Consider the following 144,179-nt stretch of genomic DNA (forward strand, 5'->3'; position numbering starts at 1 on the left):
CACGCTTGGATTTAGATTTTTGAAGTTCTTGCCCTTCCTCTGTTGCGCAATTGTCATGATCCTAAATCCTGCAGGTCAATTCTGCCACGCTATGAAAGAACGCCGTATGAACATTCAAGATTTGCCAAATTTCCTTCGATAACATGTTTATTTTTGAGGAAAATTATGAATATTTTTCCTTGAAATTTACAGGAGTTTTAGATCAAATTACAAAGTTATCTGAGAAATTGGTAGACAAATATTCAAAAAATTTCTTGATTTGCCAGGAGAAATTTGGCATTGCCTAAAGGCTCATACGGCGTTTTTCCTTAGCACGACAGAATTATTGCATTATCGATGTATGACCTTGATCGATACATGACATTGCTACGATACGGATTTATCGATAAAGTCATTTAATTGCGATTCAACGATTGACCCCTGTCCTCCCTTTTCCTTAGAATTGCGTCACTCGTGCGCTGTATTCCTAAAGGGAAACAAAGATTTTAAAGAAAATACAAAAACACGACATCTATAGCTAATTCTATGTGTATGTTATTCGTGAGCAAGATAAATTAATGAAAGGAAACGATGAAAGCATTGGATCAAATTGAACAAGTTTTAAAGTCCTTGGCTTAGAATGTCGGCGGGAGCTGGAACCGGGAAAAATGGACTATTCGTTGTTTTTGGGAAACGTAAACTCCCTTCAATTTAGGGAGTATGCAATCTGCACATATGCGGGCCCCTTGTGCGCGCAGGAATCCTTGGCACCTGAGCGCTAATCCGGCCCTGGGTACCTATCAGAGGTGTATGTTTCTATAAGTCGCATTTTCTGTTTCTGATGAACTTAGATCTGTTCGCCGTCACTTCACTATATCAACTTTCTATAATCTATACTATAACTATAATCAACAACGAACAGGTGCTTCCACTTACCTAAAGCTGCCAGTCTATAATTGATTGTAACCAATACGATATCTTTATCTAAGATGTATTCGGGGCCGTAGATATATCTGTAATTTGAGCCTTGTTGATAGCTTCCTCCATGAATGTAGACCATTACTGGCATACTTGCTCCAGCATTGATCTGCAATTTAAGATTGTTTGGAATGATGGAAAAGGCGAGGTAAGATTATGTAGGGTGCAGCTCGGGCAAGAAACGCCAATCACTTGTAGGTACATCACGTCGTCACCTTCCGGCAAAATTTCCGCCGCCATTTTATTTTTTTACAGAGAAATTGTTCAATGAAGCTGTCCGAAAATTTCACTGAATTTTCTTTGTGCTACCGATAAAATTCAGTGAAATTTTCAAACAGATTCAATAAAAAATGTCTCTGTAAAAGAATGTCTGTGAAGAATGTGTGTGAAGAATGTCTCTGTAAAGAAGCGTCACATGGAGCTTGTGATACTTTGGCCGGAGGTTGACGACATGTTAAAGCACGTTTCTCAATGTCAATAGAAAGCTTTAAAGCGTACAAAGTATGCAACTGAAATAAGCAGGATAGTATTTCTATGTCAGTGAATATTATGACAACGCCATGATGTAACTAGTGATGCTCTATGGATGTACATGTTGCATACAGATGAAAATGAAGGAGCTTTGGATTTTTCTTTGCTCAGGGTGGAATAACGTGTGCGACTCGTCATTCAAAGACGCTGAAGTAATGTAACTTTGTAGCTGGCATTGTGCAATGAGGAACTACTACTTTCAACTCATCCACGCAAGTACCTACCCAGAAAAATTATAACGACGGCGTAAGTCCGCAATCACATATCTCGTTCGCGAAGTCTGAAAATCTCCGTCTCTATGTTATTTTTTTAAAGGCGAACAAATTTACATTACTCTTTGAAGTTTTTGCAGAATTTTCTACGCACAGAAAAGAAAAATCACGGCAGTTTTGAAGAATTCTTGCTGTTGAGCAGTTTTCCGTTTAAAAAATAAAGTACGGTAGGGAGTCTGCGACATCGCAAACCGAGTTAAGCGATTGCCGACTCACACCGTCAATAAGTGCAATTGCATATGATTTATCTATAATGAGTCAGAAATATTAGTTCTTCTTCGTGGAATGCAATCAAAATATACATCTAGCGTCTAGCAACACTGTTTCATGCTTTCAGGACATTAAGATGCCACACGAAGCCCGTTGTGGTTGTATTGTGACAATCGATTAAAAGTGTTTATCAATTTGATTATCACTGGGAATAGACATATTATACCTACCTCCGGTGTAAATACGTTGAGATGTAAGCAATCCTCGCTCCCCACCGTTTCATGCTTCTTACCCAGGGAGTAAACATTTTTCTGGGGGCACTGCCGGCCGTGCAAAGTAGCGTTTAAAATGCCTCTCCATGGCTGTTTTGGCACTGGTTCCTAGAGATCCACGGATCATCAAACATGAATTGAAATAAAAAATAAACAAAAAACTGAGTAGATACAGTGGAGTCTCGATTATCCGCGATAATTGGGACAGGAGATACCGCGGATAATCCGAATCTATACGCAAGACGGCCGGAAAAAGTCATCGTAAAGACTGTACCTATTTTAAAGGAGGCAGTAAAGACACATACCATGCATTAGAAAAGAATATAATTATTAACTAAGAATCAATCAGGAGGAGAGGAATGACCCCAAAGTTCTCCGTTCGGTCCTGGTCGCTTTCAAAAGAAATAGAAAAAGTAAAAAAAAAATTCCGCTTCACAGACCGCGGATAATCGAGACTCTACTGTAAATAAAAAAATTAAATGACACAGAAAATTTATTGTTTTAATACTTCCCAAGTTTACAAAAGACGGTCTCGTAGATCACCCGTGTCAAAAATGGCATGTACTTCTGTCACACCGAAAGATACACTATTTTTCTAATTATACAGACATTCTGCAGAATGAAAGAGGGTAGACGTTTAAATACTATAAATACCTAAAATTCTACACGATGTAAACATTTGAAAAGTACCTAACGTATTCTGTTGATTTTAAAGCCCAGCAACAGCAAAATTTAGCAATAAATCCAGACGTGGATACATCACTCCGTCTAGCTACATTTGATAGGCTACGAAGCGTTTAAAAAAGCTAAATGTTTATAAATTACGTTAGGTATGTTCGTCATGGCTCGTAAAAGTTTAAACTGATGTTGCGGCGCTTTTAATTCAGTTCCCGAAGAAATTTTCTATTTTCTTCTTTTTTCTTCTTTTTCTTCATTTTCTTTTTTTCCCACTATTTTACTAGGGGTATACCCCCCTGTTAGCATCGCAGTCCAGTCCCCCGCAGCGCTTCGCGCCTCAGGCGTTGTGCACGTTACATGTTACTCTGATTTCATATCACAGATTAAGATTTTCAGGGGGAAAATATTTTGTTAAAAATTACCAAAATCCAATTTTCAAAGGATAAGTAACTAAATCTCTTTCCGTCACAAAAAATTGAAATTGGCTGTTTCGTGGGACGGTACAGACCTGAAACCGATGCTGGTAGATAGGCGGCTCAGCGTAGGGTATTCCGGTGAAGCTACAGATGTTCCGGCCCCCACGAGTCTTGATCCCATCTCGACCCACGATCTTCCCCTTCGGCAGAGTGACCTCAATATCCGCTGCACTGATGGCACTAACGGACAAAACAAGCACAACGTAAAGTCTTCGCTCCATCTTGAATTCGAGGCGGAATTTGACTGCTAAATTGGGGAACAGTGAGCTCTATTGAAAGCTTGTTGCGAAAAAAGCATGGCACAGAGTTGCTAATTTTCTTTGAAAATCCAACTTAATTTAGGGACAATTCGTCGGGTATATTTTCCCCGATTTTTTTACCCCTCCCTCCATCCGCGTCAGGATCTCTCTTCCCTTCCCACTTGCTGAATGGGGGGGGGGGGGGCGCTAGTTCCGCCCTTGCTTATAAAAATTTATGGGTGGTTTCACGGACACTGGAATAGTTATGTCGCCGTAACAGGCAACACATTTTTCGGTCATATTTTTAGTAGTAATGATATCACTCAAATTTTTTTGCATTAATTTTCAAAGGGTCACGTTTTATAACGCTTTCTAATGATTTATTGCTCTACTTCTCAATTAATATTCTGTAAATTCCGAAAATGTGCTGTATGTTACGCGGTAAAAAGTCAGCGTGATAGACAGCACATTTTAGGCCATTTATAGGTACATTAAAATTGAAAAGTAGAGCGATAAATCATTGAAGAGCGCCATAAAGTGTAACCTTGTGTAGATTAATGCAAAAAAATTCGAGTGATTACCATTATATTACTAAAAATATGACCGAAAAATGTTTTGTCTGTTACGGCGACAAAACTATTCCAGTTATCGTGAAACCACCCTTGTGGTTAACCCAGGAGATAAAATCATTTGTATTGGTTATAAAAAGTTGAGTTATAGCCCACAAAAAACCTTATGAAATGAGAGAAACAAAGAAGACGAAGAAAAAGAAGGTTGAGATGAGGAGGAGGAGGAGGAGGAGGAGGAGGAGGAGGAGGAGGAGGAGGAGGAGGAGGAGGAGGAGGAGGAGGAGGGAGAGGAAGATGATGAGAAGAGGAGGAAAAACATATTTGTTCGTATATTTATTTTTTGGCGAGGGTGAAATGATCATTTTTTACAGAGTATACGAGGACCTCCAGCTATTTTCTTTGCAAAGTAAACAAAACAGTATGAAGCCCTCGCTGCGTAGATCTTTAATTGACAGCTTTAAAAAGAATATTGAGGTATTGTTGGTTGTAAAAAAATTTTCAAAAAAAATTTAAAAGTTACCTCCACAATTGATTCTCTGCCCCGCGCAGCATTGAAAATTCGAACTTTTTTCGAACCTCAGGATTCGAGAGGTATTATCATGAGTGGCGGTAGCCACATTTTTTAACCCAGAGCTCGTTCCTGCGGAAATGAGGGATTGTCTCCTGCAGGGCCACCGACCGCCTTTCAGCGGAGCGTTCAAATTTGAAAAGCGGCAACACATTTTTTTGGTGCCCCGCCGCGTTCGGTCCATTTCACAGTCACACTTCCGATATCACAAGGAGCATGGTTTTTTGGGCTATTCCGCGTGCTTATCGCAATTGTGCTGCGCACAGTTACGTATCTGATTGAGATTTGAGGTGCAAAAATGCCAGTGCAACTCCTGGAACTTGTCACGGCTGATTACTAAGACGCGCGTACACGAGTATGGAAATCGTTCTCTTTTAAATTCTGGATTGCGCAGGGTGAGACGACGACGTCCATTCCAGGGTGATAGAGTTTCAGGGTATCGGTAGGTATATTATGTTTCATCATATTTCTTTGGATCAGTTTTTATAGGCTGAAACTGTAATCATGATATGAAGAGAATTGAGATGTTTACCCTTTAGGACCAACCAAAATCTTCTCCTCACTCGCTCTCGCTAGTTTTGTAAGTCGGAACTGAAGGCGGCGAATGCCTGGATAATCAGAACGCCTTCAACTCCGTGCATATGCAACACGGACATCTGTGGAGCTCGAATACAACGGCCAATTATTGAAATCGGGCGACAAAGCTCAATCGACTCTAAGTCGTGTCGATTGGGTTAGCGGAGAGCGATTTTTGAACTTCTCGGACACGACACGACAATTCTGAAAACTGTGATTGATATTGTCTCTACTGGCAATGATTTAACAAATCAAGCTGTGCGTCAGGATCCCTGGTAAAAATTGGCGATAGGAGCTGCGCTTCAAAATACCATAGGAGTTCTTATAGCCGACAAAAGAAGGCTATTGAAAATCATATAGCTGGCTGTAGAAAGCGGAGCGAATCATATAGCCGGGCTATTTGAAGCTATAAAAAAGTATACAGTCGAGCTACAGTTCTTACGCCGGGCTTTACACTTTATCGCCATTGGCTGTAAAAGGCTATAAGAAATTGTGTAGAACTACCTTAATATTTACAAAACTTACGTTATATTTTCCTTTAAAACATATTTTTTGTTATCAATTAAAATGAGAATAATCCATTCAGAGTGTGCAAACATGCAAAATCATGAGTTGAAAAATGCTGACTCCGCGAGATTAAATGTTAGAGCCTAACACAAAGCGGAGCGGCGACGCACTGGCGCCTACAAACCTAACAGGGATACTTCACGCATTGCGCAATGCGTGAAGTATCCCTGTTAGGTTTGTAGGCGCCAATGCGCGTTTCGCGCTCTCTGCCCGCCCGCCGCAGCGTGCCACGGCGTCTGAAGCAACTATTTCACACCAGAGGTATTGCACAGTATCATAAAAAATTGATGACGCTCCAACGTATTAAGAATGACAGGCACCCTTTAAAAGTACGGAGCTTTCCTCGCAAAAAAATCAAGATACTACGGCACAAAAAGAGAGCGGCAGTCCAAAAACTAACGAAGTCCTAGTATCCGTATTTAGTAACGTTTAGCATGAACTTTATCGTCTGGCTGTTGCTTAATCGCCATCGGCTATAAAAGGCTATAAGAAATTGTACAGCCGGCTACAGAAGCTATTGGAAATCTTACAGCCGGCTTTAGGTCTGGTATCTTAGAACACAGATTCTACTGCCAATTTTTACCAGGGTAGTAGTAGTGTGTTCGTCGTACCTAAGTATGTAATGTTACTTGAGGGCACTTTGCTCGTTTAGCAAACATCGTATCTTAATTTTAGCGTTGTCTATTTGTGCCGATGAAGTGAATTATTACTGATGTGGCTCGGGAAATTACGAATTTTCCGAATAATGCTTTGATTTACTGGAATGTATTATAACGAAACTCTCGTGAGATGGAAGCTACTCTCTTAAGAATGACGAATAAGGCAGAGATGTTTCACGGATACTTCAAGAAAAATTTTCGAGCGCGCATCCCGACATATTTGTTTTCGCACATTTTCAACATATCGACTTTGAAACTTCCAGACCTCGTTTCTCGTTCGCTGTGTCTAAAAATCTCCGACCTCATTTTATTTTTTGAAAGAAGAACAAATAGACGCATCATCCCTTGAAGTTTTACAGAAATTTTCCACGCACCAAGAAGAACAATTAAGGAAGTATTAGGAATTGTCGTTGAGCCGTTATTTGCGACGTTGCATGCAGAAGTCCTGTCACACTTTAGGTATCTTTTAATTTAAAACTACTCCACGGCAAGAAGTCCTTAAAACCGCCGTGATTTTTAATGATGTCGATTTTTTTTCAATAAAAATAATTAAATAGGAGCGGAGGTTTTAAAACACAGCAAATGAGGTGCGTGATTTGGGAGTTTTACCGTCAATACGGCGGAAATACGGAGTTGCCGACTTGCAAGAATCGCCACGGTTGGCGCCTACAAACCTAAATGGATACTTCAAGCATTCTGCAATGCGTGAAGTATCCACTTAGGTTTGTAGGCGCCAGTGAGTCTCAGTCTCTCGCGCTGGCAGCACGCCGCTCCGCTCTGTTATGCTTTAACATTTATACTCGCATAGTCAGCGTTTTTTAACTCATGATTTTGAAATGTTTCCACACACTTTTCACAGTCCCTCTCCGAGGCTGATAAAACTTTTGCTTCCGTGTTCGAACATGCAGTTTCATTTTACCCAAAAATATCTCCATAAACTTAGGGATAGTAAAATTGTCAGTATTTTATATAGGAACCAGGGACAGAAATGGGATCTTGGGGGGGGGGGGGGGGGGTGGCAGAGAGGCACGTTATCAAGGGAAGTCGGTGGGACTTCCCCAGCTTCTAGAGGAACCCTGAGGGGTCTCTCCGAGGAAAATTGTAAGAAACGGGATAACTTCTTACCAATAAGATTTTTAAGCCAAATATGTGGAAAAAAATGCAGTGTAGACGCTTCATCATTGCAACCAAGTCTTATTATTCGTGTTGCACTTGCGACCGCGCTAGGTATTTTTTAAAATTGCCGCCAAGAAGAATACAAACGTTGGCAGCGGTTTTTGGTGTGTCTCGGCTGTAGTTTTTGTGTTGACGGATGATCGAGATGTTTTGTAAATGTCGTTGATCTTGTCAAATTTTTAAACAAATTTTCCTTATTTTGCTATGTTATAATTTATAAAAAAGTGTGTTGATGTGTTAAATCCACTGCCGAGTAAGTAGTTTTCCCAAGCAAGATTAATTTGCCTCTCTTTCCCTCAAGTATCTCTTCGTTAGATGTAAAAGCAAAAAAGGCGTTGGCCAGGCTGGATATCATTCCCTTTAAACACAAGAATGTTGAGTGAATCATTATTGCTTCCCAAGTGTTTTTGTGTCCCAGTGTTCTCGTCTTCTCACAATTTTTAAAAGTGTTTATGCCTACGCTCCTTGGAATAATCATAATTCCCATTGAATGTACATCAATGTTAATGGTGACCAAGGAATGTTATGTTTGAATTTTGTCAGTTGGTTCCCGAGGAGCTTATTTTCTTGTCATCATAACCATGGCCTTTTTAAATTTATTCCGTAATATTTTCACCACAAAACATTTGACTATTTCTCTCTGCCACTAATTGGTGGAAGAGTTGTTTGAACGGACCAAATTCTACCATTGCGACTGGACTATAGGTAACCGCGTATTGGAGGATGTGATTTTTCATGTACTTTACTGACATTTTATTCATTTTAACAGATCTCATGCTCATGTAGAGGCACTTGAGATCTCATTTGTGATTGTGCCAACTATATTAAATACAGCGGCTGTGCTATCTTAGTAAAATTACAGCATTTGTTCCACTCCGCAGGGTCAGTTCTGCCTCATGTCGTTACTCAGGGTATGACCCGCTATCATTGTTAGTCCTGGAAGGAGTCAAAGCTTATTGGAAGGGAATGGTGCTCCCACTACGTTGACTCTGTAGTCAATGCAAGATTTGAAAAGTTAGGTTTTTGGGCAACTCATAATTTAACCCATTTTAAGAAAACTTATTTTTCAGCAATTGTTTCCATGTTGTGAAGGAGATGGTTCAAATCAGAAGGAATTATAGAGGTATACATTGGTCATTTTAGGGAAGGAACAGAGTGTTTATTTTTAAAATTTTCATGGTCTGAAGACCTTATCATCGGTTGTTGGTGAGTAGAAACAGGAGACTTGGGCATTTTTTATTGAGCGATCAAGAATTACAGTTGCGCTGCAACTTGGGAACTCCACCATATCCTTGCATTCTATGTATATTGCATTAACCTTAAACACTTAGTACATACTGCCCACTGGCTTAGTAGGCATGATTGTTTTCTAGTGTGCTGATGGCCACCAAAGTGGTTTCATGCTTTGAATTTGTATCTGTAGGAATTGTTCTGTTTTACTGTTGGGTGCAATTATACACTTTAAGTAATTTCTTTTTCTTTTCAGCATGATTTTTTTGTGGGCCCTCCTATTGACCCCTGCTGTCTGGGCTCAGCTGGAGGAGAGAGAAATGGATCTTCAGTGCCCTCAGCATTGGATTCAGTTTCAGAGATCTTGCTATCGGTTCATAAAATCTCCGCTGCGCAATCGCAATGATGCTCGCAGGAATTGCCTTGTAAGTACTATACTATTTAGACGTTTTCAGCGAATGCCTCTTATGGATTAAAAAAGGTTGTGTATGGTTGAATCCTTCTTTTTTAATATTTTGCTCAGACATATTCTGTTGCAAAAATTGCGCAACATGTGGGTATGAAAAGAACCAAACCAAAATAAGATATTCACATCAAAGAATAAGGCTGAAAGTTTTCATTTTTCAGAAGTGAATCAAAAGTCTCTTTCTTACCCATGACTGGAATTAAAAATTAGTTTTCACAAACATTGCAGAATAAGTTTCAATTACTTATGCAAGTATGAACAATTGATTTACTACTAAGTATCCTTTCTTTCCTTATCTTAAGTATACATACATTAATCCGCTTTTATAGCGCAGCCACGCGCTCTGCGACGCCCAATCGCCATTGCCCTCAGCCTCCTCTTCCACTCCCTTACTACCTGAGGTATACCACTTACAAATTGACCAGAAAAAAAAACAGATGCCAGTACCAAGACGTTTTTTTGATCTCTAGTGATTATAAAATCTCATACGTAACATGACCTCATTGCCAATTTTTAAATAATAAAGCTTGCTTAATAATTCCTACGTTTTTGTCCATCAGGCGTATGAATCCGAACTGATTAACATAAACAATGCTGAGGAGCACGGATTCATTATCTACCAGCTTCTGTGGCAAGATCCACAACACAGACGCTGGTATACAGGCTTAAGACAAGCAAGCCCAGGATACTGGGTAAATGAGGATGGCACTCAACTATCAGACATGGATGCCGCATTTTTACCAGAACAGGAGTCATCTTATGACAAAGAATTCCTAGTGTACAGGTGAGTCGTTATTGTTATTTCAGGTCAATTTTTCTTAACTCTCACTGGGGGTTTGTACAAAGAAGGGTCATATCGAGATGCATCAACGGTGAGACCATGAATCACATGAATTAAGGAGATGAATTAAGGGTGGAAAAAATGCCATTCGACCGAAGGTTTCACGCAATCCAGGATTTTTTCCTCACTCCCTTCCGGAAAATTTTCTCTCTTTTCGAAATTTTTTGAAGTGATGAACTTTTTTTTTCTTTCACTTTTGAAGGTGCTTACAACATTTCCTGAAGAATTGATAAATTGTCGAAATTTTTTTTGTGTTGTTTTCGACAAAAATTTCCTCTTCTCACCAACATTTTTTTCACAAATTGCATAATTGGGCAGATTTTGCACCTCATGAATTACATTTGGAATAAAATTCCATAACAGCTCAAGCCCCAATCCCCATTATAAGGTCAGCTGGTTTGTCATCCTTGGCTTTTAATTTGTGTCTGTATAAAATTCTAACAGCAAATTCAGAACTGGTTAGTGCGACCAAAACATTATGTTGTCAATTTGAGTCATGCATAAGCAAAGTTCATGTAAAAAATCAACAGTCAGTTGATTTAAAAATCGGAACCACTGGAAACACTCATGATTTTTGAAGTCCGAAATGATTACTGGAGCTGTGTGGGAAGTGTATATTAATCAGTGGTAAGTAAGTCTGCATTCTAGTTTTTTCAGTTTTTTAACAAGTTAACCAATTTTTGTTCTAACGCTATTGTCTCTTCTGCAGTTTCTCAAATCAACTGAAACGGTGGGGATTCGAAAAAGTAAAGGGTGATGAAATGCTGTTGTACATCTGTGAAGCTCCTGCCAACAAACTTCATTATCTAGTTGTAGATGACCGTACTCATGAATATGGGCTGGATATCAAAAACTTAGAGGAAATCCCTCGAGGGCCGTATTTCATCAAGCAGCCTGTTGATATCGTCTTTGATCTCACAAAACGAAAAATCACCAATGATGTGTATTTGAGGTTTGTTCCAATCAATTTACTAACTGATTTTTATAAAAAGATAATAGTGACACTTAGTCATAATGGAATATTATGCTCTAATTTTAACAGAAATAATTTTTACGTGCTCAAATGGCTTTACATTTTAACAACCAAAAGATAGTTCCATCACTGCAATAATAAAAATAGCACTATATTTTGTTTGTATTTGGCAAAGAAATATATTAAATTCAACTGACCACATGTGATACTACTGTGCCAAGTAAGGAGGTATTAGTGTCAAATTTTTCCTATTGTAAAACTATTTTTGAGGTAGTAATTAGAGATAAAAACACACTGCCAATCAGTTCCACATTGTCAAAATCAAAATATTTGTCTCCCTCAGAGTGTATGAATTTTGCAATTTATTTTATTCTATTTTATTTTTTGTGAATAGATGCTCAGCTGGTGGATACCCTGCTCCAACGTATGAGTGGTTCAAAGAAGAGTATGAAAATGATCGCTTGGTGGCAAAGAAAATCAATCCTTTGAAAGAATCACGCTTAACATTAAGTGGTGGAACATTGATCATAAATAATCCTGATCAGGTAAGAATTCAACTTATAGTCACAAGACCATTCTTATTTTTTTTTTTTTCAGATTCTTCATTATAGTATTTTGTAACAATTAGTCAATATTGCATAACTTAGAATGCTTATATATAAAGTGTATAACTTTCAGAACTTCTCTACTTGGACTTTACTTGGTTGTTTCAATCATTCTCTACATTAACTAGTCACCGCATACATCATCAAATCTCATAATTTAATACTGAAACATACTTCGAGCAAGCCTCGCTTTTGTTTTGATTCTTGATTTCTCAAATTTTATTTCACATTGGGCCAGAAAGGGTGTAGAAAATGTTCCATCATGTGTCCAGGTAGGTGCGTGAAAATTTGAAAAAGCCCTAAAACTGTGGAAGGAGGAATAATTTTTAAGGGTCAGTAGTTCAAGGAAAAAAGCAGGAAAAAGTCATAACTTTTTAAACTGGTGGGAACTTTTGAGACAAGAGAAATTCAGAAAGTCAGCAAGCAGGTGTGTAAAAATGTGGAAGCCTCTGCACCTGTGCTGGGCAGTTCATGAGAAGTAAGTGACAATAATGTTTCTTGCTTCTCTTTATTTTTACAGTTTCAGATGAGTTTTGAATGTAATATCCTTAGAGAACATTCTTAATGTCAGCTAAGTTTCTTTCCATTCTAAAATGGAAAAATGTCATTTTTTTATGGTCAAATTAAAATAGTGGAGTGTTGTTGTAATCAAGGAGACTATATCAAGCTTTTATTTTTACAGGTCGCTGATCGAGGTACCTATCATTGCAAAGCCACAAACAAATTTGGTACCATTAAATCAGAAAGTGTTCAGCTCTCTTTTGGTTTCATCGGTGAATTCAACCTGAAACGGTCCCAGGAAAGTGGGAATCAAAACTGGGGTAAAAGCGTGTATTGTGATCCTCCTCAGCACTATCCTGGTCAGTAACATCTTTTTTTACTGTCATCAGAAAAAGCTAATAATGTCTCCTAATCATTGTAACTTGTTTGAATTCATAACTTGACTTTTATGGCAAAGAAAAATCACTTTTTAAATGTATCCAGTTGGCCATGCACTTTAAAGAATTTAAAATTTAAGTAATAAATCTTCAGAAAAACTGCTTTTGAATGATGCTCTCTTTTGGCACTAGAGCAGTATTTATATTAACATAATATCTTCATCATATATCAATATAAACTTCTTAATGGTAATGTAATGATAATGCACTGAGCAATTGAGGGAAACGTTTTGTGAAGGTCTGTCTCAATTTTTTGGACAGTCGCTGTCCTAAATTGTTCTACCATAGTTTTTGTCAAAGTACTTTGCCACTATAAAAAGAGGCATTCAACCAAAATATAACTTGAAGGAAACTTCCTGATTGGAAATTCGGTCATTCCCTCTTCCCAAGTTTTCTTGCCACTAAGTTTGCATTAGGTTTTGCATTTAGTCTATCTAAAAGAGCTGGCTTGAAACGGATGTTTATTCAAACCTTGGCTGCCTTCACACTGATTTATCCTAGAAATCTAGTTCTAGCTTAGTGGACCGTCTATTTTCACTTTTAACTGTTTATTCACACAGCATATGGTTGAAATATTAATTCTTAGTTATATGCATTTTAAACAAATCTTTATCCCCACAAATTTGGTTTGATTTTCAGCTGTCAACTACTATTGGGCTCGTGATACTTTCCCCAATTTTGTGGAGGAAGACAAAAGAGTGTTCGTTTCTTTTGATGGTGCCTTGTATTTTTCTGCTTTGGAACACATTGATAGTGGAAATTACAGTTGTAATGTTCAGAGCAAAGTTTCTGACACTGGTCGAAACGGTCCTTTCTTTCCCTTGCGTGTCAATCCACACTGTAAGTATAAGTATAATTTACAATTATTACCTCATAACAGTCTTTGAAGTTTAAACTTAAAACATCAGCTGTTAGACATCAGTTAAGCATCAAACAGAAAAGTTATTACATCTTCAGCTTTTTTAGTTCTTGCGGTGAACTGAAGGAAGATGATGGGGTATTGGTGTAAATTATATGGTTCTCAAATTAGGGTTTAGTCTGGTAAGGGTAGTAGTCCTAATACCACTGATAGGACTGCCAACTTAGTATATAGGTAAATGCAATACAAGAAGTGCAAGAAGATCCATAGAATCAATTGACAAATTATAAATTCTGGTGTAGAATTGTCAGTGGCCTAGCGTTTTAGATGTCTTTTGATTCTCTGTGTACCCTGTGTAAAAAAATCAAGAGTTTGACACTCACATAATCAAATAAACAATCGGATAATTGAATTTTTAAAATTCATTACTCACTTGCAACGTAATCCTTATCAGGCAGATGCATTTTAATTGGACGGCTCATCATTGGTGCAACTCAGGCTCGAAACGCATCTGCTCGATAAAAATTATGTTGCAAGTGAGTAACGAATTTTAAAATTTTAATCACCCAACTACAACTTGCGAGGAAAAGCTTTCTCAATTCAATATTAGAGTCTGACACTAACCGCAAAAATTGTAAGCCATTATCTTTTAGTGATAGTAAGATTATACTAATAGACAACCAATAGTATCTAATTTTGTCTCTTTTTATTTTAGCAAACTTTCAGCAACTGAAGTTTCCCAACAACTTTCCCAAGGCATTCCCTGAGGCTCCTGTTGCTGGTCAAGAAGTGCGTTTAGAATGTATCGCCTTTGGATAGTAAGTAAATTTATTTTTCACGATTCATTTAAAAAAATTGATGAAAATATTACATATTTCAAACAATAATAATATTGTAAGCATAGTTGAGATACATAACCTCTCAGTACAATAATTGCAATCTGAGAGATCAACAAGTGCAGGTGAAAGGATACACAGCAATCAATGCTTCTTGTGACACGACAAAATCTATTGGTGCGATATTTTTTGTTTGAAACAGGGTTGGATTTCTAATGACTTTTGTAGGTCTTCTTTTGAGGGAAAATTTGATGATACGGAGAACCCAAAATACAGGAATTCTCATTTTTTACACACTCTCTGAAAGTGAACTAAAAAAAACCTATCTAAATGTCTTATTTAGTCTTGAACATAAGGAAAGTCCATGACTCAGATCGATTCTGAAATCTAATTTTTAAAATTTTTGGCCTTCTTGCACCATCTGAGAAAGGCTACTTAGGATTTTGATTGAGCAAAATCTGTTGCAATTTATTTCTAGCTCAGAAATGATGCAAAACTTCTCTACACTGCGTTAAGCCTGACCCGTCTCTTAATGAGGACTTGAACTTCTTTTCCTTAATTTTTTATTTGTATAATTTTTTTTTCCTCCAGTCCTGTGCCATCCTACAATTGGACAAGAAAGGGTAGCCATTTGCCTCGTGGATCATACTTGACCAACTTCAACCGTGTCCCGTGATTATCCCCAAAGTACAAGTTGAAGATCAAGGTGAATATGTGTGCTACGCATTCAATGAAAAATTGGCCCTACAAAACAGCGTAATTCTCAGTATCCAAGGTGAGTACTTTTATCTTAAAATTTTGGCACTATTTCCTGTGTATATTTCAGCTGGTAATTATACTTATTAAGTCCCAATGACTGTTGTGAATTCGCTCCAAAAATCTAATCGCAATGTAGGATTGGATGCAACTCTTCTCTGCACATCAGTGCAGTGCACATCGTTGAATTCCACACTAACTATCTTCGTCCCTCTTGGCATCAAATATGTGTTCTCTGTGCACATCCCTACCACATCCTTCTCATGTAGACTCCACGCCTAATAAGTCTATGCTCTTTTAGAGTGTGACAGAAGGTCTACCAATCTTGAATTTTGTATTTACTTTCAACACTGAACTGAAGATAAATGATCTGCTGTCGCACTTTTACAGTGTGCGTTGTAGTGCGTGAACTTATTTGGCGTCAACACTAAATTATGATATGAAGCTGATTTTTTTCATATTATTTTGTGCATTGGCTAAGATGCTATATTGGATTTAAGAAGAGACAATTCAAACCGTTCTTTTTTACGGGTTCCCCAGCATCATTTTCAAAATAAGTTCATAAGTGCAGCTCTGTTACTTTACCTTCAGTAATCATTCAAAAAAAGTTTGTTGAGTGCCTTTCACTAGATGCTCTCTATGAGTATGTCCATAGGTGTATTTCTGATACATTTTAAACGTAGTCCAAGTGTATTTCCTTTCTCAAAATGGAGAGGAGAATGTTTTGTTATGTACTTCACGTTAATTAGATTTGTAAATTTATCTTTCTTTTATGTAATCGCTAGATCAATTATTGAGACGTTGGATAGTGATCAAAAATTGCATTCAAAGTTCTTTAGAATCATGAATAGGTCGTTTTCCTAGTAAAAATTATTGTTCCTCACTAATTCCTAAATTACTTTTTTCTTTTGGAAATATTTCAGCTGAACCAAACTTCACCATTCCCCTTGTTGACAAACACGTCGACAACAAAGCTGACCTGACATGGACGTGCGAAGCTTTTGGTATACCCCGATGTTCAGTATCGTTGGTTTAGAAATGGTGATCCACTAATTATCGATGAATTGCCAGATGAAGACAGAGATCGTTACTTTATTCAAGATAATGTCTTAACAATTCGTTACTTGAGTGCAGAGAGGGATACTGGAATGTATCAATGTCAAGCGCAGAATCAACTTAAAACTAGATATTCATCCGCTCAACTTCGTGTCCTGTGTAAGTAACATTAAGGTTATTTCTGTTTCTCTGTATTTTCTTACTTCTGCCCAACCTCTCCATCTCTAGGATTCATTGCATTTTGGAAAAAGAGAGATAGTGAAAAAAATATCTTATTTAACTAATTTGTGAATCTTCTTTTACTCAACTTTGCTTTCTAAGCTCATCATATCAGAACGTTTTCTCAATTGACTATGGAACAGAATTTTCTTGCCAAATAGTGAAACATCACAAATATTTCAAAATCATCACTTTAATCTATGTACCCATTAATTTGTCTTATTCATTTATTTTTAAACTTTTATTAATCTTTGAAAGTTAATGAAATGCAACGGTTAGAGTGTACTTTTGTAGCCTATGCACTTGCAAAATGAACATTCTACATCTTGCGAATTGAGCGTTTCTGTGTTAAAATATTAAATCCAACCTTAAGAATATACTTTTTACCAAATCGAGCTTTCTCCCCAAACTATCCTAATTTGTATTCACGTTCTCTGTTCCCAGCTTTGAAACCAACATTTAGGAAAAGACCAGTTGAGGCCGAGACTTATGCTGGAGAAGGTGGGAACGTCACAATCAAGTGTAATCCAGAAGCTGCTCCTCGTCCTAAATTCACATGGAAAAAGGATGGCAATGTGATAGGTGAGCTATCACTTAAAATAATGAAGAATTGTGTGTGAAGAAGAAAAAACGAATTTTCAAGAAATTACATTGATAAGTTTTCCGAAGAAAAAATTAACCTGACAGAAAATCTTCAGCGTTGCAAATGGAGATACATAGTTTTCCTCTTTGGCCATCAGTATGGTTCTTGTCATGTTGCCCTGAGCCTTTGGGTCTGACAGCAGATAATGTAAAAATTCCCTCTTGCTTGATATCTGAGCAAATGCCCATAACGTCTATTTGCTGTTTGTTCAGGAATGTGTGAAGACTTCAAGTTTAAGTTCCGAGAAAAAATTATATCTCCTGATCCCTTAGAGATACTCCTATGATACTTAAAATGGGCAACCTTATCAGAGAGGAAGCAACCCACATGTAGTTCCTTGTGTACTCGTTTAGGTGTCAAGACAAAGAAATTATCATGTGCATATTACTCAGAGCTGTTAGAACTGATTGTGATTGTTGCTTCTTGTTTCTAGGCTCCGGTGGACGCAGGAGAATAATGGAAAATGGAAACCTCATCATTGCTCCTGTTTCAAGAGACGATGAAGGTCTATATGTATGTCGTGCTGAAAATGAGTATGGCAGTGATGAAAGTTGGGGCAGGCTCATTGTTCTTCGTAAGTTATTTTTTCTTTCAAAAATAAAGTTCATTTAACTTTTACTTTACCCAAAGAGAGTGATTTCGGCAATTTGAAAATTGCTGCTCTTACAATATTCTATTAATCTAATGGAAAAGGAAAATCATGCCTAGATTATCTAGCATCATACCTATAATTTGGAATAGATGAATCAGTCAAGTCAATCAGTAAATAAGCTGAGTTAAATTGACCTCAGGGATTTAATACCTCGTAAAATTCTTAAATGTACTCAAATCTAATCCTGAATTTTCAAGTTTGCTTTTACGATGTGATTTTCTGACTTAGTTTGGAATAGATGATCTTATATTGAATCTATCTTTGAACATTTTAGATAAAATTACAAGCTGTGGAAGATTTTTCAGGTTCTTAAAAATGAGGTTTGCCTTCTGAGGTGTTCTCTATTTCAAGGTGAGGTTGAAACATCAAGCATAACTAAGACCATCCAATTTCTCTCGTTTTATTGCTATTTGTAGGTAGCTCTACGTTCATTGAGCAACTGGCTCCTAGAATTGTACTACCGTTCAGGCGGAATTTGGAACTTCGATGCCAAGCTGTCAGTGAGGAATTTTTGGACATCTCGTACACGTGGACTCACAATGGTGCCGATATCTCCGATCCTGATTGGTTTTTCCCTAGATTGGTAAGTTCAGTATTCAGTTCCTCTAAGCGCATCATACATTTGAATGCAACACAAAATTCATATCCTCGGGTCATATCCATGACGGCGTTTTAATGCCGTCTTGGATTTTGCGGCATGTTAAGTTGGGTTCACTGCCGAGTGTGATCTACTGATGAGGTCTCAAAAGGCCCAAACCGGTATAGATCTCTCCGACATGACTCCAACTTAATATTCCAATGCAAACTGCCTGAGCTGAACATTCTCCCCCCTCAGTTTCGTACTAGTGCGCATTAGAGTTCAAAAAATTAATTTTGACTCTAATTTTCATTTTTGGAACATCTTGGCTTTGTTTTCCCCGCGAAAGGGTGTGGACCCAGCACTATTTCTCCACCTTGTTACATACAGTTCGGGCCACTTGTTAATGTTTTTTTCTTAAAATAGTTACTATATTGTGGCTTTCATTGGCGGGTATCATTTCGAGTTATCTTTTTTTCCCTGATTTGCGTGATGAGTGGTGTAAGAAACTCATTTGGTAAATGAGGAAACAAAGGTATCTTAAAATGGTCACTGTTTACTTGATTGTAAATGTAAATTGCTCATTGAAGTCTCGAGTGTTATGATGTGAGCAAAAAATCAAGCTTCTCTTCTTTCGAGAAACTAATATTCATGAGACCTTAACATTTTCTTGGCTTTGATTGCACAAAACACGGTAAAAAACAACTGGAGTGCATTTTTCAAAGGGGAACTGACAGCATTCCAATATCGCCCAAGATCGTGCAACTTTTTTTACCTTGCAATTATTAACTGATCATCTTAACAAGTCCTATCCCTACTCCTAATAAACTATAAATTCAATAAGAAAATTACCTTGGTAAATTTAATTTTTTGCATGATTTCAGTAATCTTATCGCAAAGAATGTTGGTCGCCTAATCCTAGCACAATTGCAATGCTCTCGGTTCCTTTCAGCAAAATGCAATCCAACTCTTAGTAGGCCAATCGCTTTAGGCTTAGGTGAAGCAATTGTCAGTGTTAAGTATTTTATGGATGGCCCCTGATCCTACAGTTTATTTAGTAATTTTAGTTGATTTTTTGGATCCATTTTAATTCCAAATTGCTTCTTGGACGTTTTTAGAGAGCTGAAGGAGGAATTTTGGACATCTATAATGCCTCATTTTCAGAAGGTGGTGACTATGAATGTATCGTGAAAAGCCCTGTCGGTAAAATTGCTTCTAAAACCTCCATCATTATTGAAGGGCCGCCTGGTCCACCAGGTAACATTTTAGTGATTTTTCTTATTTTCTCCAATCCCAATAATTTCATTATACTTAAATTGGCTTCTACCATTAACAAAGTTTTTAGAATGTATCATCAGGTATGTAGAAGGTCCTCAGAGCAAAAATAAGTCGTAATCTTAGCCTCAGAATTTTCTCATTTCGGGAAAATTTTCTCACTCTCCAAAGAAGTCATAAATAGCTTAGAGCCAAAAGTTTTCAAAAATAACACCCAAGAGACACAGTGGGTTTTGTACAAAAGTGAAACCAAATGATGAATGGAAGCGAAATAACTTTTACGTAATGAATCTCAGAAGGGCAGTTTGGAAAATTTGAAGTGACATCATTAACCTTTCTCATCACGCAAGCTGGGATCTAGCATGCAGGTATTATTTTGTCCGTAAGAAAAAATTTTGGATCTGTTTAAAAAAAAAATTGTATTTTTATCATCTGACTCTCTTATCCATAGGTGGAGTCTTGGTTTTAGAAGTGATCAAAACATCAGCTGTCCTTCAATGGACGGACAGCACTAGCAATGGAAGACCGATTACACATTATGCTGTTGTTGGACGCACTAATTGGAATGATACTTGGTATTTGGTTGCTGAAAGTAAGTTCCAATATTTTGTTTTTTATTATTATTTCAGTTTTCCATAGAACCTATCGATCTATCTATCTGACCTAGTTTTTCAGACAATACTTAGTCAGCATGCAACATTATTCAATGGCTTCAAGCCCTTTTTATTGTACTTTAATTCTCCACTTTGATTTCTTCTCATTCTTACGTCTTGCCTCTTTTATTAATTTTTTTCTTTTCTTTTTTTAAGGTCAGAAAATTTGACTCATCACAATGATTTTGGATCATATGAGCCTTACTCCTATCAATAGAGTATCAGTCGGCAGTTACAATATTTTGAGAAGACTGAAATGATTAGTTTTGCACTCATTCAGCTGAAACATTTCTCAGTAATATTTTTCTTTATGTCTCAACAATTATTCTCCATTTTCCAGATGTAGCTGCCAAAGAAATTGATCGTTACACAGGTCGGAAAGAAGCAATGATTGAAAATGTTTTGGCTCCATGGTCCACCTATGAGTTTAGAGTTCAGGCAGCAAATGAATACGGATATGGTACGCTTTCAACCCCATCTCCGCAGTTCAACACTCCCGGGGACAAGCCTTACAGAGCTCCTTCAAATATTGTCGGTGCGGGTGGCAAGATCGGTGATTTGACTATTGCTTGGACTGTGAGTAATTTTTTTAAGTTTTGGAAGTACTGTTTTAAAGGATTAATGGGTCTGTTGTATGCAGTCTGGGGTCTGATGGGTCTGATGCAGTTAAGTGAAAAGACTCTCTGCAGGTAAAATGGCACAAAAATTATAATGGGCGCACCAAGAACTCCTCAGCACGTAATCTGTGTAGTTAGTAGCACGTTTTTTCAAAGTTTCTGCAGCCGCAGGAAATTCCTCTAAGTTGCCAGCAGGCAGGTTTGCCCTGAAAGAGACATGAGAAAACCTTACCCAAATAAACAATCCAGCAAATTGTCAGAAATATCCTCATGTGGGATTTCGACCTACCGATTTAAAGCTTTTATTTTGCAACACAAAGAAATAAAGAGGGAACAAATGCTTGAAATCGATGCTAGCATCCGTTGTAAAAAATTTGATGATTAAGTTAATTAAATTAACCCTTACTCTTAAAAACAACCAAAAACTGATATCTTGTGAATTAATGTAATTTAAGTTTACAATTGCCTGTATTACTCATTTATAGTTTACCACCTGTTTCAATGTCTGATTCTGATTCATTCGGTGAAAGTAATTAGATTTATTAATTTTTTATTTTCTTTTATTCAATATTTTAGCCGTTGAGTCGACAACATCAAAATGCTCCTGGAATTTATTATAAAGTATTTTGGAAAAGACATGTTGGTGAAAAAGAATTCCAGAGCCTAGCATTAAAAGATCACGGCAATGTTGGTGTCGCTGTCATTAGGATACCCTCTGAGTTTTACTACACTGAATATGACGTCAAGGTTCAGGTATGTACATTTCAGCCAACCTTCTCATATTTTAATATGAAACGTATCCAATAAAATTTCTCTAAACTCATGATAACATGGAATGAAATATAAAAGAATGCTAAAATGAAAATTAAGGAATGAAAAAAAAAAAAAAAAAAAAAAAAAAAAAAAAAAAAAAAACCCGTATTTTTTGGATTAATTATGCAGCCATTATTAATTGGACAAAAATAAACAAACTAAAAAGTATAAAATCTCACCTTTGTTATGGCGAGAGTAAAAAAATTTCTGATAGCCTCATATGTAAACCAATCTGTACATGACTGTATTTCTATAGTAAAACATTTTTCATCGGAGCAAAGCTCTTATGAATGCTGATAGATAGCAGCACTATCTAATGGTAACTACTGGGTGCTAGAAAGCTTTGATGGATGGAGTTATGGAGAATATGATCCTAAAAATGCATTTATAGAAGAAGTTACAAAGAGAGATCCAAGGTCGAACTTGTTTGAATTGAATTCGATCTTCATTTGTTTCTAATTTTTTTTTTCATTCTCATAATTCATGACAAAATATTGTTTTTCCAGGCTGTGAATGAAATTGGTTATGGTCCAGAATCAGAGGTAGTAACAATATACAGCGCTGAAGACATGCCTCAAGTAGCGCCTCAACAGGTGTCGGCTAGATCATTCAACTCAACTGCTTTGAATGTCACTTGGGAACCAATTGATTTACGCCGAGAACTTATCCGTGGAAAATTAATTGGGCACAGAGTATGTATTTTGACATATTTACATTCTGATTCATGCAGTGCTCTTTGAGGCCTTCAGTGCTATTTTTAAGTATTATTATGATCTTTCTTAAAACAGAGTCTTTTGATAATATACCAGCTTATTTTTATTGATAATTTTTCCCGCATCTTCTTCATGTGGAACATTGTATCCCATTTCTCCTCAAGTAGTCTGTAGGAAATGAAGGCAACATGTGTGAAAGTTTCCGTGCTGTTTTCTTTAGGAGGGTGAGTCGCAAACCACCAATTAATGTTCTACTTATAACTGGAAATTCATAATCAAACTTTAATAAACAAATCTCCTATAATCTCTACAGGTTCATTTGCAGGTCAAGAAACTTTAATTACCAGAGTCATAGCAATTATTTCCTAACAAAAGTAGGATTAGATGCTCTGGTTAAAAAGGCTTAAGCAAAGATACCTTTGTCGTATGTTTTGTTAATGAAAACAGGGAAACTTCTTTGCTAACTCAAATACTTATATTAAGAAGTATTTTTTATTGCAGAGAGAGAAGTTTGTTGAAGACTAAAACTGAAGTTTTGCTTTTAGCGTTTGCTGAAAAGTTTCTTTGATATTCACTATCAACATGTCTCTCTTTTTACTTCTATAGTACTTGAAATTATGTAAATTCTGCTGTAATAAAATTAACAAAAACTTTCATGCAAGATTTTTACTGATTTTATTTTAATCTTGTGTACAATTCCGAATGTCTAAGTTTTTTATTTTCATTGTTTATTTTTTAGTTGAAGTACTGGAGACAAGATAGATCTGAAGATCAATCAACATATTACTTAAGCAGAACGACCAGAAACTGGGCATTAATAGTTGGTTTGCAGCCTGATACGTATTATTTTGTCAAAGTTATGGCTTACAACGGAGCAGGTGAAGGATGGGAAAGTGAACGATTTCTTGGTATGTATTTGATTTGTCCACCAATTATTTTTGTTCTACAAATTTTGTTGTTATATAATTTCAATTTGTGAAAATTTTAGGAATTGAATGCGCTAAGATTTGTCTTAAATTACTGGAAGCAATTTACCATGTCCTTTTTCATTCTAAAATAAAGAAGTAATAATTAAAAATAATTTGTCAAATTAAGAACTGTAATCTATAAATGATGTCTCATGGTAAAGAGTGTTATGTTCTGAGACTGTGACTTTCTGTTTGTGTTCACATATTTTCATGAATTTTTAGGCTATTTAATTTAATCTTTCATACCTATTTTGTTATTTATTACGGAAAATATAAACTTGTGACCAACCCAACTCTGTTTTGTCTAGCAGTAATTTTAATGAGTTGCTAATATACAAAAAAAATTATTATTTTAAAATCAATTCTTGTCATAAATTTTGACTTTTTCAATTTTCAGTATTGTTAAACAAGTTTCATCTGTATTCACAGGTGTTTAAGTCTTTGACTTCTGTCTGTTAAATGTCCGATTCTGGGCACATATGCAGGGCTTGTACTCACTTTAAAAATCAGTAAAACGTTTGACTAGCATTTATGGGGTGGTAAGGCAAAAATTACTAGTGCATTCAGGTGCTTGCTCACTTAAGGCAGCCTCATCCTGTAATTTTAATAAGCAAAAAGCTTGGTAAAGAATTTACTTTGGTATCTTTCATTTTGTAGGATAACTTTTTTTTCCTGTTTGAAATAGCCAATTTTTACTCATAATTATATCTTGTTTTCAGAGAGAACATATCGAAAGGCTCCTCAAAAACCACCTTCCTCTGTTGCTATCCATCCTGTCAATCCAGATACCATCAAAGTCACATGGCGTTATGTTGCGCCTAGTATAGATGAAGAACCAGTCATGGGTTACAAGGTATGGATATATTTTCAAATTATTTTTTTTAGCAGTGACATAGTCATTGTCTTAACAGATTACTCTGCGCTTTGTAACATGGAATGCATGCGTTAAAAACTTGCTGAGCCAAGAGATCCCCATATCTGTGCTAATCCAACTCACAGATGCCAGAAACAAATTTTGTCAGAGGCAGATGGATCTTATGTTTTGTATCTGAACGAGTATTCACACTTCAATTGCTTGGATATCAAATACAATTTTTGAAGCATAAGTCAGCCATTACAGCTTTCATGCAAAAACTATTTGTAAAGATGGATCAAGCCTTAAAATATTGAATTGCAGAAAAGAAAAGTTATTTCAATGTTAAATAGGGTTCTTTGGGATCAGAGGAAAGATTCTTAAGGCAACCAAGTGGGTTTCTCTTGTAATGAATCTAGGCTTCTGAGATCAGCCAGAATCTCAAGAAGAGATCATGTGAGAAATGACAGAGTATGCAAAATAATGAAAGCCGAGTCACATAATAGTTCATAAAACCATTACCGAACAGCTTTTATGATATACTTAGGTTCAAAGAATGGTAGATGACACGTCGCCTAAATAGGCATAAAGTTTGGGTCCTTCTTGGGAGGAAATTTTGGAGATGCCCTGTAAAATTATGAATGGTGGCATTCAAGTGATTCAAGATGAAGTTAGAAAGTGCCACTTGCCAGACGACCTTTTTTCAGATAAGCAAGGCTGATGATTCAGCGGAGCAAAGCGTCCGGATATGTTGCGAAAATGACTTTTATGTGTAAATATTTCTTAACGTGAACTTTATCTTAAATTAATTTTTTGTTTTTTTTTGCAGGTGAGAGTATGGGAGGTAGATCAAGATATGAGCACTGCCAATGACACATGGATACCAATCGGAAACAAATTAGAAGCATATATCTCGAATCTATCACCAGTCAAAGCATACTACTTGCGTGTCCTAGCTTATTCAAGTGGCGGTGATGGTAGAATGTCATCACCAGCAATCACTTTCCAAATGGGTAAATATGATTTTATTCTTTCCCTCTGAGCTGTTGCATTTTTTTTTTTTTATGAATTTTACCCACATTTTTACTATTAATTCCTCAGAATCTACATGTTTACAAAAAGAGATATGCATGGGAATATAATGGAATATTATCCCTTGTTCTCAGCGTCTAGAGATATTGTGGGAAGCGGAATAATCTAATCATAGAGCATTGAAATTTAAGTCTCTTAACTGAAAGGAAAGAACAAACTTCATGAAAAAGTAGCAACTCTTTATGCTCTTAAATTGTCAGTAAGGATTTATTTCTTGTGTTTTTTGAGAATTTCTCAACAATTTTCTCTATTCCCAATCATTCCGCCTAAAAATTTACTGCATTTAAAAATGTTTCACACAGCTTTAATTGTCTCTGTTGCAGGTGATCAAGCACTTTTTGCCAGTAGAGCTGCTCGAGGAGCTGATTACTCAGTGTTATCGCTAAGTTTCTTATTTTCACTTCTCTTATTCGGATTTATTGAAGTGTAACATTTAGGTAGGCCAATTTAAATTTTCAGATCTTAATAACTTAAGGAAGATATCACAATGATAACTGTCCAGGTGTAGATTCTTGATGGTGTTTTGAAACATGCTTGATTCTCTACAGAGACTTAAAACCTGTTGCTACAAATGTTTGGTCTGCTGAATTCTGAGATTCAGATTTTAAGTTACCGTAAGTGATTGATCAGTCAACGCATTTTTTGTTATCATATGTTTTATTGACCTCTGTTGTTTTTAAGCCTTAACTAATGCTCGTTTTTGGCTTTTGCAAATTTCGGAATAACATCTGATCGATCTTTTTCTCTTTCTTCATCATTAAATGTAATTTTTCATCGAACTTATTTACTTTAAAAAAATGAATAAATAAATAAACTTAAAAAAAAATGATTGCAAGAAGACAGAGAGAGAAAAACAAATTAGGTCAGATAACTTTTTTTTTTTTTTTTGCGTAAGAGGCAAATTATGTGCCCAGATTTTTTTCTTTTCAATCAAAGGTTTTTTATTTTGGTAAGCGGTTTATATTTGACTAAACCAATGCAACCAAGTTTATCATAGTAGTTGACAATTTTACAATGATTCCTGTTCATTTTTTGCAAATTATATTGTATGGCCTTGCTTCGCATGGCACCCGTATTAAAGGAATCGAAAAAGTGCATTCAAAAAGGAGGATAAAAGTAATTAATATAATTCGCATGAATGGAATGATAGTTAAGTTCACTTCTTGGGAGTGTTTTTATATAATTGCTGCACTGGAACGAAAGGTGTAACATGACAGAACAAGTTTGAAGGTTATGCTGCTGTGCTTAGGAAGAAGGTCGTATGAACCTTCAGATGTTGCCAGATTTTTTTTGATAAGATATGAATTTTCAGAGAAATCTGTGAATATTTTCCCTCTGATTTCGCAGAGAATTTAGTTCTTAACGAGACCTACATTATCTGATCATTTCATGGGAAACTATCCACAAGTCTACTTGAAAATTAACATTTTATTGGAGGAATTTTGGTGACACTTGAATGCTCATACAGTCTTTTCCCTCAGCATGGCAGTACGGATTAGTGCTTGTTTTGTTTTCAGGACCAAAATTTTTTGTCTCCTGAACCTAGCGTTTTTCTCTGAAGTGCGGATCAGTCAAGCAGACCAAAATGTACAGTTGAGCAAACTTGACAAAACTATGCTCCTTATCAGTCAAATTATTTTAGTAATGCATTTTCCAGTACACGGTAAAACTTTTTGTAACATTCCAGTAGTGTGGTAGGAAAACTTAAACTTCATGCTGCACTTTGATATCTTGTGTGAAATGATACTCAATGCTTCTGTATTTTACCTGTTCATAGTTTTTTTTTAGTATGACTAAGCAATTAATTTTTAACCATAGGTATTCTACTGTCTTTCCTTCATTTTCTTTTTTCTGACACGTTTCAAAAGACTGAAAAAGATCTTAAATTATTCTGTATTCAGTATTAACTGCCTATCTCTCAGAAATTAGTTCTAATGTGAGAAACACTAAGAGATCTAGATTATGTTCAGTGTTTGTAGATCTGGAGTTAATTAGTATTGTTTACTTCATGAAGCATTGACAAGTGAGAGCTTGAAATCGAAAAGGGCACTTCTCTCGTTAGGTACTGTCCTGTAGAGTCACCACCAACAATTTCTTTTTCAACATTTTTTTTCCCACTGAAGAGTAAAAATGTAAAAGGGAATTCTGAAACTGAGATGTGTCCTTTTTCGCACCGAAGTCTTCAAGTTTAAGTGGGAGGTATTTTTCAGTTAGATAAGCTTCAAGTAGGACCAGAATAGTAAAAAGTGCTCTTATCTCTTTGGAGAAAGGTGTTCCAATCGGTCGTTTTAATGCAATACTAAGAAACATTTTCTAGTTAAATATGCTGCAACAGAAATTCTCGAATTCTGAATTCTTTGAATCGACAGAAACTCTTAGCAGTAACAGGACGTATCTTCTAAGTCTAAAAAATACTGTTTGAAATATGGAGATTTCCTGTTGCTTCCCAGAAAAATTCTTTGTGGCCCTCAACAGAAAATTTTCGCAATGTAATAATTATTTTTCTCTTTTTTCCCTATTGAGTTTCCAGCTTATAGATCTATTCAGAGCTTCTCTACGCACTCCTCTTTGAACTCAATAAAATTAAGAAGACATTTATCCTTTAAAATTGGGATCCAATATTTCAGTTTGTTAAAAATCCTTAAAAAAAATTAATTAAAGTTTGAAAGGGGTGCGGCTGCAAAGTGCAAAACCAAGTATTTCTATCGGGGTGTTTCAAAATTTCTGCCACGGTTTAATTTTTCGAAGAGAAACAAGGAAACTCTTTAGCTGGACAAAGAAGAAAAATCAAAAAAATTTTTCGAGAAATTACGTCGCTTACTTTTCAAAAGAAAAAAGAGAGTATGGCAGGAATTCTGCAACGCCACAAAAGAAGAAATATGGTTTTGCACTTTGTCCATCGTCATATTTAATCACATTTACTGGTACCTAAAAAAAGTGCTTGTAATTTGAAATGAAACTAAGAACATCCTTGCCCTAAAAGATATAATTGTCGTTATTTTTAATGCAGCTACTTTGTCAGCCGTTGATCAAAAAGAAAGACTTTAATGATGGTGTAGTACTGTACAAAGTAACTTGTTTAAGCATTGATTTTATTTACCGATGACAGTGACGCACAGTCAATCATAGATTTTTTGAAAATAAAAAAAATCTTTGTTTCCTAACTTTAAGTATGTTGTATGTAAAATATTTGAATTTATAATGTCTTTTTGTGTAAAGATAATGGAAATTGCATAGTTTCAGGTTGTGAAGCTTGTATCAAGGTGTACTAGAAGTCACTTATTTTTAATTGGACGTTAATTTGTAAATAGTTCAAACTATTGTGACGCATTGAATTTATCCATAGATTTTTTTATTTTTTACCATAAAATTGTAAGCATTCCTCATTAGAACTGTACTTTTTGTTTATTTTTTTCTTTATTTTTGTTTTTACCATTATTTTCTGAATTTGACCCTCATTCTGCCGTTCAAAGCAAAACCATCACAACTCCATTTTAGATTTTTTCAATTTTTTTCTCATGAAATGTTGTATCGTAGAACAAACAAAGAGATCCTTGGCTCCCATAACTCTTGTATATTTTCCGAAGGAAATAATCTATTCTAGAAATGATTGTGTCATCCTGCTAAGAACTCAAACTGAAAAAATAAAGCATTATGGTGAATAGGATTTTTTGGAACAGATTAGAATAATACTATTTATAGTATGTATTGGTGTGATTGGAGTTAAGCGTTTTGGTATGGACGGCAGCAGTCCGCTCTCAGTAATTATGTTTTGTTTATCAGTATGAACATCTGTATTTCATTATTGATTTTTAAGTGCCTCTTTGTAGAATTAGTTTTGTACATTATGGCCTTAGACTCTGAATTCCAGAATGAATTCGACAATGAACATTATTACATGATAATGTGTGTATGTTTTGGAAATTTTTAATCCGCAAGCAATTGGATCTGTAATAGCCAGTAGTTGCAGGATTCTGCAGTTAGTTTTTATTTTTCAAAAAAAATTTCGTTTCTTTGTCTCCCGCGGATTTTTATTAAACTCATGTTTGTTAGTCTATGTAGCATGGATTCTCCCTGTAGATTTACTTGTTTTGCACACATGTGTTTAATGAAAAGCTGCTTTAAGTGGCCTCAAGACAATTTGTCCATTGACATCCAAATGTTAAATTATGTTTTGAAATGTAAGAAAAAGTATAAGGAAACTTTCACAGAGAAAAATTAATTTTGTTATTATCATAATTTTTTATTTTAAAATTGTATCTCTCAGAATGTAAAAGATCCTTTATCACTCAGAGAGTGTTAGTTAAATCGTCAAGGTTCAAATTATGACTCCTCATTGCATGTTTTTTCATAATTTTACATTAAAAATCATGAAAACATATCTAAAGAATGAATTTGCCCCGAGACCAAAAAAAAAAAATTGTAACAAAAGTAACTACCGAATCAGTGGGAGGGAGAAACCAAAAGTAATTCTGGCAACTCAACCTCTTTGCTCGATATCTTGATAAATTTGCACTATATGTCTACCAGAGTAGTAATAATCTCAGTTTTATTTAAAAATGGCTTAAACTGCCAATCAATTTCCGTTTGGAAATTATTCTCCGAGTCTTTTTCTGTAATCATACTTTTTGTGATTTTCCGAGGAAAAACGTGCAATGCATTGCCTGAATGGAGGCTTTGCGTACTGTATTTTATTTGATTAAATGATCCTTCTGTTTTTGACAAGTATTCCAAAAATATTCTAAATTTTTTTCGAAATCCATTTCCGTCCTAAAAAGTTTAAAATGTACATTCTAAAAAAAATAATTTATTGTTAATTAATTGTAAGGCATACTTAATATGTATAAGAGATCTGCAAGTGTAATATTTTCCGTCCGTTTTTCACTTTTTTATGATGTATTTATTATTTTTTGTACTATAAACTTGAGCAAAATATATGAAAATTTATGAATCTCTACAGTTGATTAGCATCACTTAAACCTATTTTCCCTGAAAACATAACTGTTTAGTTGGTAAATCATTTGATTCCCAATGTTTGTAAGATAAAAAATCGACGGTGAAACTACCAAACCATGTATCTTGGTTTGCGACGTTGCAGACTTCCTGTTATACTTTACTTTTTGAAATGGAGAACTAATCAATGTCAATGTTAAAAAACATCCATAATTTCTCTTCACTGTGCAAGGAAAATTTCAAGAAAACTTCAAGAAAACTTCGAAGAATGATGTTGATTAGTTTTCCTTCAAAAAAGTAACGTAAGACTGGAGATTCTAAAACACAGCTAAAGAGATATGTGGTTTGGTAATTTAGCCGTCTATGTATGTGTCTGTCGTGCTGTGGAAATCATTAAATTAGACACGGAACCACCTTAATATTTTCAAAACACACGTTATAATTTCCTCTAATACATATTTGTTTTTTTCATCAATTTAAATGAGAATAATCCTTGTAGAGCGTGCAAACATTTCAGAATCATGAGTTAAAAAATGCTGACTCCGCGAGTTTAAATATTAGAGCCTAACACAGAGCGGAATGCGCACTGGCGCCTACAAACCTAGCGGGATACTTCTCGCGTTGCGCAATGCGTGAAGTATCCCTGTTAGGTTTGATGGCGCCTATGCGCGTGTCACCGTGGTCGCCCGCCGCGTCGCGGAGTGCTACGGCGTTTCAAGCAACTATTTCGTGACATAGGTGTTGCACAGTATCATACAAAATTGAAGGCGCTCCAACGTATCAAGAATGACAAGCTTCTTTTAAGGGTACATAGCTTTCCTTGCAAAAAAATCAAGAGACTACGTTACAAAAAGAGAGCGGTAATCTAAAAAACTCTTTTAGTCTTAGCATCCGCATTTAATAACGTTTAGCATAATTTTTGAATTTTATTACAGAAAAATGTGACTCGATTTAGGCAGAAACATTCTTGAGTATGCCGTCAAGAAGATTTTATTCGGAATTAAGAATAAAATAGCTGAATGAAAGCGAGTTTCTGCCTGATTTGAGTGACTTTTCTTTTTATTTAAGCATCCTTTTTTCTCTAAACTTTTTCTCTAAATTTTTGCAGTGGTGAATGCATAGCTAAAGTGCGCTACAGCTAGAAATGTATTTAGCAAATGGGTGGTTTTTATAGGAGGATTATAATTAAAAAAGTGGCACGGAATAAACAAAAGAATATGAACTATACAAAACGATAATCCTGGTATCGGAACTTGCCTGTTTTGAAAACGCCTTCAAATGCAGCGTGATACCTCACACATTCCGGAGAGTTCAAATAGTTGTATCATTGCGCCTTAGAAATGCGACGGAACATTACAATTGAAATAGCCTTCATCCACGCTGGGCTTGTCGATTTCCTCTGAAATTTTTGCAGTGGTGGATGCATAGCTGAAGTGCGCTTCAGCTAGAAGTGTACTTACAAATGGGTCGATTTTCTACGAGGATTAAAAATAAACAAGTGGCACGGAATATAGCAAAAGAATAAGAACTATGCAAAACGATAATCCGGGTATCGGAACTTGGCTGTTTTAAAAACGCCTACACTTCAGCTTTGCAAGCTGAAGTGCGCTCCAGCTAGAATTGTAAATAGCAAATGGGTAATTTTTATAGGAGGATTATAAATAAAAAAGTGGTTAGAAATGAAAACAAAATACTATGAACTATGAAAAACGATTATTCAGGTATCGGAAGTTGGCTGTTTTGAAAACGCTTTCAAATGCGCCGTGATACCTCACGCATTCCGGAGAGTTCAAATAGTTGCATCATTGCGCCGTAAGTATGTGACGGAAGATTAAAATGGAGACAGCCTCCATGCAAGCTGGGCTTGTCGATTTCCTTTGACATTTTTGCAGTGGTGAATGCATAGCTGATGTGCGATTCAGCTAGAATTGTATTTACAATTTGGTGGTTTTTTACGAGGATTAAAAATTAACAAGTGGCACGGAATAAACAAAAGAATATGAACTATGCAAAACGATAATCCGGGTATCGGAACTTGGCTGATTTGAAAACGCCTTCAAATGCGGCGTGATACCTCACGCATTCCGGAGAGTTCAAATAGTTGTATCATCGCGCCGTAAGAATGTGACGGAAGATTTAAATGGAAATAGCCTTCATGCAGGCTCGCCACATCCCATCTCGAGCCCTGGTACCAGTTTTAAGGTCCGGGCCCCAAGCACGGAAGGGGGGGGGGTCCGAGGCGCATCCCTGGAGAAATTTTAGAATTTATACGACTAATCGGACGCATTTTGAAGCTTCCATAAATAATTTTTCCATCAATTTCTGCAGAATAATTATATTTTTTTTTTCTACTTTCAGCATAAAATCGGCGAATTGTTCCATTCAAAACATTTGGAAAATTTTTATTTTTTTTTGGGGGGGGGGGGAGGGGGGAGCATATGATACTATTTTCAGTTCTATGAGGGCCAGGCCCCCCTGGACTCCCCCTTCGTTTGTCTATGCCAAGGGAGTTGAGTCATTAGCCATTGAAGTCGAGGATGCCCAGACTTGAGACTCTTAGCATCTGACGACGGAAGAAAATGAAACGTAGTTACTAAAAAAACCCTCTGTACTGAAAATCTTGAAAATAGATAGAAATTTTCCAAGAAGTATACTTCTTGGAAAATTTAAGAAGAATCATACAGTGCCCCAGCGCCAGCGTGTTTCTGAAAATCTATTCACCTTTTGCGAAATTTTTAGGGTAAATTTTTCACTTTTTCTTACGAAACAAGGGTTGCATGTGAATTCGTAGTGGTTTTTCACGGGGAACACAGGCCCCCTCCGTGACCCGGGCCCGGGTACCAGGGACCCAGTATCTCCCCCCCCCCCCCCCCCCTTGTGGCGGGCCTGCTGGCAGTTGATTTTGAACTTCAGAGCAATTAGGAACTAGGCGACCTATTCGGGCAAACGGCTATTAAACGGCCAACAAAGTTTTATATAAAATATTAAAATATAGATTTCTTTTCGTTTCCAGTTGTCCCCATGTCCCTTACACTAATGACACGTAACACATGCATTTGAGTCATTACTTCTGAGAGTTCATCCCTTAATTTAAGTACTTTGTAAAGTTCAAGAAGAAGAAAAAAATATCTGAATTCAAATCTAAAGCTCAGAAATATTAGGGGATAGGAAGCTAATTGAACACCTTCCTGCGCCTTCAATTTACCACTGTTTTTTGAGCGATAACTATTCAAACACTACTGTCGTGGTATTGCATAGCCGTAATATTGAAGGAGAACTTTAGGCACTCGTCAGAGGTACACCCAAGATTTACGTAATGTATGCGACTCTCTATCGCTAATAGTAGCCTCCAACCAAACAGAAATCCTAGAGTCTTATTCCTTAGACATATGTACACTGTCCGCTTCATCATGAGGCTACATCCCTACACATCTCCGCGGTCCAACTCTTGGCTAACCAGGTCTTGCGTTCATGACGTCCTTAAATGGATTACATTTTGCAATGAGAGATCACTAGCTCGTCCATAAAATCACCTCTCTGCGGAGGGAAACCAATGACATTTATGTTGTTTCTAAAATGAGCCAGAAATGGACGTATTTATACGAAAGGGAACTAAGCGCCAAATTTCCAAATTTCAGTTTTTAACGGATCTGGATTCTCCATGTAATAGGCTGCTCTCACACGTAAATATGCCCCCAAAATACTAATTTCATCCCCTGGAATCAGCCCCTGAAAAATCGCAAAACAGGGAATCAGCGATTACGAATAAAATCAAAAGGAACTATATGTAATTCCCTTTGATTTAATGCGCTAACCCGGATTCCGAATTAAATCAAAAGGCGCTATCTCCACTTGATTGACGCGCGCGCGGCGAAGCTTGGTGGAAACTTGGTGAAATTTAGTATCGGGGGGTATTTTTGGACGGGAAACTCGAATTTCGGGTCAAATTTTGAAAATTCAGAAATCCAAGATGGCGGACATGGCCTAAAATGCTATCTCGGCCCCTATCCAGCCGATCTTGGTGAAACTTGGTATCAGGGGGTATTTTCGGACGGGAAACTCGAATTTCGGGTCAAATTTTGAAAATTCAGAAATCCAAGATGGCGGACATGGCCTAAAATGCTATCTCGGCCCCTGTCCAGCTGATCTTGGTGAAACTTGGTATCAGGGGGTATTTTCGGACGGGAAACTTGAATTTCGGGTCAAATTTTAAAATTTCATAAATTCAAGATGGCGGATGTGGCCTAAAATGTTATCTCCTATTTAAACGCGCATCGCCAAAAAATCCCAGATGTCGTCCCCTGAGTGACGGTCACATATCGACCGTGCGTTCCCTCTGGCTCGATCGATGTCAGTGTGCACTGACATGGACAAGGGGCTTTTAACGAGCGAACAAATTAACGAACCCATCGGAATCACTTAATTTTCATTAAAATCACTGTTAGGTACTTTATTGGAATCGGAACAGTATTTAGAAATTCATGAGTATTAAGAGCGCGCTGGAAGGATTACGTGGTCAAAAGCGTGACCGTCACCTAGGGGTTCGTCAGGCCCCATCTTGACTTCCTCGGAGACGCGAGTTTAAATGGGAGCTCAGAATACGCAACTTCGAACTTGTTTTCCGTGGGTTAATAATGTTTCAAAAAATCGGAGAAAATTCCAGCGAACTGTGCGTACTCAATCCTCCAAAAAAATGCAAAAATTAAAAATTACTGAATAACCTCATTGTTAAAATTTTAAACTCCGATATGGCGGATGTGGCCTTCAACAATAGCTCAATGCCTGAATCGTTTGTGTGAAGTTCGGTATTAGGGGCTCAAAATGACAACAGAAACTGTTTTATTTAGATACGAAAATTTTAACATAGGTAATCAGCACATGAAGGGAATTCACGATCCGACGCTGCTAGGTAAACCACGCACCTCGACGAGGCGGTGTATTGTGAACGTACACGGAGAAAAAAACTTCGTGCGTGGGACCCGAAGTTTAGGTCATATGGATCTGTGAAGTTTTCGGATTGAGCATCTGAACACTTTCGGTCCAGCTGCTGAGGTTTTGATCACACATCTGAAACTTCAGTTCTTACATCTAAAGTACTTCGGTTTTCACATCCGAAAATTTCGGTTCTCACATCCGAAAAACTTCGGTTCTCACACCTGAAGACTTCAGACGTAAGAACTGAAGTTTCAGATGTGTGATCCGAACCTCGACAGCTAGACCTAAAGTGTTCAGATGCTCAATCCGAAAACTTCAGAGATCCATATGACCCAAACTTCGGGTCCCACGCACGAGTTTTTTTCTCCGTGTAGAGTGCCATATATTTAAAGTTTACAAACGTGGAAATTTCCACATCTCATCCACATTGGCAAGATGCAGCGGGAAAGCAGATTGAGGTTAGGTAGGTATATTTGGGCTCCCACCACCTCCGGCCTTCACAACCCGGCCCGTGCGCTTTACGCAGGTTCATTGGCGGCCATTCTAGACGTGTAGTGCGTTTGTTTAAGAAATAGATATCATTTTAAGCCACATCCGCCATCTTGGATTTCTGAATTTTCAAAATTTGACCCGAAATTCGAGTTTCCCGTCCGAAAATACTCCCCGATGCCAAGTTTCACCAAGATCGGCTGGACAGGAGCCGAGATAGCATTTTAGGCCATGTCCGCCATCTTGGATTTCTGAATTTTCAAAATTTGACCCGAAATTCGAGTTTCCCGTCCGAAAATACCCCCTGATACCAAGTTTCACCAAGATCAGCTGGATAGGGGCCGAGATAGCATTTTAGGCCATGTCCGCCATCTTGGATTTCTGAATTTTCAAAATTTGACCCGAAATTCGAGTTTCCCATGCGAAAATACCCCCTGATACCAAGTTTCACCAAGATCGGCTGGACAGGGGCCGAGATAGCATTTTAGGCCATGTCCGCCATCTTGGATTTCTGAATTTTCAAAATTTGACCCGAAATTCGAGTTTCCCATGCGAAAATACCCCCTGATACCAAGTTTCACCAAGATCGGCTGGACAGGGGCCGAGATAGCATTTTAGGCCATGTCCGCCATCTTGGATTTCTGAATTTTCAAAATTTGACCCGAAATTCGAGTTTCCCATGCGAAAATACCCCCTGATACCAAGTTTCACCAAGATCGGCTGGATAGGGGCCGAGATAGCATTTTAGGCCATGTCCGCCATCTTGGATTTCTGAATTTTCAAAATTTGACCCGAAATTCGAGTTTCCATGCGAAAATACCCCCTGATACCAAGTTTCACCAAGATCGGCTGGACAGGGGCCGAGATAGCATTTTAGGCCATGTCCGCCATCTTGGATTTCTGAATTTTCAAAATTTGACCCGAAATTCGAGTTTCCCGTCCAAAAATACCCCCCGGTACTAAATTTCACCAAGTTTCCACCAAGCTTCGCCGCGCGCGCGTCAATCAAGTGATTCAAGTGGAGATAGCGCCTTTTGATTTAATTCGGAATCCGGGTTAGCGCATTAAATCAAACGGACCTACGTGCAAAAATCCCCTATATCTCGCTTAATATGCATTTTTTCCTAATTTTGGCAACGTACGTAATTAGAGGAACTCTTCAGCTTTCAAACAAGCTAAAGTAAACCAAAATCGGTCCATTAGTACGGAAACGCCAATTGTTTTAGTCAAACTTGCTTTACTGAGAAGTTTGGAAATGGCGTTTAGCGCCTTTTCGCATAAATACGTCCAAATAATGGTTCATTATTGCGAAATGTAGTCCAAATGATGTCGGGCTCTTCTTTTACCCCACTCCCAACATAAGGTAAATTTCAAGCAGCGTTGAATTCTCCCTTAAAAATTAGATCCGATTTTGCCCCCCCCCCCCCCCCCCAATCGCTCACTAGAAACCATACCCTGCGTGGATTTCGATCAGAATATTCTAAAAAACGGGTGCTCTGCGCCAATTTGAGCTGACACCAGAGTCGGCTTGACCTCCCCTCTCCCCCAGTCAGTCTAACGTTAGGCAACCATTGACCCCCTTCCCCCGGATTCAGAATTCTGACGTCGTTTATGGAAGCCCTAAATAAGTGATCTCTCATGAGTCATGAGGATGAGACGGTCAAAACAGGGAACGACAAAAAAATCCTTTTTGCGCCTCTAACTCCGAAACAGAGATATGTGTCACGGGTGACGCAAATTAGGTTCTCCCTCGTAATTGGTGTCGATGTGTGGGAGCCAGCTTTGGCGAGCTACTGCTACCTCCGCTTCTGAGGTGTGATATGACGAAGACGTGACGGAGAAGGAATGGAACGGTTGCCGCGGCTGCGCACAAAACCCCGAGATGCTTGCACTTTCTCCGGCGGAACGGAAGGAATTCCTGACGCGACGACAACGCGGCGCTAGTAGTTTGAATGAATCGAGAGGAGAGGATCAAGGACGTTCGTGCTGCGCTGCGATTGGTCGGCGGAGGCACCGGCTGATGGTTCGATGACTGATGAGTCACCGGGACTCCAATCGCTGGCAACCACGCTGGCTGCACTCGCGCGCGCACCGCGGGGAACGCATGCCGCATCGCATACTGCCGTGCTAAGGAAAAAGCGCTGTACGACCCTTCAGGCGTTGCCAAATTTCCTTTGATAAAACACGAATTCCTTGGTAAATTTCTGAAGATTTTCCTTCCAGTTTTTTCAGATAATTTTGTTCGCAATTTCACCTAAAGTTCCTGAAAATTTCATGGAAAAATATTCACAATTTTTTTTAAAAATAAACATTTTATCGAAGGAAATTTAGCAACTCTCGAATGTTCATACGGCGTTCTTCCTCAGCATGGCAGCATACCTGGCGCGTCAGTGCCCACGTTTTATTTTACCGTCCGTTCCTTTTTTTTTACCTGCCGGGACTTGGCCTGACAATATGCGCTCAGGCGTTTCGATTGTTGAATCGATATCGAACGATAGAGTGCATTGTTAACATGGGGATCTATCGATTAAGGGCACTCGAGAACGATTCGAGTATCGATCCGAAGGGGATCCACCCGTGGGGCTCAGGTATTACGTGCCGTTGCCCATTGCCTGGACCCTAAAACTGGTTGCCGGTTTTCCGCCGTTCTGAAGTTATCCCCGGTATGAACGGTTAAAAAACTTAAAACATTTTTGATTTGAGAAATCATTTTTTCATGTATTTAAAGTAAAATTCACAAGAGGTAAAATTTGAGCGGTTCATGTATAACGTAACGAATTTTGACCCTCCTCCCCCACGTAAGCCATCCATAAGGCAACTCCTCGCCCTGATTTTTGAATTATGTTTAAGTGGCGCGACCCTCTCCCCCATTTTTTCGGAAAATTGAAAAATGGTTGAAAAAATTATTTTTACTGAAAAATATAATTTCTTTAAAATTTGTAAACTTAAGTAAGACTGAGCAACCTCCCTTCCCCTTTGAAAGATCTCGTAAGGTAAGCTCAAACCTCCCACCCTCCTCAAGTAGCTGACGCGATACTAGAAAAGTTCCTCGGCAAGAACCAAAGGGATGGGAGCGAAATCAACCCGAACTTTTAACTAAATTACACTGCAGTTGTATATAGAAGCGTCTCGATTAGCCGCAACGATTAGGACTGGAGATATCGTGGATAATCGAATTTTTTTTTTTTTTTTTTTTTTTTTTTTGATAATCCTAAAGCTACTCTACGAGGAAAATTACCTCACCGAGAGGACTATATTTTAATTGACTCCAGTAATTATGAATGAATTGAACTTAAAGTAAGGTATATTGGCAAACAGCAGCGTGGAATAAATTTTTCATAGAAGCTTGTGTCGCACAAGCGGAAAGAAAAATTTTCTCAAAGCTGAATAGATTGAACTCCGAATATCTCTTCAGTCCGTCGTCTCAAAAAAACAACAAAAAACCCGAGAAAAATCGCAAATAATTCGAAAATGAATAATCAAGAATACTGCGTGGTAAACGCGTTGCATTGTTTCTTCATTTTTCGCCCCATGGGCAGCTATGAATAGATGTAAGACTAAAGTGTAATTCGATGCACTTGCACTGCGCCCTCGCCGGAAATAATGCCTTGATAGCGAAGAGAGCAGTAAGTGCACTTCGGTATGAGCCATGGTTAGCACATGCTTTCATGTGACTCGAGGGCCATCCCAGTATGCATTTACTGCACTCTTCGCAATCGCGGCAGAATATTTCTAATATTCGGTAGGTAAACAGTGGTTGCAATCAACGTCTATAGGTAACACTGACGCCGCTCATGGGTTTAAGCAATGAGGCGACTCAGCGGTCAGCGCGTCTGCAGCGCACGTAAAACAACGGGCATTTGCATCAACAAGCAAGCGTCAACGACGAGATAAACGTAAGTAACATGTTTAGGAAAACATTAACGGGCTGTTTATGAATACAGAGGCGCAAATTTTGATGGCTGAACGCCAAAATTTTGAGGACGGACATTTAAATAGAGACGGTTTAAAAGTTTTGTGAAAAAGCAATACTTACACGAGAAAAGACGAGATAACCATACTCAAGCTTAAATGGGTTGATTTGCCAGGGGATTTCTGTCGTAGAGGTATAGAACTAAAAATTCAAAGAGGCTGAATAAATTTCACAAAATTTGCTTCAGCAACTCTGTTTTTTCTCCATTTAAATCAATTGTGAATATCGATTCAGGCGAGGCAATTTGCTTCATTTAGAATCGATTGTTTAATTTTAAATGGGGAATAAAGTGCAACCAACTTGCAAGAATCGCCGCTGACTGGAGCAGGTGGAGGTGCGGCGAGGTGCACCTGCACCTACCCTCGTTAATCCATGATTGAAGACCCGCACTCTGCTGTGCTAGGGAAGAACACCGTATGAACCTTCAGACGTTGCCAAATTATCTTTGATAAAATATGATTTATCGGGGGAATCTGTGTATATTTTTCCTCCGATTTTCAAAGAATTTTATTCGCAATCAGATCTAAATTATCCGGAAATTTCAAGGGAAAATATTCATAACTTTCATTAAAAATAAACAATAGGCAATTTGGCAACTGTCGAATGCTCATACGGCGTTTTTTCTAAGCACGGTAGAATAGTAGTGCTCGTGCCTTTTTTTGAGTATTGGTGAGATACCAGTTCTCTATACAGTCGAACCTCGATAACTCGAAGCTGAAGGGAAGCGATGAAAAATTCGAGTTATTGAGGTTTCGAGATTATCGAGGTTTCGAGTTAACGAGGTTTGGAGATGAAAAATTCGAGTTATCGAGGTTGGAGGTTCGAGGTTGGTGCTAGGTCAATTTAGAAAAAAAAACCGTTATTTGTTTTACGTTATCATAATAAGGGAATATTGGGGAATGAAAGTAGGAACTAATATTTAACCCCACGTCCGATCGGGGTAGGACAATGGTTTATTATTGGAAAAAATATGTACACAAAGATCAAGAATTAAATTTTAAAAAACTGAGTTATTCTGCTCTGCTGCAAGTGTTGCAAACGGTGTCTATCTACCTCATTTTCAAGTGTTACCAAAGCAGAAAAAACATCATCACTAACATTAGGCAGTTGCTCCACAAAGGGATCTTGGGAAGGATGCATCTGGGCCGAAGCATATCCTTCGAGTTATAGAGGTTTTTCTCCAATTCCTTCGAGTTACTGAGGTACATATTTGACACATGGTAGTTGCCTTCGAGTTATAGAGGTAAACCGCCGATTCCTTCGAGTTACTGAGGTACAAATGAGCCTCAAATGTCTTCGAGTTAACGGAACAAATTTTTCGAGTTATCGAGGATTTTGGCCTTCTGCGGAAGGGAACGGACATTTTCTTCGAGTTATTGAGGTTTTCGAGTTATCGAGGTTCGAGTTATCGAGGTTCGACTGTACTTCAGGGTCCTGTTGTTGCATTTTTTTGCAGACGGTATTTTTCTCCCTTTTAAGGTTTTTCAGGTCGAATTTTATTTCCCCCCGCGAGGCTTCAGGGGAAAAGGCGCCATCTAACGTGCCGCAAAAATTCCAATAAGTTTTTTTTATTAATGAAATGCGGACACACGGAAGAATTCGCCGACACCCTTTCTTCTTCACTTTTTTTACCGTGAATCCGAGTTTAACTCAATGGTGTGGTGTGGCGTTGCCAAATGCAACCGCTCATTAATGATTAATTCCAATTCATCTGCTTGTATTTTCAGCCGTCACCCACGATCAACCTGGAAGCTTCAGAGAGATTCATCGATGATTTAAGCTTGCTTGCACTGTTGATCAATAAAGAGGCTGCAATAGGCATTAACGAGACCATACAAAACCTTCAAAAAGAAGAAGAAAAAAAAGTCGCCAGTGAAACGCCATTTTCAAGCCCAGAAATAGTCTTATCAGTGATAAATTCTTGATCCAAGTCAACAAGTAACCATAAGCCAAGTTAATCTATCACCATCTATGGTGATATTCTGGTGTAATCTGGAAGAAATAGGCAAACAGAAAACTCTTGGACCCGCAGCAATGTAACCATTCATGTATAACCACGTTCATTTGTGTTACACATTGTATTGGTGGACTACCAGCAACAGTGCATCGTTGCGCGGTCATTTTGATCAGTTCGCCTTCAATACGAAAGTAAGCAATGTGAGCGGCTTTGGAACAGCTGTGACGGTAGCCAATCACCATCCGGTGGGAGGAGCAGTGCGTCTTAGGCTCCCCTCTCATTGGCTGCACCTGCCCGCCGGGAACCAGCATCACGTGGTCCCGGCGAGCAGGTGAAGCCAATGAGGGGTGAGCGCTAGACGCACTGCTCCTCCCACCGGATAGTGATTGGCTACCGTCACAACTGTTCCAAAGCCGCTCACATTGCTTACTTTCGTATTGAAGGCGAACTGATCAAAATGAGCGCGCAACGATGCACAGTTGCTGGTAGTCCACCAATACAATGTTTATTACAAATGAACGTGGTTATACATGAATGGCTTCTCTCACTGGATGGTGGTTGGCTACCGCTACAACTACCGTTATAGTACTATGGCGGGAGCCAACCACAATCCGGTGGGAGGAGCAAACCGTCTTGCGCTCACCCTTCATTGGATGGTGCGATTACTCTCTACCAATAATGCACCGTTTCACGCTCATCCCAACCAGTTAGCCTTCAATTCTACAATAAGCAGCTTAAGCGGCATAGGAGCAGTAAAAGTTGCTTCCAGTAATGCAATTTACCACCACGATGATTAAGTTCCTTAATTTTTTGGTAAAGCAGTGACTGGTCCCCTCGCGTACACACAGGAAACGGCACACTGCAACAGACCTGAAATGGTATTGTCTTACAGTTTCAATAACTCGTGAATTCAAGAAGAAAATTAGTCAAAAAAAATGTTTTCACTCTTCTTTACGTCAAATATTGGTTTTCCACGTCACAAATTTCACATTTTTGTATCAATTCGAATCATTTCTGGAATTTGGCAACATTTTGATGCAAATCATCCCCTTAGATTTTACATTACTTCTATTGAAAAAAGAATGAAACTCAAGTCAGGGGCGGACTGGCCCTAAATTAAGTATGGGGCGGGCCCCTAGGGGGGTCTGGGGGGCCCCCCCCAGTAGAAGGGGGGTCCGGGGGCCCTCCCCCGGAAAATTTTGAAAATTAGGCCCTTTTAGAATGAATTTTACGCTATTTTAGACCCTATTCTTTAATATTATTTTTGAAACATTATCCAAAAAGAGACCAGAAATGCAAAACTTAGTATATTTTCTTAAACTGGATGAAAAAATGAGAATCCGTTGTATACTTGGAATTCAACTTTTATTTTCCTCTTCCAACGAAAAATTGTGCCAAAGCTAAATTAGTATACAGAAGATACATAGAATCAAGTAGAATAGTAATAGTGACAGTCTAAAAAGAACACATTCTGAAAAACACAGTTCGGATTTTTTTGTTCGTTTGTTTTTTTTAAATGTACTTTTTAGCCGCCAAAATTGACAACTGTCTTAATTTTTTTTTGAACGTTTTATTGGATCCTTTCTTCGCTCTGCTCATAGAAAAATCAGTGCCGTTTACTAGTTAAATGACGCGTAATGAATGAATAAATCGATCATGCGTTACGGAGGGGGGATGGGGGTAAAAAAATCGGAAAAACTGCTTTACGTATATTATGGACAGCCCCCATTATGGATTTCGCTAAAGGGGGGAAAAATCGCCGAAGGCCCCTACGAAATCCCTTGAGGAAGGTAGGAAAGGTTCCCTACTAGGGGCCTCCAAAGTTCAAAATTGCATAGAAATGCGCCCTCGAGGCCTCTCTGAATCAGTACCAAAGGGCCCCCGGCAAAAAGGACCCTTTTGTCGAATCGGCGATAAAGAGCCCGGTGCCTTGAAGGTCCTTAGAGGCGGTATAAAACCGCATCAAGGCCTCTTCAAATCGGCAATAAATGGTCCCTTGGAAACGGCAAAAAAGGACTCCTTCGAATCAGATAAAGGGGCTCTTTTAAGGTCCTTAGAAGCGGCAAAAAAAGGCTCCATCGAGTCTTCTTCGAATCGGCAATAAATGAGTCCTTCAGGGCTCTTCCGAAATGACAAAAAAGGACCCCTTTGGACTTATTCGAATCAGAAAAAAGGGCTCTCAAAATGCAACGCCCTTAGATACGGCATAAAAAAGCTCCTTCAGGGCGCTCTCCGAATCAGCAATAAAGTGTCCTGTCCTCTCAGGAGTCTCGGGGCCCTTTCTCGAGGACGAACCGAAAAAGCCCTCGGGCGCTTCTTCGAAACGGCGAAATACGGCCCTTCAAATCGGCCAAAAGGGGCCCCTCTGGGGCCCCTTTTGGCCGATGAAAGTGGGGCGATCGCCCCATCGCCACCCCGGCCAGTCCGTCCCTGACTCAAGTTACCCAATTCGTTAGTTTAAGAAGACAATTAGTTAAAAAAACTTTTCTACCCTTCTTTTACGTCAAACATTAGTTTTCCACATCACAAATTTCGCGCTTTTGCATCAATTCGAATTATTTCTGGAATTCGGCAACATTTGATGCAAACCATCCCCTTGAATTTTACATTAATTCTATTGAAAAAAGAAGAAACTTAAGTTTCCCAATGCGAGCCCCAATAGTTTTTTTTTTTTTTCGCGTTTCTACCTAATGTAATGGACAATTCTACTTAGGCGTCCTCAATTGACGAAAATAAATTACACACTGAGGAAAGGCAACCAAACCACCAGATCTGACCGCGCTGTAAAAAAAATCCGCGAGGAAAAAAAAACTGGATCGTATACGATCGGACGCCAGGATAAAAAACGGGCGCCAAGCCTGAGGAAACCGGACACCCTCCTGCCCGAGTTGGCAGCAGCGTTACAACCAGTGACTCTCGGAAGACCTGCAGTTCCAGTAGGTTACTCGCTGGTGCTCCTCGGGCGAAGCGGCCAAGGCGAAGAGGGTCCGCGCGGCGCGGCGCATCGGCGACGGTTGCACGGAGCGAGCCGCGTCGCCTGACGCTCGAGGCTCGAGTGGCGTGATTCCAACGGAGCCCGCTGATTGGCCGAGCCAAGATCGTAGTACGCTGCGTCGACCAATCCCCGCGGTGACATTCGAATCCGCCGTGGCGCGCTGCTCCCCTCCGCTCCGTTACGAAAGTTTTGGCGAATGAACGGTAGAAACATTCCATCGGCATGGTTAATTCAGTCCTCAGTCAATCCTCGTGTCTCTTCTCGAACGGTTCCAAGTGCGCTTTCGCTTCGTTGTCGCTCAACTCGTCAAACCGTACCGCGATGAATTCTCGTGTTTCGTCTGTGTTTAGAAATTACCTCAACTTCAACATGAAATCCATACTCAGCTCCTTCGTCAATCGGATGATCCTCTTCGTGTCGATATTTTGTACAAGTAAGTACACCAGCTCAGATACGTAGAACATGTGGTCGCGCCGTAAATTGTTTACGTCGATCAGAACGTCGTTTTTTTAACGTCGATTGTTGGTAAATACAGACGACGACTTTCACTATACATAGCGATTTGAACGCATGCAGATAGAGTTCTAACCTCGCTTTGATTTGGGAATAAAAAAGTACTCGTAACTCGATAATTTTTAAAGCGATTTTTTTTAGCATTTAGAAATTTTTGGGAATAATCATAAATCAAGTATCAACACGTCGTGGTAACTGATTCCAATTTTTTTGTGAATTTTGACCCATCGCGAATAGTAAAATATGTCTGGGCAGTTCCGAACTTCCTGGACGTGTTTTTTTTTTCCGCATCCTAATTTTTTTCCTCAAGACGAAATATTGACGGGGATTTCCCTGATTGCTGCGGTGTAGTCACCACATCACGGGAGTTTTTTCGATTACCTAACATCCGAAGATAATATCAATGCAAATTTTTGGTTTAAGAAAAGAGGTTTGATACCTGATAGGTAATGCCTACGTTTTTTTTAACGCATCGCGGTGTATGTGGAATGCGCTTGTTTACGAAAATTACTCGGTGAGGAGATGATAACCCTTTTCTCTGTATACAGCGACTTGGAACAGATAGAGATCCGACAATGTTCTAATCTTGATTTGATCTGATACACGGAATTAAAAGCACTTACATGTATATGATTAAAAAATTTTGAAGTGATTTCTTATCAGTATGGATAAATCATTGGAAATAATCAGGAATCTTCACTCAGGAATGACGCAAAAATGTGGTGCATTTAATTTATTTATAATCAATTGAATTTGATTACTTACTATAATGTATTTTTTATACCTGCATCAGATTACTCAACCATGTCTCGACATTTCTTCAATGTATTTTGCTCTTTTCCTCAAATGCCATCAACACCGCAATATGTCATAATACCTAGGTATATGAATTATTCAGATAACAAAAATACCATGACCTTTCAAAAGTTAGAGCAGATTAAATGTCACTTTTTCACACACGAGAAGATGCATTTTTCGGTCAAATAGAGTTGTAATCGAGGACATTTTTCAAGGTTTAGAGGTGGAACTCCGATTTCGATCAATTTTTGATAAGGGAACAAAATTACCTAGTACGTCATACTAATTACGTAGCTCAAGCATAGGCTAGTATGCATCTTTTTTGACATTCTTCAGAGCGAAAAGGTGTGTGAAACAATCGTTATCATGATCAATAAGTTCTTTTTAAAATGGGAATCAATAGATGGAACTCTAGCTAATTCAACACAATGCTTTTTTGAGAAAAGTCGTTCAGAAAACAGCTTTTTTCTCTTCTTTTGGGTTCAATTTGAAATGAAAGCAGAATCCAAACTCTTACTTTTTACCGTTCACAAATCTCAGGTGAAAGCTAGCTGTCATTTTTTTGCTCTTAAAAACGCCGGATTGACGAGTAAATGAACCGAACGCACATGACTTCTTATTCACTTTTTTTTTGTCTCCACAGAAGTTACAAGTAATTCAGCTGTATTAAAGTTGTATTTGTTTACTGCAAGTATCACCAAATCGACCTGATTCCTTCTTTGATAAAAGTTGGAGGTGAAAAACAGTTAACTTTTTACCTAACAGCATCTAGAGACATCAGTTTAAGTTATGAAAAAAACGAAAAATTTATTTGAAGCGTTAGAGAACATTGAGCAAGTCTTTGTTGTTTTTAAACATTTAAAAATATAAAAAAACTCCACCCCTTAAATATTTGGATCAAAATTTTGGGAAGTTCAAAAAAAATCTTGAGGAAAAAGTGAGACCACTGTTCAACCTCCACCTCCCTGCTCAACCATAAAAAAGGTCAAAATAGTCGCGATACGTGCGCAAATGTTGAACAGCATGCAGATCTATTTTTCCTCCTTCCTTAATGCTCTAATTTTACTGAGTAATATATCATCCTTCCATCGTACTTTTTCCTTCTTCCTAGACACGCTCTGATCTTTCGAAGAGCTATCGAAAACAAACTACAATTTTATGGTAAAGACATTGCGGAGTGTTCTTAATTTTCTTTTAGGAAAATATGACGGAAAGCTATAGATCTTGGTTAATGAAAAATTGTAGAAACTTCATCACAAAATTTCAATTTCTCTATTTTCATTAATCAGTTTCGAAGTACGATTCGCGCTGCTTGGCGAGTTTTGCAGCTCTGCTTTTAATAAATAACACGACTTTTTTTAAAAGAATGCAAGAATAAAAAGAAAAATATTTATTGCTTTTATTTTTAAACGCTCAGAAACAGGGGACAAAGATGGACCGGTTTCAGATGTTTGAAAATGCCAAGTATGAGTTCTAGTGCCTTCTTATTTTTGTTTCGGACTATTAGCAAAAGTGCCTCCCCTTTTCAATCGGCCCAATATGAGAAGAAACAGGACATATTATTATACTCGTTGAACCTGTATGCGAGTACACTAAACCGAGTCCATTGGTATGTCCTTCCAGATCCAGTTTAAAAAAAATAAACCTCTCACACCAATAATTCAGGATAACAGCATTTTTACTGACTGAGTATTTGATCTTGATGGTAATAACACTGATTTGATCCTCATGGGCGGAAATGTAGGGAATTTTTGTGGAAAGCGGGGGAGCAAGAGGGCTTCGGGTGACTTCCCCAGATCCAAAAGAGGGTCCATCCTCCCTCCTGAAAATTTTGAAAAATCGAGTCGTCGCTAGAGTAATTTTGACCCCCTCTCATCGAAAAGTTAATTAAAGTATCCATCTTCAAAAATTAAAGATTCGTCGAGCACTTTTTAAAGTAAAATATAGCCCATTTCCCGGAGAGCTCCCCCCCCCCCCCCAATACACCTTCGGTTCCGCTTACAGAGTCACCATGAAACGACCATCGTAAACTCCATGAAAGATACTTAAGTTTGATATCTGGACACAGTGCTTTCCTAAACAGTTCGTTCTAAATTTTAAGAAAGTTCTATGAGAGTAAGAGACCATAGGAAATACCGCTTTAACCGTCTCATCGTCATTCTGAATAGGATCAGCCAGTCTGTTGTCTTTTCCCCCACTGTTGGGAGTAGGAGAGGACTGGCTCAAAATTCTTCAGGAGGCAGTCCCCACTGAAAAATTATTGAGAGTCCCTCCTGACAAAGGCGGAATGCACGTCAAAGTGTATGGCCCTGAAAGGTTTTGCAATATTTTTGTCAAAGGGAGCTGTTCGGGTCACATTTTAGAGAACGAACGCCCCCCAGCTGTCTCCTAGGCCAAGCAAAATTTTGCAACATTTCTGCAAAATTTTTCTCAAAATGCCAAATGGGGCTCCCAAATTTTGTCAAAGGGAGCTTTTCAGGTCACATTTTAGTGAACGAACGCCCCCTGTCTCCAGGGTCAAGCAAAATGTCTGCAAAATTTTTCTCAAAGTGCCTAATGGGGCTCCCAAATTTTGGCGGAGGGGGCTTTTCAGGTCAAATTCTGGAGCACCAACGCCCCTCTGTCTCCGGGGCCAAGCTGCCCCTTGTTGGAAATGGATGCTGTGCAAGGCGTAACTCCTTCTCACCCCCGCCTACGAGTTGTGACAGTTACCAAGATTACGGCGGAATCCAATATTGAGCGGCCGGGCGCGGGAGGGGGAGGAGGATCACAGGGGGGAGATGACCATGTCATCGGGACGTGGGTACGTGGGTGCAGCAGAGCGTGTTATCAAACAGTCGCCGAGATTCGGGATAGGGGAGCCACGTAGATTCGGGGGGTCCGCGCCCTGACCGCGGGTCCTGGGATTCGCTTCGCCGGTGCATGTGCTTGACCGCTCCAGGAGACATCGTATTCCTCATCTGAGCTCTGATTTCATCTCAGGAACTCCGCTGCTCCCGCGTGGTAACGCTATTCGATCCACAATTGGGCCGATTATTGCCAAAAAGACGTAAGTGCCAAGGTTGGAAATACGAGATAAACAGGCTTTTTTTGAATCGACCCGTTTTGAATTTCGGAGCTCTGACATTTTTAAATAGTTTGATTATTTGATCACGTTATTCAATGTTGCCACAGTCAGGGAATACTGAAAAAAGTGGGAAATGTCAGGGAAAATGATGAGCGTGTCAGGGAAAATTTTTAAGTCACCTTTAATAGCTGTCTGTGATGAGTTTGCCGTTTCGAACAACGAATTTTGCCTGAAAACTATTTCAAATTATGTCTTTTGAACCATCTGGCGTAATTTCAATCGTCGGGGAATTTTACCAAAGCGTGCCAGGCAAATATCAGGGAAATTCATTTTTTTAATTCTGTGGCAACCCTGATCATACACTAAACCATGATTTAGCTCTGGTCAATTGGTATTATTTTTACTATTTTTCTTGCATTTTCACTTCTAGCATTTTAGCTTCCTGTGAAAGTTAGGGGAAAATTCGGGAATTTTGTATCCGAATTCTCTGGAAAGTCGTAAAATTATGAGGAAAACGTGTCGCTCTGGTTTAGCAACTGTGGAGAAACTGACAGGCAGTAGAGAGAACGTTTTCGCCTTTTTTGTCTAAAAAAATAAGTGACTACAAACTCCAGAGATGAGTTCTTTTAAGAGTCAAGAACATCATGCGCATTTGATTCCTATCCCTGAACCAAATTCCAACAAGCCGAAAAAAGAACTCGATGAACGTAATGTCTATTGAGGGTTTGGGCATGGTGACGGACGTTTCAGTTTGTTAGGAGCCTGGCAGCAGCACTAAAGACCTCAAAACTTTGTCACCATCTCTTTTCATTTCCCCGTCTTCTTTCGTTTTGTTGGAGGCTTGTCCATTATTGGCGAGGAGCGAGTGTGCAGATTCCTCTTGCCATTTGTTTCTTTCCGTCGATGAATTTTTAGCACCTCTTTTTACTATTCTAAGAATGCTCCTCACCGCCCAGATCTGGCGTGATTGAATATCTAAATTAACGGTCTTGAAACAGCTTTTCGACCGCATGATCGAACCGCGCTAACGCCTCTCATTTCCATGAACGTTTTTGTTTATGTGGATTCGGAATTGAGTTCCCGTGTCTCTCAAGATCGTCAAGAATCGTGCCCACATTACGTGGACTATTATTTACGTGGATTATTCATGCTGAAGGGAACTATGTGCATAGAGTTTGCGTGCAATATAGTTCCTTTTAGCATAAATACGACCTCGTGTACTTAGAATAAAGACGTTCGGTGTTTAGGATTATTTTGTTCTCAATAATAGAGAATAACGAATCGCCCTGCCGTTTTATCGAAGAGAGCAGCAATGAGAAAGTAAAAAGAGTGCAAAAATTGACGCCATCCCAGACGAACAGCAGTAAGTCCACATTCATCCATCGGAGGGCTGCTGTCTTGAGTAAAAAGGCCCCTTCGAATTTCGTTTGACATTGAATAAACTGACTGTTTCAGCTAAAAGAACAAAATTCATGTTTTTCATACCAAACAAATTGACATTCTCTCAGAGAAAACAGCAGTAGGTCCACATTTTTCCGCAAGAAAGCTACTGCCCGAAGAACGATGGTACCCTTTTCTGCAAATTTCTAAACTTAAAATGTGTTTGTTGTAAGTCCAACTTACTGCTGTCTTGCCTTACACGACAAAAAAAGGGTCTTTTTAAACAGTCAAAGCTAAAATTCGTCGATTTTTAGATATTGACAATCTCACGAGCGAACCAAGGATTCGTCCAACAGAATTTTCCGCTTGAACGCAACTACCTGTCCATTTTCTCTACATTTCATTTTTGCACTTACTTCCTATATTGGCGACACTACACAGCAGAATCACCCCCCCCCCCCCCCCCCCCTCAGAGTGAGATATTTCTGGCCACGCCACTTCCACTCATGTAGGAGCTCCATCGCCTGCAGACATGACGTTGAACCGGAGCCGGGAAAGTCAACCCGTTCTCGAAAACTTCCAGGAAAAGAGGACGAGGAGAGAATGAGGACGGGTGAAAAAAAAAATGAACGGGGGTAATAACACGGGAATGAACGGGATGGCCATTCAAAACGGCGCTGTTATGCACATCAAGGCTCGAGTTAATTTACTTTTCGGGCTATTTCGGTTGTGTCGAGGCGTTGGGGTGTTCTTTGTACGGAAGACACACTATACAGCCGCTAATCAATTTTTCCTCGACGATGAAATTAATAAAGCTTCGATAGTGACGGAGGCGGGCACCCGTGCCTGTCTCTGCTATACGTCCTGTCACCCCACCCGCCTCCCGCTCATCACCGTCGCGTCAAAGAAATACTTTAATTAATGGACCTTCTGCCAACCTTATATCCTAACACAAAACAGCCGCGATTTTACTCCTTCGATCGGATTTGCTCCTCTCCTAGCTGATTCGCTAGATCATTGATCCACTCTAGATCTTTCGTGGAAAAGTTCGCGGGACACCCCACTGAGGTTCACTTTCCTGGGAGCTGTTGGTAGAGGTAGACAAGCTGGAGTCCCTTTATCTAGAGTTGGGCCACCTCTGTTCCTGCGGGCTGATCATTGAAAGTGGTAGACGAAGAGGACAAACGGAAAATTGAGCTATCCTATTGGTCGAAATAGGTGGTTGTTGTAGACTAAACTAGTTTGTTATTGAAAATGATACACTGAAGAAAAACTCCGGCCGTGGAAGCCGTACTTACGGGCGATATAGACATACCGTCCGCGTTCCGGGCTCAAAGTTCCGGCCGAAAGTTCTGGGCGTAACACCCGGAGCCATCGACCTCGGCGCCTGAGCCATCGGGTCCAGCACCCCGAACTTTCGGCCTCTGAGCCCGGAACGGACGATATGTTTATATAGCCCGTAACTTTTTTTTCAGTCTCTGGTGGGCTTCCGATAGTCAGTCCATTACTTACCTTATACCTCTTTTGTCTATTGCAACCACCCACTTCCACCATCAGGATTGCTCAATTATTTCTTCGTCTTCTTTGTCTATCGCTTTGTCTATTAAGTTCAATAATCGGCCCATGGATGGATCGCTGGATGCCACGAAGAGCGCATCTAAGGAGGGGAATAAAAATAATAAATAAATAACTCGGAGAATAATCGTGGCTTACGTTGTCTACTCTTGGAGAAAATGTGTTGAGATATTGCATTGTGTTTTCATACTGAGGATCCGCCTGATCATCTATCTCAAGTTTGCCGAAGCACCATACCTACTCTCGCGCCAAGGAAAAACAACTTTTGAACATTCAAACGCTGAAAAGCTCCTTTGATAAAAACACGAATTTTCCAGAGAGCTCGGGCGTATTTTCCGTTGAAATTTTCAAATAATTTTATTCCCAATCCAGTCCAGTACATCCTAAAATCTTAAGGAGAAACTTTCATAAAATTTCTCAAAAATGAATATTTTGTCGGCGGCAATTTGGCAACGTTGGAATGTTCATACCGCGTTTTTCCTTCATACGAACAACGAGCTCAGAGCTCTTACTATCCGCGGCATTACATGTTAATCCTATCTTTTCCGCTTAGCTACATCTTATCTCATTTCCTAATCCGCTCCGTTGGAATCAATTAGGATTTGCCGATGCCGAAATTGCGAATTGCATTCCCCGTCCAAGGAAACAGTCGGCTCCGACCTCTCCAGGGCAGGATGATACTATGCACACTCTAGTATCTAGATGTATCAACTGAGTAACTTGAACAAAATCAAAAGTAAAATACATTTTTCGTTAGTTGTAAAAATTAAAATTCATTGGAAATTCAAATTGACCGTAAAACAAGGATTCACATGGCAAAAGAGGATTTTAAAGCGTACCATCTACGATTCCTAAATGATCGGGTCTCGGTTACTAATTATAGCAGTTATCTTATAATGGCGGTAATTTTTCACTCTTAATATTGATGGTTATTAAATTATCTGCGTGTAAAGTAATTACGTATGCCATTGGAGATACACAACGACTAATATATAAAATACCTCACTACTTAAGATCTTTAATGTGCTTCATTTTTTTGTTTGATCTCGTTTCAAGTAGATGACCTTCTCCTGCTACAGGAGCCTACCTAAGAGATCTGGACTATTAATAAAAAAATAAATAAAAAAACTGAAAAAAATGAGTGTTTGGTTTGATGAAGTTTTACGCATAATATTCCTAAGAAGACGAAAACTTAACGGTGCACGTATACGGAATCAACTATAGTCATGTAAAATATTGAATTTTAAGGGAATGATTATCAGGGTGGCAAAATATTGGCACGATGCTCTCAAAGCGAAACACTGCCTATTAAAAAAAAGGCTGCCCAAAAAGAATGGAAAAGGGAGTCGAAGAAATAGAAACGATTTGTCTTTCACTCACACCGCTTTAGAAACTTCGCTGAAAGTTAGCAGGATCCGAGAGGTAAATGGCTAAGTTCTGTGGGACGAGAGCCCAAGTTCCTCACTGCGTAACTTTTAAGATGAAGGAAGACCCTGCATTCCATTTATAGATATCACACGATCAGAAAGTTTCCGTTTCATCGCGTCGCGGGTGGCTTTCCCCAGTTTTCGTACAAAATATTTGTCGTGTTATAAACGAAATTACAAGAGCCGATGGAAGTCAGCACTTTCTTAATACTTGTGAATATAAGTGACAAAAAGAAGTTGTTATAAACCACTCGATTCTTAAGCCTCGGCAGAGCACACAAAATATATAGACTATCACTGCCCACTTTCTACGATAGAGATGTTAATTTTGTGCGTAAAATAGTCCATTTTTTGGTAGATTATCTAAGAGTTTTATGTAATCTCAGGGCGAAAAAATCATTAGTTCTGATAGCGTAAACTTTTCAATAATTTTTCTGCAATTCAACAGGATCAAAAGCAAAATAATCCTAAAGTAGGTAAATATTAATGATTTCAAGTAAAACTAGTCTTAATTCACATTCTGTCCAAAAGATCCATTCTGTCCATTGGTGTCCATTTCTAATTCGCTTCAAAATTTCAATTTTTAAGCATCAAAAAGTCAGTTTGGACTTTCTTTCCGCCATGAGGATCCATATAATTTCGAAACTTCAAACACGTATTTCTCGAGCTTTCGATATAATTTAATTTTAAGGAGATCTGCCACCTTTTTTCCCTCTTTTTTTTTTCTTGTCATCATCAATCGAATTTAAAATAGACTAATCACGACCCGTGCCATGAGGAAACCGTTGGTATCGTGATTTGCAGTTCTCAATCTTCGTGCCTCGGGAAAACCGATACTTCATAATCTAGATGCATAAAACCTATCTCCAGCTTAGAAGTAACAGCATGGGTCACTAACGATAAGGTTGGACGTGCCAGAATTCGTTTTTCCAAGGGGTCATCTCCATATTATCTCAAAATTGTTGCATAAATTGACTTAGTTGCCAATCTTCTCCGCATCCCATTATCATTTGAGCTCTCGAGGTATCGCAGCGGCGCGCGTTGTCGGCAAGTATGGGTGTGCTTTCGTAAATCGTTCATAAAGCCCCCCTCCCTAAGGGCAGAGATTTAATCCTCACATTGTAAATTCCTTAACTGTCGTATGTATATTCCAGATTATAAGGTAAGAGTTCGCTTTGCCAGATGACATGCTCATTTGAATTGGAAAAGTGTTAATTTTTATGCTCTGCTTTCCTCAGAAATTAATGGCGAGGGTTCGCGGTGGCTAGGCATCATTTTCTCGGTCTATTTAAAGGTGCATGATAACCAGAGGTGAAAGCGCGCGTGCTTATCATGTCAATTCGACTCTTTAAGCAGAATCAGTTTATCTCCATTAGACGTTGGCCTATTGCCTCTCAGGTTTTATTTTTTAAGCAGGAAATTAAGCAACATTATTACTCCGAAAGTTTTTTAAAAATATCCTTAATAATCCAGGGAAAACTTGCAAAAAGTTTCTTGGCGTTATGGTGTTTAGCTTCATGTTAACAGGGTGTCTACAAGTCCGGAAATAGTACTGATTTTTTAAGGGCGGTCCGGAAGTACTGAAAAAATGCGGAAATTCCGCAAAAGGGTCCGGAATTTTTTTCATTTTTTGTCATTTTTGTCGCAATTTGAGCGAGAATTTGAAATTTTTCGAATTTCGTAATTTGGAGGTACTGAAAAAGTACTGAATTTTTCTGTTGAGGAGGTACCGAATTTCTTGGAAATGTACTGAAAAAGTACTGAAGAAGCACTGATTTCTGGTCAGTCTGTTTTCGTAGACACCCTGCTTAACAAAATAAAAGATGCGAGGAGATTAGGCAACATGAAATGCAGTTATGCTGATTCTAGTTAAATCCATCCAATTAAACCTTGGTTCATACATTTTGTTTTACTCGCCTCGTCATTTTTATCATGTAACTAATGATGCCAAATTTTACTTCCAAAAAACAAGCAAAGCTCGATAGAAAAAAAGTTTGGGATTACATGTCATGCCCTGTGATGTAGTCGCACGCTGTTTCAATGAAGGGAACAGCGTGCTCACGTACACTAATTATAAAATATAGCGCCCAACTAATCCAATATATTAACTGGAATCGTAAAGTAAAAAACACACGATTTTTGCTTTAACATCGACCGTTTCCGCTACTCTGATTTTTTAGCCCAAAGCATGGCGTTTTGGAAGGCGGAATGAGGCCTGGGATCTGCGATTGAAATACGCTTTTTTTCGTGGGAAACAGAAAACAGACGAAATATTTCCCGCTCATTCATATCTTTTACCCGTCACCGCCTACCAAAATTAGGAGATCGATAATTAAGCAAGGAAGAAAGTTCTTAATAAATTGTAGATGCACTTTTTTCATTCCTCATTCAGATGTGTTTCCTAAAGTTGATATGATAAATTCAGGGTTTCTACAAGTCCGAAATTTCGGAAAGTCCGGAAATGGTACTGATTTCTTAAGGGCGGTCCGAAAGTACTGAAAAAGTGCGGAAATTCCGCAAGAAGGTCCGGAATTTTTTCCATTTTTGTCGCAGTTTGAATGAGAAATTCAAATTTTTGAAATTTTTCGAAGTTCGTCTATTGGAGGTACTGAAAAAGTACTGAATTTTTTGGGAATGTACTGAAAAAATACTGTAAAAGTACTGATTTTTGGCCAGGCTGTTTAAGTAGACACCCTAAAATTTCTTTTTTGACTAATAAAATTCCGTATAATTGATACTTGTTCAAATACAGTATACTTAGTTAGCCAAAGTAATGGCTTGTCAAAGGGGCAGGAAATTTTTACTCTGACAGTTGGTGAGGATTCCACTTGAAATGTGGAAGTCGTAAGAGGAAACTTAAAATACAAGAGCTAGCGCGAATTGCCCATCTTATACTGAAATTGCACCGGTTTCAAGGAAGGGCAGGTAGCTTTCCTTTTGAATTAGGCCTCTTCAATGGGATACCCAATAAGCTCATCAGAGAATCCCGGAGTAGAGTTCGGGAAATTATTCCTTCATCTTAAATAATTAATCTGCGCTCGCCTCATAAGTGTACATCGTCGCGCAGCTATGTACAATTTGCATGTATTCTTAATTTCTAATCAGATCTACCGTAGTTATATCGGCTTAGAGATTCTCTCCTTTTGAAAGAGGAAGTTGGAGAAGATTTTGCAATGGTTCCAGGAGATTCTTTCTCCTGCTGCCATGCAAGCCGATGAATAAAATTACTTTCAGTGAAAGGCTTTTCCATTAACTCATCGCACGGAGAAAGCGACTACGGTTTACATGGATCATTGAAGATTTCGGTCCAAAATACCGAATATTTGGGCTTCAAAACTTAGTTTTTTCGTATTATATATTTTTACCATAAACCAACGGTGCGTATAAATAATCCGTTGTAAAATATATATTTCTCTAAGTACGAGTAACAGGAAGGATGGTGCACGCAGCTAAAATTTTCCGAAACTAATCGAAAGTTTGAGTTCCCTTGATTTCTGTCTACTTCCCATTCTAACACAAACTCTTGGTTACTTTTTCTCACTGTGTGCGATAGGTCGAACCCGTCTCTGTGAGCGACCAAATTATAGCTTCAAGCAATAAAAGAAGTTTGAGTAGATAATCACACGGTGGCAGTTTTGGAAGGGCGGTGGAGCTATTCGAAGAAGCTTTATGCGTTTATTGACGTGTCACACCGTTAATGAATGGGTATGAATTATGCTTCGCTAAGTAGCTGCCCATTCGAATGGGATTAATTTTGGGAGCGTAGACAAATGACAGCTTGCGGTCGCCACTGCTAAACCGATTCGCACTGTGATGTGCCGCAGCACCGAGTCCGAAAGCTGTGTACAGGGTCTCGTCTCGGTGCAGTCATAACGCCGAATATCAATGAGTAAAGTCGTACAAGCCGACTTAAAATGCAGAATATTCTGATATTCCTATTCAACTCAACATCAAGCAATGGCAATCAGCAATTGCCAGCGATTTGCGAACCTGCAGTGATAAATAACAAATCATAAAATTCAGAAATAAATGAACAAGATTAGAAAACTGAATTTTCCTCATTAATTAGGATGGACGCTTTTCCTCCCTTAATGCATAGAATAGGAGGCACACCCGTGTAAAGTGTGAAATCTGTGATCTTAGATAGGTGTGATTGTAAGGCGGACAGGCAACTAAACTAACTTCGCGACAAAGCGTAGAGTATCGCGGCAAAATGAAGGCGCCTGTAGCCGAGATCATCTTACATCTTACATCACCAGGGATCTCATTCGGTCGAAAAATTCATATTTACCTTGTATTCATGCAATTTCACGCGTAAAAGAAATGTAGCAATTCATCATCATCAATCCACTTGAATTGTACGTCAATGTACGTCAGCGGTCGTCAGTGTATACGCCAGCCATTACTATCGTAACGTCGTCGCATCGTTTCTTTGATCCCATTATTATTGCATTGACGTTAAGAATCAAATGAATGAATTTTATCGGCCTGAGTCACAGCGTCATAAACGAAGCTACTCACGAGAATTCCAAGACGTCAGATCCGTCGAGTGTTTACATCGCATAAACATGTTCGATATGCACCAGTTCAATTGATGATTTCATTCGTACGCGTGTACGTAGCAATCATAGTTGTAGAGAAATTTTCTGGGAATACCCCGTTTTTCCAGGGAAGGTAATTAGTTCGTATACAAACTTAAGGTTCGTTTCTATCAATGGTCCTCGAGAACATCTCAAACTTTTTCTTTTTTTTCATCGCATCTTGCAATGAAGCGAAGAATTGTAAATACCGGTTCCAAAATTATTTCTATTTTGAAAATATTCTGTGGGTGGGTAAGAGGTTTGCAGATGATATTATTTCAAATCATGGGGGGGGGGGGGGGGTTAGGCCTACCCCTTAAGATCTGCGCCCATGATTGTAATCGACGGAAACACCAGCAGCTTGCGTCGAGAAAATGGACTTCATATCTGCAGTAAGGAACTACTATTGAAAACATGCTGCTTTTAACCATAAAATCTCGTATTTGCGTATAAAAATAATGTCAGATACGTTGTTTCTAAAACGGCAGAAATAGCAGTTCCCTTTATAGCAGGATGTAGTTCAACTGAGGAGTCATATTGCGTCAAAGTAGAGACTCTATGCAGTGCTGGTGTTCCAACGCAGCCACCACGCAAGCCGTGCCGCATCACGGCTTACGTAAGTGTCATAGAGCGAGAGGAGTCCCTCAAAAAACGACTCTGGATTGGACCACAGAGCACATTTGGACGCATTTATATTAAATGGAACTATATCCATTCTGATGTGAGCCTTGAGCTCCATAAGAACACGTGCATGACAGGGCTCATGTCAAAATGGATGTAGTTCCTTTTGATTAAAATGCGTCCATTTGAGAAGAGAAAAACAAGAAATGGGAGATGGGATGTCAGGCGCATAACGACTAAAACCGTGTCTGTGGTTGTCAACAGTTCAATCAATGCGTAGCGGCGCGCAGCACTTCATTGCTCCATTAATCGTCACCAGATTTCCCCGGTTCGTGCATTAATTTCCTAAGTTTACGCGCAGAAATTTGCGCAGAACCTGCCGATTTTCTGATCGGATTTTTGATTCCGCATCAGTTCATTGAGCCACTTGCAGTTTTTGCACAATCTGATTCGGACTTGTTTATGCTAATAAGAGCCATATGCAAGAGAGAAGTAAACTGGAGAAGCTATTCAAGTTCATAGAGAAAAAAAAGGAGGTGTTTGCATTTCGGGCATCTTGGAATTTTTTGATGATTTGATGACGTAGGTCGGTACAGCGACGTTTATATCCTGTCGATTTTCTTGGAAATGGTGTAATTTAAGGGAAAAAGTCATTCTATAAAAAGTGCTTGAAATTATGTAATGAGTTGATTTAAGTAATAAAATCGGACATTATGGTCCGTTTATCATATTTCGAATTCCGGATTTCGCTGGCCAGGTTGTGACGACCTACGTCTCAGGGTAAACAAACCTCAAGATGCAAACACCTCCTTTTATTTCTATATGATTCAAGTTCTATGCACTTAGTTTCTTTCATATAATCCTTTTGAACGTAGGCTTTTTTAGCGGAAAAGGTGACTTTTGACTAGCTTTTGAATGTCAATCAGGGATGCGACAAGCGCGGGCTCCAGCGAATATTTCAACATCTTTAACCGAAATCTGCCAAACTGTATTTTCATGGTTTGTGCGGCCTATAAAATTCCATGATTTTTTGGGAAATGCCTGAAAAGTGCTTGAATTTTACTTTTTACCAATTGTCAGATATAAACGCTCGTTGTCTGTACGGAGTTGCTAATAAGAAAAATAAGCAGGAAAAAAAGAAGAAGAAAAACGACGAAACCCCTTATAATTCAAAATCGCGATTGGGAAAAAACCGAATGTTAAGGAAAAGTTATTTTTCATCAACTACCAAAAATGTGGGCAAAATTAACCCTCACATTTTTTTAGATAGTTTTTTCATATCCCACTGGAAATTCACAGAGAACTTTAAGAGAAGACATAAAATACGACAAGAAATTTTGAAACTCGAAATGCCATCTTGTTGATTCCGCTTGGAGCTGTGCGTACAGCTCGTATCTAAGGACATGAAAAGACTGAACTTGATGAATATTCATACCGCACTCCACACCAACAACAAGGTGATGAAAAGAGCTTCAAGTGGATGATTTGCCATCAATAATCGTCGCTCCACTGAAACAAGATCGTCTCTCCATTCTCACATGAGCCCTGGAAAATATGGTGTTGTAATGTCAACAGGGCTCAACTCAAACAACGCATTCCCTCTCACGTCAGAAAGGCGACGTAATGAGAGGCGAACACAATTCGGAAGCCAGATCGAAGTGTTTGCTATTACGCTTGGAATTTTGCCAACATTTTTATTTCACTCACAACTTGTTATGCGTGTAGCCCTGGTCAGGGATGTACTCTAGGTCATTGCTCATCTAAGCCATATCAGCCTTTATAGCCATTGGATCGTTCATAAACTACGCTACACAGAAGATATATGTTACGGGGTCTTTCGCATAAAATTTACAGAAATGAGGGCTTGGAGGTTAGCGCTAGTCAGTTTTGAAAAATTGAGATCTTCATTAACTTAACGAAAACTTCGAAAGTATTGGCTGTGAAGAATTCACAACTAAAATCCAACTTTAAAGCATCAAAACGTGAGTTTAAACTTCCTTTCTGCCATACTCCATGTAATTTTGAAACTTTAAACACGTATATACTTAAAATAGCATAAACTACACTTATGCACCTTGTCCTCAAAGCCCCTCAAGTGTGCTTATGGAATTCCAAGAATAGGAATTGAATTACCGCGGTGTAAATTAAACCTCGAGGTTTGGGATTTTAATAAAAAGAACAATATTTTGCTGAGCATTTTGAACACAACGCTCAAAAAACAAACGTCACACGAACTGCAACCTAAGAGGTGCAATAACGTCAGTTATTTAGCTTCCAAGTTCTCAAACGCACTAGATGACGTCATGCGCATCGCAATAATTTCAGCTTTGCGCCCGACTTTTCGGAAGTAACCTCGATTCTTTCACGTGATAAGAACTCACATAATCGCACAAGTCATGCTTGCTGAGGATGGAAGCGAGATTGCACTACATAACTCCTGGAAAACGTGAAACTACGAAATCAAAATAAAACGATCAATTGAACGCGCCGCGCTAACAATAGCGAAAGCGTCGAACAACAACAAAAACATGAACAAATCAAAGGCGTAAAACAAAGCATGCCGAGCGGGCCTTTTGATACTGAGGAAATTAGTGTGTTTTCCCTTTGAGCGATATGCATCTAGCCGTCAAAGCATGAGAAATAATTAACATCTTGACCACTTGACCTCTGGCTCTCATTCATAGAGAGATAACGAGCATCTATCGAAAAGGCGCATCGGAACTAGCGTATACCGATGAATGAACGTATAACACCTAGTTTCATTGTCGTGAGCTTTCGGCTACGAGGTTGCGTCATCACGTTTCACGCCGGTCGTTTTGACGATCAGCTCGGTTATAAAAGGATACCGGAAAAACTTGCGATTTTGATTCGAAAGCGCTATCGCTCTCATTTGGTTTTGCAAATTCATCGATTGGAAATAGAAACTTGAGTTGCAAAATTACGCACAGAGGCGTTTCTGCAAATACACGAAGGTTCGGTTAAAAGTTCTCTTCTCTGAAGCACGCTAGAAAAAAGACACATTGGATCTAGAGTCCAGACTCTTGAAAATATTGACAAGAAGAGGGACTCTTGATTCAATCAGATTTAAGCTTTGTTAATTCAAAAGGACATCCGCTCAAATTAAGAGGCTTGGTTCTTGATTTAAGCTTAAATCTGATTGAATCGAGAGTATTTTTTCTCGTCGATGTTTTTAAGAGTCTTGACTCTAGATCCAATGCGTTTTTTTTCCAGTGCAGTTAGCAAATCTTTATCATGTTTAATGATATACAGATTCAAACTAGTGACAAGAAATAACAATTTAGGGGTCAGGAAGCGTATAGTACTGATTGTTAACCATAAATTCTGAAATTAAAAAAAAAAAAAACAGAGGTAGCATCAAACTCGCAAGGAGTTACTTTGATTGCAGGGGCGCTTGTTTGGTGGGGCGTGTAGGGAGAGAAATTGCGTAACTGAAAAGAAGATCTATCAATCTCGTCAATTTTAATCAATTTTGGAGAATTTTACAAAATATTTGAAGCTTTGCTCCCTCTCTCCTCGCAAATGCTTTACTCAGAAAAAGTGTCCTCCTCCCCTCCAACGTATGGCTGAAATGACGCCCCTGTTTGATTAATGGTACATTTTTTTTTTTGCAAACGACGCAGCTCATTCCAAAAAATTACCCCCCTCCCCCCAAGAGACTGAAATGACTCCTCTGCTTTGATTGCAATCCAGTTTTTTTTTTTGCAATTGACGCGGTTCATTCTTCCTAGAAGAACTCCCCTCTCCCTCAGATTTGGCAGAAATGTCGCCTTCACTTGTTTATAGAACTCAATTTTTTTGCAAATAATGCGACTAGTGCGCGTCGGCCTCTCGCCTAAACACGACCGAAAATAAGTAAAAACTGCCAGCACGAAGCGAGGATGCGAAATGCAGGTCTCAGCACATGTGTCGTCTCGCTGGTTTCATGAATGGGCCGCAAATGAAGAGTAAACAACGCTCGCGATTGGCCGCTTTTTCCGCGAGGATCACGCCACGCATTGCTGCCAATCGTCCCGAGAATAGACCGATTCAGTGCATGGCTACGTCATTCGATATATTGCCGTGGATCGATCTCAACACGGATAAAAAAACTTCGTGCGTGGGACCCGAAGTCTAGGTCATATGGATCTCTGAAGTTTTCGGATTGAGCATCCGAACACTTAAGGTCCAGCTGCTGAGGTTTGGATCACACATCTGAAACTTCAGTTCTTTGATGAAGTACTTCGGTTTTCACATTCGAAAAACTTCGGTTCTTACATCTGAAGTACTTCAGATGTAAGAACTGAAGTTTCAGATGTGTGATCCGAACCTCGACAGCTAGACCTAAAGTGTTCAGATGCGCAATCTGAAAACTTCAGAGATCCATGTGACTTAAACTTCGGGTCCCACGCACGAGATTATTTTCTCCGTGAAAATAGCGCATTTTTTCCGGGTCGAACCATCGAATTTTTTGAAAATCGATCAATGTAGTTACCAATATTGTCGTGCGTAGGCGCACATCTGGCTGCATCGGTGTAATTGCGAATATTGTTATTTGACGACGGCGTTGTTGCGATTCTGGATGACGTCATCGGCGGCGGCTGCGCTTCGAGGCGGAGGCGGTGCGAAAAAACAACAGTGTTTTATTTTGTCTGATCTGATGTCGATTTGCGAAGTGCGATCTTGACGCCCCGCCCGGCGTCTGCCTCTGCTTCTGTTTCTATTTGCGCCGCTCGCAGCTCAAGGGTGAGCCGCGAAGCTGTGCGTCCCGACGTCGTATACGTCGACGTGCGGCCCAGATCCACGTACACAGGAAATGCATGTGTAATCGCTCGTGAAAAAAATATTATTTTGTTTATCGCCAGCCGGCACTACCTGTTTTTCGTGGAGCGGCTCGTGTGGATAACAATTGAACGTAATTATGCTAAACGGAACTATGTGGAAATGAATTTAACCAACAGGAACTATCAGAGACAATACATTTTAGAAACCTCGCTTATCTACAAAGTTAATCAAATTTTACGCCGATCTGGCAACAATCCTGTCAAGAAATTAATCGGATCCAACGATGTTATAATGGAGCTCTTGCGTATGTCAGGAATTTGCCATTCAAGTACTGCTTTCAGTGTAACATTTTGCGAGGAACACGATGGTACCTGGTGCCACTAATTTTCTCTGAAACACACCCAAAACTCAAAAAAAGCCCTCCAAGTTGAGGCTGCGAAGGGAGGATATCCCACGTTATCCCACGTTATTCCACGTTATCCCGCGTTATCCCGCGTTATCCCGCGTTATCCCGCGTTATCCCGCGTTATACCACGTTATCCCACGTTACTCCACGTTATACCACGTTACTCCACGTTATCCCACGTTAACCCACGCTCTTCCAAAAGTTCACCTCCATGTCAAGTCAAACTCTCCATGCAAAGATAGGGAGCAAATACATTTAACAGGGTCGCTATTTTGTTTGGGGACTCCAGAACTGGAAACACGGTAAGCCTGCCAATGTATTTGCTTCCTACTTCTGCCCTCTGCATGGGAAGTTTGACCAGATGCAGAGGTAGACTTTCAGGATTTCGGCTTCAACTTTGAGGGCTTTTTTTGATCTTTAGATTTCGCTTCAGAGAAAACCAGTGGCGCCATCGTGTTTCTCGCGAAATTTTACGCAAGAAAAAGTATTATACTCGCAAATTCCTCTACATGCAAGAGCTCCATTATTTTATATGGTTCAATGAGAGCAACCTATCATGGATGTCAAAAAAATGTATTTCAAATCTGGAGAGAGCATAGAAATCAACAGTAATTATAACCTCTATACCAATAGGGAATAAATCGATATCCACGCAGGACTGAAGTGATGTCCCATTTAAGTCGGTCTATTCTTAGATTTCTCGCCGCGACCAGACTGGATGAGGAAAAAAACGCGCCGGATAAGTTGCGAAAAAGTTCATGAACCCAACGGACGGAGAACCATAACTCAGCGAATCAGCATGCCGCAAAAGCCGCAGTCAGACCAGTATTGTAAATTACGTGCACATCGGGGACGTCTCGGACATACTGCCAACATCTTGTCTGTGAACGTCATTAACTATGTCATCAAATGTGCGCCACATTTTTTGCGCGCCCCGTAAAATATGTTGGGATCGTGCTCATTGCGTAACAGCCGTGAATTTAGATTACGGTAAACCGCTCTTTACATTGATACAATGTTAACATACTGCGGAGATTTTTCACCGAGAAAAGGAATCGAGGAATTCATCGTGATATGTAGGTATGTTTTCCCTTCATACCGGTTCCGATTCGGAAAAAGAGGAAAGGACACATTTTCTGGCCCTCTATAGCGCACATCCATGACGCAAATCCAGATCCCCTTGTGGAGTAAAACCGGCAGGCGGATCTCTCACGGAAGGTTCATCGATTTTTTATGATTAGCGGCCCCAAAATAATAAGATTTTTTCTTTCATCTTTGCACGCACCTCTGTGCTCGAAGCCCAAAATGAATTTCAAGTTCAAACCAGTTTTCAATATATTTTAATGAGTTATGCGTGAAATTTAGAGATATAACGATTGATCTGCCATTTAAACCTATGGAAAAGGATCGATAAACAGTGTGATCGCAACGAACAGAGTATAAAAGAAACAACTTCCATTCCGTCAACAGGACTGCCCACAACTTAAGAAAACAGTTCATTGTCAGGAAATATCTTCAGGTCAAGGCAAATCAAGGAAAAGTTACAGTTTTGTGAGGATGACAGGGAAAAAGCTATAATTCAAAATCTGAAAAGCGTCAGTTCTGTCCATGCAATCGGACTGAATCCTAGTCTTCTTCGAGGCTGAAGTCTGGTTAAAGTTTTAGGCATTCTACAGAGTGAATACAGAGATGAGTTTCAATGAGAAAAGTTCAACTCTAGTCGTTTGAATGATTCAGACTGAAAAAAGGGTCACATGTCATTTTCACTGGAATCAATGCCAGTATGTCTTCATTTTTAGGTCCGCGTGCACTAATGTCGATGAAAAAATGCAGGGAATTACCATCACTTTGGTCACGGAAAACCTGGGGAATTTTTTCTCCCGAGTCTGCAATCATGCTGCATTAGTCCTCTCTTGCAGATAGGTGATTTTTTTTGGCTGAGCCAGAACTTTTAGTTCCTTCGTACAAAAAAATGTTGCATTTATGAGGCTCAGATTGCAGTCGTCTGCTTAATCTTATATGACTAAAATGAATGTTAGTTCTGCCTGAAAATCTTCTAGAACCTGGCAAGTTTTAGTGAACGCTTAGTTAACTGTAAGTTTGTGATCGCCGAGAGAGCCTTCAAATACTGGTGATACATCCCGCTTTGCCGGGAGGTTAGTTTAGTTGCGTGACCCAACTGGACGCTTAGAACGCCTTCATATCTGGCGATACTTCCCGCTTCTCCGGGAGGTTAGTTTAGTTGCGTGACCCAACTGGACGCTTTGAACGCCTTCAAATCTGGCGATACTTCCCGCTTCTCCGGGAGGTTAGTTTAGTTGCGTGACCCAACTGGACGCTTAGAACGCCTTCATATTTGGCGATACTTCTCGCTTCTCCGGAGGTTAGTTAAGTTGCGTGACCCAACCAAAATTTTGACCGAAAAGAAGCAGTGGTTACGATCATCGTAGGCGGCTGGAATTTTTTGTGGGCTCTTTTGTGCACCAACCACATACTTTCCAGGGGTAGCGAATTTCATGCGCGAAAAAAAGTTTTTGCGCTACACCCTAACGAACACCCATATAACCGAATCTTTACGATAGCTTTAAATCGGAAAAATATCGATACCTACTCGATCATTCACGCTCCGCGAGTAGGAAAAATCGAAAGGAAAAGCACATCGAAAAAGAAGTTACGGGCTATATAGACATACCGTCCGTTCTATGGGCTTTGCGGCCAATAATTCCGGATGCTAAAAGCCGGAATCTCGACTGTTTCGGGTTCAGAAGCCGGAACTTTCGGCGGCGGCCGAAGTGCGGATGGTATGTCTATACAGCCCGTAAGTACGGCTTCTACGGCCGGAGTTTTTTTTTCGTTGCAACAAGTCAAACAGATCTCCTTGGTAAGAATTCGTAACAGGAGACTGTTTTTGTATCAACCCAAACGGAAATTCACCATGGATTGAGCAAGGAACAGCTTCTATAAATGATTCATTCCTCATCGCCACAGGAGGAATTTTCCTCTGCCCATCGTGTGTTGATTACTCAGGGAAACTTTGCTCACGCACTGACGCGGATTTTTCAATGATACAGCCAAGGTGGGTGGACTTAGGATCGCGCGGGATTCTCAATCTCGAGGAATGAGGTTGTCGAGCGCAGCAGGAGTTGTTTACGCTCTTGATCGGCGCGTAACGAACTTTACACCCGCGAAAAAGCTCGCTCCATTGACGCGCCGCGCCGCGCGCCGCCGATAAAGAGACGGGTCAAGTTCATGGTCGCCAAAATTCTGCGAGAATATTGTAAGATTTAGATTCATTCTGTGTTTTATTATATATTTTTTTGAAAGAGATTACGTATCGAGCGTGAGGGTAAAGTTCTTTAGGACCATCGTCGCAAATATGGATGTAAGTTGGAACTTTTGACTTTCCCGTTCTTAAATTCCTACTGCGCTGAGTAAAATTACGTCGTTGATGTCTCAGGGATAGTCCCGTTCATAGCTTTCCTTGGACTTCAAAAAGAAAGATCGTCGTCACACAATGGAACAAATCAATCGGAGAAATCGGACAAAATTTGGAAACTTTGAAAGCTCCTAACTCCATTATCATAAAACGTGGAGGTCTTAAAAATGGTCTCATTGGTTTTCTCGTTAAATTTACTTTGAAAAGCACCCCTCAAACTTTTAAATTTCACGAAATACACATCCTTCCAACACAACCACAACCTTTTTTAAGGAGCTTTCGCTCTTTTCTCGGAAGAATCCAGGAGATGGAAGTCACAGCATATTGACGCGTAGGTATAAACACTCAAATACAGTTAAAATGGTATAAAAAAAGAGCATTCAGTTAGAGCTGAATAAGCCAAGTGTCAATCACCCCTGCAATCCGGCAGCAATGAAGAAATATAGACAGTGATGGTGGGTTGTCTATAAGAAAAAAATCAGTCTGACCGTGAACTGTGAAGGGACGCGTTGATTTAATCGCTACTCGTCTGCTAAATTAATTTAAGCGATTCTTTGGTCTCGGCGTGCAATTTAAATCAACGGTTTGATTCCCTCGTCGAACGATATATGAGGGCAAGAAAAAATGAGTTAAATCTAACGTATGAAGACTATTTGAATGAGCAATGTGTCACCATCATCCGTTCATGTAGAGATGGATGCTGTAGGGTGGCTTTTTTGGCTTTTCTTCATTTAAACCTGTCTTGAACAATCGATTCTTGTCGGAACTTTTGGCCCTTTAAAGAATCTATTCTTTTTCATATGTATAAGTTTAAATGCAGAGAAAATAAAGCTCCCAACTTTCTGGATCCGTCAATATCATGGAAATTCGAACTGCATTTCGCAATTTGGAAGTATAAATTCTGGCTCTTATGGAAAAACACTTATGTGCACAGGGAGACTAATGGCACATACGACGTTTTTAAACCGGGCTAGAATTTAAAGTTCCAAATCGCAAAATGTAGTCCATTTGTCTCTCTTTTTAACTGCTTACAAAAGCGACTAATTTTCAAGCTTTCCTCCCTAATTTCATTTCCATGTGATTCGAGAAGAGTAAAACTGCGGAAAAATGTTGGATACTTTCAAGTGTTTGAGTGGAACAGCGCCAGAGGCGGCTCCAGCAATTTGGCAACACTAGATTTCCTCCATATAAACCTATGTTAAACAATCGATTCTTGTCGGAGCACCTCTCCCCTACAAGAATCGATACATTTCCATAGGTTTAAATGGGGGAAAACCAATGTTGCCCATTTGCTGGATCCGCCAATGAACAGCGCGGGTTTTCTTGTCGGGCCAGCTAGTCACGAAGGTGGAAGTTGGAAGAGAACCGCTCAATGCATCAAAGAGAAGTGACGGGCAAATTATGAAAGAGGATTAGAATCAAGAAACCGGATTCTTAATATTATGTGTATAAAACGATCAAATTTATTTACAAAAGCTCGCATCTTCTGTCCCGGATTCTTTCGCAATATAAGCCATTTCGCTCTTCCGTTTATTGATCTCATTCACAATCAGCTTCACCCCGTATAACGTAAGGACTGGTGACGTGCGGACTTTTCCCATCCGCCTCTAGATGAGGACGCGAGTGGCCTTCGGGTCGATTTTTGAATCGCTATCGAGTGAACGTGCTCGATAGATTCCTATCTTAGCAATGCTATCTACCGATTAATAATCGATGGAATCGATTAATTCGATTACGTTCCAACAATTTAGATGCTGACGTCAGTGCTAATGCACAGTGGCGATGCGTGAATAATCGATTGTCGATATTTTCCCATTTGAAGCTATGGTAAATAATCGATTATTAAGGTGTTTGTTGCGAACGCCTCGTCTATCGATCCTTCTCCATAGGTATCAATGGCAGATCAATCGAGGTATAGGAAAGAAAACCACACCACTGCTAATGCATATGAGCAGTTCAAGCACCTACGACTAGCCAGGGTTTCCCGTTCCCCGAATATCCTTGAAAAATGTGGAAAATCTGGTTTCCCCGCCCGAGGAGCCGGGAAACTAGAGTGGGCAACACGAGGATGTTTTAATATGCATTTTTCATTAGGAAATAAATTGTTCCTGTGACAGACGACATAGACAACCGGATTTTTCTCAAGGGTTTGACTTTCCCAGCGTGAATTGGAACCCTAAACCAGGGGTCATTCAAGTATTACATAAGCTACTTAAGGGGGGGCTGAGCTTGCTTTACGGGGTCCAACAAAGGGGCAGGGGGGCTGAGGCCAGTCTTATGTAAGTTCCTCGTTTTGAAAATAACGATATTTTCCAACAAAAATAATTCTCTCCAACTATTATTTAGGCTTATCCAAAATGTTCACCACAGTTGGGAATGCAATGACATCCGGAGAAATGGAAAGTATCAAAAAAATCCTAAATCCCTATAAACGGCGTTTAAAGTTTTATAATCTTAATAGGTGAAATATGACCAGTGGAGGTAGATCCGGCCCTGAAAGCCCAGTTCACACTATCAAATTTTTCATCCGACATAATCGAACGAAAAGTTGGATGGAAAGTTGAGCGCAAAAAAATTCGACTTATTACTCTCAGTTCAACTTTCCATCCAAGTGGCGGCGCCGATTGGATAGAAAGTTGAATGTGACGTCACATTCAAGTTCCCGTTCAATTTTTCATCAAATTGTTGTCTCCTAATGTCAGCATCACACTATGCAACTTTTCATTTGACAAGTTGCACACAAGAGTTTAATGGAAAGTTTGATAGTGTGTATTGGGCTTTAGACTCCTTACTCTGACCTCAAAGCGATTTTGGTAAGATTTTTTTCTCAGTGTATCTAGCTGGAAATACAAGGAAAATTAGGGAGAATCGCTATAGTAGAACACTGCCGTGCTAAGGAAGAACGCCGTATGAACATTCGAGATTTGCCAAATTTCCTTAGATAAAATGTTTATTTTCGAGGCAAATTTATGAATATTTTTCCTTGAAATTTTCAGAAGTTTTAGATCAAATTACAAACAAAATTATCTGAAAGCCGGTAGACAAATATGAAACAATTAACCCGAAAATTAGTGATTTGCCAGGGGAAATTTGGCAACGCCTGAAGGCTCATACGGCGTTTTTCCTTAGCACGGCAGAACAGTTCAGTGCCAAAAATGTTGCTTCTCGCTGTATCCTTTCCATTTCAACTCGGCTGGGAGAGCTTTGACTCCGCGGAGACAAATATGCTGAAAAACTTGTTTTGGAAAGTTCATAGAGGCGCTCGCATGCATATACTTCAAATATTATTCGAAATACCGGAAACTGAGGCTATCATGAGGTGAGGCGTCGTCTAGAGTAGTCTAGCGACTGGGCCGACGCGCCTATCGTGCGAGTTTTCAATGTCAAAAGCTCGAAACTACTCCATAAAGTTCCGCTACAGCCGCGCGAATGATGCCACGCAACTTTTCAGCTACTCAAATCTCTATCGCAATAATCCTCGGATTATCCCAACCCGCGATTACAGCCGTGGTTGCCGAGACGATTCTATTATTCGTGTGTGTTTATACAGGATGTTCCGAAAATGAATTTCGATACTTTACTAAGTCACAAACCAACGGAAAAGCCCTTATTTGATTTAAAAAATTGACTCCAAAAGCTTCGGTTTTTATTTTTTGGACATTAGGTAGATCTTGGCAAGAATCGATTCTAATAATGTACATTTTGCAACGATCAACCAGTCAAGTTTCGATCTCCTCATCACTTGAAAAACCATTGCGAGCTATCATGGTACTCAATAAGTGGTGTGGAGTTACCAAAGACGATGTATTTTAGAGACCCGCCCTAATAATCCAAGCATAATGCCGTGATAGCGAAGAAAGCAGTTAGTGCATTTCTGTATGAGCCATGGATAGCAGTAGCGTGGCGTGAATTTCGATTTATCGATTTTTATGCCATTTAAACCAATGGTAAAGAATCGATTATTAAGGTGTTCGCTGCGAACATCCTGTTTATCGATCCTTTTCCATAGGTTTAGATGGCATAACAATCGATATATCGCAAAGCACGCCACGCCACTGCTGGTTAGCGCATGCTTAATGGGTCTCGGGGTTCATACCAGCTTGCCATTACTGCTCTCTTCGCTATCATGACAGCAGAGGGAGGCAAAATTTGAATTCGGAGGCCAACGCTATTTTTCGCCCAATAATGGTTGATTAGCATAGTAGCACTTGTTGAGAAAAAAAATCAGATACAATTCGCCTCATGATGCCCGATGAATGCCTGGGAGCACATTGCTCAGGGTATGTTTTGGAAATAAGGTTTGGATTGTTGAATCATCTGATCAACTCTTTGATCATCTGGCACCATTAAACGAATCTGACCGTTGACTTTCGGAAGTAACTTTTATATCATAGGGAAGACAGCGGCGTGGAATTTTAAAAATGTATTGTTTCTGAGAAGTAATTAGGGTCTTTTTGCCCCACGGCTGTTTTGCGGTCTACTCTAGAAAACTTTGATGGTTACTGACTTTTCTTGTCTTTTTTCTGTTTCAGCTTTCGTGAGCGTCAAAAGTGCAGTAACTTGGGCTCCGTCGGTGGGAGAATGTGGCGAAGAAATGCTAACCAAATGTCGGTATCCTCTCAAAGTTTTGGCCGAAAATAAAGAACTAGGCTTCGCCACGAATAAAGAGGATCTGGATTTAATTTGTCCGTAAGTAGATTGCGTATGTTTGTTTACTTGTCAATAGCCTATATTTTGCACATATATAAGCTCCTATTCTGTTCAAACTAATTTCCGATCGTTGAAGAGGAGAGGAAATGTCAAGGGTTATCAATCTCAAGGAATTTTTTATTATATAAACTTTTATTTTAAGCGTTCAGCGACTCGCATGATAATATCTTTTTTTAAACATTTCGTTCTCTGCTGTTAAGCTTGAATCAATCAGAATTTCTATGGAGTAAGAGAAAACTAACTCTTTTCATGGAAAGATTGAACATTTTTAGGTGGAAACTTTGGGAAGGAGACATGAGTTAGGCTCTCATTCAAAAGTAAATATTAAGTCCAAGTTCGGACACTTTAAAATTTTTGACGGTTTGAACGTTTATTTTTTAAGGCATATATCAAGGTCACTTGACCGTTCGAATTTGCTTTAGAGTTGCTATGAGCGATCGTTAGACAATTACATGTAACCTAACAGCGCCTGATCTTGGATTTTGTTTCTGCTTTTAAATTGTTTTTAAAATAATTATTTTTTCGAAAAAAATTTGACACCATTTAAATGCTCACACGGTGTTTTTTCTTGCTCGGCAGTAACCAAACGCAACAGTAAAGTCCGGCGATTTGCTTTCCTCGAATGTTTATGCTTTCATCAAACTGCCCAACCGGATTTCGTATCCATTCGGCAAATCACCCACCATTATTCCGTCTAATTTTCTAATTTGAATCGCAATGCAATTACCTGGTTTTAATCACAGAACAGTCATGTTTGTGAGTTGTTTACTTTTCAAGTGGACTACATTCTACCTTTCTTCGTTTTCGCACTGCGTTTCTCTCTCCATCTCAAGGCGCATCGAACATTTTGAGTAGGTCAATGATTTCCTGTGAAGTTGTCGTCACTTGATTGAGAGGAACTTCTTTAGTCATAGTAAATGCAGCGTTGAAGATGATACGCCATAATCACAGCACTTAATCTTAGAGAGATTATGGAAGGAATCGATTTTTCCGTCAGTTCCGTTACGTTCTCGACTTATGCTATCATATCGGAACTCGGCACACACTCATCTTTCATCTATCTAGTTCAAACTATTCCAGAAGATTATGTCAGCAGAATTTATCGCAATTTTTTACCCATCCTGTAATTACTTCCACGTTTCATTGAGATTTCCCCGGAAAACTACGCACTTGGTGCGGCGCCACTGATACGAGGCTTGTTCTGCATGCATTTTACTCTTCGACGAGGATAAAATGATAATTTAGCTAGCGATGCTTAAATTTTAAGGAAGCAACTAATTGCTTCAAGTCAACTCATCTACAGGGTTTTCTAGGACATATATAAATAATAGATGAATGTCCTAAACGGCATTTTTAAAAAATTAAGATCTTTATTCTTTCGAGCAAAGCTCTAGTTCTCCGAGCATAATTTGTCATTAAAGGATTGCGTGTAAAAGGGAAAATTCGGGCGTCAAGTATTGGAGCTTTAGGAAGAAGTCAGACATGAACTTTTTGACTAAAACTGCAAATTTTGATGTTTACCTCGACAAATATTGATTTTTAGGAATGCTTCTAAAAGCAAATGTTTACAAGAAAACCAATGGGACCGTGTTTGAACCTCTACATTTTGTATTCGTGCAAACATTAGGTTTTAAAGTTTTTCTGACTTGTCCGACTTCTGTCATTGATTCACTCCACGGTGCACCAAATTCGTTCCCCCTTCAATTTCGACAAGTATGCAATATGGGCCACTCGAGAGGTGAAATAGTTGTATCACGGCTCCTGTAAATAGTTCGAGCGTTTCTTTCCAAATTCGTCATTCTTTATACCGTTATGTGCACGAGCACGTCGAAGGCGCGTCAAACAGCGTAAACATGAAAACTCCGGGAAAAATGTAAGGAATGATATTCATTCGCTCTCCTTCAAAAAAATAAAATAGAAGCGAAGATTTTTAAACACCGCAAACGAGATACGAGGTCTGGTAGTTTTACCGTCGATGTATGTTTTGATCGGGCTTTTACCAAGCGTAAGGAAGTTATGCAGCCTCAGTATTTGAAGGTATAGTACTGTGCAAAAATGGTTATCTACCCTCGGGTCTACCTGCCTTCGTTTTATGCAACCAGCGTGTTTTTGGCGAGCGTTTGCGGTAGCGACAACGCTACGCAGTAGACGCTGGTGTTTCAAGTCAGTTAATGAAGGGGCTGAATTCAAGGCCTTGCATCGTCCATCGTTTCAGCGCAGTGCCCATGTTACTTATCTCACAAGTGTCCAGTTTGACTCCCATAGTCTAGGTCTTGTTCAACGCTTATGCAAAAATCAGCGTCTAATTACATAAGGCTCGTTGCTTACTCGCCATGGAAGCTGTCAATTGATCAACTAGTGCAATCAACAAACGCCCATATTCCTTAATTAATCATCTCTGTGGCGAGCGTGAATGATCGATTACCGATATTTCCCCATTTACAACTGTGGTATAGAATCGATTATTAAGGTGTTCGTTGCGAACGCCTTAATAATCGATCTTTTTCATAGGTTTAAATGACAGATCAATCGATATATCGCAAAGCACGCCACGCCACCGGTCGCACTGAAGAATTCTCCGAGCGTTGATCGTATACAAAAAATGACACACGTGCCCGCGACTAGTTTTTAGTCAGTCTTCACACTGACACAGAATCAATTTTTTCCTCTGGAAACAATAATATTAAATACAGAATTTTAGCCGGTTATGAGATCAATAGACTACATGATTGGGTTGTCATTAAAGTACCAAGAAAGATGTTTCCCCCATTAAATTCCGCGCTAAACATGCCATACATGTTAAAAATTTCTATGATCACCCCACAAAAATATATTAAAAAGTCGAACGTAGTGATTTTGTCCTTTATAAATTTTTACATTATGTATTGTATGATATTCAAATAAGTTTTATAAATCAAAATTGTTTTGTTTCAGAGATCTTAATGATGGATTGATGTGTATCGATAACTACACTAGACGCTGCATGGCCCCGAATCAGAGAGCTCATTTCTATCAACTGTATGCTGGAACCAGTATGGTCATTCAAGAAATCTGCCAGCCCGGGCCTTATCAGAACGGTAAGTTTTTAAGCAGAAAGTTTCCCTCTCTCGATGCTTTTCGATGGCTTTCATTCCGGAGTGAATCCGGAGTGATATGAGCACGGAGTAGAGTCGCTTTTTTTTCGGTGTTCATCATCGGTCGTGCTATTCGGTTCTTGTCACCACGCTTTTATGAATCCAAAGTTCTTGCAACTGAGCTCTTTATAAACGGAGAAAATAAGTTTAGTTTCCATTGAGCCCAAACTCTCGGTCTAGGTAACCCTAGTTTTCGGGGACAGCAACCGAATTTCGGTTTAATTGACCGAAATTTGGTTCCTGTGACCGAAAACTATGATTACTGAACGAATGATGTAACCAAGGGTCGATTATATTCCTGATCACGCGAGCCAAGCTTTTTTTTTTTTTTTTTTTTTTTTTTTTTTTTTTTGCAACGTCCGGAAGAGAAATTGAATAATGAGTGTTGATTAAACCGTGTTTATCACCTCTCATTAAAAAAAGTCACCAACTCTAGTGCGGAAGCACTTTTTGGAAATCGTGGAAAGTAGAGAACTTTATCGACTCCTGCTTGTAACCGAAGTTTACAGTTCGGTTCATGCAACCGAGCTTTTTTTCGTACTTTGGTTTCGTTCGAAAGTTCGATTTCACGAATCGAAGCACAAATTAAGAACCGAGAAGTACGGTCACCCGAATCGAATAATGCGTTCGATACTCAGCCCCATTCTCTGGTTCATGAGACCGAACTTTTTCTCAGTATACCCGTTTATTGCCGTTGCAGCGACACTTGATTAGAAACTTTGAGGAACCACCGAACATTGGAACGGGCGAACAGGCCAATCATTTGGAATATCGCTAATCGCCATGACCCACAAACCGCGAGTGCCGTGTCATTCTCCGCGCGCACAGCCGCCAGTCGCGACGTCACCTCACAGTCGCAAGCGAGCCGAACTTTCGGAGTCTCCAGATCTCATATCCTCCCGTCACCCAGTCAACAATATGAAAAATTAAAAGTAGGCAGATAACCATCTCTCTAGATGCATTGTAATCGGTGTAATATGGCGATAGATGGTGAGATCAGCAGTGAAAGTCAGTCTGAGCGATGACAGGGGGGGATCACAGATCTGAAGGAGTTCAGTGACATTCTGATATCGAGAAAAATAAGTTTAAAGCTCCGTAAAAAATGGTAATTTTTTATTTTCCATGAAAATAGAGTCGGCAGAAAGTCCTTGGGGCAAACACCGAGTGTACAGGCTGATATAAAACGTTTTCCTTCAACGTGATAAAAAGTGTGAGAGAAACGTGATAAAATGTAAAAAGTGATAATGAAACTTTTAGAAGTTACTTTATCATTTTATTTTAGGAGATTTGAACAAATTACAAGAATTTCACACAAAATGTTAGTCTTCTATATGTTGCATATTTTTGAGTCTAATTTGTGTTTAGCATTAACATGGATAATTTTTAGTATTTGACAAAACTCCGATGGCAGTTTTTGTCCTAATTTTTTTTACAACTTTCTCTTAATAGAATAGGTATTCCTAACCCGTGCGTTTGAATACTTTTAATGAGTCAGAATATTTTCTCTCGAGGTAAAAAAAATTAGATTCCTAAAATGTCGACATAAAACCTTTTTTTCACACCGATTCTTACAGTGGTTTTCGACACTGAAAAATCAATGAGATCTTACGAACCGAAGGCACGATGTTTTACGTGCCACTTCGGTTTGTCAAACCGAACTTTCAGATAGTGCAATCAAATGTTCAAATTGAACAGAACCAAAGGATAAGACCCGATTATGAAAGCCAAACGTTACACCGAAAATATCCAAAGCTAGGTCGAATGAACATATTTACAGTTTTCAAACAGTTGCCTCCTTAAAGGATATCGGCTGATGCAACCAGTAGAAAAAGTCTCTCGATCCCGGCCTGAACAACCCTTCACTCTTTATTGAAAAAATTCAACCATGATGATTTCCAGTCTAAAAAGTATTTCTTTCGGGCCTCCGCCGCTGACGCAAGGAAATATTCTCACTTTGAGATGAGCTCCGTCATCCACGTAACTCCGTGTTTTCTAGGGGTCATGTACAAATCGAGTTATGTCCTTTTGTCAACTCTCACAAAATCCTCCGACTCTGTCTCGGTGGAAAGCGGGAAAAAGTTTGACTGGAAACGATTAAAGAGATGCGGCGGTGGGACTTGCGTCGAACAAGCAAACAGCAATTTTCAAAAGCAAATAATGATATACTGAAACAACAACCCCTGCTTTCTCCACTTCGCGTTCTAGCTTTTCTTTTTAGTGATAACAGATTTGATATGAGAATTCGGTGGAGAAATCTTGACTTCCGCAGGACTCGAAACAGCTGGTCCCTGAAATGAAAGTGCCATTCGTCGCGCGTTTTTCCCGCTAATCCAACCGCTCAAAAAAACTTCGGCATTCGAAGTAAACTCTTTGTCGTTTCGGAATCCTGAAGAATTATTTTTCCTCCTGCTCATTTTTAAGTCGACAAAAAGTAGGATTGGGAAAAATGGGTTGCTTTTGAGTTAAGTAATTTCCATTCAATTTGACTCATTCGAATATGACAACTGTATCCCACCCAAGGATTTAAGTTTCCCGGGAAAATCAAACGTTTTAATCCGAATCATGAACAGTATAGTTATTCAGCCTCTAGGTTGGCTGGGTTTGCTGATCTTTTCCAGGCATTATATAGCCAGCAATAAGAGCTGCAGAAATGCAACCAGACTAGAGCTCCTGAAGCAGAGTTCAAATGAAACATGAGACTTCTATGGTATCGCTGTCAGGTATGCACATTCTCAATAGTCTGTGCCTCCTACTTCTATATTGTCCCTGCAGAACGGTCTCGTTTCCGTTTATGTAATTTCAAACGGTTTAGTCGTCTGAAATCGAGCGTTTTTCTAACCGATCCTCTGGTCTATTTAAGCAATACCTCTGGGGAGCCCCGGATTTTGTAATGAAAAGTAGGCATCTAAATAAGAGTGAAATGTACCCATAGGAGTAGAGCACCTATAGGGGGTAGTATACAGGGCGAGTACGGACATGTCAAAAATTTTGGGGTTAGGTGATAGAGCTCTTAGACCCCAAAAAGGTAGGCAATCTGTGAATTCAAATTATCCAGAGTGATTTATAATCACAATTGCTGGGAACTGTCGTTGATAAAGCACTTATTCGACTTGGTTTTTGCATAAATTTACTCATTTTTGCGGTAGAATGCTTACCTATGAATTTTCTTGTCCATTTTCGTTTGATAGTGGAGTCTAAAGATTGACAGTGACATTTTTCGTTTTCAAAGGTTTTACCTACCCTTTTGGGCCGTAAGAGCTACATATTTCGAGTTGTCCAAACTCTCCCTATACTCTATCGGTACTCTACCCAGGAGGAGCCATGCCTGCTCAGGACATAGTGAAACCTAAGTAAAGTGTGTTTTCTTACAAGTCGCTGCAGGCTATTGTCACATAGATATTAGTGTTGGTGGTCAATGGACATCCAAACATCTGAAAAACTATCTTAGCCAGACATCGTAAACCACGTATGCCTCTTGAAAGGCAATGAGAGAAGTTCAAGGAGTGGCAATAAATAACCTCACATACATGACTAAGTACATCATTTTCGCACATCTCACATCGTTTCGTCGTGTTAAGTAGTCTTGAATCCAGACGTCGCGCCATGACGTTTAACTTGAATGCCGTCTTTATTCATTCGATGATCGTAACCTTGTCGTCGCGAGTTCCAAATCTGTATAAATTAGATGGCCCATCTCATCATGAGTGAGATAGCGTGATCCTAATCTTCAGCCAGAGTTTCAATGCTACCAAATTGAAAATTTTCTCACCGTAATTTTAATTGTGTACTTGAGGCAGAAGGTCGTAACTCCGTTTTCCTTTTTTTCAAAGAGAATGGGAAAACTTTCCTCGATAAATCGATTGATCTCTTAAGTCATCACTGCATCTAGTGCTCTCCTGTCGTGCTAAGGAAGAACGCCCTATGAACATTCGAAAGCTGCCAAATTTCCTTCGATAAAATGTTCATTTTTGAGGAAAGTTATGCATATTTTTCCTTGAGATTTCCAGGAACTTTAGGTGAAATTGCAAGCTAAAGTGTCTGAGAAATTGGGAAGCAAATATTCATAAGTTTACCAGGAAATTTGTGTTGTATCAAAGGAAATTTGGCGACGCCTGGAGGCTCATACGGCGTTTTTCCTTAGCATGGCAGTCTAGTGCTCTATTGCGAGTGATCTTAGTGCATTCCTTTAAGAATGAAAAACCTGAAAAAATCGGGGAAAGTCAGCAGGAAAAAAACGTGCCCAAGAATCAGATGGAGGACATTACAGCTTTGAACAGCGATCTATTGACTTGCTGATCAACTTTCGTCGAGTAACGAGAGTTTTATCGCGGAGTGAGTGTGCGAGCTCTCCGGCTCCCGAAAACATAGCGTAAACCACTCGAGTTCCAATCGAAACAGGTAATAAAAATTATCCACCTTCATTACTCGATCACCTGTTTGACAACTCGCCCGAGCGAATCAAACTAGCGGAAAACTGCGCATTGCTAATTGGTTGTGCACTGTTAAAAAAATTATCGGACTCCGACGAGTTCCCAGAGGCACCTGAATGTATAATATTTTCCGAGGAAAATTCGTAGTAATTCTGAAAATTCAAGGCCAAGATCATCAAACTATAGGTATATCATGTAGAAAAAGTGCTAACTTAAAAAAAAGAAAAATAATCAGGAGACAAGAGAAAATACACACGGGGGCGAAAGAAGATTAATTTTTCGTCAAAAACTCGCTTTCGAGAAAAAACATTCAGAGCGTTTCATACCTCATGAACGGCCCTTGATATTACTTCATCTGTTCCAATAGTCATCTAACTTAAAATTAGGTAGAGTTGTTATTTTTTCCAGGGTGTCAATAGTCACTGCCTTCAGTTGAAGCCCACCCCTCCCTCCCCCGTTATCTTGAAATAATTGGATTACATTTTGCAACAAGAAACCACACTCTCTGGCTCTTCCATAAAAGCTCCTTCTCTACCTTTCTGCATAGGGAAACCGATGATTCATAAGTTGTTCATAAATTGAGCCAAAAATAGTGGTTCCTTTTTGCAAAATGTGGTCCAGTTGAAATATAACCGAGGAAGTGTCCTCGGGGGGTTGAACCGCGTAGCGACCAGGGGACAGCCTGATAATTTGCCGACGAAAATCGGCAACATGGCGCAGCGCGGCGCACAGTTCCGCGTATATCCGAGTCAGCGGTCGGCGGTCGGAGCCGGTCGGTGTCGTGGGTGTGTTCGGCAGCGGCTGCGGTGGCGATGGCGGTGGGTGCCGATGACAGACTCGGTGACGTCGCCCGGTGGCAACGTGGACGACGTGGCCCGGCGTTGGCGAACGCTCCGATTAATGACGTAGCCGGAGGGGGCCCCGCGCCCGCGTCGGTGACGTCACGAATCACGCCACCTTATTCGTCGGCAGAAGGGGGGCAGTGGAGTCATCGGAGACCCGACGGCCTTGGCGACGCCACGTCCACGTCAACTCTGTCACACGGCTCCTGACAGCCTGCACACCTTGTCTCTGTGCGTGTGCGTGGCCCAGGCTGTGTTCCAGCTTCTGTTTTGAGTCTGTGTGAGTGTCCGCATCTCGCAGCTCCCCCCATTGGCGGATCCAGAAAGTTGACAACATTGTCTTTTCTCCATTTAAACCTATGGAAATGTATCGATTCTTGGAGGGCCGGTGCTCCGACAAGAATCGATTATTTAACATAGGTTTAAATGCAAGGAATTCGGTATTGCCAAATTGCTACATCCGCCTCTGGCTCCCCATTAGAGGCAGTTTATTTTGGAGATCCCGCACTGCTTTTTTTCTTCTCAGTATGCTGCCGTGCTAAGGAAAAACGCCGTAAGAACATCCGAGAGTTGCCAGATTTCCTCTCGATAAAATGCTTATTTTTGAGGAAAGTTATGAATCTTTTTCCTTGAAATTTTCAGGAACTTTAGGTGAAATTGTAAACAATATTATCTGAGAAATAAGAAAGGAAGTATTCTAAAGTTTACCAGGAAATTCATGTTTTATGAAAGGAAATTTGGCAACGCCTGAAGATTCATACGGCGTTTTTCCAGCACGGCAGTGTAAAAGTTACTTTCGGAGGCCATCGCCATCGTTCGGCGAATTTTACGCACAACATGTTACTCATCACCAGGCAAAAGGTAGCGTTGACCTCCGAACACAACTTTTACCCCGCCCGATTACATTGTTTAAATTCTTAGTGCAGAGTAAAACCATCCTTCCTCGAAACGCCTTCAGGTGTTTAGATCGATCCTAAAGCAAGGCAATTGTCGCAAGTTAGCAACATTTGGTTTCGTTCTTCAAAGGTGAATCAATAGCAGGGAGTAAGCGAACATCGAGCCATCGAACAAATTTTACTTAAGTAATGGTCTCATTTTGAATTTTTCGGCAATGACGCACTTCTTACACTTAGCGGCACGTTTAAGCTGTAATTTTTTTTCATGAAAACATCCATCTCGTGAAAACTGAACTAAAGCTGAAAGATAATTAACCGTTCGATTCAATTACATACATTTTATATTGCGCATTCGGATACTTTCAGCTTTATTGCAAGGGTTACTAAATAGATTTTTTGAGAACAAGCAGCTGAAATGTGCCTCTGAGTGTAGTTCGGATTTTTGGCAACAATTTAAAGTGAGTCCAGAATTTCTACATAATCTGTTTGATATATCGGTTTCTATTCATTTTTCGTGTAGGTTTGCCTTAAATGCATGTAAAACAGTCGAAATTTACGGATGCACCAAGAGTCGATTTTCTCAAACGGAGGAAAATTGAAAAACTCCCCCATTTCGCGGTCACGATTCGGCTCTATTTTTCTATTTTTGACCGCCGTTGGAAGTCGGTCATTCAGTTGCGCCGCGCCATTGCACCGATTCTTGAGCTCCGCTCATCTAGCCCACTTCTATTTTTAATAGCGCATCCACGCATGTCTATACCACCTAGGCGCCATGTACGGCGGCGTCATACATATATTTCTATTAACGAAAGCTGCAATTTTTCCTAATCAGCGGATCTAGAATACGTAGATAAGGAAAGTATGGGCATGTCATTTCATGGAGGCCTTGTGGCCAAAAAGGACAGCCATTCGCAGGTAACCTCTCGGACGAAATGCCCGTCGCTATACTCTCAGATAGGAAGTTTAGAAGTGGTCATCGTTGTTTACATTTGAAAATGGGAGATAAATAGTTATACATCTCCTTCTGGATATCATTGAAACTTGTAATAATTCTGTGAAAAATAGATCGTATGACATTGTTTCGATTGTATTAAAAACGCGAATTCACAGGAGAGGACGACGGGTAATTTGAAATCATCTATTAGTTGCCTATTTGAGTCGTACTTTTTTTTGTGAGGTGACGGCAAAGGCCTGATGGATTTTCGGGATTACTGAGTTGTCTATATGAGGAGATAAGTAAATCCACCGACCAGTGGCGTGGCGTGAATTGCGATAAATCGATTGTTATGCAATTTAAACCTATGGAAAAGGATCGGTAAACAGGGTGTTCGCAGCGAACACCCAAATAATCGATTCTTTACCATAGGTTTGAATGGCATATCAATCGATACATTGCAATTCACACCACGCCACTGCCACCGACTGGAGAATTACCAAAATCCAGAAATCTCCATACAATCAATCTCTTTTTTAACGTCACGTGAGCTTGGGGTTATTATCGAAATCTAGAAGCTTATGAAGAATTGATTCCCATCGGAACATCACGCGAGCTTTACAGGGGCTGAGCGGATAATTGTCTTTGATCTCACTTGCGTAACAGTAGCAATAAATTTTAAAGATTTTTTTCTGTGAAGCACATTATGGGGAATGAGACTATGGGTCAGAGTGAGGGAATCTGTAATTTCTTAAGCCGACTTAATGCCTGATGAGCCGCAGGGCTTCACCTGTGGATAAAAGCGCCGATGATCATTTTTATCACTCTTTCATTCCTGCTGAACTCATAAATCACTTACTCCTGAGGAGTTATGGCATTAAAATGAATATCATTATGTAATGAAAACTATCGGGGCGGCCAGATCAAGGGTCTCCCTGCAAGTCAGGCGCGCGACACTGACACTACGCGACAGCGAAAAATATTAAAATCCTATCACAGAGTCGAAGAACGTAACATTTACTATGCGATGTGCATTTTAAAGTAGGAAGTAGGCATGCAATGCAGTGTCAAGGCTAGCGAAAATGTGTACCTACATTTACGCCGTTTAATCTTCCGCTGTATGGAGGTACCCGACAAAATTTCTCAAAATTTTCTGTGACGTTGTACATCTTTACACAGATGACCCTTCAAAGTAACACTCGTAAAGCTTTTTGAAAAAGTAAAGCTGTGACAATTCTTATAGTAGAAATAAAAAGAGGACAAAACAGATATTTCTCAGTTTTCCTTGTTTTGACCTAAAAAAAAGTATGCTGCACTATTTAATTGGAATTTTTTACTTAATACATTCATAATTTTTCCCCTAACGTTTTCCGTTGTGACTAATTTCCGAACGAATTCTTCCTCATGAAATTGACCACGTAGACCGCTAATAACTTAAGTATCTGTCTCGGGATTCCGGTGAGCGCTTTGTCTATTAGAACCCGCTTTAACTGTCCATATTCAACTGCAACAGGAAAAATGAACAATAAATGTCACAAAAAATTTCAGGATAAGCGCCAGTGAGTGTAAAAAAAAAAAAAATATCTTAAGGAAACACCTAAAAATTTCCATTATGTCTCGATTTTTCTCCCTCTTACAAGTTTTCAAAGATGTTGAGAGAAACATTCGAAAAATATTTGAAAGAAATATTTTCATGTAATATTTGCGTTAAGCTTTTAAAATACGAAGAATTCCGAAGTTTTTCTCTTAAATAAACAATTTGTTCCTTTTTATGTCATGCGTATCGATGGGTTGCTGATCCAAAAAACTGGATAATTTTAGCCATATTTTCGTGAGAAACGTTAAAAATTAGTGGAAAATACGTAACTTTTGTTCTAGGGACAAAGTCTGAGGACGATTTGTTTTGCTCAAGCAAAGCGAGAACTTCACTTTCGCCAAGTGAGAAGCGATCAGAACATCGAAGATGCTTTCATTTATTTTCAAAGTTTTATGGCCCATGGGATGGTTTTATGGAGTACTCCATAAATCCATTCTGTGGTCACGTTTCCGTCTCATGGAGGCGAGACTGCGAGAAATGAAAGATTCAGATCAGCGTCGGTGACTCGAAAGTTCATCGCAAGTGTCAGCCTCAGTTAATTGGCACAAATAGGTAATTGATCGTGTTTGCCGGACATGACAAATAAGTCCAGCATATTGACCAGTGTCGAAAAGAGGCTCGGGTCATTTTGCATCAGTGTGTAGGTGACGGAAGCGCCGAGATCTAAATGCCGGTAAGCAGCCACGAATTCTCAGATGGTTGTTCCTTTCGAATGTTGCAACGGATGTGTACATCACCCAGTAACTGCTTTGGGCCTTTGTCGCACCCATTTGAAAAAATTACCTTGAGACAAATTCAGATTGATTTAATATTGTGTGTTAATCTAAATATGTTCCAAAGATAGGGGATTTTTAAAGATAGGTATCGAGAAAATCAGGACAATGTTCAATGATGAGCACTATTCATCAATATTTGAAATGAAAATCGATGGCTAAACTGCGAAATTACGTATCTCAGTGTGCGACGTTGCGGACTTCCTGTCATACTTTGTTTTTTCAGTGAAAAACTAGTTAATGTAATTCTTGAACACATCCTTGATTTTTCTTGTGTGTACAATTGTACATGTTACCAGAATATTCAGTATAAATTCCAAGCAATGAAGTTTGGTTGTTTTTCTTCGTAAAATTTAATAGGAGCTGACATCTGGAAAAACCGCAAAGCTCGTTTTTGCACTTAGGTCATCGAAATGTGGAAAGAGAGGTCAAGTTTGATTAAATTTGATTCAAGTTGAGGCTTTTCTCAATTTATTGCTCTCCTACTGGGAAGGAGAGTAAGGGGTAGTTTAAACTCTCTTATAGTATACAATTTCTCACTTTTCCTGACCGTTTACTTCTAAGAGAGAGGAGGGTAGGGAGAGTGGGAGGGAGAGAGGGGAAAGTGGGGAAGAGAGAGAAAGCATTGGGTTGGATGAAAAATGAAAAAAGGAAGGCTCTCACCAAATTCCAGCACAACTTCCTTCCGCGTGAATCTAACCTCGTGATGTATTCAAATGAGGTCAGGCGCAGGTGTAATTTCCCCCCTGATAATTTAGCATATAAATGTCTGTCAGATTTTCTTTTGAAGCGCTGCATCGTTGAGATATTGCTGACGTTTCTAGCAGATTTCTCGGCCGCCTTTGGAGAGCTGGATCATGAATAATGCTCCAGATGAAGGCGCAAGATCTTCAGCCCTAAAAGATTTGCACGATCATCGGCTGACGAATTTCATTTTTACTCAACTGGTTCGCAATAGTATTATTAAAATGACACGTGGGTTTTCACCGCGAGAACAGGAATTTCATGGCTTTTGATCACGCGATGGCGTGGCGCACAGTGGATCGAGTCAATAGGATAGGTCGGACAAAATTTGGAAACTTTAAACGCTTAACTCCGTTTATAAAACTTTTTGAGGATTTAAAAATATGGTTCCATTGGTTTCCTCTTAAAATTTTCTTCAAGAAGCACCCCTTTAAGTTTAATTTGTGGCGATATAAACATACAAATTTGCAGTTTTAGTCAAAAAATTCTTGCCCGACCTCTCTAATTGACTCGATCCACTGTGCGGCGGTGGAATAATGCAGTTAATCCGAAACGGAACTTGAGTCTTTTCTCATTTGTCTTACTTACCCCCCGTCTCCCCCAACCTCATCATATCGAGGGAAATCATTATAACTACCCCTCGGACCCCAAAGCGTAACCTTAATCAGTCTGGTGTTGTACCGGGGATCTTGATGTGAAACCAGGTGATTTCGGACAGGAAATGTGTCTCTCTCGGCCGCATTATGCGCGCGGTAATCGTGCATTGTTGGAAATAATTTTAAATAATTTGGCCGCCGCTTGGATTGGATTAGTCGCTCTGGGAACGCGAAACTCTGTTTACGATGGCACCTCAAAAGATGGAATTGACCTTCGAAGATTAATTATTCTTTATCGATGCCCCCATTTTCCCCCAATTCTTTTGGATTTGTTCATTAGTACAGTCAAATTTGTTATTCGACCCATTAGGAAATATTCTAAAATTATAAGTCTTAATTGAACTGCATTTTGCAATTTGGAACTATAACTTCTGGCCCGCTTTAAAAACAACGTATGTGCCATTAGTTTCCCTATGCACATGTGTTTTTTCAGATGAGCCAGAATTTATAGTTCCAAATTGCAAAATTCAGTCCAGTTGCAGCGCTGGGTAACGACCATTTTTAGTCAATGAATTCAAGCAAAAAATGCAGGCCATTTATAATAGGTATTCAGCGTGAACATCTTCCATGGCCTAATATCGTTTCTTTGTTTAGGAATCCCTTGTAAGTTTAGGAATTTGGCTTAAAATTCATAATCCATCTTAAAATGATGCAATTAAAAATGAGTATCTTGGTGTGCTACAGTATTCTCAGAAAATGTTCCTTAATTTGTTTTAAACGGTGGCGAAATTGCTTTCCGGAAAAAGGCAAGATGGGTAGAGCAAAATAGGAAGACATAGGTTGGAGTGAAAAAATAATCTTAGAGTGAATGAAAAATAATCAGATAATTTTCTCAATGAATGATCTGCAATGGCTAGACAGTTTTTTTCAAATTCCAAGCTCGCTCTCGAGATTCAACGATCAGCGAGAATGATTTCCTTAACCGCCCCTGCCGTCGAAAAGTATGTGAGCACACCGACACGCCACGCGTGTTGCATACTCGCCGTTATTTAGGCGCGCATTAATATTCAGAGATCGACTCGCTCATAATTTATAAGCTCAGTCCTCCAAACCTGTGAAAATGGTTTCAAGGGCAGGAATCTTTTCACTGGTCATGAATTTTTATAAATCATGATGATTGAGAATTTTGATGCGACGCTTCATCATGTAATGTTTGGCGTTTACTTACTGTTCAAATGGTGTTGGATCTACTTATTAGTGCGGTTAAAAGTGTTATAACCCTACCTGATGTCATTTCCCCTATAGGGATGATTAAATACGGCTAATTAACTTCAATCATTTAAACGGGAAGTTGACTGCACCCTACTACAAAGGCGGAAGAAAATGAAATTTTCCGCAATCAATTTAACAAGTGTGGCACTACACCATTCCCGCGATTCTATTTGAATTTATTATTTTTTTGTAGAGAGGCCATGAAGAAACAAAACGATCAGTATTTTGTTTCAGAGATGTCGTTATTATGTTTAAAAAATTATTCAATCCAAGAATATTCCTGCATTATTTGGGAAGTACACGTTTCAGAATTTTCCATCATAATAAATTACCGCTGAATAATTAGTTGTGCTAAATAATGTCTTCGCGTATGACTAAAATATGAAGGCAATCAGTCGTCATTTCATCGGCTTTTGAAGCGCCGCTAAAACGGTTATCAATGCGATGGAAAAATTCTGAATGAATCCAACTTAATGCGTATTTTTTGCGCATAAATTACTAACGCAATGTATTTTCCCCATCGAGTGTGGGCTACATAGACCATCATTTGTAAGCTGCCGTATCTTCATCCAGCCTTTCCTCTGGTGATTGTAAGTTCACATCTGCGGTCACTCAAAGTATCATTTTCATATTTTACGTAACTGGATACAGTCTCAATTGCAATATCTCTGGAACGAAGACTTTTTATTAAAATTTGACAGCTCAAAAACAGCTTAAAATTTAATTTTCTACCCAGAGCGTTGAAAAAAGTGACCTGAGGCAAAACTTGACATAATTTCAATGCAAATAAATGACTTCACTGGATACAAATCCCTAATTTTCAATCATTTGCATTGTTCGAGAAGAATTAAAGCATGAATTAAATGCGGGAGCAGGGTCAAATATTTTCTAAACCTCGGAGTTAGTGTAAAATCGCAGCCAGGTACCTGGTAAAGCAAGCCAACTTACGCTTTCAAGAAATTAACTTGAATATGATGAAAAAACAACAACAACAGTCTGTTGCTTTTCTGTCATCTCCAACATATCGACTGTGTAAGTCCGCAATCACGTATCTCCTTTGCCGCGTTTGAAAATCTCCGGTTCTATTTTATTTTTGTAAAGGAGAACAATCTCAACAATCTACATCATTGCTTGAAGTTTCCGCAGCTATTTTGTTCGCCTAAAGAAGAAAAATCACAGCAGTTTTTAAGAATTGCCGTCGAGTATTTTTCCATTTAAAACATAAAGTATGACAGGAAGTCTGCTACGTCGCAAACCGAGGTACGTGGTTGCTAACTTACACCGTCGATACGTTTTTTCATCATATTTGAGTGACTTCTTCAACAATTGTAAATTTACGTAAATACACGACTGCGACGACTTTACACGAATGCCGAGATTTGAAAAATGTATAACCCAATTCTTTTATTTATTTTGTTTGGAAAATCTTTTTTTAACAGTGTGTTAACAGCCCCTAAGTCTGCCAACACCGGTCCAGGCACCTAGTTTCCTTCTATTCCATTATCCATTTTCCGCGGCGTTCCCGTTCCAACCTCTTTACCGCACACCAGTTACCAGTTTATTGCGCCTCTGCGAGTCGGCTGAAAAGATAGGAATCGTCGAACGGCGAAGATCGGAGATCTACGAGGCCAGTGCCCTGCCCGGCGCCATCCCTTAAAAAGCCACTTCCCTTAAGAAGAAAAAACCAATCCCTCCCTTAAAAAGGCACACTGCGGAAATGCCACCACTCGAGACCGCAGTAAAATTGCCCCCGGCAATCATTTTTCGCTAATTCTCCCCCGTTTTCAATTGGAGAAAATTACACCCGAATGAAATAAGAGACGATAGATGAGATTTTATCTGAAACTAGGTTTTTTTAATGATATACGCTTTCCGTGCGGCGGCGGCGGCGGCGCCCCGGCTACTTAGCACGCGAAAAAGTTCTGCTCTTTAGTCACGAAACTGGGATGTTCGCACAAGAGCCCGCCGTGTTCCCTGCAGTTTAAGCACCCGAGTTGTTGAACTTGAAAAAAGGTTGCATGACTCTCTTTTATGTCCGGGGGGATTTCCTTTAATTACAATTGCCACCCTCTCAATCTATCGTCGAGAGGCTTAGCTGTTTGGAGGATCCCTTCCTTCCAACCATTTTCCAATCAACCCCCTTTTTTCTTATCAACAACCCTCTTTTTTGTGGATTTTATGCGTAGGCGAATCCAGATTTTTCGAACGAGGGGGGAGGGGGTGGGCGTAAAGGGGGTCCGGGGGTACCCCTAGAAATTTGTCGACATTTTAAAGCATCTAACTTGCAGTTTAAGCCAATTTTGTCATGAATAATTATCGAATATGAGCGTCCTTCTTTCTTCTTTCTTCCTATTCCTTCTTCCTTCCTTTCCGTTTATCCTCATTTTCTCGGGCGAACGGGGGAGGGGGGTGGTACGCCCCCCACGCCCCCTGGATTTACCTATGATGTTTTGAAGGTATAAAGTTTCCTAAAGTAATCGGTCTCTGGTACAAAGACTTGAGTCAAAATAATTTCGAAGTCTGTTTCCAATTCTGAACTCGTCATAATTTACCCATTAATTATCTTGTGAACAACAGCACGTATTAATTTTGTGATTTTTTATCGCTATGTTTCAGAATTTCTGTTACACGCTCCTTGCCTACACGAGGTGAAAGAGGAATATGAGGCGTGCGGAATAAACCACCAGAAAAACATTCACGATATCACCGCTGACACCAACTCCACTAACCACATCACCAATGAGCGAAAAGTCAGGAAACTGTGTTGGTTAGTATTAAACGCTCTTAATTTCTCTCTTTTCTCCCTCCTTCTTTTTTTTGGAAAAAATTAAAAATAATGAAGAGAAATTGAATTATTCTATTTATGAGCTCAACTGAGTTGAAACTAATTTTAGTAGATTGGGAAGTTCCTCATTCCAAACCTCTCGACATTAGAAGGGACGGAGATCGAAGTTCATGAAAAGTTCTAGTCCGATTAGCTGATTCAATTTCTAGCTCTTTTTCAATTTAATTTTTTTTTGAAAAAGCCGGAAATTTAAATTTTGCTACTTGCCGATAATTTTCATGTTGAAGGATCAATTTCATACCTACGTAATTTTTCTACCACACATCTCCCAGCATTTCGATTTTCAGAATATCTTCCTCTGGGTCATGAATTTTTATTCGGCACGAATAAGTTTAATTGAAAGTGAATATATTGATTAATCCTAGTTTCTAAACGTGCATTGTTTGATTTGATTCCAGTTCATTCCAAGAGTACCTTCAGTGCTCACAAGAAGTTGTTCTCAAGAAGTGCGGTGAAGAGACGGCCAAGTTCATGGAAGTATTCTTCGCAAAAATGTCGTCGTCACTAATTCAGGTGGGTGTTCTCTGCAAACAACACTATCATTCCGTTTTAATCCTTCGAAAAGCGTCACGTGACCAACAATAATGTATGCAGTTTGTCGAAGGAAAAAAAGTGACACGGATCGATTCACGGCCGTGTCTTGACGAAATTCCAATCGTTCCTGTCAAGGCCTCCAATCTGAAGGTTCCGGTTTCGTTAACCGGAAACTTGGGTCACACATTATGTGACTATAGGAACCTAAGAATTTGAGGGTTTTATTCCTTTAAGTGGGAAAATCGTTCCTGTTAGATCGGGTCGGTAATCGGTTTCTCGGACTAAAAACTGTAGTGCCCCCAAATGAACTGAAACTGAATGGCTTGTTTCAAAATGAGCCTGATTCCGGGAAAAAATCGTAAAAAAACACCAAAAAAACCTGAATTCAGCCGATTTTTGGTGAATGAAAATTTGACACATTGTCACCTTCCGGCCAAAGTATCTTAAGCGTCATGTGACGTTTCAAAATTTTCGCTGCCATTTTATTTTTTTACAGAGAAATTGGCAGTTGAATCTTTTTGAAAATTTCACGGAATTTTATCCTCAGCACAAAGAAAATTCAGTGAAATTTTCGGATAGCTTCGTTAACCAATTTTTCTGCAAAAAAATAAAATGGTTGCGAAAATTTAGATATGTCGCATGGCGGTTGTGATATTTTGACGACTTGTTATTTATTTTCCTGGCAGAACTTCGTAGCCAAAAGTATGGAACTTTTCGGTCCTTTAAAGACGCAGTACGAACGTGCTTAGACTTTTGAGTTGGACTTTTTCAAAAGAAACAAAATTCGCGCCTACTTATCAGGGTGTCGAGCATCATGAAAAACCGGAAAATATCAGGAATTTTGGCCGATCAGGAAAAAATCAGGAAAATCGGAAAAATCGGACGTTAACAGGAATTTTTCTTACGCGAATCTCCTCAGCGGAGAAGGCTTACTGGATTTTACCTGCCGTGCCAGGAGTCGTTGCGCTGTCTTTGTTTCCGATAATTTCTCAAAGAAAAATCAGGAAAATATCAGGAATTTTCAAAATGAAAAAATCTGGAATTTTCAAAACGAAAAAATCAGGAATTTTTATAAAATATCAGGAAAATATCAGGATTTTTCAAAATTAAAAAATACTAGACACCCTGCTTATGTTTTCGACGTAAAATGAAAAAAAGTTTTTTTTTTGGAAAAAAATTAAAGATTCGCGGCACCCTAAAAATATTTTCCCGCAGTAAAATTTAATTCACATTTTTCCCGAGTCGAGCAGTTTTTTGAGCAAGAGAGTCTGTCCAACCGAAGTTTTTTTCTCGGCACACCTCACACAATGAAATATGGTGCAGGGGTCATCACGAACCAGAGTCATCAGAGGGAGGAACAAAGCGGAGTTCTTGTCCGAGGGATGTTCACCCGTCCTTGCGATTGCAACTCCGTTTCGGGGAGTTACGTGCCAAAATCATTTGAGCAGGAGCGAATGTAAATTTGCCAACGGGCCGGCACACGCGTTGCCGAGTTGGACGAAGCCACCCCCGGTCGCGCGGAGACACACGCAAACGCAATTACGAATTTAAAAACAACGCAGATATGTTTGTGTTTTCCAGCTACTCAAGTGTGAACTGATAAACCGTATGAATTCTTGATGAGCTTTGCCCCCCACCCCCCCCCCGTCCCCTCGCAGCTCCAGCCAGGGACCGTCCTCCCGTGTCGTGTCCCGCAAGGGATGACCCCAAGTTGGAGGGAAGATCGCGTTACAGCCGTGTTTTAATTCACCGCGAGCGAATATTTCTCGTCCGAGTCTGATGATGGAAATGAGACTCACCGAAACTTTTTCTCAGCGGTTTCCACGCGTTCAGACCGGGGGTGTTTATCCCCCGAAAGGCTCAAGGGTTCTGCGCTTAATTGAAAACGAAAATCCGACGCTGTGATCTGATATTATGTTGAATGCTTAATGTGAAGTATTTTGATGTGAGGCTTTCAAACATTTTATATTGTTTTTTTTTAACGGTTTTTGCAATTTGTGTTTCGCGCCTCTGTAACTCGCTCAGGTTTAAGGTTTTCATGATCCCTTTCACTAAACCAAATCTTCAGGAAGGGTGACTTCATTAAATGCACAAAAATTTACAAAAATTGACCATTGTTCCGTAATATTTGGTCAAATTTCAAGCCTTGGGTGGCAAGAATGAGCATGACAGATGGGCTACTGTGTTCTATACTCTGAATCGACAGTGAAACTGCAAAAATGCGTATCTCGGTTGCAGTGTTTCAAAACCTCCGCTCAAACTTTTTTTTTTTTCAAAAAGAGACTCAACCAACATTGAAATAAATAAATTTTCACATAATATTCATCAATTAAAGTTAGAAATCACCGAAGTTTTCAAGAAATGAGGTTTGGTATTTTTCTCTGCAGAAAATAAAGTATATGACAGGAAGTCTGCAACGCCACAAGCCGAGATACGCGTTTCTGCTGTTTCACTGTCGAAATTGTACCCCCTAGCATGTTTATCATGTTTTTTTCGTCGTCTTTTGGCCGGTAGCTTATTAGTAAATTCGTATGCTAAAAAACAAAACAAAAAATCAATCATTTTTATTTTGAAAGTAAAAGAAACCAAAAAATAAGAAGAAAAGAAACACGATGAATTAATCTATCCCTCATTTCACGGATATATTTCCAGTTATTCTGAAGCAGGTGTAAAATTTAAGTTCCCCCTTGATTTATCGATCCAGGGGGTAAGCGCGGGCCCACCGCACCGCCTCAGTTTCCTAAAAGATGCGGTCATGACAAATGCCTCTGGATTAGCGGGACTCTGGAAGAGTGGTGGAAACCGGGCCGTGCGCTGGAATAAGTACCAGTGGCGTGGCGTGAATTGCGATATATCGATTTTCATGTCATTGAAACCTATGGAAAAGGATCGATAAACAGGGTGTTCGCAGCGAACATCTCAAGAATCGATTCTTTACCATAGGTTTAAATGGCATAACAATCGATAAATCGCAATTCACGCCACGCCACTGATAAATACGCACCGCTCCAACTTTTCAACCGTAGTAGTATCCTAGTCTGATCAGACCGTTAGTAAAAATGCTGAGGAATATATTTCAGGAGCGGTGGCGAAGCGTGAATGGTCGATTATCGATATTTTTGCATTTGAAGCTATAGTAACGAAAAAAAAAAAAAAAAACATAAAATAAAAAACATATAAAATAAAAAAACTGTAAAATAAAAATATAAAAAACTAAGATAAATAAAGAATAAAAATGGATAAATAAAATATAAAAAATTTGAATAAATATAAAAAACAAAAAAAAATAAAAAAACAATATAAAAAATTGTATTTAATTAATTGTTTCAAGTCATAAAGTAAAGAATCGATTATTATAAGGTGTCACCCTGTTTATCGATCCTTTTCTGTGAAATGGGGACATTGACTTTAGAAAAACACAGTATACGACGGCATCCATGCATTGCTATAGTACGTACTATGATTTCTTCCCTTTTTGATAAATCAGTGTTAGTGATTCACTTCTTTGCACCAGCTACACTTAATCGATGTTAATTACAATTTTTATTTTTATTTTTTGTTCCAGATCCATTGCAGTAAATACACGCCGGGATCTCAGCTTTGTGACGAAGCTTTCTCGTCAGCGACCTCTGTTTCCTCCTCGAGTCTCCTGGCCACCCTCGCTGTGAGTTTAAGCATACTCTACTCGCTACGGAGGTGTCTTAGTCTATAGTTCCACCGGGGCGAACGTCCTCGTTAGACGGGACCGGGCCATTCCAGCGATCTTCTTTTTTACTTGTTACTATAGTTGTACATTGAATTTTAGTTGCTGTAATATTTTCAACTATACACCTTGTGATAGTAATTGTTTAGAGTGGTTCTTCGAATACTCCAGCGAGTTCGCGGACTCTTTGCGACTGACGGATTTTACGGTTTAGCGAGAAAACCCCCAAAAATATTTGTATCACCGGTAAAATGGTTTAAAAAAAGTCATTTTTCAAATTTTAAATAAAAACCTCTGAGTTGAAGAAAATTTACCAAGGTAAATGCTTTTTTTTTCCAGAGAAAATTTGTGAGTGAAAGAATTATTTCATGCATTCAAATGAGTATTTTTTAAAGGGGTGTATGCAAAATCGACAAAAATTCCCCCTTCATGGATGTTGACCAATTTTCAGCATGTAATTCCTCACTGTGGGATACGCCTTTTCCCAAAATTTCAAGGCCTGAAATGAATTTCTTTTCGCGTAGCAGCGTTGCCAAGTTGAAAACTGTCGAGTTCCATATCTTTTGAACAAAAATAGATACTGAGGTGCGGTTTGCGCTAAAATTCTTCAAAAACTGCGTTCTTTTGAAATATGTACTCACTTTGATGGTTTAGGTAATTTAAGATTGCAATGATGCTATTTTTTACACTTTCTTAAGGGTCAATTTTTTTTCAACCCTAGTACATCGTCAAATGCCGGATTCTCGATTCGAAAAAAATACTATTCATTGTATTATTCGTACTTTTCCATTTCTTTTGATATATTATAGCTCCCAGGGAAACGATTGGTAACGGAGATATGATCAATCTAAGTTTACGCTCCGCGCGCGCCGACTGGAATCCGGGCGCCGCTCGCCGCTCTGTGTCGTCTGCACACTCCCTTCCTTCAGCTTCACGTGGTCATTCCTACGTATTTTTTTGCGTACTTTCCATTTCTGGTCTTTGATAAAGGCTCCGATGAATTTTTAGGGGCCTCGCGGTCCATTGTTGCCATTTTTGCTCTGTAAAACTTAATTTAAACGGAAAACTGTGTGCGTTGAAGGAAAGAACGTAAAGAAAAAATAAAAATTAATGTATAAATTTTTCCTTCGTTGCCGAATTTTCGAGAAAAATCGTACCAAAGAGCCAAATATTTGAAAAATCGGATAAATCCCCACGCCATGGTTGAAAGTGGGGCACAGCTTTCATATTGACGTACCTACGTAACAGATCTTACCTATCTATACAACATATTAAAAAAGCATAGTTGTATTTGGATTCCCACGATCTGAAAATTGTCCGGGATGTCACATTTTGCGGCCTTTTCTTATGTGTAAGGTAGATCTATTGAATGTTTTTCGACCTTTAGTCATCCTCCATGGGGGTATATCGTTTGTATTTTTGCTGCTTCTTCCAGGTACACTTTAAATAAGGTTGGCGACAAACGACACCCTTGTTTCAGTCCTTTAGTAATTAAAAACCCCAACGATAAGTCCTCATGCGATTTAACCCTAGAAAAAGCCCCACCATAAAATTCCTTAATACCACTAATTAGTCCCCCACTAAAACCCCTTTTGTTTAAGGCTTCCCAAAGTTTCATCAATGGCACACTGTCGTAAGCTTTCTGGATATCCACAAACACTAGATGTAATTCCTGGCCAACTCCCTTCTTTTTCTCGATGACGTGGATGATGGTAAATAAGTGATCAATCGTTGACCGACCGGCTCTGAAACCTGCTTGCTCTTCCGCTTCATGTTCTTTCCACTCCTCTTCATTTTTGCTTTCAGGATTTTTCCATACACTTTGCTTAGGGTACCTGCAACCGACAGTCCTCTATAGTTATCACAATATCACACTCATCTTTTCTACCCTTCTTCTTGCATATAGGTGACACCCAAGACTCTTTCCATTCTGTCGGTACCTTTCCACCGTCCAAGCAATTTTGCATCAGGTATCTCAACCGTTGAAACAGCTTGCAGGTTCCACACTTGATCAACTCAGCAGGAATATTTCCCGGACCCGGAGCTTTATCGTTCTTCAGCTCTTGTACGGCCTTTGCCACGTCCTCCATATGGATCTCCGAGTTATGATTATCGTTAGTATACTCCAAGCTTACACCTCCATCTTGAAATTCAGGTCGCCTTTCTGTCAGTAAATTTTTAAAATAACCCTCCAGTTTATCAATGGATATCGGAGATATTAAGTCCCGCTTCATGTCCCTTCGCAGCCTTTTCAGCAACTTCCAGCTCTCGGTGCTTTTCCTTCCTCCTATGTACGTGTCTATTTTGTTACAGCTCCTCTCCCAAGATTCGTTCTTTTTCTTGGTTATGAGCCTTCGTACCTGCGTCTGAGCTTTTTTATACGCCTCTTTGTCTTCTGTTTTTTTAGAGGAAAGGAACTGATGATATTTTTTCCGTTTCTCCTGAATCTCCTTCTCAATTTCTTCGTCCCACCAGTAAGGTTTTTCGCTAACTTTCCTATCATCAGCGACACCAAGAGCCTCTATTGCTGCCGAACGAATGCAATCCTTCAGGAACTGATACAGCTGTTCGGTATCACCGTCCCTTGATTCGCCCAACTTCTCATCCAAGCGCTTTCCATATAAAGCCCTTACACTTGGATGCTGCAAGCTGTCAATATTATAGTTCCAGTTATTATAGTTTGGTCTCCAAGGAGACCAAAAGGAAAATTTACAATGTCATCGTGAAGAGTATCGTAACTTACGGGAGTGAGGTCTGGCAACTCAAGAAAAGAACTGAAGACATGCTTAGGGCAACTGAGATGGACTTTTGGTCGGCGGCGGTCTGCTGGCATCTCAAGAAGAGAGCGTATCCGCAATGTAAAAGTACGCGAGATCATGGGTTTGGAGAAGGACATCGTGCACGATATCAGGTCCAAGCAGTTGGTCTGGTATGGACATGTGCGAAGGATGGCAGACGACCGGTTGCCCAAGCAGGTCTTCGATTGGGTTCCTCCCGGAAGGCGACGGCGTGGACGTCCTGTGAAAGGTTGGCGACAAGTGGTGGAGGAGGAGATCAGAAGGTGCCAATTGCCTGATGATCTCTGGGAGGATAGGGGGCAATGGCGATTGGGCGTCGCAGAGCGCGAGGCGGCGCTATAAAAGCGACTTTATGTATGTATTTTTGCTGCAATTTTCATTTTTGGCAGTATAAATTGCTTGTGATGAATTTTAAAGGGCCTAACGATTCATTGTTGCCATTTGCCGAAATTATAACCTAGAACTGGAACAAAAAAAGAAAATAACTAATCGAAAATTTCATATTAGACGCTTGGAAAAAAAAGAGAAACAGAAGTTACAAAAAAAAAAAAAAAAATTGAACTGTTACTTTTGACAAAAAGAAGGAAAATATCATTCTTCATTAAGAAGGTCGCTTCGATTTTCATTTCTTCCTTTCGCACTTCGTGAACGGGGCATCCATGAGAGAAAAATGAATTTTTCTTTCCCGCTTGTTTCCCGCTTGTTTTTAAATTGCGAATTACTAAGGCTTTAAAGTTTCACCATTGACATTATTTTTACGTGGAAGATCACAAATGCAGTCGTTCGCGCTATCCCTTGAAATCGGGTGCCATGTTGATATGCATTTGCGTCTGTTTTTCAGGGGATGCCTTTACTATCTCACTTCACAAAAATAGTGAACAGATTCACTTAGTTTGAACAAATAAGTCGATCACCTTAAAGTCGCTGCAATTCACTGTAACAATACTTTGCGGTGTTCTCTGACAAAGATGCTCATCTTAATTGCTCCAGTAAAAGTTACAAAACTTTACAACGCCTAAAAAGCGAGGGGAACCAAACGATAGATGTGACTGAGGAAAAGAAATCAACGCAACACCACAGTCATTATTCCGTGAAGGTACCTTCCAAAGCCAAAGAATTGTACGGGTTCCTCTTTTTTGGGTGAACGACCAGCCCAGAAGCAGGGTTACTGACTTAACAATTCCCTTAAGAGTCATCACAAAACGGTGGAACGCAACAAAAGTTGCCGATTCAAAAAAGGGAAGGCGAATTATTTGCTAAAAGAAAATGAGAGAGAATAATTTCGATTAGGTTCAAATTTTAGCGTCGTGTTCTCACGACCCTTGTTGAAAGAAATAATAAACAAAAACAAGTCCACGTGAAGCCAGAATTGTTATAAAGAAAAATCAAAAGTTCGTTTAAAAATTATAAGGAAACTTTAAAAAATGGAGACTTACAGTTCTTTAGACTGGACTATTAATGTCAGCCATACCCCGAGCACGTCGTAGAGTTTTTAGCTCCGTTTTTACAGCTTGATTATGTGCCTTTAATTTTGTGCACCATTTCACTAAGAAAAATACTATCGCAGCAAGAACAACCAAAAATAAAATAAGATTCTGAATCAAATCTTGCGTAAAGGTAAAAATGTACCATTTATTATTAGATTCGTTTACTGAAGAGTTAACGTCGTTGCTTGCAACTCCCATTTTTTAAAAAGAACAATTGAGAGAAAAAAAAAAAAACATTAAGGCAAAAATCACTAGAACTGAACCCGTTGGCTAGAGAAGTAACAATAACTAAAAATACGAGAGCAACTCTTTGAAAGCGGAAATTGAATAGCGGAAATCGTAAATGAGTTCCCTTCTTCGTATTTTGTTATCACAATCCTTACTCGAGAATAAGTCCACGTAAAACGAAGAATTAAGAAAAAAAGTATGACTCAAAAATTTCAGTCTTTTTCAAGAGAATAAGTCGTAAAGGGCTCGTAGAACTTTTTTAATTTGGATACATAAACGACTTCCTCTGTTGCTTTATTGAACTTCTCCATGTTGATGACATAATTCAGATCATTCATCCTTTTCACAACGTTATAAGGGCCAACATATTTTCGGCTTAACTTTTTATTTTTATCTTTTAGGACATTATCATTCAAAAGTAGAACTTTATCGCTAGGTTGAAAAATAATTTGTTGCCTCTTCTTATCAAAATTCTGTTTTTGATTGTTCTGCGCTTTTAGTAAAATTGTCGGTAGGGTTCTTCGAACATTCGGAGATTATTTCAACAAGTGTGGAATATTACGTAAAGTGGTTGGAAAATAGGGTAGCAATAACCGTTTCTGATTATGATAAGCTATAAAGCACATTATTGCCTGCGAGACCATGCATAGCGTTATCATTCGTTAGAAAAATATGTAACTCCTCTTTCCTTTGCTGTAAGCCTAAAATCATTAAGTTAATGTTATTTAGAGCATTTGACAGTTGAAAAATCTCTTTATCAGAATTACTAATCAATTTTAATTTGAAAACAGCGAAGTTTCGGAAGATTTTCATCTAAGAATTTCATAAGTCTTACATTTGATAATCAAATCATATATAACCAATCTTTCCGTCAATTTATTTAAACGACTGTTCTCGAGGGGGGGGGGGGGATTTACTTTTAAAAACAATGTTTAAGGGCGAGCGGCGCCCGGATTCCAGTCGGCGCGCGCGGAGCGTAAACTTAGATTGATCATATCTCCATTACCAATCGTTTCCCTGGGAGCTATAATATATCAAAAGAAATGGAAAAGTACGAATAATACAATGAATAGTATTTTTTTCGAATCGAGAATCCGGCATTTGACGATGTACTAGGGTTGAAAAAAAATTGACCCTTAAGAAAGTGTAAAAAATAGCATCATTGCAATCTTAAATTACCTAAACCATCAAAGTGAGTACATATTTCAAAAGAACGCAGTTTTTGAAGAATTTTAGCGCAAACCGCACCTCAGTATCTATTTTTGTTCAAAAGATATGGAACTCGACAGTTTTCAACTTGGCAACGCTGCTACGCGAAAAGAAATTCATTTCAGGCCTTGAAATTTTGGGAAAAGGCGTATCCCACAGTGAGGAATTACATGCTGAAAATTGGTCAACATCCATGAGGGGGGAATTTTTGTCGATTTTGCATACACCCCTTTAAAGAAACTTAAAGCTGTCGTCTATGAAAAAAGTTACATTTCTTTGAATTATAAAAAGCTTCATTTGAAATATTGAAAATTCTTTCCCTCAACAAATTTTTTTTAAACATTAGAAAATGAGACAAAAAATTGTCTTTAACTCATAGACCATTGTTTTCATATAGGGCTTATTTACGTTCGTTGACGTCATGAAGGATCCATCGGTGAGGTGGAGGAGGAGTACTCAGGAATTAGAAAATCGACCCAATCACTGAAAAAATCATTAATAATTGTTTCATACATTTTTCGGTGTTATGCTCATATCATCTCATTTATATTTTTACCTGGTGAAAACTTAAAAGTAAATACGTAAGTTGGAGTCTCTCTGTGCAAGCCTCCTCCCCTCAGCTCACTCTATTTGCCGTGGAACTTTTTGTGATGTTGATGTGTGATTGTTTTCCTCTATCTCTCTCTCTCTTAAGTTTCTAAGTATTTCAATTACTTATTATTTTTTTGGAGTTATTTATTATTTTTTCACGTTGTTTTTATTCAATTTATGCGTATATATGATTTTTGCATCTTTCATAGAGTCGAGGATTTTCTAATTATGCAACAAATTGTGTTTTTTTTACTATTTTTACGTTCCAAGGCAACGTGCTTTTTTAAAGTTTTTGTTTTGTATAAAGAGTAACATAAGTTACTTTATCTCTTTTTCTCTCGCCACACATCTATATTCTATGATTCTTTTGCATTCTTTCGCACTTCAGAATGAACCATAAGTTTAAGAGACAATAAAAAATTGTAGGCGTGTATGTGTCGTTTGTCGGTAACCATTTCTAAGTAATTCATTTTATAATCTACTCCAGTCTGGCAGAGTCCAAAGAGAGCGATGTCTCGCACCTCGGTGAACGAGTTTTGGAACGAAACTCCCCAACGACTGATTTGAGCTGGAAAGTATTCGAAGAACACAAACCTTAGTGATAAGTAACTATTAGATTTTTGTCAGAAAATAACGGCGGAACTGAATATTTGGACTACATTTTGCAATTTGGAACTATAAATTCTAGCCCGGTTTAAAAACGACGTATGCGCCGTTAGTTTCCCTGTGCACTTACGTGTTTTTTCACATGAGCCAGATTTTATAGTTCCAAATTGCAAAATGCAGTCCATTTGTGCATTGACTCTTTATTCACGGGTATTATTAGTGAATGTACTCTCACGCTTGTTTCCTTGATTATTGTTAAAGAGCGATGTCGTAATATGCAAGTGACAATGATCGACACCTATGTATCATTTAAAAACATTAATTTTCTCTTTCGCGTTGATCATGAAGAGGAGATATTAAAATATTGGAATAATTGAATATTAAACTAAACAAATGGATAACTGACTCCAAGGATTGTGATAATATTATGATGGTATCTCTCGTGTTAGGATATGCACGGAACATGTGTGTTGGTGCATGAGGATTTTTTTTAGTTTCCACGCACTGTCTGGTTTACTCACTTTTAAATTTGAAATCTTATTCCGAGAAAAACTAGGATCCACTATGTTGCAAAAGACAGAAAGGAAAAAGAGGGTAAACCTCTTCCTTAGGATATTGTAAGTTACATTCGTTTCATCGGTACAATGAGAATCAACTGTAGGCTCATCAAGGTAGTGCTTTTTGTCTTATCGATGATTTGAAGGCATTACCGGTGCTCATTCACTTTCAGTACTCTTCTGTTCCTTTCTTTAGCATATTAGCTTGATGCAGGCAGTGTAGCATTACTACTGCACGTTCCCACCCTTAAAATCAAGGCTTTATTTTTTTATTTTTTATTTTGGTTCATTGCGGTCGCACTAATATTTTAGAATATTAGCCTTTTTTCGCTCTTCAATTTGTACTGTTTTCTTTTTCTTTTGTTCACAAAGGCCTCCTTTGCATCCTCGAGCGAACAGCATTGTGCAACCGGATGCTTTCATCTTTGGTTTATTTTTTCTATTTTTTTTTATTTTTTTATTATTTTTTTTAAAATAATAATTAGCATGTTCAAAAAAGAATTTTCCAATTGTTGGAAAATCAAATTGAAAACTTTGTTAGCAATTAATCGAGGAAATTGTCAATACCTACCTAATTTAGTACGCATCAACCAAAGCACTTTGTTTGTATAGATGTAACAGAGGCTGATAAGTATACAGTTAGGTAGCCATTTGCAATGAGCCTTACTTTATCATTGATTCCTTTTCGTGTGTAAGTGCGTGGTAAATGATTTTGATTGTTACAATTATCTGCGCGTAAGAACTATCATTTTTCGTTACCAAACGTTTACTCAGAAACATCTGAACCTTATTTAAAAATTGTACTCTAATTTATCTGTTTGGGATGGATGCATCGTTTTGCTTTTATTCCTATGGTTGATGATTAGCACTGATGTATACAGGATTATCCAAAAGTCACTGACCACCCCTGTAACTTTTTTCCATATTGAGATAGAAGTTTGAAACTTTGGGAATGTTCCTCGGTCTAAAGTAGCAACTTTTTGGTCTCCCCAAAATTTTGGGGGGCGGCCCCCCTTAAGGGGGGCGGGGGCTAACTTTTTTTTCAAATAGCAACCCCCACTTTGTGATACTTCATTCAAAAGATAATAAAAAAAGAAAATTTTTGGCGCAAACCGCAGGTCAAAATGTTCATTTTTGACAAAATGGCGGCCGGTCAAAGTTCAAAATGGCGGAAATTTGGCATCTCCGTTGTTTATTGACGGATTGACGTGAAATTCGGAATCCTAGGGTTCTTCGAGACGAGAAAAACGACGCTGGCATTGGTTTTCCTGAAAAGTCAGTCCTTTTCAAAATGGCAGCCTAGAGCAGAAAGTGGATATTTATGCTGCATATCATTGGATTTGCATGAAACTTGGTATGTGGTGGTATTTCGGCACGAGAAGAACGAATCTTTCATTGGATATCTGGAATTTTGACAAATTTCAAAATGGCGGCGGAAAAATGGCGAGAAATCAGTTTTACGGTTGTTTACCGATGGATTTGCATGAAATTCGATATCCTGGCGGTTTTTGGCTGGATAAAAAGGGATCTTTCATTAGATTCTTGAAATATCAATTAATTTCATGCTAATCCATCGGTAAACAGCCGTAAAACTGATTTCCCGCCATTTTTCCGCCGCCATTTTGAAATTTGTCAAAATTCCAGGTATCCAATGAAAGATTCGTTCTTCTCGTGCCGAAATACCACTAGATACCAAGTTTCATGCAAATCCAATGATATGCAGCCTAAATATCCACTTTCTGCTCTAGGCTGCCGTTTTGAAAAGGACTGACTTTTCAGGAAAACCAATGCCAGCGTCGTTTTTCTCGTCTCGAAGAACCCTAGGATTCCGAGTTTCACGCCAATCCGTCAATAAAGTTACAGGGGTGGTCAGTGACTTTTGGATAACCCTGTATACCTCATTCGTCTTCTTCATCAATATGCGTACCATTTTGGTAAAACTCAATTCGTCTTATGTCATTTAAAATTCTACTTTTCTATCATTAATTAGGTGCCTATTTCTGTAATTAAATTTTCCAGTTTGATTTATGTACGAATATTTCAGCCATGAGGACCGTCCGATTTACCTGTTAGACGTAGAAAGTATTAGGATCTCATTATTGGTCACAAAAACAATAATGTATTTCATTATAAATTTTTCTATGAACAGCCAGTGAGCACGAGCTTTTGAGTGCTCTTGTAGTGAAATTTTACCTCTCTGGTTGCTCATATTACCAGTTATTTGAGATCCGTCGTTGTTCCTGTTAGTTAATTAGGTAGAATGGTTCAAATAACGTATAAGCGTGCGTTAAGGAACCTTTCCCTCCCTGTATCAACCTACGTTGTGTACAATTTTTTAAGTGTGCCATGCATCAAGTCTGTAATGTTACTCCATGTGAGACTTGGCTTCAACCGTCAAGTTTTGAAACCAAAGATTAAATGTCTTATGCTGGTTAACCATTATTATTCCGAGGCATAACAAGGGGAAAAACACATTTTTTAACTTAATGTGATTTTTTTTTTTAGCTTTTTCAGAGCCACTGATAGTGCTTCGATGTAATGTAAACACAACTTTATACCAAATACACAGTGTATTAGGTCAAAGTACGTTAAATGTAGAAGGGATACTTTGAACAAATAGCTCCACTAAATTTCTGCAAGTGTGCATTAAGAAGTATGCAAGTTTTCAGACTCCTTCCAAATTTTTGCAAACTTAAATAGTTTTTTTCCTCACCTGAAAACATGGTGCATATCACCTCATCAAAATAATGACCTAATATTCTCTCTTCATTAATATATTGATCTTTTCCAAGATTACCATTCATTTCTCCCCCCTCCCATGCCAACTGTTAATGTCGTTTTATAAAGAGGAGGAAATTCAGTCTCGAGCTATCGATTGTCAATAGACGCATACATAAAAATACATTCAGGCAGTCAGTTTATTTTCTAACGACATGAGATGAAAAGAAATAGGTAACTGCAAAAACAGGTTTGGATGAGCATGTAAAATTTGGAGTCTCGCAAGATTTTAATTTTACTTTCTACTGCCAAGAGGGCGTTTCAAAATAAACTGACTGGCAATTTTCACATGTTGTGGAAAACAGCCACACCTCACCCATTTTAACCAGTGATTTGTTTATGGATCCCTGTAACGAGGGTAACTGAGTGATTCCTGCCTTTTACTTTCTATATTTTTGTGAGAATACAAAACCTATTCCTGATGATTAGGTTATCTGAGTATGATGAGAATGACAAGCAATAGCTTTGAATGGACTGTACATCCTCAAAAGACTTTATTATTTTTAGTTATGAATTTTTAAGGAATTTTTTTAGTGAATTTGTACAGGAAAGTGATGCTTTCATATCTTTAAGATACTTGAATTGTTACTGTGCATAATATTGTAAATTTTAATTTATTGTTTTTAAAAAGAAAAAAAGTAAATATGTATTTCAGATGGTAAATTATTGAATTGTTGCTTTGTAATATATTGTATTTATTAATGTTGATTTGTAAAAATTGAAAACGAAAAAAAAATTAGGAATGTTTCATAAATAAATTTAATTTTATTTATAGAAAAATTTAGTTCACGTCTTTCAAAATTGCTCCTCGCTATTCATTCACCTTGGGCACGCAAGCGGCCTTTTTAGATGTATTGCAAAGCATTATGTAGCGAAAAAATTCCAGTAGGACTTTCATATTTTTCAGTTGCAAAAAAACGAATTTCGCCCAGTGGCAACTGAAAGAAAAAAGTATTAATCTCAGATTGCGGCAATGCAAGTCGGAACTCGGTCTTTTATTTGTGTTATTGGGAAACTGACTAAATGTTTCTATTGAATATTCTCGTGAATTTGATTCCCTCATGATAAAAAAAATCACACGAAACGGCAAAGAAAAAATTTGATTGGTTCTCCTTGAATAATAAATAAAACGTAATGGGAGATTTTCAAACGCCGCAATTGAGCCACACGCTTTTCGCACTAAGTGCAAGCCATCAACAATTTGAACAGCATAGCAAAGCTAATACTTGTTTCTGCAAAGAATGACTCGATTACGGCCGATTTCATTATGGATAAAGTAAGGGGAAAGCCAGACCGGCCCTGCAAGTGTCATTGAGGCGGTGGAAAATTAAATTGAAGCGATGTAACCCAGAGAACTGGACAGCAATCAGGACATACGGATAGCAGGAATCCGTTTAAGCGACAATTACTCATGTCACTCTAGCGTTTATCGCAAGCTGTAGTTGTTTGGGTAGCCGCTATCCACCTTCGAATACTTTTCTAAAATTTAACACACGGGTACACGCAAACCGAGGGAGGAGAGTTTTAACCATGGTCTGACTTATGCAGGCCGTGGGACTTCTCACGTATCGATGGCAGGATGCGAAAATTGGTTATTTTAATTCAAACTTTTGGAAATTTCCAATCATCCCTGGTAAAAATTGGCGATAGGAGCTGCGTTTCAAAATACCATAGGAGTTCTTATAGCCGACTAAAGAAGGCTATTGAAAATCATATAGCTGGCTGTCGAAAGCGGAGCAAATCATATAGCCGGACTATACGAAGCTATAAAAAAGTATACAGCCGGGCTATAGTTCCTATCGCCGGGCTTTACACTTTATCGCCATTGGCTATAAAAGGCTATAAGAAATTGTGTAGAAATTCGCGTGCTTTGGAAATCATTAAGTTTGATACGGACCTACTTTAATATTTACAAAACACACATTATACTTTCCTTTAAAACATATTTTTTTTTTCATCAATTAAAATGAGAATAGTCCATACAGAGTGTGCAAACATTTCAAAATCATGAGTTGAAAAACGCTGACTCCGCGAGATTGAATATTAGAGCCTAACACAAAACGGAGCGGCGACGCACTGGCGCCTACAAACCTAACAGGGATACTTCACGCATTGCGCAATGCGTGAAGTATCCCTGTTAGGTTTGTAGGCGCCAATGCGCGTTTCGCACTCTCTGCCCGTCCGCCGCACCGCAGCGTGCCACGGCGTCTGAAGCTACTATTTCACACCAGAGGTATTGCACAGTACGCTTTTAACGCTTTTTTTATTAAGAAGCGAAGGAAATCCACGAAGAATTTCAATAAACTTTTGATCACATTTAAAAAAAACTAGAATATGATCACAGACGTACACAACATTGTAATCTGAGATATGTGTGCATATTTCGACTTATGGGCATCAATATTTCAGATAAGGACGCATTAGAAATGAGGAGGTGCAGTCTGCACCATCTGCACCTTGCAGAAGAAAAAACAAGAGGAAGAGAATAAGAAGAAGAGGAGGAGGAAGATGATAAAGAGGAGAAGGAGAGAGAGAGGTGGATACCTCAAGGGATGAGAGCCGAAGGGTATTAATGGCGTTGCAATGGTTTGAAATTTCTCCTGAAAACCTATTTTCTTACTCATTAAAAGGTGCATGACTCACATCAGATATTTGAAGTTTCCAAAAAATTACAAAGAGGACTCATCACAAAAAATGTCGAAACACAATTTGAAATATTTTTGAGTAGGTAAATAAACAAATTTCTAAATGAAATTGTCAACGTCGCATCGCAAGTAAGGCTGTCTGGTTTTCACCCCCTCGTCATGTTCTTATCGGGGTAATTAGGTCGTAAGTTAAACCCCAACTTTATTGATAGGAACATATTTTATTCGAATACATTTTTATTTTAATGCAATTACTCTAGTGTAAGTTATTACGCACTTATTCCAATTCACGCATTTATAGTGTTATTTTTAATATTTATATCCATGAATGAGAAAATACAAAGGCGCGACTTGAAGATTATTGCAAGCCTAATATGAATAGATTGAAAACTTCAAATTATAGCTGAAAATTAACTTCATTCTACCAACGCTGTTTTTGATGCGGACGGAAGAGCGTCTGTAAGAATGACTGGCATTGCACAATTAAATAAAGCGGTAGCTTTTACGCAATTTTAAACGCTTTTAACCGCAGGGATGAGTGAATCTAAAGTTATTTCACAGCGTCGAAACGAATAAATGAATACATTAATAAAATATCGCATTATCCTTTCTGCGTCCGATGGGTTTACCTTTCCGGACACATTGAACTTAGGGATGCAATGTTGCCGCTTCATTGTCAGAGCTTTCAAAATTTGCGTGGTTTTTCGGAGTTTGCATAATTGCAGCATCGTAAAAAAAATATCTAAAAATTATTCGTATAATAAATCTTTCTATGAAATCCTATTTTAAATGCGTCCTCTCTTCACCAAACAAAACCCTCGCATCAGTGCCATGCGAGGTGTCGCATTTCGACGTCTGCCGACATCAAGAATCGGTCCGCTGGCAACGTCTTGTTAGTCGAGCAATTCAAGAATACAACTATTAAGGCTTCTGAATCTCCGCATTTGCCTATCTTGATAATTGAAGGCGAATCTCGTGCCGTCTTGAAAAATCGAGCGACTGCGGCAAGCGCTCTCATCATTTCTATTAACAGTGACGAAAAGAGGAGCACTGGAAAAAAAGCACATTGGATCTAGAGACCAGACTCTTGAAAACATTGACAAGAAAAAATACTCTTGATTCAATCAGATTTTTGCTTAAATCAAAAGGAAATCCGCTCAAATTGAGAGACTTGGTTCTTGTTTTTGTTTTTAAGAGTCTGGACTCTAGATCCAATGTGTTTTTTTTTTTCCAGTGAGGGCTCATAACTCATGGCGCCAGGTCTTGCACTTCAAGAGGGCCAATATACTTGTCTGATACAAATTTTAAGCGTACTTTTCCCGCAGGCTAGTAACGATTTCAGGGAAATAAAGCCTATCTTCCTTTGCAAATAAGAAGCGAACTGTAGGCTGTTTATGAGCAGACAGCAATATGACCAGGTTTCGTTTTTCGAAAATTAACTGTCCTCTCCCACATAGCTTACATGAACAAAATAAAATAAGATTCCGAGAACTTATTTAAAAAATAAAAAAAAATAATAATAAAAAAAACTTGGCAAAAACGTGGTAAAAACAATTTGATGTCCTCGTCCCTGGTTGCTAAACTGCGAATACAGTCGCTGAAGGAATGATCTCGATTGCAGTTTCATTTTGGATCAAAGTCTTCTCTCTTACTATGCTTTAAGGGTAGAACTAACCAACCTTATTACTTGAAATCTTTACATAATAGTCTTAGAGTACAGAGAAATAATAAGGAACTTTTTCAGAAGTAATATGATGAGAAACGGTGTCGTGCTTAGAATATTTCATGAGGGGAAATGTCCTTAAGTGAAATTCCCTGAAAATAACGAAAAATGACACTTATGGGGGAATATTTTCCGGTGATGGGGGGAGGGGTGTCAGATTCCTTTTACTTGTGTGTAGCTATTGAAACAAAATAATTTAAATTAACTTTCAAAATTGTAATTCGCTCCACTGGCGTAGACAAGGGGAGGGGGTGTCCAGGGGTCTGGACCCCCTCAGCCTCGTTAATTGTACCTTTATTTTTACTTTTTGAGGGCAGATATAAAATATGATCAGGGACGCACACAAAATAATGTACTTTTACCGTCACGTTTTTGAATGTACACCACCCCCTCCCCCTAAAGAATTCCCAGCCACGCCACTGATACGCTCTGTACTCAAAGTATAGGATTTTGATTTAAATTACATAAGTTTTGTTTTGAAACTGTTGAGTTATCTTATCATCTTCAACATCATATTTTACTAATTAAACTGTTAAAACAAACAATCTATAAAAGTGTAGTTAATAATGTGTAGAACGCCCTTTTTTCATGGCTAGGCACTGATAGTAAATGACAATAATAAGATATTACTGTACTGAAGAAAAATGAAATGAAGTCGATTAGAAGTTCAGACCAATAGAGGATTGAGCAAAAGGTGTCCGCAGAAAATACGGGGGGGGGAGGGGGAGCAGCAAAGATCATTTTAGACACCACGCGTCTGTTGCCATCAAAATAAATGAATAATTCATACCAAATAATCGGGTCAGTGTCTTGACTTCCGAAAGAGAAAAGTCACTGGGCCGGAGTTTTTTCTCACCGCTAAAGAGGAAATCGAAAAGTAAAACTTTGAAACAGAGGACATCGATGCTTGAAAATATGAAAAATGGAAGGTAAAAAGTTCGCATCTCGCATGTCTGGGTAGTTTCTCCTTTATTTTTACCATCAGGTATTTTTCCCCCTCTTTTTTTCCACGGAATATTGCTGGATTTTACTACGACTAGAGATTGAGCTACTATACTCCTGATCTGCTGAGTAAGCCTTATCATGGCTTGTCGAAAAAAAATAATCCAAGGTTTATGCACTACCAAATTACTCGCCTACTTTAGGATTGTCAGCTGTACTGAACAACTGAGAAGCAATTTTGTTCCTGATGCAGAGTGCAGGAAAATGGATTATTTGGTAGACATAATCATATTTAGGTCGGAAGAAAATAATTCTTCCTTGAGACTTCATAGATATCTGCCTTAAACGATCAGAAACTCCTCCAAGGAAAATTAGGAATTAAACAATATTTATTCTTGCCCCATAGCCCCTACTCCCAAAATGTTGGCGAACTCCAAGGATACTAGACGTGCAAAATAAAGTCCTAAGTGTTTTTTTTTTGGGGGGAGAAGGAGGAGGCAATACTTCCTTTACCCCTGAGGCAGCAATAAAGTAAAAATAATATGGATATATGTTGGAGGCCAATCGTCAAATTACATATTTTATCAAAGCCTAAGCAGATAGTCAATATTCTAATTTAAAATGAAATTCTGAGATTTTTCTTGCTTTTTAACGAGAATACGGTCCATGCAATAAACTTCTTTGAGACCCACTTGATTAAATCATGAATGTTGTAAGAGCTTTTAATATTAAACATTTACTTTAAAATTGATCGTTGCTTCATTCAATCCAGATTATCTGAAAGCTTTACAGTTGAAAAGATAAATTTGCCTTCGTCAAATAAGAAATTATTATTATTTTTTTTAAAATTTTTTTATCAAATTTTCCGTTCCAAGAGCCAAAATACTAGTTGTCAAAAACATCCGCGACGACATCAACACGTGGAATTATCAGTAGGGATAGTTGAGATAAACGTTGCAATCGCCGGACATTTTTTTTTTTACAAACCACGATATCAATTCCAAATCCTAATTTTTTTCGAATTAGCGGAGTTTTTTGCTTGGAAGGGTAACAAACGCGACGGAGAATGAATTATTTCGTGATGAGACGGAGTCGCAAGGTATTAATCGCGTAAAACGGATTACGGGCGGGGATAAGCAGGGGCAGAATTGCAACATGAGTGACGTGTAATCCTGGCTGAAGGGTGGTGTATCGCAGCTCGAACCCTGCGTCGGGTCGGGAAGTAATTGCGTAGCAGAGACACAATTGTTTTGTTTTCGCCGCGTAATTGAAGTTTAGTTCAATTCCAGGTCAGGTTCAACCGAGTGGCCTCGATCCGGGCCAACTGTCATGTGAACAATTTAAGTGGGCGCATAAAACGCCTGTAATTGACGAGGCTGGCAATAATGTGCACACGTCGGAATATGAAGGTATCCCGCGTCAAGCGTTCAGGTAGTCTTACACATCGTTTTCGATAGTGGTTCGATGTATCGTTTGGTTCAAAACAATGGAACATAATCTCAAACAAAACTTTCAGGATTTCAGCCGGAAAAGCTGAAAATGAGAAAATTCCTAACTATTTCACCTTGCGATGCCATTTAGTACTCATAAGAATCAAAAATCTATCAGAAGAACCCCGTTTCCTCAGATTACTCGATTGACATTTGAAGCTATGTTTAAATGTTGAACCAATCGATATTGATACAATCTCACCTACTTGATGTATCGAAAACGATCTATTGAAATGAAGCGCTTGGAGGACAAGGCGCATAAGTACAGTTTTTGCTGTTTCGGGAAATTCGTGTTTGAAGTTTCGAAATTGCATGGATCCTTGTGGCGGAAAGAAAGTTCAAACTGACTTTTTGATACTTAATAATTTGAATTTTGAGCGAATTTTTCATTGAATATGTATTAAGACTAGTTTTACTTGAAATAATTAATATCTCAATTTTTTCAAAAACTGCACTTATGCGCCTTTTCCTCCAAGCCCTTCAAATATGGGTCTGAAATCTAAAGGGTTGGTTTAAATAACTTTTAACGTTTTTTAGACTTTTTTTCCTCACTGTGACAACTTAAATGCAAAGAAAATTATATAAATTTTAAAAGTTCAGAACCAATTTTTGGTAAAAATGGAAAAATGGTTATGAACATTTAAACCTTTATTTTCCTTGAATATAAGTTGTAGTTCAGGGTCTATGGTAGGAAACAAAAAGTCTAAAAAAAGGTTAAAAGTTATTTGAACCAATCCTGAAGTTTACTCTTGCTAGAGCGAAAAGAACAGTTTTTGATTGGTTGGTTGATCAGTTTATTGGGAAGGTGTAGCTCACAATTGGTGGCACACTTCAAGGTGGTTCTTCAGCACTTTGGAGAATTAATCGATGAAGGTCGGCAATTAATTGATGAATTCTGGATATTAGCACATTTCCTCAGAATTTAAGAATGGCTCAAAATCACGAGCATATAGGCAAAGTCTATAATTTATACCTACAACTTCCCAGTCTGCACAAGAGTTTTGCGCATTTTTAAGCTTTACACTTCAAAATCATCATCAGCAAATATTTAGTTTGGTATATATGAGTCACCTCAGCCTCATAACTCCACGCCAAACTCAAAATGGCCGCCGCACCTTAGAAGGCTCTCTTAGGCGCTTTTCAAGGCGACCTAGTGTAGCCATACCCTCTTTGCTGAATGCTATCCATGCTTCTGTTCATTTTGCTAAACAGATCTCCTTTTCCCTCTCCAATCCATGAACATGAACGAAATGAGATTTCCATGACCAACCCAACTGACCCATTCAACAAACACTAATTTTTTCGTCAACAAGCCAACCGCACAGTCGCATAAGGCAGGATGGAATCTCCTTTCGTTCCACCGCAAATGGACGTATTTCTATCAAACGGAACTATGTGCATTAAGACATGAGCTCTAATACTCGTAAGAATACATGCATAACAGGGCTCACGTCATAATGCGCATAGTTCTGTTTGACAGAAATACGTCCAAGTAATCCTTTCCAGCATCATCTCCTTGATAAATCGTACTCTATATCTATGATACACCTTTATGAGGGAGGGAAATAACATGCGATAGTAAAATGGGAGCGGGGCGTCGAGGGGGTTGAAAGGACGAGACGGATAACGTGTCATAAAGGGACGTGATTGGCGATGCGATGTATTGGAAAGTCATCTTTCGATAATCCTCCGATTTAGTCTGAAGGAACGTGTTCCGCTTCTCCGATAGGATTGATGGCAGATATGGACGTATTTCTAGCAAACGGAACTATGTGCATTAAGACATGAGCCCCGCGAGACCCATAAGAATGCGCGCATAACAGGGCTCACGTCATAATGCACATAGTTCCGTTTGGCAGAAATACGTCCATATAAGGGGTTAAGGAACGATGTTCTCCTCTCACTGCGCCGTCTCATATCATCTTTGTCCTTGCTTTCGTTGCCCATCGTTGTTTCGAAATATTTTTTTCGTCTCCTCTGAAGTGAGGCTTCCACCCTGATGTTATACCGAAAAACAAGTTTGTCTAACGAATTTTTCATTTTAATCTTTACGAAACAAATTTTCAAGAAATAATGGGTCAGCGGGCCGATTATTGAAATTGATGAACAAAGCTATAGACTAAGAAGACAAAAGGGGTGTGGACGCTATTAGTGCGACGTCATCATAAGGATTCTCCATTATATCGAATTGGATCCAAATAGTAACATTGGCATAACCTCGTTCAATGCTACCAATGCGAAAAAATCTATACATATTTATATCGCTTTTCAGCGACTTTGCGCTAATAGCGTCTATGGAGGGATCCTATCGGTGGACGCGTGTGATTGGAATGGACAAAAACGGGAACCGACAAGAGACCCTCTAGATAGTCCATCATCATTGTCCCCCTTCGTAAGTAGAACCACCAGTTTCGACCAATGGGATTGCGCCATATACTCCCTGTGTCTTCATTGTCTATATCGTGTCTACTAATTTCAATAACCAGCTCGCAGTTGCGCAATGTTCCGGTCACAGAATCGTATTTTGATGGTTTAAGCATACTAATTAGCAAAAATAAATGAGATCAGTTCAAACGCCAAATCACGTCCAAAATTAACGAAGATATCGCCTATCGACAAACGCAGCGTCTGGCGGAGAATGAGTGGGATTGACCAATGTGATCGTTCGAAAGTAGATACACCATACGCTATTGGAAAAGAGCAGAGTTGATTTGGTTGCATGGCTCTGAATTGAAGGCGCCTGAATTGATGTGGCAAATGTATTTATTATTCGATGAGTTGCAGATTTCAGCAAAAGGATATCACCGATTCGAGTACTGTCTCAGAAGAGTGCCTGTACTTTATCAGAGCCAACAAATCGCATGAGTAGCCAGTTATGAGAGAGGATTATTGCTAATGTACCACACTGTATCAAATACTAAATTAAATGCACGTGCTTTTTGCGTAGTGTAGTCACAGATGAGAGGGCAAAATAACATTCATATGACGAATTTGAATACTGATTATTTCAAATTAACTCGTTTCAGAGTGTAATTTGCGAAAACTTTAAGAATTTGTGTCATTACCAACACTGCACTGCACATTGGTGCACTGTTTCAACTTCATAGTGTAATGCTCGAAATCACAAAAAGTGTCATTCATTCAGCCTCTTTGTCCATGATACACTAGAAAGTTAGTGACATGATTTAAGCAGAAATATTTTTTTATTTGCCGTTCAAGATTTGCCCGTAAATTTTTTGAATTTTTGAAACATCTTACATGCAGTTTGAGTAATTTCGCCTTGAATAATTACCAAACGTAAGCGTCTTTCCTTCTTTCTTCCCTCTCTTTTTCTTCCTCCTTTTTTTGGCGAACGGAGGAAGGGTCTACAACCCCATACCCCCCCCCCCCCAACCCATGGATCCGCCTATGAACGAACCTCGAATTTGCCAAGTGTAGGATTTGAGCTAGCGTTGAATTTGAAGCCTCGAATTTGCCGACTTTGCACAAAAAATTGATCACAATGATTCAATTTCTAGCCCCAAAAAATTGTAGTTACCTCCTTCATTCGATCTCATGAATCAGTGTTCAAAGGTGGCGTGGCGACACGCCCGTTTCTCCGGTTCAACACCCATCGCAAACTTGACCAAAAGTTGGTCCCTGCAGAAATTAAATTTCACTGGAGGCTTCACTCTCGTAAATTCAAGCGGCTGCTTTCTTCGCTTTCTCTCATTCCGGACCAACGATTCATCTAGCCAGGTTTTTTTATCGCCCTTCAATTACAGTCAAGAATTTTCTTGCTCTTTTTTCTACAATAATTGTGACGAAGAGGATTTATCACATCACGTGACCTAAGCCGCCTTGAGTCATGCTGACGACACGTCGAGAATCACGTGACGAGTGCTACACCCTCGGAGATTTCCGCCACATTCTCGCAGTGTGTATCATCCATTACAGATATTTTCCCATTTAAAGCTAAAGTGAACTATCGATTATTAAGGGTTTTGTTAGAAACATCCCGTTAATCGATATTTTTCCATATGTTTGGATGTAAGATTAATCGATGTATCACAAAGCGCGATACTGTCTTGTTATTTAATGGCAATTCAATATTTCAATAAATGGCTCGTTTAAGTTTCACATTTGATTGCTAATTAATAATTATGCTCGAGTTTCAACTGAATATATTTCCTCAAATATTTTATTTTTTTCGGCAATACTTACAAGTGCGGATCGGTGGGCGATGTTGAGTGGGGATTTTATAGAATACTTGACAAAATACGAAATCAAGGACTATAGTCTTGTCAAAATTTCACACGAAATACGGTTGTCACGTTCAATATTTTCAAATGCAATTCATATAATAATACAGAGAGCAGTTTTTTTTTATACAAAACACAGGGCCGGATCTACGTTTCACGTAGGGGGGTGCTTGCCCAGATTTTGGCGCCCCCCACGCCGGGGGGTCTGGGGGGTATGGAATACCCCCCAGGAAGGCGGGGGGTCCGGGGCCCCCCCCGGAAAATGTTTGAAAATTACAGCGTACCAGACGGCCATTTTCCGTAGTTTTTGGCGAAAAAATGATTTTTTTAAGTTTGATTTTTGAGGTCTCAAAGAGCGGTGTACACGCATGTAAAAATACTTGAAGTCGCATTCCTCAATACATTCTTTATGTGAGCTTTCTATAAAGAACTGACAGTTACGTACTTACACTTCACATTTTATGAATGAATATTGGGTGTACCAAAGGGTAGGTTGAAGCTCCAGCGAATGAAGGAGGTAAGTACAAGTAACATTTTTGTGATTTTTAGAAAGACGATTTTAATGTTGAAAAGTTACGTGGGGTCTTGCAGCAAAAAAAATTATTTAAAATGGTGTTTTGAGATGAGATTTGTTCAAAATCACCGCTACAGGTATTTTAATTTTTCAGTAATCTCACTTACTCCCTTTATTCACTGGAAGCTTTTTCAACTGTGAAATTGTATCGTAGGGAAAGGCTTTTTTGAGGGTTAGGTTAGTTGTTAAACAGAGTACAACAAAAACAAGAGAAAGAAAAGGATAAGTAGGTTTTAATCAATCCCATTAGTTGAACGTGCCAATAACATGTTTTAAAATTGTACTTTTCGTGCCTTTTTTTCTGAAAAAATGTCAATTAAGGAATCAAAATTAACCGTGTAGGCAACTACACTTTCGATTGACAGAATGGCCAGATTTGTCAATCTTTCCTGCGACATGGTCGACCGCAAATAATTTTACTAAAACTGCGTTCACAGCTAGCGGAGGTTGTCGGCAAAGTGCAATACAAACGCAAAGCGATCGCGACATTTGGGAACGCATCTTTCTGGACATTTTTCGCAATTAACCCTTTTTCCAAAAATATATTCAATTTTCCCGTCAATCTTACACGAAAGAAATTCTAAAATTGTAAACGCTGGAATCTTGCAATAGGTTAGTTCTGCTGGTCACAGAATCATGCTCCTTAGAAGTTATGAAAACTGACAAATTTCGCCCCTTTTTTCTATAATGTTATTCCTGTTTCGGAACCTACTTCTTTTCTTCCTCTCCCTCCCGCCCGCCCGCCCCCTTCTCTCCCTCCCTCCCCTCCCCCTCTCACTCTCTCTAAAAAAATTCATTGCCATTTTGGCGCCCTCCCCGCCCCCCTAAAGTGGCGCCTCGTCTTCTTTCATAGCTTAAGTTTACAGTCATCACTCATTGTTATTTTAATTTCGTTCTTTCCTTAAATCTAGCGCCTTTTTCACCCCCGAGTTAGCCTCGTTAACCCATCGGAATTCATTTAACGATCCCGTTTGCATTAAAAATATTGGAATTTTCAATCCATACCTTTAATCTTGACGCCTTATGCTCAGTGCTGACTTTGACTTCAGCTTTCAGGTGCTCTTCAGAAGATATGAAAACTAACAAATTTCGCCCCTTTTTTCTAATGTTATTCCTGTTTCGAGCTTTGTGGCGATTAGGCGTCGTAAAGCGCCAGAGAGCGCTATGAAAGCGACTCATATGTATGTATTCCTGTTTCGATGTTCGTAACCTCCCTCTCCTCTTCCCCCTCTCTTCCCCCCTTCACACCCTCCCACCCTCTCTCCTCCTTTCTAAAAAAACGTCATTGCCATTTTGGCGCCCCCCCTGAAGTGGCGCCCGGGGCACGTGCACCCACTTGCCCCCCCCCCCCCTAGATCCGGCCCTGACAAAACAGAAGAAAACGCTCCGAAACAAACAGGAGCAGATCCGGATTGGCTATAAGGCCAATCTGCCATTGGCATATACGCACCTTGGCGAGCCGAAGACGCGCCCCTCTGAGAGATGGCAAAATGAAAAGAAAAAAGAAATCATGACTGAGAAAAAATGCGGAACAATTCATAGATGAACGGAAGAGAGAAGTAAGAGTAAAGAAACCAACATAATATGGACAGGAGAAAGGGAAGCAAGGGAAAGGACGCGCGTTGACGACGGCGCGCGGCGCAGAGATACAACTATTCATGCTTGATGGATGTCTGTGTTGCATCTGTAAAATTGAAGGCGCGATGGCGCGAGGAGTGGACTCGTAATGCTCCGCTCTATGCTGCTAGCTGCTAAGGTGTCACTCAGATTCCGGGAAAGAGTTAATAACGAGGCCCAAATTCTCTCCTGTTTAAGGCTGTGTTGCTCACTTAAGTCACGTAGCCTTTGAAGCACCAAGACAAACGGAAACAATCGAACACAGTACGGAAATGGAGCAACAGAAATGAGGCTTGATGACAACGGCGCAGAGATACGACTATTCGTACATGATGGATGTCCGTGTTGTATGTGCAAAATTGAAGGCGCGTTGGCGCGAGGCGTGTGAATTCGTAATTCTCCGCTCTATGCTGTCGATAAGGTGTCACTCAGACTCAGGAGAACAGTTAATAAACGAGACGGATTACGTCTTTAAGACGTCTTAGAATTCACTGATTTTAATGTGAACAACGTCAATTTTTCACTTGTGGGTGAGATTTGGAAGTTTTTTATTACCGTTCAGTGTGTTTTCCCTCAACATTTTGCTGAGAAAAAATGTCTTTCTGCGCAGCTGTAGGTGTATGAATCTTCAAATAGACGGATGTAATCAAGTAAATTAAGCGTTGCCTAATTTCTTCTCGTGTTTTTTTTCTTTTTAGAAGAAAAGTAAGTAGCATATTGACTTGACTTAAAGCGTGAGTGTATTTTTTATGCATAATTCAATAATTTAACAAGAAGTCACAATGAGCTAGAATCTTTGTCATAGAGACAAAAGAAGAGAGTAAATTATGCAACGGAAAATGCAGTTCGGCTGACTCTGGTTTTAAAAACAGCCAAATAATATGGAGGCTTAGGAGGAACCGGAGCTGAGCTTACGCCATTAGAAACAAGCGTACATTTTATTTTGATTTGCAGACAATAAATCGATATGATCGATGAATAAATCGATAGTAATAGACAATAAAGATGACACAAATTGACAATAAATCGATAATCGATTGCACGTTTCATTCCCAACAAAGTGCGTAACATTCATCTCATATTCGATTCCAGAATCATCACGTCGAAGCCTAACGATCCATGGCATTTGCCTCTGATATCTATGTCGTGGGTGATTTTCATGAGCTGAAAAATAATTCTGACAGCTTGAATTCAACTCAGATACAGTGGTTTTCCTTCGTCTTTTTTTATGCGTATAAAGTCAATTCGAAAAGTCAATACCACTCATCTTGATTGCATCGTCCCAAAATTTCTTTGCATTCGTTATTTTTAAAGTAAAAGCTGACAAGAAATCTTGGTATAGTTTGGGGTCTTCTGTTCGAATTTTACAATCTCCTCATTTTTAGCGTGTAATAGTGCCAAGTTTTATTCCTAATTTGTTTTCCCTCTCATATTTAAGTATTCGTGGTAATTAGGGAACATTACAATAGAGTTGGAGCCGGTTCGAACACTACTGGTCTTTAACCTCTTGTCAAAGCCATGTACAATAGTTTTTTTTTGGATATCTCAATGCTGCTTTCACTGATTTTTTTGAAGAGGAACCAAATGACAGCAATGTTGCCAAATTTATTTGAACAACTTATTTATTTACTAGAGAACGCCTACACCGACTGATCCACAAATTTTAATAATCCTCTGCAGTATAAGCGAATTCCATGTTTTCAAAATAATTGGTACAGCATCTTTCTTGTAAAAAAACAAATCGTTTAATAAAATTTGGCGACAGCTGATGATACATGGCTCCCTGTGGAGGAACATAGTCGTTTTTGCGGCTCTAGAAATCGACACCTGAAACCTTTTTTTCGCTTAAATAGCGTGGGCTCCGGAGCAAAATCGTTCGGTTGCGAAGGGGACAATGGTGGTATTGACTGAAAATGAAGGCGCCTCATTATTGACGAACGACGCAATAAACCATCAAAACGATCGTTTCATGATAAAACTACATCCCTTTTATACGCTGAATGCACTTTGAGGTGCTAAATTATTTTCATATGCTATCTATCTCACTTTTATTACCTACAACTTAAGACCTCCTCTGCGAAAAAAACTTCGTTCGAAAAACTGGAGTAAACTGAGTGAGGTATGCACAACACATCCTATGTTCAATTTTGGGAGACACTTATCATTTTAACCAGTCACTTTTTACTATCTCTTTCGTTAATAGATCGTTCTCTTTCGTCTCGGTTAATAGATCTTTTCAATCCCCCCCCCCCTCCACACAGTTCATTTTTTCCAAAGTTTTTTATATGGTTTTGTATCTTTTCATAATAATGGGATAATTAAAATTCGTTTGATTGGATTGTGTGCTGATTTCTTAAAATTGCCAGCAATTCATGTAGTGTGAGCTACAATTGTGTGGCTCACTTCCATCGATAGGAAATTTATAAAATATGGATGAATTGATTAAATCCAAAATTTAAAATATAATGACATTAATGCTTTTTCGACCGTCTAATGCTACTGACCACTTGAGATGTTACGAAATAGGGGTTGTAATTTGAAATATTTTAGTCTCTCCCACCTTCCTCTGTCTAATCCACATGCTCAGATGGGGGGGGGGGGGCGCACTCACTTCAATTACAGAATGTTTCATTCAAACTTATTAAACTAAACCTAAGATGCGATGATTGGTCTACATTTGAAGTTCAATCACTCGTATTTATCAAAATCCATTTGAACGCCCTCATAAATCAACAAACAGGGAAAGTATCAGTAAACAATTATGGCCTACTTCGACAATCAACGTCTGTGCAGGAAAGTTAATTAAATCACTTACTTTTGTGAAAACACCGAGTGAGTCTTTTTCCACCGGAAAAAAATATTCATTGCTTGTACAAATTCAATTCAACGACTGAGTTTTGCAAATAAATAAAGGCGAAAAATATGAAGAAGTATCGTATTAAATATCGACGGTGAAACTTCCAAACCACGTATCTCAGTTTGCGACGTTGCAAACTTCCTGTCATACTTCATTTCTTAAATAAAAAACTATTCAGCATTACTTTTTAAAATTTTTCTCCCATGCGCGAGGAAAATTCTGTGAAAAGTTCAAGGAATACCGTTGATTTTTTCTCGTTGAAAGAAATAAAACTGGGGAGGAGGTTTTTAAAAACCGGAAACGAGATACGTGGTTTTGGTGTTTCACCGTCAGTATGGTACTTATTCTTATTGTTTATTGGTAAATTTTACCGCACAAATCGTGAAAGTGTCATTCGGATATAATTCAGAGTAGTTCAGATAAAGTAGGTATGACTCGTAATTAATGAGCAGTACCTGCTTGTTATTAGTTCGTAGGCGTTTTGCGCTGTAATCATTTTCCTGTATGTGGTCTTGTTTGTTTTGATCGGTTCGTTAAACTCGCTGAGTTCTAAAAAACTCGGATCAAACTTCGAGCTTTCGCAGATTGCTAGAGACTACCTCAGCTGTACTTATTGAGCAATGACGCACGGCTCTGACTTAATAGGCTGCCTCTGATTAAATTAAAGTACCAGATCGCTAATTAATGCATTTAACTAAATTTTCGTAATGAGTAATAAGGCATCATCGGTCCAGTTAAATAAAATCCAAAAAGCCTGAACTGAGGAAGACATGAGATATGATAGATGATCCGTAGCTCGTGACAAGATATATAATAAAAAACAATTGAAGAAGCGGATAACAAGGCTCCCAAATTCCAATTTTTTAGCATCAAAAAGTCAGTTTTAACTTCCTCTCCGCCACAAGAATCCATCTAATTTTGAAACCTCAAACACGTATTTCTCGACTTGCGAAAACTGCACTTATGCGCTTTATCCTCCAAACCCCTTAATTATGAGGCCCCGTCTCCTGTTTTCAGTATTATTCCGTATTCGTAAGCGCAGGGCCTCGGGGCCTATGGTACTGTGCTAAGGAAGAACGCCGTATGAACATTCGAGAATTGCCACATTCCTTTCGATTAAATGTTAATTTTCGAGGAAACTTATAAACAGGTAAATTCCCTTGAAATTTTCAGGACTTTTCGGTGGAATTGCGAGCAAAATTATCTAAAAAAAAATTGGAAGAAAACATTCATAAGTTGACCAGGAAATTCGTGTTATATCAAGGGAAATTTGGCAACGCCTGAAGGTCCTTACGGCGCCCTTCCTTAGTACGGTAGTATACCTCTCGCAAAAATCGGTAAGAGCGTGCAGGTAGTAGTATTCGCACTAGGATCTTTCTTCGGAAATCCTCAAATATTGGTTTCCATTACACACCGCTTTTTCACATTTTTTAGATAAAGTTGAAGATGCACGATTTCACAATACTGTAAGGAGTTGGTTCCCTTCTGTTGAATGCGATCCGTTTATCTGAATATTTGATGTAATAATTTAATTTTGAGCCATCAACTTGCAACGCCCTCTCCCGTCCGATGGGTCTCTACACATGAGGTAACTGTCTGAAAGAAAAGTGTTCAGTTGTTTACTAACATTAGAATTGTTTGAAACGCGTGAGAATTAATGTTGTATAATAATACGCACGACTGTTACTGAGGAGAGTCGTGACATAATGTTTCTCGAATGTCAAGGCTCATAAGTTGAACAGATGTATGTAACGGAGCGATTGTACAAGTTTAACGAACTAACCAAAACAAACAAATCGAATGAAGAAAAAAAATGCAGGAGATTTTGTAATGTCAGAAAATTGCAACGGTTGCAATTCACAAGTTTCCTCGAGCGTATATCGTTTGCACGTGGGGGCATATGAGTCGAGATGCATATGCATCCCAAGGTCATGATAATTTTTTTTTTTTTAAAAAAGAAAAAAGGTATACAAGAGAGTGAACGGGAAGGAAAACCCGACTGAATATTACTCTGCCGAACTGAGGAAAAACGCCGTATGAATATTCGCGGGTTGCCATATTTCCTCCGATAAAACGGTCATTCTCGAGGAAAGTTATCATTGTTTTTCCTCGAAATTTTCAGGAACTTTAGATAAAATTGTGAAAACAATTTTGCGAAAAATTGGAAGAAATATATTCATACACTGAAAAAAAATTCTCGGCGTTTTTACCAAGGTCCATTGGTACCTTTACCATCTCACTTTTTTTACCAATTATTGGTAATTTTACCAAGACAGACTGGTAAGCTTACCTAAAAACCGGTATTTTTACTGTTTTTTTCAGGTAAGAATACCACTTTTATTGCGGTAATCAATTCCCGGTAACTTTGCCATTTTATCTCGGTAATTCTACCACAGTCGATAAAAAATATTGGCGTTTTTACCAAGGTCCAGTAAAATTACCGAAAGTTCAATAATTTACCGAGATTTCTCGGTAAAATTACCAATTCCATAAATGGTAATTTTACCAAGAAAAACTGGGATCAAATAGAACCCTGAATTCTTGGTAATTTTACCCTTTTCTTAGTAAATACACCGAGATTTTTTTTCAGTGTAAGTGCACTAGGGAATTCGAGTTTTATCAGAGGAAATGTGGCAACGCCTGAAGGTTCATACGGTGTTCTTCCTCAGCACGGCAGTACTGTACGTCAGGACACAAGATGCGCCCCGCTCGTGGACGGCGAATTGACCTCTGTTACTTCTGCCGCACTCGATCGAAGAAATTGCGTATCAGTAATTTCGCCTCCCAAGTTGTAGACGCTTGACCCTTTGATCTTTAAATCTGAAAGCCGAACTTTAGATTTTAAGCAAACATTGTAGCGCACAGACGTTACGGAGATAACGGACCGTAAGGCTGGAGATTGTTTGAATTGGTGCCTCGAGCCAGCCTCCCCCCCCTCCCCCTTGCGGTTTCCTCGCGACAATGGGCACTCGTCCATAGAGTGGCTTTCGTACCTTGATTTTGCCCCCCCCTCCCCCGTCCTGAGCCTAATTTTAAATTCCACGTCAATGGCGCATTCGATTTTTCCTGATAAGAACAAGGGAGAGTGGGCTATGTGACAGAATGGCTGTTCACGTGCTGGGTTTACGAGGAAGTTGAAAGATAATCGTTCTTTGTTTCCTGAGCTCTGATGGCGTTCCAGAAAACTAATTTTGGAACGGAATTTTATGAACGTCACGCCAAGTCCAGATGCTTAAGAAACCCGTAGAGCTGGTCACATGTATCGGACTGCGTTCAGCAGAAAGGAACCTAGTGACATCAGCTATCGCCAAATTTTATTCGATAGTTTATTTGTTTACAAGAGAACGATCGTGAAAATTCTCTTAAAAATTGTAGAGAATTCGCCTCACGTTACAGAGGAAATTTCCTGAAATTTTCCGAAGAATCTAGACTGCCTTTCCCTCGTGAAAAATTAAAATATCAGATGAAATTTAGCAATGGCTGATGTGACTTGGTTCCATCTTGCTTAATGCGACCCTACTTTACCGTTTCTCCTCTACCGGTCTAAGTGCGTACAGAAGAATCAAATGTGCATAGACTGTGATGATTAATCGAAAATTTTCTTAGAACAACCTACATGCAGGAGAAATCTGAATCACAATCTATAATTCTATAATTTTTGAAATAAACGCATATAAATAACGCTGAGGTTGAAAAACTGTTTCCTATATATTCTCAGAAAGTTGAAAAGCCGATTTAGTGCACATTACTTTTTTTCACCTTTTTCCCCCCTCTTTTTTTTATATTACACAGAAAGAAAATGTGCAAATTCTCTTGAGCAAATGAATAAATCGTCAAATGAAACTTTGTAACAATACCTGGGGTGCCTCCCTTTTACTCTCACCCTTTCGAACTGACCTTACTTAAATTATGAAGAGAAGAACATATAGGTATTTGAAATATACTTTTGCATAAATTTTAACCCCAAGCATTTTGATGCATTTTTTGAACTCTTAAGACATTTTACTTCTCTTTTTTTCCAACTCTGCAAAAGAGCAGGTTAAATTTTCTTGTTTACGTTAAACAATTTTTTTGCCCAGTTTATATCTTTTATATAATTTATTGCCTTTTCCGCTCATTTTCCTCGCCAGATAAATGATGTTAATAAAAAATTCTTTAAAATGGATAAAATCCGTCAACTTCAAACACAGTTCATAAATAAGTGATCTAAATTTTACTTCTTTAACCGGGAGGATTAGTCTTTCAAAATTTTCCGGGGATGGGTCTTGGCAGCCATTTGTGTGCTCGAGTAGATTTCATCCCCCCATCCCCAATGAATTTGTCTTTATTATCCCTCCCCAGCTTCGTTGTGGATTCGCTACAAAGGTGGTTGCGCCATGGCAAGGCAGCTCTTTCCACATCTATCTACTATCCCGGTGAGCAAGCTGATAAAATACTGATTCATGACAGGTCACGATAGTTTTCTCACACACTAGTGCCCGTGTGTAAGGACACCACCAAGTCATCAGTTTTGAAAGTGTGATCGCAACTAATTTTTCCTTAATTTTCCTCTCGCCGTTCTCAGATTATTTATTTATAGAGCATTTTTGATAAAAGCAAGATATGACTTGACGAATAGGCGCAAACTCATAAAAAATTGGAATAAGTAACGAGAGAACAAGGGGCACGGCGCAATAAAATAATCGCTTTTTGATTGATGTTGTCAGATGCCGCAGGAGAACGCATCATTTAAGTCATTTCACTTGTTTGGAAAAGCTGTCCTTGAGTCCTTAATATTAACACTGGGATAAATTTAACTAGAAATAGCCTGACTGCATATTATGTTGCATAATTTCCTTTTACTTTTTTTTTTTTTTTTTTTTTTTTTTTTTTTTTTTTAAAACAAATCTAAATAATATGACGCTTTGATACTTTATCTGTGAATTCACCTGCGGTCCAGCAATCGACATAAACTACGAGACCACGTATCTCGTCTGCGGTGTTTAAAAATCTCCGCTCCCATTTTATTTTGAAGGGGAACAAATCTAAATCATTTCTTGATATTTTCACAGAGTTTTTTTCGCAGGGAAAGGGGAAATCGCAGAATTTTTCAAGGATTGACTTCGATTAGTTTTTCATTCAAAAATAAAATATGACAGGAAGTCTGCAACGTCGCAAACCGAGATACGTGGTCTGGTGGTTTCACCGTCGATGTGACCGCATCTGTACCGGATTTGTGATCCTGTGTGTAAAGGAGCCTTATATCTTCTCCAAGAGAACTTTCCGAGAGAACTTTCCGAGAGAGCCAAGTTTAGAAAAAAATTTTGAAATCGGCAATTTCGGGTTCTCAACAGGAAACGCTTTCTAAAAGCCTCTTGAACAAACTATGCGCGGGTTTTCAATTTTCTTACCATATTGGGCTGCTCCTCTTCTTTGCGATTTCAAATTTCTTAGCCTATTAATGCAAAACTTTAACCTAAAACTTCTGTTTCTTCCTCTGTGACTTTATGGCATTTAATCCGATTGAGGAGCCTCCTGCCAACTATGGACAAGTTAAGGTTTTAAATAGGGGCACGGAACGCAAACGGAGAATTAAACTTCAGAATATTTGTTTTGAAACTTCAGGACATTAGGTTGTTAGGTATATCTTCCTCGAGTTTTGAGCTTTCAGGGTCCAACTTGTGCCAAAATTTTATAGATTTTCTGACCGTATGCAGTAGTAGCAATACCTGAAATTCGAATATTTGGAAAATAAGGTCCCTTTTCACAGATAAGGTCACATATCAACGGCGAAACTATCAAACCACATATTTCGGTTCGCGACTTTGCGGACGTCTTGTCTTACTGTATTTTTCAAATGGAGAGCCACTGAACGTTAATTCTGAAGAATTTCCGTCATTTCCCTTCTACGTGCGATGCAAATTCTGAAGACGATACTGGGCAAGGCGGCGTCGATAGATCCGTAGATCGTCCGCATAAATGGTTTCAAGCGTCCGGAGGTAGTTCGAAAAATTGGAAAAAGTCCGCATTATAAACAAACCACGAAATATATTAAAGATTGTGAACTGGACGTATTTATGCTAAAAGGAATTATGTGCATAGGGTTTGCTTGCAACATAGTTCCTCTTCGCATAAATAGTCCAACTACGAACGAACTCGAATAAACGTGGGCAATAAAAGGCACGCCCGTACGCATGCACTTGTCATAGCGCCTTCAACATCGTGGAAATACTTCAAACGTTACACGTACACGCACAGTACGCTGTACAAATTGCCTATACTGCGCCCGCCGGAATGTGCACCGTGTTTCGAGGCGTAAACAGTCGACCGGCAATCCACGGAATAATGTTGATGTGTTTTCCTTTAAAAAAATAAAATTGGAGCGGAGATTTTTAATCACAGCAAACGAAATGAACGGTTTGGGAGAATCACCGTCAATATACTACAAATTTCATTCGGGATACTAAAAAAAAGTTACGAGCTGTATTGACGTACCGTCTGTTTCGGGCTCAGAGGCTGAAAATACCGGGTTTTGGAGTCGTAGCTTCGATTGCTGTGGATGCCGCGCCGGGAACTATCGGTCTTTGAGCCCGGAACGGGAACGGTGTGCCTATATAGCCAGTAAGTACGGCTTTTACGACCGGAGTTTTATTTTTTCGGTGGAAAGTTTGTTTACATGGGTCCCTGAAATTCCACGGAAGATCTAAAAATCGAAGAAACCAACCAGAGAGCTGTACCAACACGATAATACTTTGTTTGTACTGATGCTTTTCATGCTCAATGAGTCGAGTAAATGAGCTGGCAACTGCATGAATGAAACTAGATTTTTAAGCTTTGACATTGCGCCGCGACAGAAAAAAAGCCCGCGCTGACACTCAGCGATAATCTTTGAACTTGGGCAATCAACTAACTTAGAGGTGAATTTCCCCGAGTGCTACACTACACGATGCTTTCCTCAACCGATTTGCTCTCTATCGTTGGCACCGACTACAAATTCTCCTTCGCGCGAGCACTGCATTTAAATTACTTTTAAGGGATCAAAGATCCAAACATTATCGCTGGTCAAAATGAGGCAGATGGAGGGTGAGTACCTTAATAGGGAGAGTAGGTATATGACCACTTGGTTTCCACCTGTGATTGGCTCAGCCGTCGTAGACTGAATTGAGCCTTCTATAGGACCCAAACATGGCGGACGCTGTGAGTAAATGAAAATACGAAATGACTTAAAATGTAGTTTCATTTGTACATCGCAACGAGAAATTTACTGAAATGCACGTTACTATTGCGGCGTAGTTACACAGTTTCACGGCTAATCGTGTGTGATTTTCGAGAAAAATCATCTTGGATGTAGTAAGGCCGGCAGCAAGTGCGGCTGGTGATAAGCAGGTGATAACCGTCAAAAGTGGGAAATGACCCCCCTCCCATCCCCAAAAACCAAAACAAAGCACTGCCATTTTTTGGTCCTAAGCATCTCCATGGGGTACAGGGGCCATACTCTTACTCTATAGATGGAGGTAGAATCCAGATCAATTTCTTGAAAATAAACTGGGCAGGACAAATCGATGGCGAAGGTGCAGAAGTGCGTATCTCAGAAAACATGATTTTCCAGGAGAGTAAAATAAAATTGTCTACGTTCCTCCTTACTGTCAGTAGAAGGGTAATCATTTTTGAGAAAAGCAAGAATAAGATGCTTTTTCAGACTCCATCAGCATTTTGAATATTTCTCGGAATGTTTAAAAATACTGCAGAAATGCCGGAATTCGGGTTTTCAGCACTAAGAATTGCACACGAGCTACGCATTTTTGCAATTAGTGTTTTAAACCTTTTACAGGCGAATTTTGATCATTTAAAGGCTGAAAAAAGAGTTTCACGCTTTCAGTTCCTTATCCGAAAGCTTTAGTTTGATCTCAGGCGGTCGGATCAAGCATTGTATGATTGGAAAATGACATTTAAACACGAGAGACGCACTTCTGCAATTGTCCTTTTGAACCTGCTCTTGTACATTAACATCAGAAACAGAGTTTATTCGTACTTAAAACTTGTTTTGAAGCTTTAGTTGATCCAATACGGTAGATGAAGCATTGTATGACTTGATTGACTCTAATGCAACTGATAGTTGCGATGCACCGTCAGTTGAAGATTGCATTTGTCCAGCGAGTGAATAATAGACATGAACGCCGCGCGCCGCTAGTAATAGTATTTAGCAACTTTTCAAAACCAGCGAAGTCCTGAAAATAAGTAAAAACACAGAACAGCTGATCAGCTAATGTATGCTGATGGCGGGAAACGCTGAGGAGCCCGCGTTGTGCGTAAGGCGCGCCGGATCAAATGAAGGGACAGGGCCGGACTGAGTGGGTGGCCACATGAGCCGTGGCCCATGGCGGCAAATTTTGCAATTTTTTTAATGTAAGTATAAAACAAAATTACAAATGAGAAAAGGCGACACAATCTCTCATTTTCTAAGAGTAGTGTCATTTCTAATTTTGTCGTTTTGCGGTGATACAAGAGACAGCACCTTTAATTGGTCGAGTTATGAGAGAAACCGAACACACAATTAGGCCTGGAGCAGCGCGGCGCAGAGAGCAATGATGACGAGGACTTAAGATGAAGAGAAGAAACCCTCGGCGTGGCGCGGTCGGCATGTAACACGTATTAGCGCCTACACGAATACTTCACGCATTGCATCAAACACAGTGCGGTCATCGTGAAACGGATAGCGCCTACAAGAACGCATGAATACTTCACACATTGCGTCAAAAACAGTGCGTTCAGCAGCGGTCAGCGTGAAACTCAGAGCGCCTACAAAACTGTCTGAATACTTCACGCATTGCGACACGGTGCAGCTTGCGCGGCGCGGCGGCGGAAGTTAAAATCATTAAACCACATTTATGTTTGTTCTTTCATAATTTTTTCGTTCATTTCTTATGAATGGAAGGCCTTGTTCACACAGAGATAGGTTTACGAAACTTAACTTTCGCGCAAAGTTCGGTGACTTTTTGCTAGTAGTGTTGACAGGGCTCTCCCAAAAAAAGGGTCCAACACGAGTAAACGCGTCACATGCACCCCACCCCCGCTAGCACGTTCACTTGATGGCTTTTATAGATGTTTCAAAACGAATGAGAAAGGGGCGGCAAAATACAGGCAGCCCATGGGCGGCAAGTAGATAAATCCGGCCCTGTGGAGGGGCTAGAATGAGATACGCATTTCTGCACTTAAGCCCAAGATACGCGAGAAAAGTTCTACGGTTTTAGGTGACCTCCCGATTTTTTTCGATTATAATTTCTTGCTGGCAGATAGACGATATCTTCAACAATACGTTTATGGAGCTAACTTAAAACTGTCAAAAATTGAGAGATTCACTTCTGTACTTTCACCAGCGAAATAATCGAACCTCATCTTGCAATGAGGAACTGCATTAAAACTGGTTTTATTTGAAATCACTAATATCTTAATTTTTTCAAAAAGTGCACTAATATGCCTTGTCCTCAAAGCTCCTAATAAATGAAAAAATAATAATCATCGACAATATTGTAAATATACTCATTTGAATATAACTTAGTGAAACTCTGGACTTTAGTTGGACTGCATTTTGTAATTTGGAACTAAAATTTCTGGCTTAATCATAAAAACGCTTATCTACATTTGGAAAACACTGACACATATGATGTATCTATGATGAGCTACACACTGTAGTTATTAACTGTAAATTGTATCCCACCTCAAGTTAGCTATTTCCCCAATGCAGCACAGTTAAAGTTCCATGAAGTTAATATTTAAGCAAATGGCATTCAATAGAGAGTGTGCGAGATATTGTAAATATATGTTGATCTTTGAACCCAAAATAAAGATTATGGAAAAAAGAGGAGCGTGTATACAAACAAAGTGCGTGAAATTACGCCTCAGATTAAGGGTTCAAGCACAGGTAAGCTTTTGAAAATGAACGCAATAAATCAGTTTGTCCTTCCATCTCTTCCCTTTTTCACAGATGTCTTCGCTCCATTGACATTTTAAAGTTATCATTCATGCGTAAACATCGTGCCGCGACGCACATCTACGTGATGAGTAATTGAATGTTATACACACGCTATTGTAGACATAATGAAAAATAAACTTACACTTAAACCTGAGAGTGAAAATAATCGCTCAGATAATAATACGATATTCATAACTGATCAATGATTTAGTATCAAGGGAAAATTCAAATTATGTAACGAATGTCTGTTTCTCTTTCAGTTTGTTTTGTTTTGAGCGATACAAGTAGTAGCAATCGTGAATAAGGCATTGCCCTGTGTTTACAGTCATGATTGGCTCACCTACTACATTTGTTAACTACTAAGATCTTAATAATTTCCTCTTTATCTTTGTAATTCACCCTCATAGCTACTTTTTATTCATAAGAATCTCAAAATGAAGCAGAAAATTCTTACTTTATAAAGTACAGTGACGAAAGTGATCTAAGGGCTACACATAAATTTACTAGTACTTGAGAGGTATTTACATTTTAAGTAATCTCAATTTTTTGACGTAAATAGAACTTCTTGAATGCTTGATACTTTGACAAATATTTTAACCAATTCATAGATTTATTATTTTCGAATTGAATGCACTATTCTTGGCACTTTGAATAAAAATTGTACATTGCTTGCGTATCACTAAGTTTCTGAGTGGAGTAAAATGGAATATGTTATCTATGAATTTCGGTGTTTCCTCGGAAATTCTGATACCAACTTATATGACCATAACTTTAAAGAAAAAAGACCAACGAAAAAATCTTCCAAAAGGCCGTTTTTATGGTTGACTCGAAATTAATCGCTGACTTGAATCGTAAAGTCAATTGCATGAACGCATAATAACCCATAAATTATCATAATTTGTTTACTTTTTGATTTTGTCATAGACAAACGAGAAATCAGGAGCAATGGTGGTCTAGCTGGGCCTACTCGGACTTTTTTCCTTTTTTTTTTTTTTAAGTTATTTGAGGATTCTGCAACCTTGAATGAGCATCGAGTTAGGGTTAGTGCACATCTATACTCCAGGCTTTCAAATTTTCAGGGATTAAGGCCGAGTGGAATCTGCTTCTATAGATACACTTATCAGTTCCATGAAAATTTGTCGCCACCACCGGGAAGCGGACCCGAGACCTAAAGGTCTTGAGTCAGACGCGCTGACCACTCGGCCAACCTGGCCGGCATTGAGACTTATTTTTGACTGATTCTTCTGTCATTCGCGGAGATACACTCTCTTTTGGTGTTAATCACTACCGGTACCGCGAAAAGTCCCATAACGTCTACAAGCTAGAATTGAGCCCCTCCCTCGCGCTCTAATCTAAATCACTAAAAACGGGCGTAAGAAATCCGGTTCGCCTTCAACTCGATGGATGCAACTTGAGCGGCACAGGAGTTTAAATAATTGTATTAGGCATTTTAGTTCAGCGTAATGTCCAAAGGACGAGTGCCTTTCGTTGTAATCTTTGTATTTATAATGATCATCGCTCCGTAACGTCCAGTAACTTTTACTCGATTCTCCCTGCAGAAAAATATCTTGATATTAATAGGAAGAAAGGTTGCGAAAGCTAGGCTTTAGCCTCTGTCACGCGTTCATATCTTAATTACTGAAAACGGGAGTGAGAAATCAAGTTTGCCTTAAAATCAATGGACGCAACTTGAGCGGCTCAGGAGTTTAAATAATTGTATTAGGCATTTTAGTTCGGCGTGATGCCCAAAGGACGAGTGACTTTCGTTATAATCTTTGTGCTTCTAAATGAAATAAATGAAAGACATATCACCAATAACACCGAAAAAAAATTCCGAACGTGGAAGCCGTGCTCACAGGCTACATAGACACACGGCCCGCGTTCCTGGGTCAGAGGCCGAAAGTTCTGGGTGGAGTAGCTGGAGCTGTCGAAGTTACGGCTCTAGCACCCAGAACTTCGGCTTCTGGGCCTGGAACGGACGGTATGTCTGTTCCAGGCCCAGAAGCCGTTCATTATTGTTCATTATTGTTCATTATTTATTTTTAAGATGGGAGAAGACTCTAATACACTGAAAAATGTTGAAAAAAATTAATAAAGTAATCGAAATTCAAAATCTTCCTCTGAAATGGACGTATGTCTGCCAAACGGAACTATGTGCATTAGGGTGTGAGCGCTGTTATACATGTATTCTCATGGGTCTCAGGGCACATGTCTTAATGCACATAGTTCCGTCTGGCAGAAATACGTCCAAATTAGTGATGCCTCAATCAAACTATGATTAAGAAGACAAATTTCGATGCTGTTATCCCCTGCGACAGCGGCGATAATGCAAACAACGTGAGAAGCGCACATGCCGTTCAACATACATTCAACTATTCCGAGGAAAAATTGCGCTTTAAAACCACACGTGTTCCGTACGAAAATTATGGGAAAAGGCTCGGATGTAAACATTTTAAGCGCTGATTCAGAGACACATGGGGCGCGGAAGAGCCTAGCGCAGGTAACGAGCGATAAGCGTGTGACCCAAGCAAGCCGCAGGCAGCATGATCAAAGTGGAGGATAGTGCTGAAACAGCAGAGCAGAGGTGCACACACGCTGACCACCACCAGGGGACGGTGGTGGCGACCGGGGCGGAGACGAGGGGAGGGAATGAAAACAAATAAACAGTTATCACGCCTGGTGATGCTACAGAGTGATCAGGCGTGATTTGAGCATTAGTTGTGATGATGCTGCCGGTCAGCGGTGTCAGTGCTGATTGCTGATTAGTGACGAAAGCTCGTATAAATACTCCCGGCGAGGCGGTTCGGACCGACAGTCGATCCACCCTGCTCTGCCGCTCAAGTTCAGTGACTTCCGCTACGGTCAGTGTGTTTTCTAGTTGACTCGACTACCCGCCAATCACCATGATGGAGGTTGATATACCCCGGAACGATCTCAATTCCGAGATCATCATTCGCACCAACGACAAAACCGTCTCCAGTGTCATACAACAGGAATCCATCGCCCAAGGAGAAAGACTCACCCTCTCTAGAGTTTCGTATTTCGACATTAACGGATACAAAAGGTACGATTTATGAATTCAACTTTTCCACGAGTCGGATGACTTTTTCTGATACATTGAGAATGTCCGATTTTTCCTTTGTTCCTGGCTTCTTTGACAATTCTTGAATCATTTTTTTGTGATTTCGAGAATGTCCTATTTCTTTTTTGATTCTGATGGCCTCTTTGAAAATGTTTGAATCGTGCTCTTTTGTACCTAACTTCGAGAAAGACAAATCGAAAGTTAAAACATTAGATTCAAAAAGTAAAAGTTCCAATTTCGACTTTTCCACGAGCCGGATGACTTTTTCAGATGCATGGAGAATGCCCAATTTTTCTTTTGATTCTGATGGCCTCTTTGAAAATTTTTGAATCGTGCTCTTTTGTAATTCCGAGAAAAACGAATTGAAAGTTAAAATATCAGATTCAAAAAGTAAAAGTTCCAAATTCGACTTTTCCACGAGCCAGATGACTTTTTTACAAGTCGTATGACTTTCTCACGAGCCGAATGACTTTTTCACGAGCCGGATGACTCTTTCAGAAGCTGAAGAATGTCCAATTTTTTTTTTTTGTTTCTGGCTTCTTTGACAATTCTTGAATCATGTTTTTTTTGTAATTTCGAGAAATACGCATATATAGTTGAAATATACGATTCGAAAAGTAAAAGTTCCAAATTCAACGTTTTTATGCGGCAGATGTCTTTTTTGAATTCACGGATAATGTTCAATTTTCCCTAAGATTGCGAGGTCTTTCGAAAATTTTCACAAATAGTTTTCTCGGGATTTTGAGACAAATGCAATGGGGTTGAAATATTGGGTTCAAAAGGTAAAATTTTCAGAGTCAATTTTTCCGAAAGTCAGCTAACTTTTTCAGATGCATGGGAAAAATCCGATTTTTGCTTGGATTCTGGGACTTCTAGAAATTTTTAGGTCCATTGTTTGAAATTTTGAGGGAGACACGTTGAAAGGTCGAACATTAGATTCTAAAGGCAAAATGTTTTAATTCATATTTCCCATGGGCGGATGTCTTTTTCGGATGCTTGGGAAATATCAAATTTTTGTTTTGATCACGAATAGTATTAGAAACTTCATTGTTGCCTTCATCGAAGACGCAGGGAACATAAAATTCCCTTTTTGTCCCTTTTATGTCCCTTTTATGTCCATGCATCTGAATTTTTTATATAGACAAAGGACACCGAACAGTCCTTATCATGGATAAAGGTCTCCAAGTGAAAATTTATCATACTAGGAATTTCTATTTTTTCATTTTTTCAAGAAAGGTAAAACATTTTTCTCGATTTTCTAATGTACAAAACGTGCGTCAAGAACAGCTGCGCAGAGCTTTTAATGAAAGCGCTAGTGTTCTTTCCAAATAAGTTTTCCTTCAATTTTGATGCTACCTCTTGCACAACACTGAATCACGAATAGTTTCCGTAGGGAATTTGTGATAGAGAGAGTAAAGAAATAACTGTCAAACTGGCGTATTATGATCGATGGAACTATGTATATAGGATTTGCGTGCTACACAGTGGCGTGGCGTGAGTTGCGATGTATCGATTAATTGGTATGTCATTTAAACCTATGGTAAAGAATCGATTATTAAGGTGTTCGCTGCGAACACCATGGGCATCGATCTTTTTCCATAGGTTTAAATGACAGATCAATCGATAAATCGCAAAGCACGCCACGCCACTGGTGCTACATACTTCAAAATAAGACAAAATTTCGCCATTAACATGACATTATAAAGTTAAAACTAAGGTAGAATCTTGCAATGAATATGTGTGAAAAAGTCTCCGGTTGAGATAATGTATTATTCTTCGAATAAAATCCTCGATCTAGTTCTAAAATAGTATTGCATTTTTCCTTTCACATTGTTATAGGTGTTGGGAAGGAGCCACAAGAATAGCCAGAAGAGATGGCAACAGGGTTGATTCCGTTACAGTACTAGCTTTCTACAAAAGACTTCTGTACCATGACTGTATTATCCTAGTGAAGAAATTCAGACCAGCCCTAAAAACCTACACGATAGAAATGGTCTCAGGTAAGTTATATCCTAAAACTACTCTCTAATATATTTATTCTATATTTACATTGACATGAATCATGAATCTGGGGGAGTCATTGTTTGCATTATTACGTTGCATCTCTTGTAAACATGCTGCACTGATTGGTGTCAAGCTGGAGTAACAGATTCTCAGTCAGTGCACATTGTTCTATAAAATCATCTTATAATGAGCTTGCCTTTTTAAGAAAATTAAATCTAATTAATTTAAATTAAATTAAATTAAGTACGCGCACATGGTTGACAAAATTTCTTCCATCGTTATTATCGACATTTTTTAACGAACATTGTAATCGAATGCCGCTTAGAAATAAATGCATTTTTTCATATTTTGGAAATTTTTCAAAAATACACAAAAATTTTAAGCTGAAATTTCAGTTGATTTTCTCTAGAAAAATAAAACATAGTAGGTGATTTTTATACGGTATAATTGAGAAACATATTTTTTGACACTAGCCGTGGATATGCGAGAAAAATGCAGCCAGATCCTCAGATTTTCTATACCTTAATACCGTGTTTTCGTTACTTATAAATTACTCAATGCCGTAGATTTTTTCACTGAGTGCCTTTTTTTTTCAATTTTAGGTTTAGTTCAAGAGAACGAAGGAGCAGGAGAAACAGCACTTAGGGAACTATACGAACACACCAACCTGTTTGGAGCTGTCAAAACGATAGGGACTCCATTATCCACAGACCCCAACTTCAGTAATTGTATGACTAGATTCGTCACAGTTAATGTAAGTATCTATGAGACTGTCACTTTTCAATTTCTTCGATAAAATCACTTATTGTTAGGTCACATAACTGATATCTGTTAAAAACATTTTAGTAGGAAAAAGGCCCTTTCAGTGGGAAACATATTTTCATAGGTAGCCCGAATGTTGCAAAGTTCGGCCTCGAACTTTAAATCATGTATCCGTGAAAGACTCGCAAAGAAAAAAATCCATTTTAAGTTCTGTAGAAAGTACAATGCCTGAATAGTTGTGTCAATTTTTCATTTCAATCAAATTAATCATTTTTTCATTAAAAATCTACGCAAAAAAGTGGGCCATGTATTCCACTTGATGGTTAATTAAAGTCTCCACTAAAGCAGTTAGAGAGCTTTTCACACTCCTCCTATGACTACTTTGACTACGAATTACATTGAAATAATTCTCTGTATTTGATTTCAGGTTGATGGAGACAATCCCATGAACAGGAATCCAAAACAAAGTGAAGACCCATTCAAAGAAACCATTATCATTCCAGTCTCAGAATTAAGAGCTAGACTTATTGGTAAGTTCAATTAGCGTTTTAAAATTATCTACCAAAAACCTCCATTCCGTGTATTGAAATTACAGGAAAATAACTCTTGAAATCACCAAAAAATGTTTTGAGAGCCAGGAAATGTTCTGAAGTAATAACATCATTAAAAAAATGTTGCTTGGTTTCCATGTAAAAGCTCAGTTATCCTGGTACTTTGGAAAGTGAGCAAACGACATTCAATTTTCGTTCTAAACAAATGTTGCTTTTTTGCTAAATTTCAAGCGATAAAACTTTGAATAATCGTAAAAAATAATTGAACTATATATGCAACAGCGTTTGATCTCCTGAAATACTGCTCGCAGTAACATGGAATAGCAAAACTGTAATCGACGAAAACTTTAACAGATTTTTTATTTTTGTTTCCAGAATTTGCCGCCGATAACTACATTGTAGATTCAAGATTAGAAGTTTTCGCAATTGGATCAGTAATGGGAAATGTTAGCAGAAAATCAAATAAATTAGTCCCAACGTGTGTATTAAAATAAATTAGTTTGTAAGGAAATCGTGTTTCTCTGATTTGCCTTTATCCTTTCAAATTAAATTCTTTTTTCTATAATCCATCTTAAAATAGTTGAAAATCGATCAATGAACCCTCGTACAACATTTAAGAATTGACGCAGTCATAAACAAAAGAGCGAGCGTACTTGTGATACAATAGTGCTCAGATTTTCTAGCGTGGATATGTGCATTCTTTTGAAGTGGTAAAACATTTTTCCCCATCACTAAGGAAACAAGCAATTTATGTAAAGAGATATTGAGAGCATTCTTAATTAAATGAGAGGTAAATCGTGCCTGAACTTTTGGTAGGGTCGCAATGCCACCACAACTTTTGACCTCGCACTACTTTTGATCTCACTGTTGAAAATTGCGTTCCAATTTTTTGGGGGAAATAATTAAATTAATACAATTAACTTTGTTCTGTAAGGAATATGAGCTATATCATTGAACCCCAAACTTAAATTTCTTGTAATGAGGCTTTTTTTTATGAATAACAGCTAATAGGGAAAATGAGAAGAAAATACTTCCTAAGTAGAAGTACATTTTCCTCAAAAGCAAAGAAATTTGAGAAGAGCATCTAATTAAGAGTCAAGAAAATGCATTAATAACTAGTGAATGTTTCATGGGAACCTTTTAATTGGACGTATTTCTGTCAAACGGAACTAAGCGCCATAGGGGGAGGAAGGTAGAGGGAGGCTTGGATTGGCGGCGGAACCGGGCGTCGGGCTCATTCCGTCCTATACTCGCAATGCTTTTCCATGGAGCTTAGTTCCGTTTGACAGAACGCGCTATCCGGCATTCTAAATTCCTCAAAAGGAACTCAAATTGGCGCTTAGTTCCGTTTGATAGAAATACGTCCAATTCATACAATGCCCTTGCTAATAATGTCCAAAATCTCAAAACCTCTTAATAAAAATTTTAATTTGAAAGTTAATCAGTCGTTCCGCCCAGGTTTGAAAAAAATGTAGAATTAGCACACCAAATGCCCTCTTTCATTTTTAACCAAGTAAAAACTATAGACTGATTACTTAAATGCAGTGCATCAAAAAGCTTGGAAATTGACTTCACCTGAAAATTTAAAAGATAGAAAAAAAATCCTGTTTCATGTTCTGACGTGCGCAAAGTTTAACTGATTACACTATCATTGCTGAGTATGTAGAATGTTGAGAGTGTCTGATCTCAGTTTTTCCGTTAATCACGAGCAAAAAATTTCCTAATTGAACCTTCAACGATTTTTTATCTTGGCGACTCATTAGTTTTAATTGGACGTATTTCTGCCGAACGGAACTATGTGCATTATGACGTGAGCCCTGTTAAGCATATATTCTTATGGCTCTCAGGGCTCATGTCTTAATGTACATAGTTCCGTTTGACAGAAATAAGTCCAATTGCGACAGCTTTCATTAAAATTTCAAGCTCGTGATCATAAGTCGCCGTTATCAGTCGCTCCAACGCGGAACGGCCACTGAATTACTGCCAGCGCAGATAAAAGTTGCAAAAGTAAAATTTGCTAAACTGGCCGTTTTGATCTCAAATCATCAGGTCTGTCATACTTTTTCGGGGAAATGCAACACACGTGCACTGCCGTGAGTCAGCTCAAAACTTTCAAAACACGTGAGTGCCAAAGATTAACATGGAAAATTATAACTAACGAAAAAGCATACTCTGCTTCTCTACGGAAGCAGGAATCAGCGGTCATCATTAGTAAAAGTGATGATTGGTACAATGAATCATAGGCAGGGCGAGATTTAGGGAACCGAAATACAAGTTTTCTTATCTACTTTGAACGGAAAACATATTAATCAGATTGAGAGACCCAAAAAAGAACCAGGAGTAGAACGTAAAACTTCAGCAAAAAAATATCAATTAAAGTTTTAAACCTGTAAAGAAACCCACAAAATCAACGTGAATCAAAGCGGTCATTGATAAAAAACTGTCTTTTTTGAATAACTAGAATTCGATTTTACTGAAATCGCTTTCTTACTTTGATGCATCATTCTTGTAAAATTTAAAAATAAATAAGTAAATAAATAAATAAAATAAGTAAATGATGACATAAAAGAGGAAAAAGTACGTACAACAAAATCTTTTCAATGTCATTTACACTAACTTTAGTTGAATGACCCATCAGGTTTAAAACACTAATTTTTCACGAACGAGTTGAATTTGAAAATTGGTCGGATATAAATCAAAAGGAGCTATCTCCCTGTGGCATGAACCCTGTCATGCATGCAATCTTATGAGTCTCAGGACCCAAGTCACCATAGAGATCGTTCCTTTTGATTTAAATCCAATCAACAAGCCTACGGTGCTCTATGTGAAACATTGATGAGAAAACATACCAATTGGACGTATTTCTGCCAAACGGAACTGTGTGCATTATGGCGTGGGCCCTGTTATGCATCCATTCTTATGGGCCTCAGGGCTCATGTATCATTGCACATAGTTCTGTTTGACAGAATCACGTCCAATTGTGATGCTGTGACCGTATCAAGTGGTCTACTATTGGCATGGTCATTCATGATACACAAGGATCATCAGTTGTAAATATTTTAATTGTATAACTGAAAACCTAGTATTTCGATGGTAATGCTTTAAAATTTCTGCACCTACTTTATTTCCTGAAGAGAAAGGTGACTAATATTCTTACAAATCGTCACCTTCCAGCCAAAGTATCACAAACGCCATGCGACGTTTCAAAATTTCCGTCGCCATTGTATTCGTTTATAGAGAAATTGTTGCTCAAGTCTGTTTGAAAATTTCACTGAATTTTATCGGCAGCACAAAGAAAATTCGGTGAAATTTTCGGACAGCTTCGTCGAACCATTTCTCTGTCAAGCAATAAAATGGCGGCGGAAATTTTGAAACGTCGCATGGCGCTTGTGATACTTTGGCCGGAAGGCAACGATGTGCATACGAGTTGACGACTTTGAGTGACAAACTCGGGATACATGTTTTGACCCCCTAAATCGATAGCCTTGCATGCACTGAAACGGAAAATTTTTGTCTGCCGCCCTCTAGCCTGTGCCATCACCCTCATCTAGGCCCTCAAAGTGGTCCAAAAAACACCATCTGGTGACAAACTCCTGACGCTCGGCAGACAAGTCTATTATTAAAGATCATACCCAGGGTGACTAGAAAAACTTTGTCTGCCGCCTTCTAGCCTGTGCCATCACCCTCATCTAGGCCCTCAAAGTGGTCCAAAAAACACCATCTGGTGACAAACTCCTGACGCTCGGCAGACAAGTCTATTATTAAAGATCATACCCAGGGTGACTAGAAAAACTTTGTCTGCCGCCTTCTAGCCTGTGCCATCACCCTCATCTAGGCCCTCAAAGTGGTCCAAAAAACACCATCTGGTGACAAACTCCTGACGCCTAGTGTGGTTGCAGATGTACTCCTGTGAGCAGCTTGTGTAATAAAGTTTGAATGATACATCATTCTCTTCGTTTTTTCGTGTAGAATCCGATTTTCGATGTTGTCAAGTCCAAAAATGATGCTGGTGCCCCCAATTCAAGATGGCGCCCAAAATGGCCGCCCCGGGGGTCAAAATTCCAAAATTTGAGAATATTGTCGAGTTTGGTATCCATTTATATGTAATTTTGGTCGTAGAATTCATATCTGGTGTCAAAAAATAATTTCAACCCCTTAGGGTCCGTCAAATCCAAGATGGCGGCCAAAATTTCAACTTTAATGATAATTACCCAAGATGCACCTTTCACTGTCGAATGACGTGTCTTCATTTATGTTAATTAGGTCAGAAAACCTACAAGGGAGGTCTACAATGCCACTGCACCCTATGGAGGGCCAGGGTTCACCCCCTCCTACCCCCAATATGGCCGCCGCGGAGGGCATAAATAGTGACATTCTCTCAGAACGTCATAGTAGGTGTCCATTCCTATGTAATTTGAGGCGTAAATTCCAAATTTCAAGTCATAAATCGCAAATGTGAGACTTGCAATGGCTTATACCCTATATGGGGCCAGGGGAACCCCCTCAACCCCCTCTTCTTTCTAATATGGCTGCCATGGGGGGCATAAATAGTGAAATTCTCTCAGGACGTCATGTGAGGTGTCGATTCATAACATTGGGACCATATACGTTTTCAGATCCCAGAAATCGTCCAGAATTAAGAAAACACATAACTTCCAAGGGAAATTATGAACTTGATTTATCGACTTTTTTCACCCTGAAATGTCCGCTATTCCAATATTCGCCCACATAGGAACAGTGAAATTCTCTCAAAGCGGCATAGTAGGTGTCGATTTGTTTTTAATCTGAGGCGTGGATTTCGAATCACAAGTCAAAACATGTAAATATCCCATAGTGACGAAAATACTTATATATGGCAACCGCTTTGGCCTACATTTTGGACTAAAAATGCTGCTTGGGTTCATTTTTGTCGAAAGAGCTGGAAATGAATTGGTGATTTTAATGGTAATTGACAAATTTCACGCGTATTCTTTTTCTATGTACGCAAAGGACTCAGATGGGCGTCTGTTTTTTTCATTTTTAAAAATTCCCACAAAAATATAATTTTTTTGCCGACGAAGTATGTATCTGCATTCAGAGTTCCTATGTTATTGTTTATGAACGCACTCAGTTTAATTGCAATTAAAACAACTGGATAATTGAGTGCTTTTTGTAGCGCAGGGTTTCGTCTCCTAGTAGAAGCGACACCTACAGTTTCCTGCGTTATCTGCAACAAAACGCACGCTCCTGCTAGAAGAAAATCGATTACAAAAAGAACCATCTATTATCCAGTTATCTAATAATGAAAGAACCAGAAACCAATATGAATCCTCTGTGTACATTTGAAAAAGAACACCGGTGAAATATGTCAATCACCATTAAATTATCCGATTCATTTCCAGCTCTTTCGACATAACTGAACCCAACCCAAGATGCATTCTTTATTCCAAGATGAAGGCCAGAGCGATTGCCATGCTTAAGTGTTTTTGTCACTTTGAGATATTGACGATTTCTGACTTAAAATTCGGAATCTACGCCTCAACTTACATGAGAATCGACACCTCACATGCCGCTTTGAGAGAATTTCACTGCAACTATGTCCCCCCGGCGGCCGTTTTGAAGAGGGTACGGGGCTGCTCCTGGCCCCGCGTAGGGTGAAATGGCATTCCAGACCTCTAATTTGCGATTTTCAACTTGGAATTCGGAATATAAGCCTCTACTTACATAAGAATCGACACCTCACATGACGTCCTGAGAGAATTTCACTATTTATGCCCCCCATGGCAGCCATATTAGAAAGAAGAGGGGGTTGAGGGGGTTCCCCTGGCCCCATATAGGGTATAAGCCATTGCAAGTCTCACATTTGCGATTTATGACTTGAAATTTGGAATTTACGCCTCAAATTACATAGGAATGGACACCTACTATGACGTTCTGAGAGAATGTCACTATTTATGCCCTCCGCGGCGGCCATATTGGGGGTAGGAGGGGGTGAACCCTGGCCCTCCATAGGGTGCAGTGGCATTGTAGACCTCCCTTGTAGGTTTTCTGACCTAATTAACATAAATGAAGACACGTCATTCGACAGTGAAAGGTGCATCTTGGGTAATTATCATTAAAGTTGAAATTTTGGCCGCCATCTTGGATTTGACGGACCCTAAGGGGTTGAAATTATTTTTTGACACCAGATATGAATTCTACGACCAAAATTACATATAAATGGATACCAAACTCGACAATATTCTCAAATTTTGGAATTTTGACCCCCGGGGCGGCCATTTTGGGCGCCATCTTGAATTGGGGGCACCAGCATCATTTTTGGACTTGACAACATCGAAAATCGGATTCTACACGAAAAAACGAAGAGAATGATGTATCATTCAAACTTTATTACACAAGCTGCTCACAGGAGTACATCTGCAACCGCACTAGGCGTCAGGAGTTTGTCACCAGATGGTGTTTTTTGGACCACTTTGAGGGCCTAGATGAGGGTGATGGCACAGGCTAGAAGGCGGCAGACAAAGTTTTTCTAGTCACCCTGGGTATGATCTTTAATAATAGACTTGTCTGCCGAGCGTCAGGAGTTTGTCACCAGATGGTGTTTTTTGGACCACTTTGAGGGCCTAGATGAGGGTGATGGCACAGGCTAGAAGGCGGCAGACAAAGTTTTTCTAGTCACCCTGGGTATGATCTTTAATAATAGACTTGTCTGCCGAGCGTCAGGAGTTTGTCACCAGATGGTGTTTTTTGGACCACTTTGAGGGCCTAGATGAGGGTGATGGCACAGGCTAGAGGGCGGCAGACAAAAATTTTCCGTTTCAGTGCATGCAAGGCTATCGATTTAGGGGGTCAAAACATGTATCCCGAGTTTGTCACTCAAAGTCGTCTGGCTCTCGGATTAGTGTATTTGTAACGAGGCGAAAAAAATGCCTGCCTCTCAATTTTCCCAGAGAAATTGCCTTACCCTATAACCGTGAGTGGAACTAGAATTTTAAGGGGGGGGGGGGGGTTATATTTTATTTTATGTTAGAGGGGCACTCCTTAAAAGGGGATTTGAGGTAGTTTCTCGGCTCCAGAGAAGGGTGCGGACGATTTTCCTATGGCTTTAAAGGGAGTCTGAGGGTCTTTCTTAGGAAATTGTGAGAACAAAAATTGAGTCGCCCAAATGTCTCAGGAGCAATTTTGAGCTATTTGTATCCGAAAATTGATCGAATTGGCAAGAGC

At 39.1% G+C, this 144,179-nt stretch overlaps 4 protein-coding genes across 6 annotated transcripts in view; 3 read left to right on the plus strand and 1 right to left on the minus strand.

Annotated features, from left to right (window-relative positions):
- LOC109039584 (carboxylic ester hydrolase) overlaps positions 1-3,670 on the minus strand; it is a 13,784-nt gene extending 10,114 nt beyond the window's left edge. The window contains exons 1-3 of one of the 3 annotated variants that reach the window (XM_019055122.2): positions 3,429-3,670; positions 2,201-2,350; positions 916-1,066 (exon numbers count right to left, since the gene is read on the minus strand). In XM_019055122.2, the coding sequence (XP_018910667.2) occupies positions 916-1,066; positions 2,201-2,350; positions 3,429-3,617 (490 nt within the window). In that variant the 5' untranslated portion in view covers positions 3,618-3,670. Of the gene's footprint in view, positions 1-915; positions 1,067-1,560; positions 1,642-1,712; positions 1,957-2,200; positions 2,351-3,428 lie in introns of those variants that run through there. The other 2 variants (XM_072296016.1, XM_019055123.2) reach the window with 2 other exon arrangements.
- A 4,185-nt stretch (positions 3,671-7,855) lies between these two features.
- Cont (Contactin) lies at positions 7,856-30,344 on the plus strand. The gene is given in 24 exon segments (XM_019055188.2): positions 7,856-8,003; positions 9,237-9,405; positions 10,007-10,230; positions 10,997-11,239; positions 11,655-11,805; positions 12,548-12,725; positions 13,443-13,643; positions 14,378-14,480; positions 15,090-15,168; positions 15,171-15,273; positions 16,178-16,263; positions 16,265-16,469; positions 16,974-17,111; positions 17,606-17,746; positions 18,241-18,407; positions 19,520-19,658; positions 20,128-20,268; positions 20,670-20,905; positions 21,523-21,699; positions 22,266-22,451; positions 23,212-23,380; positions 24,160-24,293; positions 25,123-25,306; positions 25,709-30,344. Coding segments are annotated over 23 exon segments (3,660 nt in total). The 5' UTR covers positions 7,856-8,003; position 9,237; the 3' UTR covers positions 25,816-30,344.
- A 14,541-nt stretch (positions 30,345-44,885) lies between these two features.
- On the plus strand, positions 44,886-94,398 carry LOC109039607 (uncharacterized). The gene is made up of 6 exons (XM_019055169.2): positions 44,886-45,120; positions 71,805-71,961; positions 74,917-75,059; positions 89,817-89,967; positions 90,444-90,558; positions 94,145-94,398. Exons 1-6 carry the CDS (start codon positions 44,910-44,912, stop codon positions 94,289-94,291), a joined length of 924 nt encoding a protein of 307 aa, XP_018910714.2. The 5' UTR covers positions 44,886-44,909; the 3' UTR covers positions 94,292-94,398.
- Positions 94,399-133,288: 38,890 nt separating this feature from the next.
- On the plus strand, positions 133,289-137,553 carry LOC109039647 (ADP-sugar pyrophosphatase). The gene is made up of 5 exons (XM_019055234.2): positions 133,289-133,641; positions 135,499-135,659; positions 136,266-136,417; positions 136,853-136,955; positions 137,352-137,553. Exons 1-5 carry the CDS (start codon positions 133,481-133,483, stop codon positions 137,468-137,470), a joined length of 696 nt encoding a protein of 231 aa, XP_018910779.1. The 5' UTR covers positions 133,289-133,480; the 3' UTR covers positions 137,471-137,553.
- The last annotated feature ends 6,626 nt before the right edge of the window (positions 137,554-144,179 follow it).

Source organism: Bemisia tabaci, chromosome 2 (assembly GCF_918797505.1).
Source record: "Bemisia tabaci chromosome 2, PGI_BMITA_v3".
In the NCBI taxonomy this organism is placed as follows: domain Eukaryota; kingdom Metazoa; phylum Arthropoda; class Insecta; order Hemiptera; family Aleyrodidae; genus Bemisia; species Bemisia tabaci.

What these genes read in the sequence shown, in the direction of transcription:
- LOC109039607 (XM_019055169.2), top strand. Translation starts at nt 44,910, where the DNA reads ATGGTTAATTCAGTCCTCAGTCAATCCTCGTGTCTCTTCTCGAACGGT. An exon ending in GCCCGGGCCTTATCAGAACG is followed by an intron (nt 75,060 to 89,816) that starts GTAAGTTTTTAA and finishes GCTATGTTTCAG; the next exon opens with AATTTCTGTTACACGCTCCT. An exon ending in AAAGTCAGGAAACTGTGTTG is followed by an intron (nt 89,968 to 90,443) that starts GTTAGTATTAAA and finishes ATTTGATTCCAG; the next exon opens with TTCATTCCAAGAGTACCTTC.
- LOC109039647 (XM_019055234.2), top strand. Translation starts at nt 133,481, where the DNA reads ATGATGGAGGTTGATATACCCCGGAACGATCTCAATTCCGAGATCATC. An exon ending in CACGATAGAAATGGTCTCAG is followed by an intron (nt 135,660 to 136,265) that starts GTAAGTTATATC and finishes TTTCAATTTTAG; the next exon opens with GTTTAGTTCAAGAGAACGAA. An exon ending in CTAGATTCGTCACAGTTAAT is followed by an intron (nt 136,418 to 136,852) that starts GTAAGTATCTAT and finishes ATTTGATTTCAG; the next exon opens with GTTGATGGAGACAATCCCAT.